This window comes from Leptidea sinapis, chromosome 1, assembly GCF_905404315.1.
Source record: "Leptidea sinapis chromosome 1, ilLepSina1.1, whole genome shotgun sequence".
Classification (NCBI taxonomy): Eukaryota; Metazoa; Arthropoda; class Insecta; order Lepidoptera; family Pieridae; genus Leptidea; species Leptidea sinapis.
The window spans coordinates 29,399,901-29,534,930 of NC_066265.1; the positions used below are offsets into that span (position 1 = coordinate 29,399,901).

Genomic DNA, 135,030 nt, shown 5'->3' on the forward strand with positions numbered 1-135,030 from the left:
AACCAAGGAGTTTTCAATTAAAAAGATTTTAATATGACAGTTTGTAATTGTTCATGCAAGATTATTTGTATTTGACTCATGCCAATGTCTAAAGTTGCCTGAATTTCGCGGTATGTCACATGTCGATCTTCCTCAATCAGCTTACGCACAGCATCAACGTTTTCTTTGGTGACTGCAGTTTTTGGACGACCTTGACGGGGATCATCACTGAGCGATAAATTGTGGTTTTGGATGGGGCTTCATCACCAAATGCAGAAATCATTCGGTCAACACACTGTTTTTGTGTTAAACCACTTCGAAAGTCATAATAAATCATCGCTCTAGAATTTTCTCGAGTCAATTCCGTTTTCTCAACGACTGAACAAGTTTGAAAAGACCTTGTGACAAGACCGAGAATATTTTTTTAAATAAATAAATGGTATTTGATTTTTAAAACCAAGGAGTTTTCAATTAAAAAGATTTTAATATGACAGGAACAGTGGAAATATTCCATTCCCGATACTTTAAGTGCAGCCTATGGAGTATATAGAAAAAGTTAAAAAGGAAGAGGGAAGCAAGGAATGACTAAGTATGGTATGTTAAATATATTATTATTTATTTTTAGTCACCGTGCGCACAATCCTAGCGTTGTAATCATCTAACGGAAATCGAAATACGGCAACCATAGACTAATAGTCTAACTGCTATTACTATCGATCTTGTTGATTGTGTTAGTATAAAAAATATAGTATCGGTCATTTGCATATTATGCTGCGTTATCTTTTACACTCACTTTGTTGACTCTACATTAGGATCTCAAAAATATTGTAAGAGTTAAAAAAATATTGTATGAAACAGTTATATTATCGTGCGATACCCCGTTATTATTTTATATCGCATAGGACATAAAACTATCGTTTATTTACGATAATTATCGCATGGTTGGCAATGCTGCTTTAAACATAAATTTCAATTTGTATTGACAAAGAATAGTGTCATTGGGACAGCTGTCAGTAAAATTCAAAGAATGTATCATGCCTACGAAGTCATGAATTTTATCAAACAGTAGCTGTCAATTTTATGCCATCAAAAACATAAACGTCAAAGTAAATTCAAGATCCAATATTTTTAAGCACACAAATCAAAAACAGTTCATAACACTAACCTATGAAATGAAAAATTCCTGTCTTCATCTGATTTCTTACTGATTCGGCTTTTACAGCCATAAACAACGTTAGCCATGTTATTTTTGATTTAAATGCGTTTTTGGGAATGAATAATATAACAAAAATACACTTTTTTATTGCTGTAACAGTAGTTTAAAACACACCCAATGGTCACCAGACTGGTGATGAAAATGAAATAAAATGGCTTCAAGTTATTGGTTTTTTTTAGTGCATTGCGTTTTGCGTAGCTTAGAAAAGTCAAGCCTGTGCTATACGCCTCAACTTTTGTTACTTATTTGTTCTAAGGTCCTACATGTCCTTGAAATAATTAAATATCATATTCTCTTTGTAAGTATTCCTTGCTCGAAATTAAAAAAAAATATATTTTTATCACAACACAACGAAATAGAAATAAAGTTTATTTTATTGGATATTTTTTATTAAGAGTACCTAAATATTATATTCTTTGAATAACTTTCCCGAGATAGTTTTATGTTTGTACCATATTTGTTTAAATAAAAAAATGCAGGATGAACACAGAAGAGCTATTCAAAGACATTTTCCTTCACTAGTGGAACAAACAGATCTCGATTACATGGTTTCAGCTTTATTCGAAAAGGGAGTATTTTCTGAGCAAATGATAGAGCCATATAGAGTGAGTACAATTTAGTTAAAAACAAATCAATAAAATATGGAGATTTATAGAAATTTCAAAACTACCGCTTGGGGTTTCAGGATGTTGCAAAAGATGTGAGAGACCGAAAACGTTTGATGTATAGTGATATCACTAGGCGTGGACCAAATGCATTTAAACATTTATTGGATGCTCTCTCTGATGCGGGGTATTGGGATCTGGTAAGGGACCTAGATCCGAACAGTTCACTTCATGCAAGAAGGAGTAAATTATCGGCTCCTAGTACAAGTAAGTTATTTACCTATACATGTCAGGTTTCACACAATTGTAATTCTCAATTTAATTGTGAAGACACACTCTAATGGTTCATTAAAACTTAACCATTACCAATATTTTCAGACAGTCCTAGTTAGACTGGAATTGTGTATTAATATTGAATATCTCTCTTTACTTGGCACATAGATATTATGAGTTCTATAAATATACTGAGTCGGTATGTTGCTATAGTATGTGTTATTGTGAGGCAAAACAAAAAACATGTAATACCTCCCCCTCTGTAGCATATTCATGAGAGCAATATTTAACGGAAAGATGGCCTGTTTTACCAAGTTCGGGAGGAAAGGGACAAAACTAAATTTTCATGTGGCTTAAAATTTTCTCTTATTTATGTAAATAATATTTATTTAAATTAAGTATAATGTTATTCTGAGACAGTGGCCATAAACTATTCTATCAGGTAATAGGGTGGCACAAGGATTTAATTCAATAGCCTTTTTAAATTAATAATTATTTTTTTTTACAAATTTACATTTAAAAGTAAAAATAATTAAGTTTTTGAATAAGACTTTACATGAAAATGTTGGACCAACTCCACAATATTGAGCCTTGATTTTATTATTATATTGATAGAAATTGATTTTGTGAGCTAAAAATGCTTGATGTGCCCTGTGCTGTTTACACAGATGATTAGACCATATCTGAGGACTGATGTGACATATCCATGGTACACCAATAAATAAGATAATTTATTTTTAGATAATAAATTCCCAGCTACTGTTCCACCCTGTTTGCCTGGTTTTGGCATCCAATGCCATACACAAGCTGTCACATTTTTTTTTAAATCTACTAGATCTAAGCTAGAGGGATTCACTGTCCCCGACTCTCCCCTACTTCTCTTATTAACTATGTCCGGAATATTAAACCATAAAATAATAATAATTGGATCAATTATTTATTATTGATCACAACAATTATTATTAATAGATACATTTTTTTTAAATATTGAGTAACATTATGAAATATGCTATAATTTCAGGTGTATCTAATGAGAACAATTATGTCAGTATCAGTACAGAAAAAAAGAAAACTAAAACAAGATCTGATATAAACAAAAGTGGGTATTTTTTTAATTTATTTTGTTATAATTTTGTCTATTTATCAGCAGTTTATACACTTAGCACTCCCCTATGGCTGAGATCTCTAGAGCATACCTACCCCCTTATTCATAATAGTCTGCTAACTTAAAGCATTGCTAATTCTCACTCTGTCTTCTTCTATTGACCTAAGTGAGAAAAACACTCCTTAGCGGCTGTTTAAAGTTAGTGGACCATTATGAATAAGGGGGTTATACTTTACTTTTACATTGAGATGTCTTAGCTTCAGCTCAGCATAATTTCAGCTGTTAATTGACTATAAAAACTTAATCAAAGATTATGCTAAGCTTACACTCAGCTAAGTTATACATGAGTAAAGTCTGAGCAAAGTCTAAAGCTCTAAAGATCTCAGCCTAATCTGTGTGACCTGACCCAAATTCCACCTTTGCGCCACATGTGAAACATGCATGTTGTTAATTATTATCTAGTAACATTGATTGTTGAAGTGAAAACTTCTTTAGCATCATTGTGATTTAAAAGTCGATGAAATGAAAAAGCGAGATAGTAGAAAAAAACACACATTAATTCATATGATTTAACGTGGGAGAAAATCAGGTAGGAAGTATTATACAGTGTTTTGATACCAGGCGATTATACTTGAAGAAGATTATCTTATGTATGACGCAAGTGTACCTTAATATATTCTGACGTCATGCACACGACATATTACTACATAGACACCAGGAGAACATAAATATGGTAACGGTGATAGTAATGTCTTTCATAGCAGTTGGAATCCTGTGTAATCCTAGTAACAGGACTTATATGCAGTTTAGAGGTTCATGCACAATGCAGGGTTCACATCTGACATGTGTACATTTCATTGTTGCGTTGCGTACAGCAAGCAATTTTTTTTCCCTTTAATAAGTTTCTAACCTGTTTTGTTATTGTTTGTGATTTAGATGAACCACCTCCAAACAAAGACTTACCAAGTACTGATAACAGACTGTATCTGACTAATGTTCCGACCTTCCATGTTGTGAAATCTAAAAAATTCTTCGAAGATGGAGATGGTAAGTTAATATCAATTTGATTAAAAATTTTAATTAAGACTGCACTTAATTATTTTAATAGCGCCATATAACTATTAATAAGTATGATTTCGTCATTTTTAATGAAAATTACAAACATGTTTTTTGTTGGGTAAAAATATTTATTTAAGTTATGTGAATAATCGGGGTGAGTACCCTATGTATTTATCCCATCAACCTTTAGAGCTTGGATTCTTTACTTGGGTAAGGATGGTTCGTGAATACGATGGTTGTGATTACTGTCATAATTAGTAATTGCATCCAATATATACAATGATTTAATAACTAATATCCGGACGACCGAGCCTTGCTCGGATTTTTAAGAATGTACAAAACTTGAACAAAAAAAAAACTAATAGGACTTCTGGATTCGAACCGGGATCTTTAAATAAGTAATATTTTAATATTTACTTAACAACGCCATCTGCTGTTGTGTCGTTAAAGCAATTGGTTGCTCACAAAAAATAGTATTATTATTCGCCAATAGATGTCAGGAAGAGTCATATTTTTCAGTTGAGACTACTCAAACGCCTCCTTTTTGTTATTTTTCTTCCAAGTTTATGTTTAAGTTGATTATCGATAAAATAAGAATAAAATGACATTTTCTAAAAATGCTTCCTAGCTAGATCGATTTAAAGCCCCCGAAACCCCCTATACAATAAATTTTATGAAAATCGTTGGAGCCGATTCCGAGATTCCAATTATATATATATATATATATATATATATATATATACAAGAATTGCTCATTTAAAGATATAAGATAACAGGTCCACCTGGCAACATAAGCATTGATATCGCGAGCTGTTTCTGCTGCGGTAGTTTCACGCCGGAACTCGTATTCAAAAATTATTCTAACTGTCGATGTATACATTGTATGTACAATGACTATAGTAGGATTAAAAATCAATTGAAAGTCAAGCGACCCATAAGAATGCGATCAATGAGGTTCTATTATAAAAACCAAAGTAGTCAGTACGCCAAAACGGCAATTCCATACATAAACCCCTATTCAAAAAGTAATGTTTCAGTTGATAATTATTACGCCATAGATACATACTACTGTGAAAATATTAATTAATTGATATTTTATAATGTTAATTGTATTTTTGAAATAGTACTTGATAATAATTTCAATCGTCTAAATTAATATATGTTTTGAATGGTTTTCAAAATTATTAACTAGGGGAATTTATTTATTAAATTGTATTACATTCCAATGTGGAGTACCTGAAATGAATGATAAAAGTTAGAATCTAATACTCGTTGTGAATAATTTTAAAGTGTCGTTAATTATATGACCTACAGACATTAAGTTGTACCGCACCCGAGGCCGGCAGCGCGGCATTCTAGTGGTGTTCAGTTACATAGAGTTCATCAACAATATCGAGACATACCGCAGGGGTGTGGACGTTGACTGTCAGAAACTCAAGTACTTGTTTGGAGAACTGGGCTTTCGAGTTCTGTCCTACCAGGATCTCACTAGGGAGGTTTGTAACGTGGAAATTATCATTACTAACATATATATTAAGCTATTGCATAGCTTCTATCGCGGGCCTTGAGCGTGGAGACCGAATCCAGAAATTCCGTAACGAAAATAACCTAATACTTACTTACTAGATGTATATAGATATTATTTTTTTTATTTTTTTATCACGTTTTTTATAATTTTTATTATTATGACAAGCATTTTTATTTAGTTTCACCTGTCCCGTTGTCTGTCTGTAATCAAATCTTGCAAGTTAAATTTTACTCACGGAAGTTAAATTAATAGTATGACATAATGGTATGGAAGTACGCAAAATGACCAAACGAGCTGTATTCACATCAGTCAACTACTAAGTTACTGATCAGTGGCGTAGGGTGCCTTGGCCTGTATAAAAATTTGCTTAGGCTCTTATGAAGGGTAAAGATCTTTTACAAAAGAAAATATGTTTGCATAAAATTTAAAAGAAATATTTATTTTTTATAATTATCAATCTTTCACTTTTTCCAAGTTTTTTACAAACTATTCAAATTAAATATGCACTCAAATTGCCTTTTTTTAGGCAAGCAGCTAAAGTTTTTATTAATTTTTGCTTACGCACGTCGGGGGCCCCGTATAATTGATACGGGAGTAGCTATGCCCCTGTTACTGATACATGGACCCACTGTAATTTAATCTATGGCAACGCCAAGAATATCAGTATGATTTGTGCAGGAGACGGTGGAGACCCTGAAGTCGCTGAAGGAGGTGGTGGTGGGCGCGGAATGCGTGTTCATTGTGGTGTCGTCGCACGGCTACGAGCGACAGTACAGCTCCGACACAGACATCCGCTGCAACGACGGCCGCCTCATCACCATCTACGAGATCATCGAGTACTTCAACAACAAGAACTTCCCGGACCTGCACGGGGTGCCCAAGGTCTTCATATTCCAGCTGTGCAGGTGAGCTCTGTCGACACCTTCAATCCTTACATTGCTAGTCCGTTATCTATATCTCGACCAAATCAAAAAGCTATCGCGCTACTAATTATGTATACTACAAAGACAGCTATAAGAAAAATATTACAGTCCCATATTAATGTAACACCTATTTCAAAGCCATTAGAGCGCTAAATATAATAGCTAGCGAGTGGCCCAACTCGAAACTTAGTGCTTATTGGAAATGGATTGCTAGAGTAAAAGTAGTAATACTCGACAAACTTAATTGTGTATATACCGCTGCCTTCGCCGCATTAGCGACATTCAATCACTAATAATTATAATGTTGAAACTCCCAATTACGTTCATATAATTAGATAAGCTAGTTATTCCCGCTTCAAAAAGGTGTGAACGTTCAAATATGTTGCGTAAGTTTGCAGGGGTAGAAATATGGAGTACATTGACGGCCCAATGCACTTGTTTCCGCCGGAGGAGTCCCAGAGCGAGGAGCTGGCGCGGTCCGAGCGGGACGGCACCGTGGCCGCGCCGCACCATCCGGAGGACACGCGGGGCCGCTGCCTGCTGGCGCAGCAGCAGCGCGACCGACTGTACTCCGACATCCTCATAGCGCACTCTACGCTGCCAGGTCAGTACTACCAGACTGTTTAAATCTAACGTAAAATTGCAAAGTATTCTTACCTGATACATACCTGTCAATGTCTAACCAAGCTAGCCTAGGGATACTCATACTCTTAAGCTCATACAGGAGTTTTGTTACACAAATTAAATTTATAAAACGATGTGGGACTCGAACCCGCGACCTCTCGCGTTCCGTGCGAGTGCTCTTCCACTGAGCCAACCGTTCGAGTGACAAGAGTTGAACAGGGCACTTTAAAAAATAAGAAATAGCCAGAGGTCGTGGGTTCGAGTCCCGCATCGTTCATAAAATTTTGTTTTCAAATTTTATTTGTGTATTAATCCTAGAAGTGAGGGTTATCACTTTAAAAACAACAAAATTTAGAAGAGCGACATATCAAGGCAATTTCCTAATATGCAAATATTGGGGTTGAGCAGGTTATCAACTGTAAAGTAGATCCTGTAGATAAAGCCACAACGTGAGAGTTGAACAATGCGTACAAGATTATATGACGATACGTCACTCGAACGGCTAGCTCAATTGGGAGAAAACTGGTAGGGAACGCCAGAGGTCATAGGTTCGAGTCCCGCATCGTTCATAAAATTTTGTTTTCAAATTTTATCTGTGAAATAAGAAATAGTTTTTGTTACATTTGGACATTTGGCTCTGGCAGTGTTCGGAGAACAAATAAGTTAACAACAAATAGTTACTCTTGTGTCAATAACAGCCTATATTGCAAGTTTGGCGCCACTGATCGGACGTGCGGGGAACACGCCACTTAGCCGCATGGAACGTTGTACGACGGACGAATCCTTAATATACAGTTTAACAGTATATACTCTTTTATTAGCCTAGCCCTTTACATTGTGACAAGTTGGTTATTAATTATTATATAAAGCATTGAAGAGCCCAGACAGGGAGCTTGGTTTATTCTGTCTAAAATAAAATAAAAAAAACTTTGGTACCCCTAAATAGAAATGAAATGAGTAAATTTATTAATCCATCGATTGTTTTTGGTTGCCATGGCTCTTATCGAATTTATTGTCCTTCTGTGGCACATCCACTGTGGAGCCACCACCTACAATTTGACTCTCGTGGAGTTGCTTATTTTTTTTTACAATAAGGGACGCCTTGCCCATTACAATGAAGTGCCGCTCAGGATTTTTGAAAAACCCAAAAATACTGAGCGGCACTACAATTGCGCTCGTCTCCTTGAGATATAAGATGTTAAGTGCCATTTGGCCAGTAATTTCACTAGTTGTAATCGATGGCCGGTGTACCAACAGGCAACGTGTCGTACCGCGACCCGGAGGAGGGCTCCTGGTACATCCAGACGTTGTGCGAGGTATTCGCGGCGCGTGCGCACGACTGCCACGTGGACAAGCTGTTCACGCTGGTGGACCAGCAGCTCCACAGCCGCTTCAGGATCCAGACGTCCTCCGTCGACCGCTGGGCCTTCAACCGCCGCCTGTACCTTCACCCCGGTCTGCCTCCCCCGCCCGACGCTGTACCTAACACTTAATACACCCTGCACTGGTGTGAACAATATTAGCTCCAATCAATTAATCATAGCTTTAAGTTAGTATACAATTCAGTATTGCCTTATACCTGCCTGTTATATTAATGTAATAGTGTAAATCAATCACAATGACTCATTGATATGAACAAGTAGTTATTTATCCAACTGTTGTGAAATAAGAGGTATTATACATGAATGTGGGTGATAATAGTATCACATGAGTGTTTTAATATCTAATTATCGACAGTTGCATACAAGGCTTTATCTACGCCCATAATATGTATTCTCTAAACGATTCTGAAACAGTTAACTTACTGCGAACATTAAAACAGCCAGTCCTAGTAGTAACCTAATATCATCCCTTACTGATTATATACAAATAAACTAAGTATTAATTAAATAATAATTATTTTTATTGCAACATTTAAAATATCTGGTGGTGTGCTGTCAAAACTTGAATCGCTCATTTTTTGTAAACAAAATAATAAAAATATCGAAGAAAATGGCGGGGATTCGAATAACCTACTTTTTTTTTACGGCGCGCGACGTTCTGGTAGTGTGGAACGCGCGTAAACGAAAATGTTCTTTTTTTGAAATTCATACAGATACCACGTATCGAGCAATAAGAATGTGACTGTCTGTTGAAACTCTTTGCGCATGAAGGGATCGAAAAAAACAACGGAGTGTTATTATGAAATTCAGTACAACATTACATCACCCGTTTAGCTGATGTAATGGTTATTAGGACATTGGGTGTTTTAATGTTGGCATGTTGTTTCAGAATCTTTAATAGAGGATTTAAAGCATGGGTGTATAGAGATAAATACTTTTATATAATCATTAGACATTAAAAGACAAAAGGAATATTTAACTAAATATATAAACATAAGTCCGATTGATCTGGTAATCCTGTTATTAATGTTAAAAATCTATTTTAAATAAATAATAGTATAGAGGACCACTTATAAAAATTATTATGTATACTGAGTTATATTTTTTTTATAGAAATGTGCAAATGATTATTAAAGCCTTTTATATTGTAATACCACTAATATTGTATTATGTATTTTAATCTTATATTTTCCAATAGAATTACTTTTTATACCATAGACTTTATATAAGTTAAGCTAAATATTTGCATGCTAGGAATAGTGCTAGCAAAATGTAGCTCATTATTATTTTAACATAAATAAATATATTATTATTATACTAGCGTATATACAACCTGACAGCCTGATAATGAGTGGCCAATTTTGATTTGCTAATATTTTATTATTATTTTGAGTATATGTTTGAGATGTTCTACTCTCTTGCACTTGTTCATCTCTACCACTGACCTATAACTATATACAATTGGACTGGCGGCTGTCAAAGTGCTTTTGTGCCTGTTTGATATTTGCCATTTTGGCGCTGTTAGCCATGTAGCGAGAGTCTGCAGTACTAAACTATTGATGGCAACATAGAGGACAACATAGATGGTGGGAAACTATTTGCAAAAAAAAATGTGTAATTTATTACTTGATATTTCATTCTTAAGGTATAAATAACACGGAAAACGAACGAAATTAATTAAAAATGCAAAAATAGTTGAAGAGTATTGTATGTTCGTTAGCAGGCATTTGTATTATACGTCAAAATTAGTTCTCTGCACGCTCACGAGTGGCGCTTCAAATAGGCACAAAAAATTTGCTGTCAAACATATGGAACAGACTGTCCAGTGGTACTTATGGTACAGTGATGTCTACGCTACTATATTGTTAGTCCTATGTTTTATACGTAGTCGGCTGTTGCTTCTTTTTAAATTTCATTATATAGGTAGGTAATTATATTATGATGTATATTGTACTAACGCTTGTACATCAGTGTATACAACGAAAATTTTATATATAATAATAGTTTATAGCATGTGTTATAGCATTTTTTTAAATTCTGGGTTATGATATTTGTGACCATACTTCAATGACTTAGGTTGTGTGGAATTCCTGGTTATGTCGCAACCCTGCTAAATTACACCTAGCTAGATAGTATAATATATCGCGTAAAGTGGAAATTGATGCTTAAAACGAGTACTGTTGTAAGAACTATACAATAAAGATCTTGTTAAGTAACTTCATAGATAACTAATGTCAATTGTATGTTATTGCTCTATGGGTTGTTTTTTATTACAGACTGTCTACTATACATGTATGATGCAGCATGTAGGGATTAGGCATAGGGGTCGATTAAGGAGCGTGTTGGTCAATATCATCCGCAAATATAATGCTAAAATGCCATATCTAAAAACAACTGGGATCTGGTAATTTCTGTGGGGTATTAAAATTCAATTAAGCCACACCTCTCAAAAGTCTGTTTCTTACATCTGAATATTATGCCATCAATTGATAATTTTTTGTGTGCTTGGTGTATCGGAAACCTAATATTAATGTGTTCTCTGAAAATCATTCAATTATAACTAACCAGCCTGTGTTTGACCCGATAACTTTTTATTTCTTGATTACATTATTTATAAAAACCACTAACCTTACAAATAAATTTGGTATTTGTAGTTAAATATTTACGGCCATATACATAAACTTGGTATAAATTTATACATGAGAATAAACCAAGAATATGCAAAATGTTTACAGATAGACTATTGCTTATGATTGGTTTATTTGTGACTTATAACGTTTCCCGCGTTTATTATCATTTTTTTTTTGACATTCTGAAAATTTCAGAATTATCATTGTATTGACAATGTTGTCAGTCATTTTGGTTTATTCTCATGTATAAATTTATACCAAGTTTATTTAAATATAGCCGTAAATATTTAATTCCCTCAATAAAAAATATTTGAATATTTTATAAAATATTATTATATCGTGTATTACATATTACAGATTTGATGGTGCATATCTTCATGTTCATATTTTAGCTAATATAGAGTTATAATTAATGTTGTATTACTAAACGTATGTGATGTAATAGCATGTAAGCAATTTTGCAAGTTCATTATTGATACTAATTGTAGCCCGTATGTGATAACTTTGATATAATAACTTATTGCTCAATATTTGTATATAATCTATGACAAATTCATTATTTTTATATTAAATAAATGTGTTTTATTTGTTTGAACACACCGGAATAATACATTACTTGAAAACTACAATGGAACATAATATGAATGTTACACAGTTCTCTCTTAAATCAATATTTCTCCACATCTTGTCCAAGTTTTCAAATCAGTGATTAAACATTTTTATTGGCCTATAGAGAAAGCCATATAGGTCCTGAATGAAAACTTTACAATACATCACTTCTGCTGAATTCCACCAACGAATCGCCGAATTTCAATGCGCCCTAAAGGGTTATTCAAGTTGCACCCCAAGATGGAGAATATCAAGGTCCATTTGATATGGATCAAACACACTTGTTACCCCTATAGAGTTGAAATCATACGCGGATGTAAGTACACAGTTACAAAATTTTAATGTGGGTCTTAACTGGGAAGTAGACTATTTTTGTAAGTAATCTAAACAAAACCAACACCAGAATTAATTACTTTATTCGAAATATATATATGTGTGTGTGTGTAGGTGCATCAGGTAAAAATATATACAAGTTTTAAAAATTCACAAGTAAATAGTAGTTCACATAATGTTTACTTATGGTTTGAATACTAATTTTAAATACAAATGAATTCCTAACTAAAGATACAAATAGGAATAATCTTGTTGCTCTTTTCAAAAATTAGTTCACGAAAGTTCCAACTGTTACTGACATACTGAGAAAATTCAAGGTACCTAACTTACCATTCTTTATAAGAATTTCCTAATTTTACATTAAATTTTTTAATAAGTACCTCAGGTCAGCCAGAATATTTGCATCAAAATTCATTAGGTTAAAAATCCTGTGGGTAAATTCTCATTATTGGAAAGTATCAACAAGATAACGACATAACATACTATTTGAAAGCAAAATTGGGACGCAATTATACCAACAACAATAACATTAAATATAATAACATGTTAAGTAATAAGCAGTTATTTGTATATTTTATGAAAATTTTGAGCTTTGTTTTCACAATTGTCTCTATGTCTACCGATCGGACACAGATGTTGTAAAAAAGCTAAGCTTACTTAAGTTTAACCGTTGTCTAATGCAATTCCGTCTGCCATCGACATGGCATTGTTCCATGTGAGACTTGTCTTCATCCATCAAGCTGTTCCGAACAAGATCCATGTACTCATTTATCTTCTCCAACCACCTCTGCATTGGATTAATCAAAGAACTCTGATACAACCAGTTTAGCACTGATGTCTTTGACCACCAAGTTTCAAACAACTTCCAGTCATTAACCACCACACCGTCATTCCAATTCTTCTTAGTCTCCATCTGATCTTGGTACTTCTGCCACTTCTGGCAACAGGTTATGGAATCAGTGACAGTTTGCTCGGCCAGAATGTCTGTTAGTAGATCTATAGTGGAATTGTTCACAAGTACACCCTGGTGTATGTTGGTGGTAAGCTCTGTGTCCAGGGTTGTCAAGTGTGTTCCTCTCGCAGCCATGTAGTGCAGCATGGGCAGCCAGGCGTGAGAGATGAGCAGCGTGGAGGTGACGACGGTCAAGAAGCTGGTGAGGTAGCTGAGGGCGAGGGCGACGCAGGCGCCGGACACGGATCCAAGGGTGTCGGCCAGCAGGCGGCCATGGCTGGAGGCCGCCAGGTCGCTGTAGGTGAAGAACCCGCGTTGCTGAGCCTGTCTCAGGGCTACCTGCCGCTCCAGCCAACACAATCCGTAATCAAATGACTTTTCACTAACAAAAACATTCCACTCCTGTAAAATTCAAAATTCCCTTGCTTATTAATCAAATCAAAGAAAATTATTTGAAAATTCAATTTCCAAAAATGTTAATGTCTGGGAAGCAAAAATGTTCAGGAATACAGTAAAACTTTGTATTTTTTTTTCTTTGTTTGTTATACAATAAAATATTGTTAAGTATGGTAAAATTGTAAAAAAAAAAAAACAAATTAAAGACAAATATGTTAAATTTTTCATCACATGAAGGATGTACCACATGTACCCACATATTTTAAAAATAATCTAATTTTGTTTTCAATGTGCATTGTAGATGCAGGTATACCATGTGATTAGTGATATACACTTCTGTTTCCCAAGATATTTGACTTGTTTCACACCACAAAATTTAAACATCATAACATACTACACCAAGCGTAGTTTCTTTGCTGTTACTGTTAGTGATCTAAAGCATTAGTTAATGATTCCAATGTTGCCCTTACAGAGTAAGTTCTTTATCAACAAACAGGTCCATTATTGCGATTCTTTAAGTTTCCTTGGTCCTGAAGCTTACTCAAGATGTTAAATCATTCGGAAGGATTTCGAGGTATGTTTTATAGGTCACACAATAGATTTAATTTTATGCGGAATTGTCCAACATGGTCATTTAATATGTTTAACATAAAAGGAGAGATGAAAACTTACAAAACATTAAAAAAAAATATGTTTCCTAACCTTATATTGACATGCAAACTTACAATGGCTTTAAGGAATTCAAGTTCCATCCTCTTCAGTTGTTGGAGCTCGAGGCCCCCGGACGCTGCCCACTCAGAGCATATCACCTCGTCATCCTCACCATCATCTTGTAGAAACTTATTGCTTACCATCTGAAACATCATCATGACCTTTTAGTAAACCACTACGAAATTATGAAGATGGCCAAAATTACCTGTCACTATTTGTCTTTAACCTAGAAAATTTGTCAGGATGTTAAAATATTGACTTTACAGTCTGACAAACGTCATAAAACAGGTGGGGACTAATGATAATGTCAGTAATTACAAAGACAACCCTCAATATCATACCTAAGTCAGTTTAGAAAGTTTTACCACAAGGCTCAGTACTAACCATTAAAAATAGTAAAAAAAATACACTAGGCTTGGTCTACTTTTTAACAGGCTCAAAAAAAGTAGGAGGCTCTCAAATCGTCAGTATTTTTTTTATGTTTGTTACCTCAAAACTTTCGACTGGGTGAACCGATTTTGATATTCTTTTTATTTGAAAGCTGGTGCTTCCCGTGTGGTTGTAATTTGGTCCAGATCTGACAATGGCCTCGATGAGAAAACCATAAAAGTCTCTAATTTGATATACATACGTATAGCAAAGTGGATGATAAATTTACGAATTACTCAATATCGCGCTAACCGATTTCGATGATTCTTTTTTTTAGTGGAAAGGATATACTTCAAAGATAGTTTGGTTAGGTTCTGATTACGTAATCTATGACAAAGTAACGGAAATCTTCAATTCTTAGGAGCAAATTAACGATAGGTATTCGGCCGAATCTTTTTTATGCTATTCGGATATTTAAGTCTACCATAACATAGTTATAGTCAGGTAATTGTGGAATATGATGATCAATGGGGGCTACTTAACGACATATAGACTACAGGCCCATGTCCAAAAAATGGATGGGTCCTATGAACCACCAGGTGACGTATATAGGACGATATAAGAGCATAAAATAATAAGATTCAGCACTATGCCGTCACTTGTAACCTGTCCAACTGAGTGCTGGTGAAAATTTAAAACTGCAGGTTGAGTGAGTACATTTTGGTCATATATTATGTACGGCATTTTTACCATCGATAGGTCCATAAAAATTACTAAGAAAGCGCGTAGTGCCGTAAAAAAATGGTGCGCCACAAAGTTCGTAATTTTTTTTTCATTTTCTGACAATTTCCAGGGTAAATTTGGTCATTTCATCATTTCATTCTGTACGGCATCAGTTTCATACTGTTTCAATACAGCTTCTAATCCATTATTCCGCAATGCCGTACAAAAATCATGCGACAAGGGGAAAAAATCGAGGATTGCAACCCCCTCTCTTTCCGTGGTCCGGGGGGTGTCATCAAGGTTTGTAACTACATACATAATTATACGAGGGGCGGTCAAAAAGTTCGCGGAATGGCGGGGTTGGCGGGGGTGAGGTCGCTCCTCCAGGTAGCCGCTACTTGAGTAACTCATAATTACTATATATGCCAATTTCTAGCCTAATTGGGTCATTAGCTTTCGAGTTACAAACGAGTGAACAAGTAAATCGGGAACAAACTAGCCACTATGGAGAAAATTGAACATCGCGCCGTCGTAAAGTTCCTCACCAAACAAGGAAAAACGCCTCAAACTATTTTGCAAGAGATGTTAGCTGTTTACGGAGACTCTGCTCCTGGTAAAACCATGATTTACAAATGGCACGGCCTTTTCAAGCAAGGAAGGGAGTCAATTGAAGATGATCCTCGACCTGGACGGCCCATTGAGGCCACTACGCCGGAAATCATTGAAAAAGTTGAAAAACTTGTATTGGAAGACGGAAGGTTGAAGAAGAAACAACTTGCAGCATCAGTTGGAGTATCAGAAACCACAATTTTAAATATTCTTCATCAACATCTTGGCATGAGTAAAGTGTGTTCAAGGTGGGTCCCGAGAATGCTCACGCCGCTGCAAAAACGTGAGCGCGTCAACTGTTCCCGCGAGTATTTGGACCGCTGTGGAGAAGTTAGGGAAGAAATTATGGCCCGAATTGTAACCGGTGATGAAACTTGGGTTCACCACTATGAGCCTGAGTCAAAGCAGGAGTCGATGCAGTGGCACAAAAAAGGCACACCACCCCCAAAAAAATTTAAAGTGTCGCAATCGGCCGGAAAGATCATGGCGACTATTTTTTGGGATACTGAAGGTATTCTTTTGATCGATTATAAAGAACGTGGTGTTTCTATAACGGGAGAGTACTACGCTTCCCTATTGGACCGATTAAAAGAAGCTATTAAAGAAAAAAGAAGAGGAAAACTGACAAAAGGTGTACTCCTTTTGCACGACAACGCGCCCGTTCACACGAGTCATGTTGCGACGGCTGCCATTCATCGATGCGGTTTTGAACAACTACGCCATCCACCCTACAGTCCAGACCTGGCCCCTAGCGATTTTTATTTATTCCCAAAGATGAAGAAAGAGCTGCGTGGAAAAAAATTTAGAGACGATGATGAAGTCAAGTCGGCGATTTCGGCGTATTTTGACGCCCAAGACAAAACCTATTTTTTCGACGGTATTAATAAGTTATATGCCAGATCCCAAAAATGTATTCGTGTTAAGGGGGAATATATTGAAAAGGAAAAATAACATAATGTATCATTTCATCTTTTTTCCCAGTCATTCCGCGAACTTTTTGACCTCCCCTCGTAGGTGAGATGTGCTTGAGTCGTGAGGAGGCGAGAGCAGGTCGCGGCGGAATGACACCTATTCCAAAAATAACAATAATCGTAACTATTAGATTGTATAAAAATACGCAATTATTTTTATACTTTTTAGTGCATATTATATATATTGTTCTGGAATAGTGTTTTTGAAGTCGTTTGTTTTTTTGTTAAAATTTTTATACGACATTGGCTAACTTGTGGTATAACTTCCACAGAACCTACAGTACTATTGAAATCTGTATAACAATGACCTCAATTAGTACTGTTAAAACTTATAACCAAATATTCCAATATTCAGATATTGTCCTGTATACTTCTGACAAGTCTAAACATGAATATCTATACTATGCACTGAATTTCTTGCTGAATATCTAATACAACATGGACTGTCACTATCAACTTCTAAAAGTAAAATAGTTTTATTCACAAATAAAAGAAATTTTCTTCCTCCTATTAAAATTTTAAAATTTATAATATTGAGTTACCTGTTTTCAATCGTGTTAAGTTGAATTACAAATTATCAGACATAAAGCATTTGATTATGTATCACAGAAATGTGAGAAAAAGATTAATATTCTGCGCTCTTCATCTGGTGTCTGGTGGGGAGCTCACCCCTTCACCCAAAAAATATTATACAATGCCATAATTCAAAGACAAATAGATTATGGAACTATTTACTAGATATCTCTCATGGCTTATGCCATCTTCAAACCCAGATGTATGAGAGTTTGTCCAACATATGGCAAGTGTCCGAAAATTATAAAGAAAAAAATTAATGCTACCTCCTGAACTTTCCCACCCAACTTCCTGTAAATGTTTGCTCTCCCTAGTATTCACTACTTTTGTAAATATTTTGTGTAAATGTAGTATTTTTCGATGTGAAGAGACAACCAAGACAATTTCATTTATTTATTTATTTGAATTAGCCTAAATATAAAAACACAAACATGTGGAAGATATGCTGTAATATACATTCATTATGAAAATATATTCGAGCTTATGTGTCGTTTGTAGTATTTACACCATTGAATAATAATAAATTTGTAAAGTAATAACCTAACATATTTGATAGATACCAACCAGTGAGACAAGGAAGAGGTCCGCGGGTGCGGTGTTGGCCAGATACTCGGGATTGCAGCGCTGCAACCGCTCCAGGTACAGCACGGCTAGAACCAGCGCGCACGGGGATACGCACGCCGAGTGCGCGATGCGGGCCGCCGCATCCGCATGCAGACGCCGCACAGAGCGCCCGCGCTGCGCCCCCGACCACACCTCGCATGATATCTCTAAAAACATACATAACGCCCACCACATAATTATGTCAATCTCTAAAAACATAGGCCTATTCTGCTCAGACCAGGAAACTAATTCTCCAGATAGAGCTGTGAACATATGCTCCTGAGTTGGTGGCGGTCTTTGACCATTTTTTCCGGCTTTCCTTCTCATAAGTGTAGCCCTAAAAGTTCATTTCAAGCCACCACCTGCAACCATATTATCAGCAAATTCGGCCTTACGTGGAGTCAGGCCTAAGTTCTCACTTCTCACCTATAAGCATGTGTTCCCCAGTACCAGCAACTCCATTTACCACATACAGCAAAGAGTGGATCAAGTTATCAACTATCAAGTGATCTCCAATCATCTTGATTCTTCTGTGTTGCATAGAGATGTGGGTTTTCTCTGCATCTTCCACCTCATAATGGGTTGGGCGGGAGTAACGGGAATGCTCAGAGGGGTTGTTCAGGTTCACATCAGCAGGCAAATTCCACCAGCGGACACCACATCAAAATGTGAAATACATCTAACATTACACAACCACATATTGCAAGTAGCTTTTTGCCTCACACAGCCTCTATGTGGAATTAATTACCCCCTGTGGTTTTCCCAAACCAATATGGCTCTACTCACCATACTCTCACTTTAAAGGCTGGCAAAATATCTTTAGCACCCCAGTTTTGGGAATGTCCATGGTCCAACATGTTGCCACACTGCACACACTGCCAACTATACATAAATTACACAAACATGTTGCAAATCAAATCATACAACTCATTCAGACAAATTGCCCCAGGCTTGAGGAGAATGGGTGCAAATAACTAATGAATTCAACAGGGATATTTATTGAGAAATTGGTTATACTATCAATTTGATAATTACTTCAAAAACTTTTCCTAATCTCTAGGTTCATAGTTAGAAATTGTACAAATAGCAATTGGAATTCTCAAAATTATTACAGTAAGTATAAAAAAACTATGTTATGGTAAGTATTAAAAATATTGATGAGAGTGGTACAACGACACCACAATTATTGTTGTTAACTTCATTAATAAATGGTGTTGATAGACAGCATAGGGAGCTATCTCATACTAAAAATACTATAAGCTCACCAGTTACAGGCAGGCTTAAGCAGGGTAGGGTGGGCAGCTGTCCATAGTATAAGGTCTTTGTTATTCTCTTCAGGAACTCCTTGTGATCTCCCATACTCTATGTATAAGAAATTTAATAATGTATTTATCAGTTACTTCTCAATATACCTAATAAAATTTATTAATTAAGTAATGTATAGTTATGTTTTCATGTATTTTTAGGATATGTTTCACTCTTCCTCAAAGCAAAATATGCATAAGATAGATTGATTTCTTGTTTTGAATTACTGTTCTATGACTAACCGAGACTCTAGAATAACATTCAATATAGAATAAAGGTTAAAAGATAAAAATCTGCCAACTTCAGGTAGCTAAGCTGTGTTTATAATATAATTTACATAAAACAATTTATTGAAACAATTACTGATTGTAATATAAAATAAAAATATTGTAATATGATTTATGTATTGGCTACGTTTATAAAAAATAAGTAGCCGCCACGACGTACTTGACCTCTATTTACTACGCACCTTGATTTTGGTTCTTGAACCTTCCTTCTTCCTTTTGGATATGTTCGACATTTTATATTCTGTTTTCGTTATCTCTCGGTATTTACATGAATATTTTTGTCATTTATTGTTTGCGTAAATTTTAAAACAAAGTTACTAGCACTTGGCTAGCACAGTTTGCCAGTTTTGACTTTAACCAAAGAGAATAATCACTAGGTAGGCATAAGTTAGTAGTCGTAGTCACTACATTCTAACCAAAGAGAATTTAAGCACTACGTTCAAATCTAACCACAGAACACTTTTACTCTACCGAGATTCTAACTTAACTGTGCCTAAATGACATTACTCATTAGTGCATAAAACATACCTAAACTCTTTGGTATTTAAAAAAAATAAAAAAACCACATACACGCCAAAAACAATCAGACAAAGAAATAAAAATATATTTAGATTTAAGTCTCATAATATTAAATTATATATAGATAAAATTTGAAAAACAAAATTTTATGAACGATGTGGGGCTCGAACCCACGATCTCTGGCGTTCCGTGCCAGTGCTCTAACCAACTGAGCTAACCGTTCGAGTGACGTATCGTCATAAAATATTGTATGCTTTGTTCAACTCTCAGGTTGTGGCTTCATCTACAGGATCTACTTTACAGTTGATAACCTGCTCAACCCCAATATTTGCATATTAGGAAATTGACTTGAGATGTCGCTCTTGTAAATCTTAACAACTTGTTATGTTTTTAAAGTGATGAGGTCGGCCAGAGGTCGTGGGTTCGAGTCCCGCATCGTTCATAAAATTTTGTTTTTCTATTAGTGTATAATCCTAGATGATGGATGAGGGCTATCACTTTAAAAACATAACAAACTGTTTAGATATACACTTATGATATACGTTTATTATAACTTTGATTTAAAAAAATATAGCAAAAATAAAAGAAATAAAAAAAATACATCAGATTTCCTGGCGAGAGGATCACCCAGCCATCACAAGCAGCACCCGTTCACGAGCATGACGCATGGACCAGCCATCGCCTCCCTTGAGCATATTTTAGGGAACGGAACGACCCGCCCCGTCGCCGACAAAAGCAGTTGCATTAAGCGAGCATGACGATACCTGCCCCAAGAACTCTACTAAAGTACAAAAGATGTACATCTACATAATATCATAGCGATACTCACTTAAATGCCTTTATTTACAATTTACCATTTTGTTTAAATTTTAAAAGCTCAAACCTTTTAGAATTATTTATCTATGAATACATTTATCATCTGAGACAGACATGAAAATCCCCAGCAGCTCAGTCTGAAGGGTTATTTATATCAAGATATTCTGATATTTTACAGTACCCTTTTGTATACAACTTTTTCTTCAGATCTGATTCACATTCGTTTAAGGATTCGTATAAAGTTCTGTATGTCAACAGGTACCTTATTGAAAAACGTATACAAAGACCTCTGAATGAATTTGAGACTTTATGAAGTCGACTTACATGACCAGCAACCTTATCCCTATTTCTAGTATTTACATTATGAGTGTCCCTATTCTTCTTAATCTATTTTTTTTCATATATGTAGTACGATGTTATAGTAAAAATATTTATTTCCTTAAATTTAATGACACTCTAGGTCCTAATTTATAGATGACACGAATCTGCAGTGTGTGAACGTAGTGTTAAAATCAGTAGCATGTCCCTAAAGTAGAATGCCATATGTCATCAGTCTATGGAAATAGCTGAAGTAGACTAGCCTCGCCGTATTTTCATCCGTAAGTTGCCAAATTTTTTTAACAGCGTATGCTGCAGAACTGGGCTGTTTCGCCAAATTAAAAATATGAGGATTCCATTGAAGTTTGGACAAAAGCGACATCTCAAGTCAATTTCCTAGTATGCAAATATTGGGGTTGAGCAGGTTATCAACTTTAAAGTAGATCCTGTAGATGAAGCCACATGAGAGTTGAACAAAGTATACAGGATTTTATAACGATAAGTCACTCGAACGGTTAGCTCAGTTGGTTAGAGCATTAGCACAGAGGTCATGGGATTGAGTCCCGCATCGTTCATAAAATTTTGTTTTTCAAATTTTATTTGTGTATTAATCCTAGAAGTGAGGGTACTTTTAAAAACATAACAAATTCTCATATTATTATGTGGTAACTTGTTAGCGATGACGTTAAACGACAGCAACATATCGCCACTTTATGACAACAAACTAATCCATCCATTCATTTCAGCCGGAAGACGTGCACAAAGCCTCCCCCAAAGACCGAATTTGGACCTGCCCAACTGGATTATTTGTTCAAGGTAGACGTACTCGTCAACAATTTCGAAAGTACAGTTTTCAACTGTTACGGGAGCAGGTGCGACATGGATATTAGACATGATCGTCGTCTTGTCCATGTTCATTTTGAGAATGAAAGAAGGCTTAAGTCTTTCATGAGTCTCTGTCAAGATTACGATATTTTCTGTGAATCGAAGGTGAGTGGTGTATTCGCCGTTGATATGGATGCCCAGCCCATTCCAGTCCAGAAGCTTAAAGACATCTTCCAATGCAGCGGTGATTCGGTGAACAGCTTTGGCGATATGACATCGCCTTGTCTCTCCAAACTCTCTAACTGCGGTCGTTTCCATACAAACACTTCAATGCTTTGATATATTATCGATAGTCAATGTGACATCTCTGAAGAGATATTTAGGACATTTAAGGAAAAATAGACCATACCTAGTGTATTTTGTCTGAAAATAATAGTTCTCTTGTAAATTGAATCTATTTATTTACTTACATTTAATCCTATCTATATCAAAATTCTCGTCTTGCAAATTGTTTAACGCGATTCATTCCGTGCCTTGGAAAAATACCTCGAAGTAGAACATGCAAGAAAACTTCCAATGTGAAAAATGAAAGAAAACGTGAAGCTGGCGGATGCATGGAATGTACGAGCCAAAATCTTCAAAAAGGAGTGGAAATAAAAAAAAACCTTCAATTTCATAAATCCATTTCATACTTCAAAACAAAAAGTTGAAGAATTATAACAGAATATGAACTATGAAGCTATATTATATCCTACCGAGAACAAATTGAAAGAGTAAATACGCATTGTATGATTTTAAGATTTAATGAAAGAAAGTTACGTTAAACACAAATAAAAGCGTATCAAAAAATAACGCCTAGGCGCAAATAATTTAATGCGAGATTCCTGTTCTATAAATCGTCGGTATTGATTAATGATTTGTGAAAAGGAAAATGAAGTGACTAAAATGAGCCTAGGCATAAATGTGGCTATCTAAGTTTGTGAATATAGTGACGAGAATGTGTTCATAATGAAAACGAAAAGCTTTCTGTTATTCTCGACTTCTGTTTTTGCCATCAGTATATTTCTGATAGTATTCCATCAACAGCCACCACAATCTATTCAAAACATTGTGACACAAACTCATCAACATATCAAGGATTTTCAGGTAAATGTGATGTTTTATGATGTAAATTTTCTATGTAACCATCATCTTTAATCATACATATATATGCAGATGGTTAAAGTTAGCCTAGTGTTATTGGAGAAATACCCAACAGTTAAAGTCATAAATGTAGGCTGCTATATTTTGTATATGAGTAATTACAAAGTTTTAGGACACCAAATGCTAAAGTACATACTAGCATACTTATAAATTTTGAAAATCTGACTAATTTTTAGTAGTCCAGTTATTTTCACATCATTCATTATAGATTTATAGTGGGATAGCTGCTGATATACTTTTTGTGCTGTAGAGGAAGGGAATTGTTAAAACAAATGGAACTGCCTATAAACTATAAATTTTGGGAACCAATGAAACATTGCAAAACCTCACATATTTGCAAATTAAAGTGTATTTGCAATATACAGAAAGTAATCTGTAATAATTGGCTACAAATTATATATGTGAATTTGCTTTTTTATTGTTGTTCTAAATCTAGTCTTGTGAATGTGGGCTATCATTTCAATATTGATAAAGATATTTTTCATGTAACAACCCAAGCACTAAAGCACAGATGTCATGTCAGAAATAGTGTGAACATCAGCATTTTTACACAAATGGGGTACTTCCACTTGTTCTTTCTATTTCATGAATTGAAGAGTTTTTTAAAGAATTTTGTAAGAAGTTAGCTGGATGCTATATAATCATCAGTATGGTTATTGATAGTCACTTAAAAAATTACACTCTCCAGTAAGACGAAAACTATGGATGGCTAAGTGAGGGTACATAATATGAACCTCCTGTCATACTCAGAATCCCTGGGGATTCAGTGTGCATGTTTTTAAACTTTAACCACTGCTTGTTACTTACAGAATTTCTTGAGAAATGATGATTATTTGGTTTGGAAGAGATGTTAATGGTTTAACTATTATCTTACTTACATTTAAAAGCATTCTCAGAGAATATATATTTGACAAAATAATCATTGTATTTCAGTATGACTAAATTAATCTTGATGTCTATGTGTTGCATTCAATAAATTAACTATTGATATTGTGAAAAAGTTCCATACTTTTTGTATAAATATGAAGGTAGTAGGTGTCTTTGCCACAGGCACAGCTCCGTGATGTTGAGGAAAAGCATTTGGTGCAGGAGGAGCGCTACTTGACCCTGGTTGGTTTGTCAGGTCACACTGAGCCTTGGCACAACACAACAGTCCCCGTGCTGGTGACACATGCAAGGCATGATGAACATGCCCTTATAGTTGCATTTGTACGAGCTGCACAAAAGCTGCCATACACTGTTTTTGTCTACAATATAGGACTCAAACCTTACTCTTTAAATGTGGTAAGTATTATCATGGCACTATTTTAAAATTAGGCATCTCGAAACAGGTTCATTTAATGCATTAATTTTGGAAAAACTTTGACTCTTAATACATAGGATGATAATGGAATAGGAGGACAAACGAGCGTATGGGTCACCTGGTGTTAATTGATCACCACCGCCCACATTTTCTTGCAACACCAGAGGAATCACAAGAGTGTTGCCGGCCTTTATATCTTGTTCATGTCTCATCTCTCTCTACCTCCTATTACTTATCTACTTCCACCTCCAGAGTATAATGTGATCGGCCCAAGTGATTAACAGACTGCCTAGACACAACTGTATGACTCCTCTATAAGGATAGTGAACATTGTGGTATAATAAATAAAATAATTAAATAAATAATAAACAAACCTTGATTACCCAAACTCTTCTTGCGTCTTGCAGACTGCTTGCATGTTGGCTTGAATTAGTATCTCACTCTATTGCTGACACTCAGTTTCTAGAAACTTTTTAGTTTGCCTTTGACCTCAGAATCTAGATGTCTATGTCCAGTATTCCGATATGTTATTAGTGACTGAACATACAAAGAGTGAGAGGTTTTTGTGGTTAAAGACCAGTTGTTGGTATTGCTTGGTGACTCTTGGGTAGCCCGTGAGAGAAAGTTTTTAAAATTCTGACTAACTGCCAGAGCTTGTGTCTTGCTTATGCAGCTGCCACGCATGTATGTTTAGTAAAGAGAAGGCAAGTTATAAATTTGAAATCAATTGATATTAATATATAAGTAACATTATTTGTTTAATTTTTCAGATATCCAACTACTGCAACTCCTCAAAGTGTGCCGTTATAGATTTTGATTTAAATCTGTTTCCATCTCATGTGAGTGACGAGAGCATCACTGCATTCAGACCACTCATTATACAGGTATTTAATCTTCTACAATACTTAATATCATTTAATAATCTATTCATGCATTAAAAATTGAATAATGACAATAGTTGAAGAGCCGGTTAAAGATAAAATGATCCCAATTGAGGAATAATTCTTCATGAAGCGCCTATTAATTTATAGGAAGGATCTAGCAGCAAATAGCATATTTATTTATTGTATATTCTACTCAATTCAGCTAATGTCACATTTTATTAAATGTGACCTGTTAAAGACCTTCAAGCTTAGAATATGTATTTGATAAATAGATACTGTTAGATTATAATGGACAAACAAAGATATGGTTTGACTTACGAAGGGTGTGAAAGGATAGCTTTACATTCCCAAATTTCGTTACTCAAAAATGCATAATAATTGTGTGGTGAATATGTATCTATAAAGAAAAGAATCATTAAGAGATAAATTAAAAGAAATAAACATTTTAACTGTTGCATCTCAATATATTTTTGATAATATTCTGAATGTATATAAGCATTTTAGCATATATTATTATTTACTAGAAACGGCGACAATGCTAATGTTAACATGAGAAACAAACATACGAAAACTTATTATGCCTAATACTCGGTTAAGTAGAGTTACTAAGTCTTTTATAGGGCGATGTATATGCTTTTGCAACATGATCCCAAAAAATGTACACAACAATAATTAATGTTTTACCAAATTCAAAAATATTTATAAAAAACGATTGTGTGTTAAATGTTAGTAAATAATAACAAAATGATTTTCTTAATGATACCACAGATAGAGTGAACACCCTCAGGCTTTTTAATTATAAATTATATTTTACTACATGATATTGGAACAAACTTAAGAAAAAAAGCTGAGTTTCGTGGGCCCGTTCTCCTCAGGTCTGAGCCATACTTAATTTCGAAATGAATAGAAGTAAGTAAGATTGGCACCAATAATAATTAAACTTTACTTCAAAATTGCTTTACAATTATTATTTAATGTATTTTTATATGTTTACTAGTCGTCCCCGGCCGCTTCGCTGGGCCAATTTTGGAATTCGGAAAATAAACAGCCATAAACCATCTAGGAAAAAATTTGCACCGAATGGTAGTAGTTTCATGTCGATACAATCAGTGGTTTAGGCGTGATTGAGCCTCAAACAAAGATCATTTTCATTATATATATTATAAGCAGACCCCCCCGTTATTGTACGGAGTAAGCTTATAAAAAGAACGCGTTCACTTTCGCGTTTACTTGCTTGGGCGCGCTTAATGAGGACAGTTCAGGTTACTCGGTACACGTGAGCCATTTTCGTTTTAATATCTTTAAATTGTACTTACGAATTACTTATTGATTGAATACTTCATAAATTAACTATTTGTAATACTAATTGCTCCGTTTGATAAATTATACTTTGATTCAGTAATATAAGGTTTGATTGTCACTGTTGTTTTTTTTTATGTTATTTATATTGTTTGCGCTAAAAATATATATAGAAGATTATTGGTATAGGTTTCGACTCGCGAATCGGGTTGGTTGTGCTATTGTATGAGTGTTTGGTGCTATTGTATGAGTGGTTGTGTGGTCGCAGCACGCGCTGAGCCGTGCGGGCGGCGTGGTGTACTGCGAGTCGTGGGCGCGGTGGCGCGGGCCGGCGGGCGCGCTGGGCGCCGTGTGGCGCCGCGCGCGCGGGCCGCACGCGCTGGGCGTGCAGGCGTGGGGGCGCCGCGCCGCCGTCACGTCGCTCACGCACCCGCACATGTTCACGTACCTGGGCGCGCGCCAGGACGACTTCCTCTTCGTGCAGATGCTGGACGCCTCGCGCCTGGTGCTGGCCGCGCACCCCGCGCTCGCCGCCCTCATGCGCGTCTGGGTGCAGTGCGCGCTCACCAGCGACTGCATCATGCCCGTCGGTGAGTCTACTACCAGTTCACCGTTCAAATACGATCGGCTGTCTGAAGAAGTACATCTATAGCATTGGGTCCACCAGCCACTGATGCTCAATTTTTTATGCAGAGCATATTGTGTTGTCCTTGTTGGAGAAAAATGTCATAAATTGTCGTGAGTAGACACCATAAAAGAAACTAAGCGAGTAGCTCAAGCGAAACGGGTGGGGCCAAAGCGGCTAAAATTATAGCTCACAACCGCGGAGGGCTACCCAACGGGAATCAAACCACAGACTTGCCCTGTACTTTCCCCGGGGCGTAAAAAGAATAGGGGAGTCCCAGGCCCATGGGTGTCGTAAGAGACGACTAAGGGCTTTTTAGAAGTGGGAGAGTCAGCACAATCGGGCCAGACTCGTCCGGGTTAATTACCACACTCGCACAGAATACCGGCGTGAAGTAGCGGTCTAGTGCCGTTATATTTCGCATAGGTTAGTGTCGAGGACCGGAGGCCATTCCCGGCAATTGACGACGTCCCCTCCGCTGAATTCGTAGTCCTGGGTGATTTCAACGGGCACAATGCCGAATAGCTTGGATCACGTACCACAGGCTACGCAGGGCGATCTGTGCATACTTTTTGCATTGTCGTATGGTCTGTCCCAATTGGTTGAGTCGCCAACGCGGATGTGGATAGCCACATGCCGTCCTTATTAGATCTTCTGCTGACTACACATCCCGAAGGTTACCAGGTCTCTGTCGACGCCCGTCTCGGAACGTCCGACCATTGACTGGTCAGAAGTGTAGTGTCTATCCGACGCCAACGTCGCAGACCACCAGCGACCCGCCGCGTTTTGCACTACAAGTCAGCAGATTGGGAAAGGATCGTCCATCCTTTTTTTTTTTTTATGGAATAGGAGGACAAACGAGCGTACGGGTCACCTGGTGTTAAGTGATCACCGCCGCCCACACTCTCCTGCAACACCAGAGGAATCACAAGAGCGTTGCCGGCCTTTAAGGAAGGTGTACGCGCTTTTCTTGAAGGTACCCATGTCGTATCGTCCCGGAAACACCGCACACGGAAGCTCATTCCACAGCTTCGTGGTACGAGGAAGAAAGCTCCTTGAAAACCGCACTGTGGAGGACCGCCACACATCCAGATGGTGGGGATGAAATCCTAACTTGTGGCGTGTCGTGCGAAGGTGGAATTCGGCGGCAGGAATCAGGTTGAACAGCTCTTCGGAACACTCCCCGTGATAGATGCGGTAGAAAACACACAATGAAGCGACGTCTCTACGCAACGCCAAATGATCCAGCCGTTCACAGAGTACTGGGTTCCCGACAATTCGAGCTGCTCTGCGTTGCACGCGGTCAAATGGATCGAGCTGATACTGGGGTGCGCCAGACCAGAGATGACAGCAATACTCCATGTGAGGCCGGACCTGCGCTTTGTAGAGCGCTAGAATGTGGGCCGGCTTGAAGTATTGCCGTGCTCTATTTATGACGCCCAGTTTCTTTGAAGCCAGTTTGGCTTTGCCCTCCAGATGGCCACGGAATTGGCAATTGCTCGAGATTTCGAGACCCAGTATTCCGATACTAGGCGAGGCTTTAAGGGAAGTGTTCTCGAAGAGCGGTGATACGGCAAATGGGGTTTTTTTAGTTGTAAACGCGCAAACTTGAGTCTTCTGGGGGTTAAATTGGACAAGGTTCAACTTACCCCATTCCGCGACCTTCTCGAGAGAGGACTCGATAGAAGACACAAGTTTCTCCCGGCACTGGTCGACGTTTTCCCGAGAGAGACCTGCATGGCCCGTGTATACGGCATCACCAGTGCTGTCGTCTGCATAGCAATGCATGTTGGCGGTGTCCAACATATCATTGATATGCAGAAGAAACAGCGTGGGAGATAGCACACAGCCTTGGGGAACTCCAGCGTTCACGGGCTTGGGATTCGAGCAATAACCGTCGATAACGACCTGTATGCTGCGCCCAGTGAGGAAGCTGGAGGTCCACTTGCATAAGCTCTCGGGAAGCCCAAATGATGGAAGTTTTGCGAGGAGCGCCTTGTGCCATACACGATCAAAGGCCTTCGCTATATCCAGACCAACTGCCAGGCCTTCCCCCTTGCTTTCAATAGCCGCCGCCCATCTATGTGTAGACCAGAAGATCGCCAGTCGACCGACCATTGCGAAAGCCGTACTGCCGGTCGTTGATCAACTGGTGACCCTCAAGGTATACCAAGAGCTGGCGGTTAATTATGCTCTCCATGATTTTGGAGAGTAGGGAGGTAATCGCAATAGGCCTGTAGTTTGCCGGATCCGAACTGTCTCCTTTTTTTGGGATCGGATGGACAAGGGCTGACTTCCATGAATCAGGGACTACGCCTTTTGAATAAGAGTGCCGGAATAAACGCGTTAGCACCGGCGTCAACTCAGGGGCACACGTTCTAAGCACGATTGGAGAAATGCCATCCGGCCCGCTCGACTTCCTGACGTCCAACGAAAACAGAGCTCGCCTAACAGTTTTCTGTCGGAACTGTACTTCAGGCATGGAGCTCTGACACCGCGGGATGGTCGGCGGTGTTTTTCCGTTGTCGTCAAGAGTCGAGTTGGAGGCAAAAAGAGTGCACACGAGATCGGCTTTCTCTTTTGCCGTATGGGCCAGGGTGTCATTCCTCATGTGCAACGGCGGCATGGACGGCTGGTTGAAGTTACCAAGAGCAGCTTTCGACAACGACCAGAACTTGCGTGTTCCGGTCGGGTAACTGGAAAGCTGCTCGCCAATTTTGACGACGTGCTTTGATTTCGCACGGGCGATTTGCCGCTTAAAAAATCTGGAGGCACGGTTATATTTCCTCTTCAGAACTTTGCAGTTCGGATCCTTTGAGCCCAGCGCCGCAACCCAAGTTCGATACGCCTGTTTTTTGCAGTCAGATGCTGCTTTAACTGACGCATCGAACCAGGGCTGTGATCTGCCACCGATCGGTACTACAGAGCTTGGTATAAAAATATCCATGCCCTGCAGTATCACATAGGCTACTGCAACGGCGCAGGCACTAGGATCATCCGAAGGGAAACAAACCCTGCCCCAAGGGTAGGATGCAAAAAAGGAACGCATCCTATCCCAATCTGCTGACTTGTAGTGCCAAACGCGGCGGGTCGCTGGTGGTCTGCGACGTTGGCGTCGGATAGGCACTACACTCCTGACCAGGCAATGGTCGGACGTTCCGAGAGGGGCGTCGACAGAGACCTGGTAACCATCGGGATGTGTAGTCAGCAGAAGGTCTAATAAGGACGGCATGTGGCTATCCACATCCGGGAGCCGCGTCGGCGACTCAACCAATTGGGACAGACCATACGCCAATGCAAAATTATGCACAGATCGCCCTGCGTAGTCTGTGGTACGTGATCCAAGCCATTCGGCATTGTGCCCGTTGAAATCACCCAAGACTACAATTTCAGCGGAGGGGATCTGAGCAAGCACGTCATCAAATGCCGCTTGAACGCAGCCCATGAGGTGATCCGTTTCTGCGTTACCACTATGGGACCTGTAGACACACGCATAGATGCGGACGCGGTCCTCTAAATCTACGCGGAGCCAGAGAGTAGACAGGCCCCTACCCTCAAAATTGCCGAGACGGCGACAGCAGATATCCTCCCTAACGTACACACATACCCCGGCATGAGGCATGAAATTATGCTCAATTTTGTACCCGGGGTACGTTCAATATGACGTATCGCTAGGTCGAGATATCTGCGTCTCCGTAAGGAAACACAAGGCCGGCTGCGACGTCTCAAGGTGGTGGTGGACGGCGTTTAAGTTGGAGTGAATTCCCCGGATGTTACAAAAGTCCACATTAAGCGTGGAGCGGGGTGCCGTGGTGTTGCTGCCCTGTTTGTCCTGTGACATACACGGTACTGTGCCCTCCCCAGAATACGAAGGGCAGCCCGAGCGCGAATGCTCGGGGAGGGATTCTCTGGCTCTACAAGAGCCGGTACCCTCCTGGGGTAATTTCTCTTTAAATACCGCTCTCATATTTTGTGGGGGGGGGGAATGGCCTCCGGTCCTCGACACTAACCTATGCGAAACATAGCGGCACTAGGCCGCTACTTCACTCCGGTATTCTGTGCGGAATCCTACCCTTGGGGCAAGGTTTGTTTCCCTTAGGATGATCCTAGTGCCTGCACCGTTGCAGTAGCCGATGTGATGCTGCAGGGGATGGATATTTTTATACCAAGCTCAGTAGTACCGATTGGTGGCAGATCACAGCCCTGGTTCTATGCGTATGTTAAAGCAGCGTCTGACTGCAAAAAACAGGCGTATCGAACTTGGGTTGCGGCGCTGGGCTCAAAGGATCTGAACTGCAAAGTTCTTAAGAGGAAATATAACCGTGCCTCCAGATTTTTTAAGCGGCAAATCGCCCGTCCGAAGTCTAAGCACGTCGTCAAAATCGGCGAGCAGCTTTCCAGTTACCCGACCGGAACACGCAAGTTCTGGTCGTTGTCGAAAGCTGCTCTTGGTAACTTCAAACAGCCGTCCCTGCAGCCGTTGCACATGAGGAATGACACTCTGGCCCATATGGCAAAAGAGAATGCCTGTGCGCTCTTTTTGCATCCAATTCGACTCTTGGCGACAACGGAAAAACACCGCCTACCATCCCGCGATATCAGAGCTCTAACCCTGAAGTACAGTTCAGACAGAAAACTGTTAGGCGAGCTCTGTTTTCGTTGGACGTCAGGAAGTCGAGGGGGCCGGATGGCATTTCTCCAATCGTGCTTAGAACGTGTATTACTTATTCCGGCACTCATATACAAAAGTCGTAGTCCTTGACTCATGGAAGTCAGCCCTTGTCCATCCGATCCAAAAAAAGGTGACAGTTCGGATCCGGTAACCTACAGGCCTATAGCTATTACCTCCCTGCTCTCCAAAATTATGGAGAGCATAATTAACCGCCAGCTAAGCTCAGTAAAGTATACCTAGAGGGTCACCAGTTGATCAACGACCGACAGTGCGGCTTTCGCCATGGTCGATCGGCATTTGATCTTCTGGTATACCTAACACAAAGTTGGGCGGCGGCTATCGAAAGCAAGGGGCAGTTAGCCTGGATATAGCGAAGGCCTTTGGTCGTGTATGGCACAAGGCGCTTCTCGCAAAACTTCCATCATTTAGGCTTCCCGAGAGCTTATGCAAGTGGACCTCCAGCTTCCTCACTGGGCGCAGCATTCAGGTCGTTATCGACGGTCATTGCTCGAATCCCATGCCCGTGAGCGCTGGAAGCGTGCCCCAAGGTTGTGTGCGATCTCCCACACTGTTTCTTCTGCATATCAATGATATGTTGGACACCTCCAACATACATTGCTATGTAGACGACAGCACGGGCGATGCCATATACACGGGCCATGCAGGTCTCTCTCGAGAAATCGTCGACCATTCCACCTTCGCACGACACGCTATAAGTTAGGATATCATCCCCAACATCTGGATGTGTGGCGGTCCTCCGCATTGCGGTTTTCAAGGAGCTTTTTTCCACGTACTACAAAGCTCTGGAATGAACTTCTTTGTGTGGTGTTTCTGACGACGATACGACATGGGTACCTTCAAAAAGCGCGTATACCTTCCTTCAAGGCCGGCAACGTTCCTGTGATTCCTCTGGTGTTGCAAGAGAGTGTGGGCGGCTTTGATCACTCAACACCAGGTGACCCGTACGCTCGTTTGCCCTCCTTTTCCATAAAAAAAGACCGGCTTTGTGCTGGAGTGAATAGAGATTAGCTTATTGCTCAACTGAAAGAATATGAGTGAAACTACGTGTATATAAAATGTGTGATAAAAATATGAATGTGTATGATGGACCCAGCTCTATCAACTACAATATTTTTTACCTCCTAATTCGTGCTACGGGATACTAAATCCAACCCTCGCATTCAATTATTTGATTACTTTTGTTTAATGTTACAATAGTTTATTTAAGTCATCGAACGAGACATTCATTCCAGTTAGTAGAACAATCTAAATCCAGGCGCAGTTGCCACTACGTAGAGATTTTTTTTTTATGGGAGGACAAACGAGCGTACGGGTCACCTGGTGTCAAGTGATCACCGCCGCCCACATTATCTTGCAACACCAGAGGAATCACAAGAGCGTTGCCGGCCTTTAAGGAAGGTGTACGCGCTTTTTTTGAAGGTACCCATGTCGTATCTTCTCGGAAAAAGTTTAATGGTTACTTGCTTATCCGTCGCAACCCGCGGTAGTACCGGCGGATACGCGAAAAGGCAGTAATCATTTATGTTGTGTCTATGCTGTAAAGATATATTGATAAAGGATGTACGATCGTGTGTGTTCCCGTTGTAACGTCAGTATTATTAGTAGTGACATAAGGTCGTGTGTCGCAGGCGCGCAGTCGGGCGGGTGCCGGTTCGACAAGAAGCCGCAGTACCGGTACTCGGGCTGCCACGGCCAGGACGCGTCTGCTCTCAGCATCATACTGGGCGTGCGCGCCGACTTCGAGGAGGCCAGGTACCGCGCGCGCGCCGCCGACGGGCTCTGGACGCGCACCAGCCCGCTCGCCGCGCGCGAGTACTTCGACTCGCTCGAGCGGAACGCAACCACCGCCGCGCCCGAGCGGGACGAGCGAGAAGAGCGCACCGAGCAGGTCCGCGCCGCGCCCACGTGAGCGGGACAGGCAATGTTAACGACGGGAAGATTTACAATTTCAAAATAGCCTTTATTTTATGCGAAATAAATATTTTTTTTTAATCACAACGTAATAGCGATAGATACGTACTCGACGTAACGGTATCGCGGCGGACGACTCGTTTGTGTACAGACCTCTTTATAGCTAATAGCAGACAATAGTACAATCAGTGCCATATTAATATTATTATCGATATAGTGTTGTTTCCGTATATTTGGCTATATTAAAGTTACAATTATAGCCCCTGTAGTTGGAGGCCATTAAAACTTCCTGTTTGTCATGAAAAAAAAAAGATATAATATTAGTTCTGAGTGGCGCTATCTGAGGATGCGTATGTTCAGGGTGTTTGTCGTCTCGTCATATAATGATCAGACGGTTTTCTGAAATATCTTAACGCAACAGGTACGTGGTCACGTCTCTAGTCAGTGCTCGAGGACTGCTGTCTCCATTATAGAACCTTTCGTCCGCCACCGTACTAGCTATCTCCAGAAGGTTGTTAATCGTTGTGGCGGATGTATTAGCGAGGGCTTTTGTATTGTAAACCAGCACAAGTTGATTGATCTCAAACACTTAGTTGATAGAACTCTGTCATAATAATTATTTTAATTTGTAAATTGTCAAATGTTAGTCAAGTGTGTTATTAAGGTTTGTATATAGCGGCGTACAAGTAGTTTACATATTTCAGTATTAGTTGTAGGAAGTCTTGTGGTCGGCGCGACAGTATGCGCTTTTGCAAGGAGATTGGATTTGTTTTGAGTTCTGTTTGCTCCCAATTTACGTGGACTAATGTCAGTTGGACAATCGTAGCGAACAATACTTTGTCCATGATAAAGGTGCGCAGGACTCCCGACCGCGACAACAGTAGGTACTTTCTGAATAACTGAATCGAAATTATCCTTATGGATATCCACTTATGTTTGACCCAACGTTTCGCATATTGTTTGTGTTCACCTAGGAGTCCGTATAAATGTGAAAACTTCGTATTAATCATATTACGAACAAATTTACTTAAATTTTGTCACACTCAGCTAAAACGGATCAGTCAGATTTTTGCGTCTGTGTGATTCACATTTTAATTGTATTTTTGACACTAGCACAGCTGCGCCGAATGAATACCTCAACTTATTCCCTTTTTTTGTACACATTGAATGTGAGGTTTTTGTATATAAATTTATTTTTATATTTTATTGTTTAGCGGCATGGAGATGGCCTATTTTATGTGATATTAGCGGGCACGTGGTGAAGTTATTCCTACTTAATGTGTTATTTATTGTTATACAATTGGATCATAGTTGTAGTTATTTATCGTTCCGCTGGTTGTGAAACTGCTTTTTGTCAAGTCAAGCGGTCTGAACGGAATCTGGGCGTGAATGTAACAAAGGTTATCCAAGCTACCACTACCCAAAAACAAGTGGGAGGCTCCTTTGCACGGGATGCCGACTATATTACGATATATTTCGTCGCCTTTTTCTGCCGTGAAGCAGTAATGTTTAAGCATTATTATGTTTTGGTCTGAAGGGCGCCATAGCTAATGAATGTACTGGGCAAATGAGACTTAACATCTTTATGTCTCAAGGTGACGAGCGCAATTGTAGTGCCGCTCAGAATTTTTGGGCTTTTCCAGAATCCTGAGCGGCACTGCATTGTTATGGGCAGGGCGTATCAACTGAACGTACTGCTCGTCTCGTCCCTTATTTTCATTTAAAAAAAAACATGTTTGTTGCAGATATTTTTCAGTTACATTCGGCCATCGGTTTCCGTTCGGCCTAATTTGACGGAATATTTTGTAAACCTTTATTTATTATTGCAATATTTTCTCTATGTGTTTACAATTGTTCAGTATTTTTTTTACTTCAACCACAAATGTTTGTGATATATGCAGAAAATATAATTAAGTTTTGAATCGTCGACATAACACTAAAACAAAAAGCAATTTAGCGTGTAATATTTTATATTCTAGTATTATAATGCATTCTTAATGAATATTATTTAATTAGCTTAACTGTATTAAATAGAATGGCCGTTTATATTTGTAAAAAAAAATCAAATGTGTTTTACAAATTACACTTGAAATATAGTTTTTAATTACCAAAAATCCGGGGTTTAGTATAGTGAAGAAATCGTACATAGTTAGCAGTTTTTGTACTCGAAATGAATAGAATTATTAAAATTGTGGCCATAATACTCATTAATAACTTGTAATGTAGGAATCCTGACGGTGATTTATCAATGAAATTGTGAATCGAATCGATTACCGAGTACTATCGTTAAAAATCGTTTGTGTAAGGTAGGTATAGAGCACCCTAAAGAATTATTTCAATTTAATTTTCATATAATTAACGAAAACATAATAGAATAACTCAGTTTGTGAATAAACTATGATTAGTTAGATGACAGTATAAATAGCTTTTCGTCTATTAATTTAATTACTCGATTTTGTTCAGGAGAGAGGCTTATAATTAACTTATTTAAAATTTAATATAAAGAATATTAAAATTAACATTTGTAACACCAATTTCTTTTTAAATATATACATTGATTATCAGTATCGCTTTTTTTATGTTAAACTTTATTGAAACGAGGATAATATTGTTTGTTTGTCAGGCCAAGATTTTCTTCAAAAATTTGAAAGAAAAGGAATTCAAATGTAGTTACACTGATTAGCCAGACTTTACCTCGTTATAATATTAGTGAAGTTAAAATACCAATTTTTCTGGTAATAAATGTCATCTTATAGGGCAGGGACCCTTTGGCACTCGATCTTGTAATGTAAATTGTACCCTTTGAAAGAATCAAAACGCTTTAGCTGTAAAAAAGGAACCAGAATTTGTACTTATTGCTTTTATAATGCCATTTTGTACCTGTACCGTATTTTATAATTAGCATGTCTGCATAATTTCATATCCACGCGTAGTATTGTAAATATATAGATATTAGTTACGATATCACTAGTGCTAGGCTACGTGCCTACTGTCGAGTCACGAGTGTTCCGTACGCGAATGGTGCGGTGGCAGTTTAATGAGAATGAGAACATCTGTTTTATAGTATTCGTGAAGGTGCTCAAACATTTTTGTATGTATAAAGCGAAATATTCAAACTCTTACGACCCAGCCAGGAATGCTGATTTGTTTGCAAACCGTTCTGAATATTGAATCCTTGAACTATTGAAACAGCGACGGTGTTATTACAAAAAATATTTAAACATGGCTTAGAAACGTGTCTGGTTGGACAGTGACCTAACAATAACGACATCTAAAATGGCGTTCACCTTTTTCTAGTGCAAAACAGTGTTTAACAAGCACAACATAAACTGAAGTATACAAGAACAATTATAGGAACGGAACGTAATTTTTGACAGTTGTCATCATATAAGCTAAATGTTCCTAAAAAATATGATCTATCATGTTCGAAGTAAATCCATCGAACAGCATTATATTACAAGTATTGCATAGTAGAGATGCAGTACGCGAGTAAATATTGATCGGGCCGGTCCTAGTTACCATTGACCATTACAGGACCGGCCCGAGTAACCATCCGGCTCGAAGGACCATGAAAAGGGATGCACTTAGGGGTAGATATATATATTGTATTTATGGTAAAAGTATTTATTTACTTATGGTACTAAACTTATCTATGACACTTGCTAAATCACTATAATTAATGGTTGTACTGGTGAGTACGCGGATCTCTACTATTAATTGGTTAAAATGGTTACTCGGACCAGTCCTGTAATGGTTATAGACAAATGGTTAATGGTATCTAGGACCGGACCGATCAATGGTTACTCGCGTACTGCATCTCTACTAGGCAATATTTGTAATATAATGCTGTTCGATGGATTTACTTCGAACATATCCGTTAGTCACACATTAGACAATCTTCGAATCGTGTTTAAATATAAGCAATATCTATAGATTGTTGAACGAAAAGCAACAGAAAGACACTGATTTGTAAATAGAATTTTAAAAAAAATGTTCAACACATGTTTAATTTTTTTTGTAATAACAACGCGAATATTTAATTTGTTGTTTACAAATTAAGGTTTTTATGTTATGTTACAATGCAAATACTGTTTTGTTTATTATAATGTATAGTATTCATAATACAATGTGAGAAGCTTCTTTCTGCTTTTAAGACCAAAGATGGAATGGTGTTGTGAGCATAAGCTCTCTAATAGCTGAACCAATCATTGTGCCCTTGATGAAGTTAAAGTTAAATATTGACAAGGATTGTATGTTGCGAACATCTCTGATACTCTTATTGTCAGTTACATTTTCACCAAACTATTTGCGTAAAAAACTTAGACTTAAAAATGTGGAAAGGTAATGGAGCATTTGTGTATGTGGGGTTGCTATGCATAAAATTCCGAACTACAGTAATTGATGACGTTAAAGTCCATCAATCAAAACTGTGTGTGGCGCCATCTGGTGAGCCGTGTGGTTCTTCGATGTCTATTAGAATAATGCACCAAAACAGATAAAATATTTATGTATCTTATTTAAATATCTACCGATTTTGGTTCTCTGTTAGACCTAGAACACATTGCTTTATTTAACTTTTTGCATTGTAATTTATAATAATGGCAACCAATACATAGAAATGAACCATCAGATCGTACATCAGTTCGCGGGCGACATACTTATGTGAGAGCACGCTGCGCCCTGCCCTGTCGTGTTCATAGTAAATATATACCATAGACTTAGATTATACGAGCGCAGACTATCTGACAGCCCGATGCCGACCAATTATATTTTTCAATGTGTGTGTTAGCTATTGGTTGAATATTCAAAATATTGAGGAGCTAATGCACTGACCTGTATAAATACCACTCGACAGGCTCTTCCATATGTTTGACAGCAATTTTTTGTGCCTCTTTGAAGTGCCACTCGCGAGCGCCTAGAGAACTAATTTTGACGTATAATACAAATGGCTGCGAATGAACATACAATACTCTGAAGTATTTTTGTTTCACTTTGACAACCGCCAGTACAGTGGTATTTAGTATATGTCAGTGAGCTAATATTAATTGTGGCTGACTGTTACTTGTCAATCAAAATCTGTAACAATATTTTTGTTTTGGATTTTATGGAACAATAACAATAGATTCGCTTTCCCTTTCTGTTCCTGCAGCCACTAGAGATGTTCGTCTCTCTCGTACGCTATTATATCTATGGTATAGACTATAATTTAATACACGATGGCACGGTGACACGTAACTCATACGCGACACATATCGAAACTAGATACTGTATAATATACATAATGTATAAATTGAATGCTTTGCACATAATGTCTCGTATTTAACTACTCAATCGTTAAATAAATGATTACAATATATTTTTGTTTTTATTAACCCTTCACTGGCTAAGCTGCCACAAAGCGGGTGGCGCACATGCTCGTCTTAAGCCGCCGCGCGTTACCGACGCCAATTTCAACGGGCTCGTGTTACAATAAAATTTATTGCTTTTGAAGTGTTTCGGCTTGTTTATAAAAACGAACGTCAATGATTTTGTTATTAAACCAACTAGCGCTTTGTTAGATTACATAAACAATAGATACTGCGCAATTTAAACAAATTTCGATTAAAGTAAGGCTAAACGGCTGACCGCAATTTGACGGCTTGTCGTATTTACACAGATAAATTAAATATTCTTACTTTTATAGTCGGTTAAATTACCTTTCTTGTGGTTTATCGTGTAGCTTGTCTTACTAAGTGCTTGTCTGTGTACATTTAACGAAAAAATATCTGCTACCGTTGTGTGCCAAGCAGACGTACGTCGTCTGGTTTGGCACGCAACGGTAGTTTTGATGCTGCTATCAAAATATATGACGTTTGCACGTCTGATTGGCACCTCGCAGGTTAATTAACTAATTTGACTTTGTTTTCAAATACATTTGTCAATAGAGGCCATGAAAACAATGGTGGACTAACTTATTTTTCTTTTTATTTAACAGTTCTTATCATATGGGTAGAACCATGATTGAGTAAATTAATAAATTATAATGATAATACTTTGATAAATAACATCACTTACATAGACTTATAGTCACTATAATAGTTCTCATGGCCTCGGTGGACAGCCTTTGGAGTTTATTGCACCAACTGGAACTGATATTACGTTGCAGATACCCTCCTATATTAATATATTTTTAATTATTACTTCAACCATTTAGTGTTAGTTATTGGCCAACAATTTTCACATTAAAAGTCGAGCAGATTATTGTTAACATGTTTATTAATTCAATTAAAATAATATCTTTACTATAGGAAAAACATACACACATAATAAATTGTTTGGTTAGTCTATTTATTTGTAGCATACTTACAGTTAATACAAACTACTTATATACACGAAACAAAAGCCTAACATAGTATTAAATATGAGTCATATTAAATAACAACATTTAAACAATGATTATATAAAACCATTCCCGTTTATTTCAAATTATTTTTTCATTATTAATGCCAAAATATTTCATATTACATTATCTATATTGCACTAGTCAGCGACCACAAAGTCCGATGGCATGAAACACCGAAAATATACTTATATTAAATATGAGAAATTTTATTAATCTTCCCTCAATTTTGGAATTGAATATACAACATTTAATTTGTACCAAAATTAATGAATTAAACCGCTAAACATCCATAAATCTTGTTATTTAGCTTAGATAATTTATACGTCTAGATAGTCTCTTGCTGTTAGACAACTGATGAATACAGGCCAGGAATATTAGATTAGTGTGCGTAACAAGCTTAAGCAAGCAAGTCTAACACTTACGAGATGTATGACACTGTGTTAGTGGGCGTTAATTGCTCAAAATATGGGTTAGTTCTAAAGCCTATTTCTTTCGACATTTTCACATCTGTCATAGTCTTATTTAGACATATACTTAAATGATCTAAGATTCAACTTTCAAGTTGTGGCGCCACCTACATTTATGCCGCATTTACAGCTGACAGTCTGTTAAACCCTTACAATTGCAAAATATTAGGAAATTGATATAATATTTGATGTCACTTTTTCAAATACACTTAATAAGTTTGTTATTTTTATTTATACCAAAATATGAGACATTCAATTAAATTATTTTAACTTTCGTGAGACATGATTAACTTATTTGGTAATACGGCTTTATTCACGATTTATCGGTGTGGGTACAAGGACCATTCGGAGGTCCTTCATCAGGGTGAGTGTTAGTAAGTTCGCGATAACGACCCGTCTCTTACTGCGGACTTGTGCAGGTATTGCGCGGCTGGACAGGGCGAGGGTGCGCCGGTGGTGATGACGAGCATAAATAACTTTTCATCTATTATCACTGACATTATGTCACTATTGGTGTCCACCACATAATTATTAACTTATCAATAGTTAATAATTATGAGTATAGTATATATAATCGTGAGTAAAGCCGTATTACTAAATGAGACATGCATGTTTCCGCTTTGAGAACTACGCCAATGTGACGAAATTTATTTACAGTATAGTTTCTCAACTTAAAGCATTTAAATACATTTGTTGTACATACATAGATAGCACAGGATGTTTGTGATAAGAAGACCCAATACTTACAATATTACTTATTGACTAGTTCACAACTTACATCTAACCACTAACTACAGGAAGCTTTTTACAATGTCATTGAACAATATCCATCAAATTTATTGAATGAAATTAATGTGGTCACAATTATGAATATCATTAAAAATATGAAGTATCTACTATTTATATTTGCACAGAACTAAATTGTAGAGAGTGTTTGATTCGGCAGATGAACAGAGTATAATAATTATTTTCACTAAATAATATATTATACATACATTAGTAAAAACTTTTCCTTATCTTAAAAACAAATAAAGTCAGCAACATATAAAAATATGTAGAACACAGCAATATAATATATTTACTAAAATTAATATTGATTATAATTTATTACAACTAGGTAATGTAGGAGAAATGTTAAACTATTAAATAGTAAAGCTTTAAACACTTAATAAAAGGCACCTGTGTATAAAATCATTGAGCACAATAATATTACAATATTAACTGTATATAGTATCAGGAAACAATCATACAATCAGGGTAAAAAAAAACTTATTTACCAAATTTCGGTCAGAGAAAAATTCGAAGCATTTAATAGATCACTATTCATCTTTTCTATTAGGTATCTACATCATGAAATAATGCTAAACTGTGAAAAATCCACATAGATAGTGTAAGGTGTGATTCAGTTTACAACTTCATTTGGAGAATAATTCAACTCTACAGATAAATTGTATTTGTACCCTATATTTACATTTGGTTTGAATCTTCATGTATTATTTACTGTCTTATTATCAAACATAGTGTGAAGTTACGTACCCCAAGCTTAAATTACCTCTCCCTGTCACGTAATTCAGTATTGACAAAGGTAAGGTAAAGACAAAAAGTTTTAAACTTGGAATAACTTTACTTCGCGTTTATTAATAACACAGTTAGAGTACTGGTTAAATGTTAACGATGAATATTGAGTGTATTAATTATTTATACATTTCATAGCAACAACATCAAGAATGACACAATATAAACCAATTATGGATATTTTAGCCATGTCATATCTCTGTTGTTGCAATATGAAGGACAACTAGGTACAGCCGTCTGTTACATTTTGTTCAAAAGTTAATACTGTTAGACCAAGTAAATATAATATACCTTACCTTCTTCAAGACCAATTAGTAACATTATATTAATTTTTTTGTGGTATTAGCTGCGCTTTCGTCTTTAGTCTCTGGTTTCGGTTCATTGTCCTTGAAGAGCAGTGGGATCATGCCCAGAAAGCATCCCAGAGTGATGCCGAGTACCCGACCCTGAAAGACAATTGTTAAGTTTCAAACTACTGTTGTAAAAATGTAAGATTTGCTTTTACAACCGAATGTAAAGTAATTCAAAGTCAACAAAAAAGCAGTTTTGAATAGTCATTATAAATATTTCATTTACACTACTGAATTTGTCATATTACGTTCGGAAAAAGTAGAGTTCGTGAGATAAACGCAAAAGAAACTCGACGGCCACTTTTAAATCAATGAGTATTTTTTTTATGAAAATAAGGACTCGTCCCGAGCAGGACGTTCAGCTGGTGGTAAATAATGCAGTGCCGCTCAGGATAATTGAAAAACCCAAAAATTCTGAGCGCATTTGCCGAGTAATTTCACTAGCTACGGCGCCCTTCAGAACACAGTAATGCTTATAAACATTACTGCTTCACGGCAGAAATAGGCAATTAACAATTGTTGTAATATATCTATAAAAATATCGTTTGTAAGGAGCTGATAATGTTTGTTAGTTACGTTAAAAATTATTCAATTTTTTAATGGAATCAGTGTTTATTACAAGGGTCACGTGATGATCGGGGATCACCTTACAACACAATTGACATAAAAAATAATACTCACGAGATTGGCGAATCTCCTACTGACGGGCATGTCGAGCTGCACGGGCGAGAGCGCAGGCGCGCCAAGCCCCACCAGGGCGGCGGCTCGCTCCACGTAGTAGGAGGAGCCGATGCCGATCACGTCGCTGAAGGTGTTGCCGAGAGCTGCCGCCGCCATCGTCGACAGCGTGATGTACGCGCTCATGCTGCTCTCTATGCTGTCTCCCTTACATCAGATTCAATTAGTTATATATTAGTCTGGCCATAAACACTGTTACAATTTAAAAAAAAATACATTTGAATTTGGAATTTGTCATTTTTATATGATTGTTCATTGAGTTTTCTCATTTTGGCGCCAATACATTGTGCAATATTAAAATGGAGTGGGGTGATAAAGAGAGCCAAATGCAATTTTTTAAACTCTTCATATGAGTAAAATTGTTGTACCGGGCCATTAATAGTTACATTGAGACCTTCTATGTTTGTGTCGGAAAATGATCTGGCCGTCCACATAATGTTCATACGAAAAAGGTGGTCACTATCCGACTTCAGTGATGGTTTGGTGGGGTATTAGCTATGAAGGAGTGACCGAGCCATACTTTTGTGAAAAAGGTCTCAAAACATCGGCACAGGCGTATAAAGATACCATTCTTGAGAAGGTGAGTAGAATCAATATTTTTCCATCAAAGTTGGTCGTAACATGGACCTCATTGATCAACATCACTTTAAAGCCCTTACTCCAAAAAATTTATATACTTATATCAAAAATTGTGCGCATCTAAATTTAGTACCTGCACATTATCTTATCTGTATGACCTGTTCAACTCTCAGGTAGTGGCTCCATCTACAGGATCTACTTTACAGTTGATAACCTGCTCAACCCCAATATTTGCATATTAGGAAATTGAATTGAGATGTCGCTCTTTCAACAGTTTAGAGTTCGAATTTAATTTGTAACAATGAATAAATGCTAATTTTTGGTGATTGATTGATTATTATTTAAAATATTGAGAGTAGAGAAGAAGACTGCTGTGTATAGAGTTTGCACAAGTGTGTTGAAAAACGCCGTACGAACTGTGTTTGAATGTCGCATTGACTATGACAGTCTCGGTTGCCTTACCGCGCTCACCAGTGGCAGGCGCTTATCCATAATTATAATATTAATACCACCTCGGCGATATGGTCGATAGACTATACACTGCCCTTAATGGACGAATTATGAAAAAACAATTATAATACCATCTCGAAAATGATGGCTAGTTAAAGTAAGTACAATAGTTTTATAATGTAAGTACATATTATTATAACTTATTGTACCTACTTATAATTTGATTATTTATTCTTTTATATCTATATTATTTCTATATGTATAATATAATGTGATATTTAGTCTCGTATACTTAAAAATAAATAAATATGTGCTAATTGTCTACAGTGTTTTATAACTTAACAATTTGAAAATATTGATATGTTGATGATTTACTACCAACACTAAATATGAACTATAAAGAAACACTTACAGCAATGATCATTATGAAGTTGTCGAGAAAACCAAAGCCAATGAATGGTATGGAGTTTGCTAATGACACTGAAATCAACAAAATAGCAAATAAGTTTAAAAAAAAAATAGATTTAAAATTAAACCTATTTTAATATGTACTTATGATTCTAATACAAAAACCAGTTATTATTGGTTTATGCAGATGTATCTAATATTTGTGCAAACATCAAATGTTAGTTATTGTTAATAATGCTAGAGTTATTTACTATGCACTCATGGCAGGTGGTAAAAAATATTCTATTCGGGTTTATTTGTACAACAAAGTGAAATAAAAAAATAAAAGTTCTCTATGTAAAAAATTCACTTAAATATTAGTCAGGATGTTTTTTAGTTTCCCAACCTCCGTTAGGCGGAGTCCGTTAGTTACATGACGTTTTTGACAAATATTGTCATAAAAATACTTACAATGCAATAATTCCTTAGTGGAAGGTTTTGGTACTGTAGCAGCTGAAAACAAATAATAATTTTACTTTAATATATTCTGAACTCACAATAATATCACAAGATATTATGAAAACTAGTTGTTTGTAATGAGACAGTGTAATGAGAAGTGATTTAAAAATCTATTATGAATAAAAATATTTGAATTTGAATGTAAAAAAGAAACCAAAACTTCCACATAAATTGACTTCCTCATCTGACTCACAGACACTATCAATATGTAATATCTAATCTAAGATTATCTAGAATCCTCATTTTATGTCATCCCAGTCAATTAGGATATCATCCCCACCATCGGGATGTGTGGCGGTCCTCCACAGTGCGGTTTTCAAGGAGCTTTCTTCCACATACTACAAAGCTGTGGAATGAGCTTCCTTGTGCAGTGTTTCCGGGATGATATGACATGGGTACCTTAAAAAAAAAGCACATACACCTTCCTTAAAGGCCGGCAACGCTCTTGTGATTCCTCTGGTGTTGCAAGAGAATGTGGGCGGCAGTGATCACTTAACACCAGGTGACCTGTACGCTCGTTTGTCCTCCTATTCCATAAAAAAAAAATTAATGATGAATGAATGAGAATGTCAATCTTCATTTTCAAATCCATTTATTAAAGAAATGCATCATCATCATCATCATCATCACATCACTTTCATACCACTACCAAGCTGAAAATAATGAATGTCATCCAATAGATGGTTTGAAACATTTTATTCTGTAGATCTGATATTTATTGTAGAGTTGATAATATCAATCTCTTTAGGATAGAAATTGGTCATTTGTAAGAAAGTGCCTTGAAAGTGTTTGCCTTATATACAAACGGTAGATACTGTTAGGTTTTTTTGTTGGCTTCTGAACCTTATACACACACTGTTTTAGATCATGAGGTCATCACTACATCGATAACCTCATGACTCGAAAAAAGACAAGAATTGAAACTAGTACTTACCATATTTCTTTTTTAACCAGTCTTCAGGAACCGGACAATAGCTGCCGGTTGGGTCTACATCACCTAAAGTCTGAGCTTTGCTAGGCCTTCCAAGTTTGCTCCTCCATCTTTGACCAGCCAGTTTATCTTAAATACACATATATATCCAAAAATTGCAATGAAATTTAAAAATCCACTATCTTAAGTTATGCTACTAACCGAGGCATACCTTCAAATTCTTCTTTTATCTTGTTTGACTCAAACTCATTCAGTGCATTAAAAAGCATTTTTCTCTCTTCGCCATTCAATCGAAGCACAAGTTCGGTAGCATGAGCTTTTGTCAATGGACCAGAGAACTGAGATGGTTCCTCGAAGTCTTTTGATGTCGGTCCCAACCCTAAATATCTTTTGTTTACATAGTCTAATCCAACTGGTGCATGTTTTTTTAACAACAAATCACTCCTATAAATAATATTAACATAACAATACCGCACTTGAGAACTTGTTACACTTGCTTTTATAATGTTAGAGGAGCTGCAATATCTTGAGATTTTTAAAAAAGCTTTCATTTTGAAAAAACTAAAAGGTAACCGGTAGATAGTACGTACTAGGTTCTCGGTTCTCACTGCAGACTGCTCAAAGACTAAAGAGTACAATAATATATATGGGACAGGGGACTGCTCCAAAATTACGAATTCCAATGGCAATTGGCATTGACAGTTGTCACTTCCAGTTGCTATTTTGACAATTTTAAAGCTTTGAAGTCCTAGCAGTGCGATAGAAAGAGCTTAAAGGCCGGAACACATTACCGCAACTCTGCGCAGCGCTACACTGAGCGGCACAAAGCTGAAAGCGTCAAAATATTATTTCAATCTTTTTGTATGGAGCATCTCGTACTGGAGCATTGCACTGCGCGTGGTGGCATAGATGCCTCCGAGAGAACATATTGACGGGCAGCGCCGCGACGCGCAGTTCATTGACGCTCAGTGCGACAGAGCAAGCGACGCGATAAGTTTATAGAATTTTGTCTTATAAATTAATAAAATTAACTTTATTAAAAAACAAAAAATAATAGAAATTTATTAGTTAAATTTAATTAATTTTTTATTTTATTCATATATTGGATGCAAATACAAAATATATTTTTAAAGTGAAACTTTTATAACATCGTCTCAAACTTTTTCGTCTGTGTGTTGCATGTCGCGTGACGGTCGGGTGGCACCTATAGTTCGCAGCAGCTGACCGTGTAATGTATAGACTATTACTCATTTGTGCCAGTGTTCCATGCTATTTTGTTTGTTTTCATTATTTCGCATTATCATTCCAATTTCCCAAGTATAAAATTTAGTATAGATAAAGCGATTTTTATACCCTAAATAGAATATTATTCCAAAAATTTTAAGTTAAATGTCTATGATGTGAAAAAAAGTTTCACTTTTACCGTGGGTTCATAAAACCACACAATCCTTTTATTTTGTATATTATAGCCATTGTAAAATACTCTATTGATTAAAAAGAGTGGCTCAATTTTTTCCGAATATTTTGGTAGATTCAGTAATTTAAAAGAAATATATTTTATAGTAATGCTTGAAAATCGCTTAGTAGCCTAACTGAATGAAGTATTTTTGACTTTGATTTTTGACGTCTTATTTTTTTTTCTCTTCCATAATTGGTTCTTCTTCTGCACACAATAAAGAAATAATGACTAAATCCTCGTCACTATCGCCCATCTTGTAATGTTGCTCGCACGTGAAATGGTACAGAAATGACGCGAGCTGCCGCTTACTGCAGTTGTAATGCGAAAGGTACCGTCAAGCGAGGTGAAGCGACGCGCCGCGTAAGCACTAAATGCTCAAATGCATACCTTTACAATCACAATAAAACATTAGATCACGATTATTGTTACAGAGATGATTGGAATGGTTTACAAGCCGCCAGCTAAAACTATTTGAAAAAAAAAAAATTTTTCGAATTCACACTGCAATTTTTGTAACTAACTTTAAAAAAAATGTAATTTATATTTGTAGTGAAAGTGCAATTTTGCGTTTTTTTTAATGGAAAAGGAGGACAAAGAAGCGTACCTGGTGCAAAGTGATCACCGCCACCCACATTCTCTTGCAACACCAGGGGAATTACAGGACCGTTGCCGATCTTTAAGGCGCTTTCTTTGAAGGTTCCCATGTCGTGCCGTCTCGGAAACACCGCACAAGGAAGCTCATACCACAGCCTTGTAGTACGCGGAAGAAAATTCCTTGTACCCAACTGTGGAGGACCACAACACATCCAGATGGTGGAGATGATATCCTAGTTTGTGGCATGTGGTGCGAAGCGTAAATTCGTGGACCTTTCTGCGCAATCCTAAGTGATCCAGCCACAGAGTACAGGGTCCCCGACGATTCGAGCTGCTTTACGTTGCACGTGGTCAATTGGATTGAGCTGATACTGGAATGCGCCAGACCATAGATAACAGCAATACTCCATATGTGGCCGGACTTGCGCTTTGTAGAGCGCTAGAATGTGGGGCGGCTTGAAGTATTGGCGGCGGCTTGGTATTTATGACGCCCAGATTCAAGTTTAATTATCTTGACTTTTGCTGCAAAGCTTTTAATGAGATATGAAGGAAAGAAGATGGACAATAATAAAATAAATATTTGTTATTGTGTATAAAAAAGATGTGGTGTCGTGAGACGCCAGGTAGGAACGAAGTTCCTTCGGCTAATGTAGAATCGACACAATTTGTAAAAAAAACTTAATTTTTTAAGTTATATTACATCTATTACTTGATTTAAGATGGATAGCAACTCTACAATTCTTCCATACATTTATATAACATTACATTTTGCATTAAACTGTATCGTAATTTAAAATCCCTTCTAGAGATGGCGGTAAATTGCATTAGATGACCACGTAACTTTACTACGGCATATAAGATGGCGCCACGTTCTCTGTTTGAAAATATTTTTACAATTTTATGAAATCTGATTTGTTTTAAGTTATATTACATCTATTACTTGATTGCCAATGACAAGATTGTCAACCCTGCTAAGATTTCTTGCACTCACATAATAAAGTCCATTAGAAAAAGAAAGGTATTATACACTACTCGCTTGCGTATACGACTGTCGCGCCTGCGCACGTCTCATTTAACGGTTTTATTGTACGGACTTTTTCTTACGGTTTTACTCTCACTTTTTTTTCAGTTCGGTCCCGCAGCAAAATCCCTATCTCCTCCAAGCCTGCCGTAAGGAACTTCGTTCCAAAAAGTTTATTATTATTATTAGTATTATAAGTAATTCTTATTAATCAGTCTCGTCATTAAATTATATTGCTGAAAAAAGAAGGAGAAAGAGAAAGGTATTATACACTACTCGCTTGTGTATACGACTGTCGCGCCTGCGCACGTCTCATTTAACGGTTTTATTCCACGGACTTTTTCTTACGGTCCAATATGTCTGATTTTTTTGGAACGAAGTTCCTTACTTGGAATTGATAGGCTTGGCTTGGAGGAGATAGGGATTTTGCTGCGGGACCGAACTGAAAAAAATGTTATAGTAAAACCGTAAGAAAAAATCCGTGGATAAAAGTGCGTGGAATGAAACCGTTAAATGAGACGTGCGCAGGCGCGACAGTCGCATACACTAGCGAGTAGTGTATATATTATCAATATTATTATATTAATATATGATAACGATTATAGCAATATTAGAACGAATATTTTACAATTTGTGTCGATTCTACATTAGCCGAAGGAACTTCGTTCCTACCTGGTGTCCCATTTTAATTATAATTATCTTCCAAATCTAAAACATCATCATCAACATAATCATGGACGCTGTTTTTGATCGGGGCTCCAGTAGTATATGAGACGGAGCATATACGACAGACACTGGAACATGCAATTCCTGCTTACCGGCAGCCACATCGCATCCCACCAATCGTGCAGCGGCAAAATATGGTGTTAAGAATGGAGTCACGTTGGTGGTCAACGATTTTAGGATGCCATCGTCTCCTCGGTAGGGAACCCCCTAGCCGGTATCTGTAAAAGAAGTAATATGATCAGCGAAAAATATGTTCCTCAAATATACATTTATAATAGAATACTTGACAACTTCTGTGATTAATGATACCTGCAGGAACACTCTCAATGAGTGCTGCCTGGAAGGTCCTCTGGTAGCAGGAATGGTGGCCAGATCTAATTCGGCTTCATCGATGCTCTCAAAAAACTGAGTATTTATTGAGATTTTTTTGCCACTAATTACCAGGAACAGTTTCAATAGTATGAGAGTACCGCGAACTCACTACACTCATGGAGGACCTCCGAATGAACTGAAACTCGTCGGTACCAACCGCATGTGCCCGGGTTATAGGATTGTTAAACTTTCGGAATACCCGCATGGCAGTTGAATGTTGATACTTCAAGTTCATAGGCGTTAATATTCTTATGAACTGGATAATAATATTTTGACATTGACGCTGATACCGTCTGACAATTGTCACTTGAAAATTTAAATTATTCATGAAAGTAATGGTTAAATGCTCTTTGATTATTCAATGAAAATTGAAAACATTGAATTGAATATATGAATATTACGAAATTTACAAAAATAATGTAAACATCAAATATATTTTAATGTTTTAATTAAATGTTTAAATAAGTTGCTTCTTTGTTTTATTAAGTTGATGAGTGGATAGTACAAGAAAATTAATTTATGAAGCGTAACTGTTGATTATCCAACGGAAATTGTCTTAATATATAGTGATTATAAAATCAACAATGCACAATGTTGGAAGGTTTGGTAGCTTGGGTGTTAAACAATTATCTCGGAAAGTATGTAGGAAACTTGAACACCGACCAACTCAGTGTGGCCCTCCTATCTGGTAAGCAACATGGTAAACATATTAGAACTTCCACAATTAAATAAATAAGTACATTCCGCTTCCTGCTTTTTATGTTTTGTTGAATGTCTAATACGATCATCGTTATTTGTAAAGATTTATCTTAATAAAATTTTTCATATATCAGTGTAATATTAAAGAAATGTATCTCCTGTTTTAGGTAAGGTTGAATTAGAAAACTTGCCTCTAAGAAAGGATGCGCTGCGACACTTGGGGTTGCCAGTGGAGATTAAAGCAGGGTTTATTGGTAAAGTCCAGCTCCAAGTACCAGTGCGACAGATCAGATCAGCTCCCTGGCTGATAGCCATTGAGAAACTATATTTAGTTGCAGCACCGTTTAATTTGGATGAGGTTTGTTGCATATCATTGTTTATTTGGGCATCTTCCAAAATACTTTGTGGCTGTGTTTGACAAAATATATAACATTGTGTGTATAATTACATACTATCAATATTGATGGATGTATAAGTAATGTATATGACACCTTAACCCACTTATTTAAAATTTAAGAATTAAAATGTTCAGTTAATTGGATATTAATATCTTATGTAAAACTAATAAGCCAAACTGGCTTCAAAGAAACTGGGCGTCATAAATAGAGCACGGCAATACTTCAAGCCGGCCCACATTCTAGCGCTCTACAAAGCGCAGGTCCGGCCTCACATGGAGTATTGCTGTCATCTCTGGTCTGGCGCACCCCAGTATCAGCTTGATCCATTTGACCGCGTGCAACGCAGAGCAGCTCGAATTGTCGGGGACCTAGTACTCTGAACTGCTGGATCACTTGGCGTTGCGTAGAGACGTCGCTTCATTGTGTGTCTTCTACCGCATTTATCACGGGGAGTGTTCCGAAGCGCTGTTTAACCTGATTCCTGCCGCCGAATTCCAGCATCGCACGACACGCCACAAGTTAGGATATCATCCCCACCACCTGGATGTGTGGCGGTCCTCCACAGTGCGGTTTTCAAGGAGCTTTCTTCCTCGTACCACGAAGCTGTGGAATGAGCTTCCTTGTGCGGTGTTTCCGGGATACGACATGGGTACCTTCAAGAAAAGCGCGTACACCTTCCTTAAAGGCCGGCAACGCTCTTGTGATTCCTCTGGTGTTGCAGGAGAGTGTGGGTGGCGGTGATCACTTAACACCAGTTGACCCGTACGCTCGTTTGTCCTCCTATTACATAAAAAAAAAAAACAATATTAGTTTCATGAGTATTTTGCCTTGTTTGTTGTGTTGACTGAGTGTTCATAAAATCAATTGGTATTGCATTTTTTTTTAAATATTTTATTATTGTGTAAAGAATTCACCAATAATCCCAAAGTGGTTGCTCTAAGCTACAATTATCTGATGTCATTAGTCATAAGTCAAAATAAAAAATGATGTAATCAAAACCTTGATAGTGAAATTGGTCACAATGATAAGATAGCATAAAAGTGTTTCAAGAATAAATTTGTTTGTATATTATTATATCTTTTACTATTGTTGTTCTGGCAAGCATTGTTTTTCCATATAAATAAAGGACCCTGCACCCGCTAATTGTATGAATGGTCTGTAATGAAATGTCATTGACTGAATTATTTGTATTGCAAATATATAGGCATTTCTTAACCAAAATATAAGTAGTCACCAACACCACAACACATATACTAAAATCTTCTCCAAAATGTGCTGCATCTTTTGGTATTGTATTTGCAAGTGGACCTCCAGCTTCCTCACTGGGTGCAGCATACAAGTCGTTGTCTATGGTTTTGCTCGAATCCCAAGCCTGTGAACACTGGAGTGCCCCAAGGCTGTGTGGTATCTCCCACGCTGTTTCTTCTGCATATCAATGATATGTTGGACACCTCTAACATACATTGCTATGCAGACAACAGTACTGGTGATGCCATATACACGGGCCATGCAGGTCTCTCTCGGGAAAACGTCGACCAGTGCCGGGAGAAACTTGTGTCTTCTATCGATTCCTCTCTCGAGAAGGTCGCGGAATGGGGTAAATTTAACCTTGTCTAATTTAACCCCCAGAAGACCCAAGTTTGCGCGTTTACCACAAAAAAAAACCCCATTTGTCATATCACCGTTCTTTGATAACACTTCCCTTAAAGCCTCGCCTAGTATCGGAATACTGGGTCTCGAAATCTCGAGCGTTTGCTTATTCCGTGGCCATCTGGAGGGCAAAGACAAATTGGCTTCGAAGAAGCTGGGCGTCATCAATAGAGCACGGCAATACTTCAAGCCGGCCCACATTCTAGCGCTCTACACCTACACCTCGAATTGTCGGGGACCCAGTGCTCTGTGAACGGCTGGATCACTTGCCGTTGCGTAGAGACGTCGCTTCATTGTGTGTCTTTTACCGCATTTATCACGGGGAGTGTTCCGAAGAGCTGTTCAACCGGATTCCTGCCGCCGAATTCCACCTTCGCACGACACGCCCCAAATTAGGATATCATCCCCACCATCTGGATGTGTGGCGGTCCTTCACAGTGCGGTTTTCAAGGAGCTTTCTTCCACGTACTACAAAGCTGTGAGCTTCCTTGTGCGGTGTTTCCGGGACGATACGACATGGGTACCTTCAAAAATAGCACGTATACCTTCCTTAAAGGCCGGCAACGAGCCTGTAATTCCTCTGGTATTGCAAGAGAATGTGGGCGGCGGTGTTCACTTAAAACCAGGTGACCTGTATCCTCTGTCATCCTCTTTCATCCTCTTCCATAAAAAACAAATTGTATAACAAAATGTCTACAGTAATAGATGTCAGCTATTTGTCCTTTATACGATCCATTTTTAGTTCCCAGTTACACTGTTTGATAGCATAAAGCGGTATTAATTATGATGATTTTGGTTGTAGTGGGACAGTGCAGTGGAAGCATCAATTGCCCATGAGAGGAAGGTGTCTGTGTTGGATACTTTGGAGGCGCAGTGGCGAGCCGAGCACGAGGCCAACGATGGTGGATACTACGCGGCCTCCTACTCCTCTTGGCTTAGCTATGGCACCGGATTTATGGCTAACATTGTTGAAAATCTCCAGGTAATTCTTGTTTTTGACATCTAAAAATAAAAAATAATAATAACTTACTCAGTATCACTCATTCATTGATTAAAATAATATGTTTTCAGCTAAAGATAAACGACGTGCATATCCGCTACGAGGATTCGCTGACATGCCCGGGGCGCACGTTCGCATGCGGGCTCACCGCGGATTCTTTGGCGGCGGAGTCGTGCGACGCAAACTGGCAGCGTGGGTTCACGCCCCTCGCCGACCCCTGTTCCTTCAAGCTGCTGGAGCTGGCGAACCTGGCGCTCTACTGGGACCCCATGCCGCCCAATCTCATGATGGCGAACTGTACGCTCGCCGAACTCGCGGTGAGATGTTATTGGGGCTTTCTTAATACGTTTATTATACAGCGAAATTGTGGAATGAACTTCTGCTGCTGTGATGGTTACCATCAGATGATCATTAAAACACAGTGATAAAATGTGCTCAATTTGTTAAATCGAGATCTTTAAGGTTTAATTTTTAATTTCAATAAAAATGAAATAATATCCATAATTTCTTTTCCAGGAGAGTATGAGTGGAAGTCGCTCTGCTCAGCACGAGTACGTAGTTCGTCCGGTCGGCGCGAGCGCGCGCCTCCGCAGAGAGCGCTGCGAACAGCCACTGAGGGATCGCTCGCGGCCAAGACTGGCCTGCCACCTCACCCTTGACGCCGTCGCGCTGAGGCTCACCTCGGTAACATCCGACAACGATGAGAATACGATCCCATCAAATACATACATGTGAAATTAGAGCCAAGTTCAATATTATAATATTATGGGCCTTAGAAATTAGATCTAAATGGGTGCTAAGTTCAATGGTCAGTCCTGAAATTGATTTATAATAGCATAAAATATTTTATAACAATTTGAAATATTCTTCTAACTTAGGATTATATATTGAAGCCTAAGGTCTGACTGCTAGTTCGCATGTTTATGTGAAAAAGTTTTTGAGGGAGTGAAAATTAGCTCCAAATGGTTCGTGTTTGCACACGGTGTCGCCAGTTCTGTTAGCTATATACAGGGTGTGCCAAAGTTATGGGACATGAAGGGAAAGTACCTTAAATATCGAAGATAGGCTATTTTACTGAAAGAAGACTTTATGTTATTTTTAAAAGTTAGTAATTCTGCATTCAAAGATTTTCTAAAATCGAACCGACTTAAATGTAAAAAAAAAAATACCCCTACTCTTATGATGCCAATCGAAAGAATGGCCAAAAACTAATAACTCTTTTTAAGTAACATATATACAGGATATGTATAATGTTTCATTACAATACAGTTTATAAATTGTTTCTTTTTTATTTGATAGAGTCAGTACGGGGAGATGTGCGGGTGCGTGCGTGGCTTGGAGCGCATCGGTCGACTGCGGGACGTGCGAGCGCTGCGGCCCGACGTGCCGCTCAACGGACACGCACGGCTGTGGTGGCAGTACGCTGTGGCCGCGCATTTGCCGCACCACGCTTGTGCTTGTACGTAGTGATTGAGACCCCGCAAACTGCAGACTTTCGATCGGCCGATAGTTTGTTTGAGTTCGGCTGTTAAGTGCGCACACTGGCCCGACTAAACAGTTAGGTCTGTGATGAGTGCGCACACTAGACAACTATCGGCCGACAGTTTTAGGGACGATTCGCTATTAGTTTTAAATCGGCTATTGATGAGTCTGGCCGACTAAACAATCGGTGGTGTGCGCGCCTAGAAGAGCGCTGTACTGATTCAACAGTCGGCCGATAGTTTGCTGAGGGTTCAGTTTGAAGGCAATCGTGTAGTCCATCAAACTTTTTTGTCGGCCAATACCAAATCGTTATAATATGTGCACTCTTATAAATCTTCATACTGATTAAGAAACCAACCAAACTATCGGCCGATCAAAAGTCTGCAGTTTGCGGGGTCTCTTATAGTGATTCCGACCCTTACCAAGTATGCATGGTCTACATAAATAACAAGTCATCATTGTTTCACAGGGATGAAACCCAAACCCACATGGGAGTCTTGCTTGGAGCAAGCGAAAAAGAGCCGTGAATACGTTGAGATATGTCTGAATATTCTGTGTAATCCAGCGGGAACGTTGCCGCCTGATTGCAAGCAAGCCAAAGATGACTTTGAGTGGAACAACCCACTTTCAGTTCTCAAACCGCTCAGAGAGGTTTGTATTGCAGATGTTTCGTAACTTAATGATTGTAAACTATTCACTTGGCTGAGATTCGCATCATACTAACAGGTTACTTATCGTGAGATAGTAAATAATTATGAAAGATAGAGCTTCCTCTCACACTGAAGTTGTTTTGTTGTGATGTCCTTCTGTAAGTCAGCCGTGCATTTCGAGTAGAATAAAGTTGCAATGTTTGCATGCAGATCGCAATGCGGCGTGTGCCGAAAACCACGCCGTCAGTGGCTGCCGAGGACAAAACAGGACGCTCGGTGCTCGTTCGCTGGTTCCCGGAATGGTGGGGTTGGTACACACCAGAAGCCTCCACCAACAATACTTCGGCAGCCGCATCTGCGCCCGAGGACACCCACCTCGAACACGAGATACTAGACGTGATTGCCGACTCTATGGATGACAACACCGTGCTGCGGCGTGACGCCCTGTTCCTGCTGTTCGAGTTTACACTGCATACCGGATCATTCGATCTCTGCTCTGATAACCAGTACGATAAGTAAGTTAAATTCTTAAACATTATCTAGAATTCTGTCAACTAATGAAATGTAGGAAATAAATAAACTGTAGACAAAGTCATAGAAGAAAGATGACGATTTTACTTATTAATTTACATTTTTTGATTTACTCGCGTAAAGCATTTAGTAATTGACGTTTGTGTATTTTGTTGCATCACTTTGCATATACTGTAATTGTAATTATTTGTAAAATTAAATGAACCTGTAATACAATTCTGTTTTTAAGAAGAAACCTTAAAGTTTTTTGCTCGTTCTTCTCTAAGGAAATCTGCCTTTCGAACGAGCTATATGAAAAAGTGACATATTTCAAGTGTAATGCAATTAATCTATGAAATAAAATATTTTTGTTTTTTTGTTTGTTTAAATGCTTCTCTCGTGACCCTACACAGTGTCAACGAAAGCGAGGGAGAGAATGTCGTGACAGGTGTGGAGCTACAGTTCAGTATGGTGTGCGCGCGGCTGGAGTCCCGCCCCCGCGCCGGCGCTCTCGCCGTGCACGCCTCACTGGGCGCCGTGTGTCTCCGAGACCGCATCCATCCGCGCACGTTGTTTCCCGTGCTCGTCGCGCCGCAGGTACAGTTCAGTATGGTGTGCGCGCGGCTGGAGTCCCGCCCCCGCGCCGGCGCTCTCGCCGTGCACGCCTCACTGGGCGCCGTGTGTCTCCGAGACCGCATCCATCCGCGCACGTTGTTTCCCGTGCTCGTCGCGCCGCAGGTACAGTTCAGTATGGTGTGCGCGCGGCTGGAGTCCCGCCCCCGCGCCGGCGCTCTCGCCGTGCACGCCTCACTGGGCGCCGTGTGTCTCCGAGACCGCATCCATCCGCGCACGTTGTTTCCCGTGCTCGTCGCGCCGCAGGTACAGTTCAGTATGGTGTGCGCGCGGCTGGAGTCCCGCCCCCGCGCCGGCGCTCTCGCCGTGCACGCCTCACTGGGCGCCGTGTGTCTCCGAGACCGCATCCATCCGCGCACGTTGTTTCCCGTGCTCGTCGCGCCGCAGGTACAGTTCAGTATGGTGTGCGCGCGGCTGGAGTCCCGCCCCCGCGCCGGCGCTCTCGCCGTGCACGCCTCACTGGGCGCCGTGTGTCTCCGAGACCGCATCCATCCGCGCACGTTGTTTCCCGTGCTCGTCGCGCCGCAGGTACAGTTCAGTATGGTGTGCGCGCGGCTGGAGTCCCGCCCCCGCGCCGGCGCTCTCGCCGTGCACGCCTCACTGGGCGCCGTGTGTCTCCGAGACCGCATCCATCCGCGCACGTTGTTTCCCGTGCTCGTCGCGCCGCAGGTACAGTTCAGTATGGTGTGCGCGCGGCTGGAGTCCCGCCCCCGCGCCGGCGCTCTCGCCGTGCACGCCTCACTGGGCGCCGTGTGTCTCCGAGACCGCATCCATCCGCGCACGTTGTTTCCCGTGCTCGTCGCGCCGCAGGTACAGTTCAGTATGGTGTGCGCGCGGCTGGAGTCCCGCCCCCGCGCCGGCGCTCTCGCCGTGCACGCCTCACTGGGCGCCGTGTGTCTCCGAGACCGCATCCATCCGCGCACGTTGTTTCCCGTGCTCGTCGCGCCGCAGGTACAGTTCAGTATGGTGTGCGCGCGGCTGGAGTCCCGCCCCCGCGCCGGCGCTCTCGCCGTGCACGCCTCACTGGGCGCCGTGTGTCTCCGAGACCGCATCCATCCGCGCACGTTGTTTCCCGTGCTCGTCGCGCCGCAGGTACAGTTCAGTATGGTGTGCGCGCGGCTGGAGTCCCGCCCCCGCGCCGGCGCTCTCGCCGTGCACGCCTCACTGGGCGCCGTGTGTCTCCGAGACCGCATCCATCCGCGCACGTTGTTTCCCGTGCTCGTCGCGCCGCAGGTACAGTTCAGTATGGTGTGCGCGCGGCTGGAGTCCCGCCCCCGCGCCGGCGCTCTCGCCGTGCACGCCTCACTGGGCGCCGTGTGTCTCCGAGACCGCATCCATCCGCGCACGTTGTTTCCCGTGCTCGTCGCGCCGCAGGTACAGTTCAGTATGGTGTGCGCGCGGCTGGAGTCCCGCCCCCGCGCCGGCGCTCTCGCCGTGCACGCCTCACTGGGCGCCGTGTGTCTCCGAGACCGCATCCATCCGCGCACGTTGTTTCCCGTGCTCGTCGCGCCGCAGGTACAGTTCAGTATGGTGTGCGCGCGGCTGGAGTCCCGCCCCCGCGCCGGCGCTCTCGCCGTGCACGCCTCACTGGGCGCCGTGTGTCTCCGAGACCGCATCCATCCGCGCACGTTGTTTCCCGTGCTCGTCGCGCCGCAGGTACAGTTCAGTATGGTGTGCGCGCGGCTGGAGTCCCGCCCCCGCGCCGGCGCTCTCGCCGTGCACGCCTCACTGGGCGCCGTGTGTCTCCGAGACCGCATCCATCCGCGTACGTTGTTTACCGTGCTCGTCGCGCCGCAGGTACAGTTCGGCATGTGCGCGCGCACGCACTTTAATATTATATTATGTATTCTAGCGGACGCGACAGACGTTGTCCTGTACACACGTGTTAAAGTTTATAAATCGGTCCAGACGATAGGAGGAGATTACTAACATGCGTAGGAGAATTATCTAAACCAATCAGAAATTCACTGGAACACTCTAAAAATCATCAAAATCGGTCCAGCCATTTAGTTTAATCGGAATCTAAATCATCCTCGAATCTACTTAAACACACAGAAAATTTCATTCAAATCGGTCCAGCCGCTCAGGAGGAGTTCACTGTCAACACATACAGATATATATTTTTCATATAAGCGTGGGCAAACGGGCAAGAGACCCACGTGATGGGAGAAGGTGAGGCAACCGCCCATCAATATCCATAACACCAAGGGTCAAAAGACACGTTGCCCGCCTTAAAGTTGGGAGTTTGCTCCAACCTTGAATTTCCCTAAGTCGTATCGGTTTGGGAAAACTGCAGCCGGTAATTTGTTGTACCAGACGTAAACATGATGCGGATGGAATTTCGGATTTTTACGTAACATTACGGAATTCGGTTACTAGTAAATAATATTTGAATTAACACTGTTACAGGGCATGATCCGTGAAGGTCTTAGCGCGATGAACCCAGCTGCGAGCGCGGCTTCCTGGTGGCGCGCTCACCACGCGACCCCGGCAGCCACCAGCAACGCTCAGAACGGAATCAAGAGTGATGAAAAGGAGCCACTCTTTCAGTTTACATACGAGAAGCGGCCATTTGGTCTTAACTGCGATCACAAGTAAGTACATACAACACAAAGCGTATATAAGCGTTAAAATTTTTTCAAAAGTTGATAAAATGCAAATCTAATTCAAAGATTTGCATTCACCAATCAATTCATACAGTGATCAGTGCCCTGTGTACACTGCTAGTATGCTTGCAGAGTACGCGTGAAGTGTCAGTCGGTGGAGGTGGTATGGTGCGCGGCGGCCGCGCGGTGGGCCGCACGGTGGGGCGGTGCGGCGGGCGCGGGCGACGCGGGCCGCGCCATGGCACACGTGCGGGACCACACGCGGGCCACGCTGCGGACACACTACGAGCGCTTGCTGCACGAGAATCGTCTGCCGGTAACAACACTCGCTGCCATATAATGTTTACATGGTCTACCACCAATCTCATTATTATTGTACCGAACCAGCTTATGAGATCTGGTACAAACTAACGCGGCCATTTTTTTATAATAGTTATTTATGCAACTGTTGTGTAATAAGGGGTATTAAAACACGAATGTGGATTTATCTGTATTTGTGATAATAGTATCACATGAGTGTTTTAATACCTAATTATCAACAGTTGCATACAAGACTTTATCTACACCCAGAATATTGATCCTCTAAAAGATTCTGGAACAGTTAGCTTACTGCTAACATTAAAACACCAGTCCTAGTAGTAGCCTAATATCATTCATTACTGATTATATACAACTAAACTAAGTATTAATGTATCAATTATTTATTTTAGTAGTAATTTGCATTTTGTATGTTTTGTGCATTAATTACTATTCACTTGAATATTCAGCGTTTAAAATAAATCGCTCATTTTTTGTAAACATATAATAAAAATATCGAAGAAAAATGGCGGGGATTCGAATAACCTACTTTTTATTACGGCGCGCGACGTTCTGGATTGTGGAACGCGCGTAAACGAAAATGTTCTTTTTTTGAAATTCATACAGATACCACGTATCGAGTAATAAGAATGTGGCTGTCTGTTGAAATTCTTTGCGCATGAAGGGATTTAAAAAAAAATATGAGTGTTGTTATGAAATTCAGTACAACATTACATCACTCGTTTGGATGATGTAATGGTTATTAGAACATTGGGTGTTTTAATGTTGGCAATAAGCTAACTGTTTCAGAATCTTTAATAGTGGATTTAAAGCATAGGTGTAGATAAAGCTGTAAATACCCTAAACTGTGCCCGCTTTTTTATTACTCGACAATCTATCGTGGAATGTTAGGGTATATAAAACGAAGCATGTTTTTTTTTAACGTTAGTATGACAATTTATTTGTTAATTGGGTATGTTGTAGATTACATTGGATAACGACCTGTGTTCTTGAACCCGTAACCAATGTGTAGTTCACAGTTTTGGAGACTAGTTAGTCTCCAAAACGCTTCTGTGTATTTCAAAATAGACTATAGAAATTAGCATGGAAATTATTTGACCTAGGCACGAAAAGCAGCTCATATTCAAAACTACACCTTCAATGGAAAGAGTTTGTTGTTGTGCTTTCTTATGGTTACTGCATAAGATAAGCTCACAATAACCGACATATAATTTTGGGTACCCTAAACTGTGTTCAAAGTAGAATCACTAATTGTATATATACACAAAATATTGAACTTTATGAATAAGTGTGGTCGTTGATTAAAAAAAAGACGTGTGGCACTCGGGGACTGCCGCGGTGAAGCTATTGTATAGCATTTTTTATCAACTTATGCAATTATAATTATTTTTTTATTTTATTTATGCAGTATAATAAAATTAATTTTAAAAAAGCAAACGGGAACTGTGTAAAATTTAACTTGCAAGATTTGATTACAGACAGACAACGGGACAGGTACAGGAAACTAAATAAAAATGCTGGTCATAATAATAAAAATTAAAAAAACGTGTTAAAAAGGATCGAACCAGGGACCTTCTGCACAACGAGCATATGTGATAACCGCTGTTCCACGGCAACTGTAAAAAGCGGACCGAAATATCTATATACATCTAGTAAGTAAGTGTTAGGTTACGGAATTTCTGGATTCGGTCCCCACGCTCAAGGCCCGCGATAGAAGCTATGCAATAGCTTAAAAATTCACTTTAAGAAACAACGGGCATAAGAAAGCCCAAAACCCAAATTTTTCTACTTTAGTTAGAAAAATTTGTTACTTGAATTCATTCTTATATATTTACCCTTAGATGTACCAATATACGGAATTATATTGTGGGGTAGGGCTGCAGATATTGAAAACATATTTGTGCTGCAGAAAAGAGCAATTCGAGCAGTCTATAAAATGCGTTCAAGGGATTCATTGAGAGAAAAGTTAAGTGACTGTAAATATTATGACATTACACTGCCAGTACATATACGAGAACCTCCTATACGCCCATAAAAATATTAGCCAATTTAAAAAGAATAGTGATGTACACAGTGTCAATACTCGAAACAAACATAAACTCGCAATTCCATCTACTAGGCTCCGTAAAATTGCTAAATCTTTTAAAGTGGATTGTGTTATATTTTATAATAAACTCCCAAATGAAATTAAAATGTTACCTATTAAAAATTTAAATGTATCGTAAAAAATAAATTAACATCTCAGGCCTATTATAATGTGAAAGATAATTTGAATGATAAAGATAGTTGGAATTATTAATATTCTATATTTTGTTAATAAATATTGTTATACTCATTTGAATGCTATTGTAACTTTTGTACTTCATCCTGACTTGCACTAAATAACTTATAAATTTTTACAGTGAATAAAGATTTTTTGACTTTGACTTTGACTATATTGATAATTTACATTTGCAATTTCGTGTTCTTTATGCACATTAATTTCTAATCATCTGATTTGAAAAAGTGTTTGAATTTATTTCTTTACGATAAGTAGCTATCAGCCCAGCTATTTATTAATAACACGCAAAACATGTATTTTTTGTTCGACTAACTAATACTAACCATTCACTTTCAGGCCCTTCAAATTTCTTGTAAATTTGAGCACTTAATACAATATATACAAACAGAAAAATATTTTGTTGCCCACAGAACGAGCGTCGTTCGTGGCAAGTGGAGTTGGACATATCTGCGCCACAGATCCTATTCGTGGAAGATCTATGTGAGCGTGACGCGGCCGTAGTGCTTGTAGACTTTGGGCGGCTGCGGCTGCACAACGCAAACCTCTCTGATGACGACCCAAGAACTGCGCCGTTGGATGACGACGAAGGTACACTTACCCCACGACAGGGTTTTTGGGCTTATCTTAGTCATACAAATTAAATTTGTATCCAAAACTTATGGACGAATGGGGACTCGAACTCGCGACCTCTCTATTTCTGTGTCTTGTTCAACTCTCAGGTTGTGGCTCCGTCTACAGAATCTACTTTACAGTCGATAACCTGCTCAATCCCAATAATAATAATAATAATAAACTTTATTGGCAACATATTTACACTGCTAAAATAGGTCATAGTTTATAATATAATAACTTTAACAAACAAGTAATTTTAACGTAAAATATTAATAATTGCATGTTATTTATTATATGCATGACATTAAAATGGTAAGTCCAATGATTTAAACATGGAAACATTAATTGTGTAGTATACATCTGGAATTTCTATGAACCTACCATACCTAACCTAGATTTAGATGTCTGTGGCGTCAAAAAAACTGTGCTTTTTGGCGACATTAAGTAGGTAACAACTTTTTAGGCCATAGAGTATAGACTTTTTCAAAAACTTAATAAAGTATGTACTTATATTAGTGATCGTGGCTGTATAAATGACAGTTAAGAGTAGAGGAGTAGAAAAAATTGATTATCACATTGATTGCAGAACGTTTTATGACACCGTGCTCCACACCGCCGGGCAGCCTGCTGTCCCCCGCCTCCCCCCCCGACCCGCCGCACACCCCGCCCCGCCCGCTGGACGCCGCGCGACTGCACACCAGCCTGTACGACAGGTGCGGCGTACAGTAGCGGCTACTTAAATTATTTATTATTATTATTATTAGCTTATATTATTATTTTGTTAAAAATGTTATATATTTAACGCTTAAAATTCAAATGTATCGCAATAAAACACACAGATCACTCGAAAGTAGTAGACACTGACAGTCGAATGATATTTCAACATGGCGACCGTAGTTCCTATTTTTGCCACTTCGCAGATAAGTTGGTATTACTCTACCGTCATTATTGCTTTATAGTCCAGCTGATGTTATCACCTGCTCTTATGATAATATATGGTCACGGATAGCCGTATATTATAATATAATTATAATTTAATGTAATTATAATTTAAGTGGTAACAAAAGTACAACTGCACCACTATTTTTTGGAAGACAAAAAAAGAGTGGTGTCAGTAATGGACTCGGGAGAATGTTACACCACATTTCTAGGCTAGGCTAGTTGAACGGCGCCCCTACCCATTGATATTACTGGGCTAATGAGACTCAACAATTTATGTTTTAAGGTTCACTTTTCAGAGCGCAATTGTGATGGCGCTCAGAATTTTAGGATTTTCAAGAAGCATCTACACTACACCACAAACATGGCCATTTATGATTTCATGAAACACGTGGTCACAAATAAACGAACGCCAGTTTGTGCACTATATATGGACATGACAAAGGCATTGGATTTTGTTGATCATACAATACTGTTAAAAAAAATGGAACAATATAGACTACGTGGGAACGTCCACAGCCTAATACAAACATACCTAGCCAACAGGAAACAGATAACGCACATTACTAAGCTAAGCCCACGTAGTAAAATGGAAAAAACTAGTAGTTCTCGAGAACGTGAAATTGCATACGGTGTGTCCCAAGGAAGCGTGCTAGGCCCCTTATTGTTTTTGTTATATTTAAACGACCCTCAAATATACAATATCCTACGATCCAACTCGAACTAAATATAAATGATGCTCCAGCAAGGACACTACACTGGCTTAACTGTAATAATTTGCAAGCAAACCTACAGAAAACTAAAGTTATGATCTTTCGTTTGTGAGAGCCAAAAATCACACCTCAAAAAATTAACGTCACATACAATGACTGTGTTGTAGAAAGTGTCGAAACAACAAAATTTTTAGGACTTAACATTGACAGTAAATTAAATTGGAAGGCACATGTAATAGAACTTAGTAAGGAGATAAGTAAATTCTCGTACGCACTTCATGAGCTTTCAAAAGTCGCTAATAGACAAACTGTTCTGACAGCATATCATGGATTTGTTGTATCCAACTTACGATACGGCATAATTTTCTGGAGAAACTCATGCGAAAAAGATATTTTTTTTAAAGCCCAAAAGAGCTGCATTAGGTCAATGTGTAGTCTTAAAATAAGGGATAGTTGTAAACCATTCTTTAATCAACTTAAACCTCTTACTTTGACCTCACTATATATCTATGAAATAGTTTTATTTGTAAAAACTAACCCTGATACATTTGTCAGAACATCTGAAATCCACAATATAAATTTAGGAAGCAAGAATAGATTACGTTTACATGGCAGCAACATTTCTTCTATGTACAATAGTGTTCTTGAAATGGCGCCTATTATATATATAGAATATTTAACAAGATACCTACAACTATCACAGAACTTAAGTTGACGTGTTTTAAAAAGAAACTATTTACCCCCTTATTCATAATAGTCTGCTAACTTAAAGCATTGCTAATTCTCACTCTGTCTTCTTCTATTGACCTAAGTCAGAATGAGAAAAAACACGTCTTAGCGGCTGTTTAAAGTTAGCGGAACATTACGAATAAGGGGGTTAAACTCCTACTGACAAAATCGTACAATTCCATAAAAGACTTCTTTTCGGATACAACATTCAATTCACATTTTTTTAAATATCATTTTACTTAATTTAATTACTTTTTACCAATTTCAATTATTATATGTTATTTCAAAATATTCAATAATTGATATGTATGTCATTGTGTATATATATATATATATGTCGGAGAAACACTTTTCTCAACGACATCATCTTTAGTGGTTTAGGACTTGGTGGGCGTCATGAGGGTAAAGTGGGAGCACAAAACACGATGATTATAGTTTTCACAATATTTAATTTAGTTTCAGCACGTTTAAATCACACAAAATCACAGTTACACATTCAAGCCGATAATTAATAATCAGAAAGAGAAATTATAACTGTTAAGACCGAGCAGTGAGTTCAAAGCGCCACTCTTTAACACCACTAACGAACCAACTCGATCCGTCTCCACTTCACGACTGAACTCGTAACAACTGTCAAACTGCCTTATATAAAGATTGCGCCTCGACCTCACTCAAGCCACGTGCTCTGCTCTGATTGGTCGTTACTTAAATTACGATAATAATGTTATTTAGTCTAGGAAAAACGTAACATATAAAGTAAGATCAAATTAAAAGTTATTAGAAGCTTTTACAATTTCAATAAACATTAAACATTGCACACTATGCGTTAAACAGTAATTCAGTTAACAATGGCTACTTAATATCTTCCTACTTTAAATATAATCACAAATCCGTTATTAGAAACATGTCTTAGGCTTTACAACAATGTTAAAATTCGTATTAAATTATATTAAGATTTCTAAAATGTGTTTACATGATAAAGAGACAATTTTATGCACTATCGTACAATCAACAAGCAACTCCTTCAATGGCTTCCTCCGACATATATTTGTTTGACTTGTTAGTAATTACTATTTGTATGCCACAGCATGCGGGCAAGGAATGGAGAACTTGTATTGTGATTTGTAACATCTATGTATACCCATGACTACAAAGAAATGATCTTATCTTATCTTATCATCATGAGTGCGCAAGTTCTAGAGGCACTTTTTTTTAAATTGAATAAAATAACAACAATAATTGTTGATATAGTCGAAATGGTACATTAGTTAAGTAGAACTAAAATTATTGTTATAATGCAGGTACAAGATAGAACTGAGCGAGCTGCAGATCCTGGTGGGTCGGGTGCGAGATAATTGGAAATACGCGCACACCAAAGCCACTTCCGCGCTACATCTACTCGACCGCTTCACAATATCTCTGCAGGTATCTATTGCAACTGTTAACCTCCGGTCTTTGAAATACATCTCCGCAAATTTTTTGAAAGTTTTCATATCGTATCGTTGCGAAAGGAAGTTCAATACTTAGTTTGATTGTGCGCGTCGGAAGGACCTTAAAAGCCGCACTGTAGGATTTTAGCCACGCTGCACTGTCAGATTGTGAGAATGAAATTTGATTTTTATTGTTGTTAACTATTATTATTTGGTTTTAAGTTTAGTTAAAATACTTTGATTATTTTTTAAAACGTGTTATTTGTCGTCCTAGCCGGTGTTCCAAGTACATAGATAAACAACAATGTGTGTGTGTGCAGGCGGAGCGCCGCGTGCTGCAGACACACGACCCGCAGTACCCGAGCGCGGCTCTGTGTGGCTCTCTGCCAGCGCTGGTGGCGCATCTCTCTGAACATAAGCTCTCTGCGCTGCGTCGCGTGCTCGCAGCGTACACAGCGCATAACGCCGCCTCCGCATCTCCTCCCACCGCACAAACCAGGTATCTAACAATCCGCTTCATCTGCCAAACGTCATCACGGCATCACGACACCAAAGTTTATACTAAATTTATGTAAAACCTATTTATCTACACCCACGCATTAAATCCATTAAAGATTCTAAAACAGTTAGCTTATTGCCAACATTAAAACCTTTGTCCTAATAACCATTACATCATCCAAACGAGTGTTGTAATGAAATTCATTACAACATTATATCATCCGTTTTCATAATAACACTCGTTTGGATGATATTATGGTTACTAGGACTGTAAGCTAACTGCTTCAGAATCTTTTATAGAGGATTGATATTATGGGTGTAGATAAAGTCTTATATGTAACTGTTGATAATTAGCTATTAAAACACTCATGTGATACTATTATCACCCACATTCGTGTTTTAATACTAGGAAGCGGGTAGGAAGCTAGGTAGAGGGTAACAATTATATCATGCTACTTTGGTGGATTCTGCGTGTTAAATGTTATCGACACAAATAAAATTTGAAAAACAAATTAATCCTAGAAGTGAGGGTTATCACTTTAAAAACATAATAAATTGTTTAAATGTTATCTACTCAATTATTTGTATGGGTTTCATTTGCCATCTATTTAATTGAGTGATCAAACATACTTTCTTTGCTATCGTTAAAACCTTGGCAGTTATATTGACTTGAGTAGTAGCCCCAGTTTCTTCACATTTCTTATGCTTTTTTTTCATAGATCCGCAGAGGATGAGGAGGAGCAAGTCCAGGACGAGGACAGCGTCGCCACGGAAAACGAGCAGTCTGAGTACTCAGTGCACAACAACGCGACATTACTCCTGCTTCAATTTGCTATTGACCAACTATCGCTAGAGGTAGGTCGCGTGAGAGCGCTACAAAAAATAGCTGTTTAAAATACTCACATCTCTTGCTGCAGGAAATTATTTGAAATTGTTAACTTCTATTATTATTGTGTACGACATGTGGATGGATGAAGTGGCATACTCTCACAGGGGAGCTATGTGACGCTAAAATGCCAGTTAAAACTAAAGGCAAGGTCTATAAAACGGCAGTACGACCTGCCTTACTGTACGTTATCGAAGTTTGCAGCCAAAAAGACCCATGAACAAAAGCTACATACCACCGAAATGCGTTTGCTGAGATAGGCGGGAGGAGTAACACTCAAGGACAAAGTACAAAATAAATATATAAGAGGATGCTTTAAAGTTGCACCCATAACCTACAAAATATCAGAACCTAGGCTCGGATGGTACGGACACGTAATGCGTAGACCCGACGATTATGTGGTGAAAAAGTGCCTTTCCATGGCTGCAAGAAAGAGGAGTAGGGGAAGACCCCAAACTACCTGGATGACGAATGTCCAAAGGGACATGAAACGCCTTGGCCTCAGTGACGAAGACGCGAAAACGCGATCTACATGGCGCCACATGATAACAAAAGCCGACCCCGCGTAACGGGATGAGGCGAGGACAAAGAAGAAGAACTTCTATCATGCTTTTGTTTATGTGTAACTTTTTTACGAAATTTAATAAATTGACCAATTATTGTAGGTACAATCTCGCGGGCGCAGCATAGCAGAGGTGCAGGTGTGCGGAGTGCGTGCAGCTGTGAGCACGCGGCCCGCAGACACGTCGCTGTCTCTGTCCGTGCACTCGCTGTTGTTGGTGGACGCGCTGCAGACATACGGCCCGGACTTCGAGCTGCTTGTCGCCAGCCACAAGCATGTCGGGTGAGTGAGAGATGTGCATATGTTACACTTGCGTACGTGCAATTTTTTGAAAATTTTAACTTTGCGATTCTTTTAGTAGGACTAATACGTTTATTTAAAACATTATAATGATAAAATTTTCGACAACTTTACTGTTTTGTTTATTTACTAACTACGTGTTTGCTGGCAGCATGGACACAGCGTCCGGCAGTATCCGCGGGTCGGAGCCGACGTCCCCCGTGTCCCCCACGTCCCCCGCGTCACCTGAGCCCCGCGCGGCCCCCACGCCGCTTGCACTGCATCACGCGTTGTACAACCTGCGATACTCCACTGAACGTAAATGCCTTACTCTCATACTATTTTCTAACACATTAATTGTAAAACTTAATATTAAAATAATTCTTTAATCTTTAAAAATGAATATATTATTATGAAAAATATATTTAAATCTTGCCCGAAATAGTATCCAATCCAAAGGTCGCTGGTTCATATCCGGCTCGAAGGACCACTATGTACTGTATTGTAAGGGTGATTAGATTGTTTATTGCTTGTCGGTTATAAGAACATGCTCTCGGTTCGAGGTCTTTAATGCTACTGTTTTAACTCAATGTAAATTTACTATGCACTAGTTTTATACGACCATATATATATATTATGCAATATTATTTTGAATAAAAATATTTGAATTGGAATATATGTAAATTTAGCAGAGCCGAGACCTTTAAGTCCTTCTCCAAGCTGGGCAACTGGGGTGCAAAGCAGCATGACGTCAAATAACCTGACCGCCGGTTTTAACTGGGGCACCAGAGGCACCGCAAATGTTTGGAGTGATGGATGGGGCTCAGAAGGCCCTGCTTGGGCCGCTCCGGGCCTCGTGGATTCGGAGGCGCTCATCGCCGTTGACCTGTGCATCGTGAAAGGAGAAGCTGATTCTGAAGATTTGAGGATTGCTAATATTTTGTTCAATAACTTGGACGTCATAGGTAAGCTTTAAACGTTAAGTGTAATTGTTAATTAAAGGATATAATAAGACCCACATGCATTAATATGCAGATGACGGTACTGGAGATGCCGTATATACGAGGGCTGCACTAAAAGTATCAGGAATCAAGAAAGTGACACAACATTACTATTTAAAAATATATTTATTGCTTTTCGAAGTATTCTCCGCGAAATTTGACACATTTTTCCATACGATGAACCAATCATTGAAGCAACCATTCCATTCGGAAGTTGGGGTCTCCAAAATGGCCGTTTTGTAGGCGTCCACAGCTTCTTCAGGTGATGAAAATCTCTGACCACGTAATTTATTTTTTATTTTAGGGAAAGTATAGAAATCTTTAGGGCTTAGGTCGGGGCTATACGGCGGATGGTCTAATAATTCTATGTTTTCTTGCTCTAAAAACTCTTTTGTTCTGTGCGCGGTGTGAGAACTCGCATTGTCGTGATGGAGGAAGATGTGGCAAACAAATGCTAGCATACCATTCTGCATTAACCATTCTTTGTCCCTCAAGAGGAATAGTCGCAACATGGCCGGTTTTGGACACAAACGTGGCCACCATCTTTTTTGCAACACTCTGAGAACGAACAATTTTTGTTGGCTTTAACTCATTTTCGAACACCCAAACTCGTGACTGGTTTTTTCTTTCGGGTTCGTACTCGTATATCCAGGATTCGTCAACTGATACGATGTTTTATACAGCATTCGAGGATCCTGCGTGGATTCTTTCGAGAGTTTTGAGGCACCAAGTAACGCGAGCCGCTTTTTGCTCTTCACAGAGCAAATGCGGTATCCATCGGAAAAACAACTGTTTTACACCTAATTGTTCATGCAAGATTATTTGTTTTTGACTCATGCCAATTTTATGGTTGCCTGAATTTTGCGGTATGTCACACGTCGATCTTCCTCAATCAGCTTACGCACAGCATCAACGTTTTCTTTGGTGACTGCAGTTTTTGGACGACCTTGACGGGGATCATCACTGAGCTTGACACGTCCACGTTGAAATTCAGCAAACCAGCGATAAATTGTGGTTTTGGATGGGGCTTCATCACCAAATGCAGAAATCATCCGGTCAACACACTGTTTTGTGTTAAACCTTTCGAAAGTCATAATAAATCTTTTTTTTTTTTATGGAAGAGGAGGACAAACGAGCGTACGGGTCACCTGTTGTTAAGTGATCACCGGCGCCCACAATCTCTTGCAACACCAGAGGCATCACAGGAGCGTTGCCGGCCTTTAAGGAAGGTGTACGCGCTTTTTTTGAAGGTACCCATGTCGTATCGTCCCGGACAAGGAACCTCATTCCACAGCGTTGTAGTACGTGGAAGAAAGCTCCTTGAAAACCGCACTGTGGAGGACCGCCACACATCCGGATGGTGAGGATGATATCCTAACTTGTGGCGTGTCGTGCGAAGGTGGAATTCAGCGGCAGGAATCAGGTTAAACAGCTCTTCGGAACACTCCCCGTGATAAATGCGGTAGAAGACACACAATGAAGCGACGTCTCTACGCAACGCCAAGTGATCCAGCCGTTCACAGAGCACTGTGTCCCCGACAATTCGAGCTGCTCTGCGTTGCACGCGGTCAAATGGATCGAGCAGATACTGGGGTGCGCCAGACCAGAGATGACAGCAATACTCCATGTGTGGCCGGACCTGCGCTTTGTAGAGCGCTAGTATGTGGGCCGGCTTGAAGTATTGCCGTGCTCTATTAATGACGCCCAGTTTCTTTGAAGCCAATTTGGCTTTGCCTTCCAGATGACCACGAAACTGCGTTGGCGACTCGACCAATTGGGACAGACCATACGCCAATGCAAAAGTATGCACAGATCGCCCTGCATAGTCTGTGGTACGTGATCCAAGCCATTCGGCATTGAGCCCGTTGAAATCATCCAAGACTACGATTTCAGCGTGTGTCTACAGGTACCACTATGGGACCTGTAGACACACGCATAGATGCGGACGCGGTCCTTGAAATCTACGCGGAGCCAGAGAGTGGACAGGTCCCTACCCTCAAAATTGCCGAGACGGTGACAGCAGATATCCTCCCTAACGTACACACATACCCCGGCATGAGGCAAAAAATTGTGCTCAATTTTGTACCCGGGGTACGTTAAATATGACGTATCGCTAGGTCGAGATATCTGCCTCTTCGTAAGGAAACACAAGGCCGGCTGCGCCGTCTCAAGGTGGTGGTGGACGGCGTTTAAATTGGAGTGAATTCCCCTGATATTGCAAAAGTCCACGTTGAGTGTGGAGCGGGGTGCCGTGGTGTTACTACCTCGTTTGTCCTTGGTCAGGCGCGGTTCTATGCCCTCCCCAGAATACGAAGGGCAGCCCGAGCTAGAGTGCTCGGGGAGGCATTCTCCGACTCTGGTAGAGCCGGTATCTAATCATCTAATCAGGGCAATCATCGCTCTAGAATTTTCTCGAGTCAATTCCATTTTCTCAACGACTAAACAAGTTTGAAAAGACCTTGTAACAAGACCGATAATCTGTTTTTAAATAAATAAATGGTATTCGATTTTTGAAACCAAGGAGTTTCAATTAAAAAGATTTTAATATGACAGGAACAGTGGAAATATTCCATTGCCGATACTTTTAGTGCAGCCCTCGTATCGGCGGTGGAATAGATAAGTTGAACCTTATACAACTAACTTAACCAAAAAAACATGTGCAATATCACCACTCTTCAACAGCACTTGCCAGATTTGCGGTGTGTAAATAGAGACTGCCTAAGTAAAATTAGAAATTTAGCTTAGTATGAAACGTGCTGTGAGATTTGTTTTAAGTTTAAAAAAGTAATTACAATATGGCGAACAAGTTTAATAATAATAATAATCTGGCTACGTTTGAAAGCGAACAGTTGCTTAAAACGTAGTTGATTTCGGCTGCCTCAGTTTTTTACAAGATTATAGAAGTCATCTGTCAATCTATCAATGACTGCACGTTACATACAATCGAGTGAATCGCTTTTTTCTTAGAGAGTTTCGCTAGGCTGACTGTTATGTGGAAGAAAAAACCAAATTGGCCTTAAAGAAACTGGGGGTCATAAATAGAGAACCGGAATACTTTAAGCCTAATCCTAGTGCCCTACAAAGCGCATGTCCGGTTACATACAACTGTCTTCCATTGCATTTATCACGAGGAGTACTCCGAAAGTTCTGTTTTCAAAGAACTTTCTGCCACGTACAGCTAAACTATGGAATCAGCTTCCTTGTTGCGTTTCCGGGATGGTATTTGTGATTGTGTTGCAAATTTAATAATGACTATTTATCCGTAGCTAATCAAGAGACGATAGTGGAACTGATTGGGTTCGTACAACGCGTGACTGGGGGAGGCACGGGGGGTGGCGCGGGAAGCGGGGCTGGTCGAAGCGCGCCTCAGGAGAACCAGCCCACCTCTAGCTCAGCAGATGATATTATTGTGAGAATCGTTAATTTGCTCTTAAGAATTGAAGTCTTCCGTTACTTTGTTATGGATCCCATAAGCAGAACCTAACCAAATTACCTTTGAAGTATATCCTTTCCAATAAAAGAGAATTATCGAATCGGCTAGCGCGATATTGAGTTATTCGTAAATTTGTTGCGTACATACTTATAGCCTCCTCCAACTTTTACCAAGGCCTTCACCCGAGGAGGGGTTCATGTCCAAAAATAACACATACAAATAAGTAACACGTACTAACATCTAGATATTAAGAAAAATATAAATGAACACTAAATTACAACAACTCACCATATATTTTTGAGTCGTTAATGTATTATTTAATTACTTTTAATAGAACACTTAGGCTTGTTGATTGATACACGACTAAGGAGAAAAGTGTGCTTACATTGTCTTTATGCACACTTTTGCCGTTCCGTTATCAGACTGCGAATGATATGTCCATATGTATAGAACGTCATTGTCAAAATTATATAAATATTTTGAGACATATGGTGCCAGTCGTTCCGAAAATTTGGTATTAACTCTTGGGCGAGTTATAATAAATGTGCTTTTCAATTTATTGGTAGCAAAACACGGAGTATTGTGATCATTTTTATGCTCCTTCATCTTCCTACACTTGCCAACATGAATAATTGTCGAACTTACTGTACTTAGCACGCCGCATTTTTTAATACAAATTTTCCATAGGGTGTCGTCGGGGCTGGTTCTCAGGCGTCTGGTTATCAGTCTCAAAAAGTGTGGTCTTTTATGCAGATGTCAGGCGCGTCTCGCACGGAGCTCACGTTCGACTTCCACCGGCTGGGCGTGCTGCTGGTGCGAGCGGGCGTGCGGGACGGCGAGCTAGTCGCACACAAGATCGCCACGGCCACCGTCTGCGACGCCCGGATACAGGCCACTGCACGTACGTCGTCACTTGTTCACGGCCGCTTTGATGTAAATTTTTTTAAGCGATGCGAATTCATTTGAAGGAACATTGAAACGTCTTACTACTATACTTCAATCTTACAAACAAGAAAATTCTAAATGTGTTTCTATAAACGGGAACGCAGGGCGCTGTCGGTTCGAGTGAATATGATAGCACACAGATTCGCGCGTTGCTCCACTGAAGTGAAAACACATCGCTCTATTCGAGTAGCCTGTGGGCGTGCTACACTAATAAATCGTACAGCGCCCTGCGAGTCCAGTATAACAACGCCTTCAGAGCACTAGTTGCAGCTGCCACGTTTTTGTAGCACGTCAGCTATGTTTGCACACGCAGAGGTCGATAGCTTTGGCGCCGTCCTACGTAAAAAAGCGGCTTCTCTTCTCCGCCGAATTCGTGGCAGCAGTAATAGTTATCTGAAAGCGAAAGCCGACAGCGGGGACTGTCCGTATGTTGGCCATTTAATAAAAAAAAATATGTCTCTTCGTATTTATAAATACTAACACAATTAGATTCTAAGTTAACTAACAATGGATTGTAGTTCTGAGAATATACGTTTTATTATTATTAGTTATAACATAGTTTTTGTCATGCATTAATTAATAGAATTTTTGAACTTTTATCTGGCTTTTACCACCACGCGAAACCAGTGGAACTACAAGACACATTTGCGTTTTATGTTCTTCTAATATATAAAATTCTCGTGTCACGGTGTGCGGGACCGAACGCCTCCGAAACGGCTTGATCGATCCTCATGAAATTTTGAGTGCATATCGGGTAGGTTTGAGAATCGGACAACATCTATTTTCATTCCCCTAAATGTTAAGGGTGGTCCACACGTTTTTTTTTAATGATTTTGACATTGTTTTTTAATTTGTTTGATTATGAGTCAGCATTAAAAAATACATACAACTTAAAATTTTCACCCATTTACGATCAACAGTTACTTTTGTATCGCGATTTTAATATCGGCAATACAACGTTTGCTGGGTCAGCTATTACGTGATACGTTGTTTGTCCGCGATGGACTCCTAAACTAATGAAGGGATTTAAATGGGGATTACTTCATGGTATGCAGTCAGCAACTTGAGAGATAGGATACTTTTTATTTCGATTTGGGACCTATAATTATTTTTATTTCCAATGTTTGTTTGGTATGGACATATTTTCTGTGAGAGAATTTATTGACGCACGGTTTGTAAAACAATTGCATTATAACAACTGGGAGCATATTTTACTAAATAATTCTTGATGTTATTTTATTTATTATATATAGAACAATGTCTGTCGGGTCAGCTAGTATCTGTATAAATTTATAGAATAGATTAGAGGTTCGATATAGTTATGGTATGTGTGGTGGTTGCAGACGGGTCGCTGGTGGAGGTGAGCGGGTCGCTGGGCGGCGTGCAGGTGGTGTCTCTGTCGGAGGAGGCGGGGCTCCACTCGCGCGTGTTGTCGGCGGGCCGCCCGCCCGCACCGCTCGCGGCGCACTCGCAGCCCACCGACGAGAAGGCGCTGTACTTCACTATATCGAGGGACGTGCTACCGGCTGATGAAGATGGTATCTATTTCAATTGAATCTATGTCTTATCTATTCAAATTATTAATACCGAAGCATTCAATAAGTTTCGTTGTCGCTATTTAATAATCTTTAGATAATTTAAAGACTAGAAGATAGGTGAATGAAGTCATAATTGTTATTCTTCGTTAGATTTTTTTAATTTTTGGATCTATGATTCCTGAGGGGTACTTATAAAACTTACTTCAAAGGTATTACATGGAAGTGGGGGAAGGTTGTTTTTTTTTAATGGGTCGAAAGTGACCCCTAGGGCAAATGTGTTACCCAAGGGACGTTTTCGACCCATCATACTTATACATAGGGTCAAGTCAATAACTCTTTAATAAAATTGTCCTTACAGTGTTGAAATTGTTTATTTATCTACACCCATGCTTTAAATCCTCTATTAAAAATTCTGAAACAGTTAGCTTATTACCAACATTAAAACACCGTAACCGTCGTAATAACCATTACATCATCCAAACGAGTGTTGTAATGTTGTACTGAATTTCATAACAACACTCCTTGGTTTTTTTTCGATCCCTTCATGCACAAAGAGTTTCAACAAACAGCCAAATTCTTATTGCTCGATACGTGGTATCTGTATGAATTTCAAAAAAAGAACATTTTCGTTTATCCGCGTTCCACACTACCAGAACATGGCGCGCCGTAAAAAAAAGTAGGTTATTCGAAATCCCGCCATTTTTCTTGAAAAAATGAGCGATTCAAGTTTTGACAGCACACCGCCGGATATTTTAAAGTCTTGTATGCAACTGTTGATAATTAGGTATTAAAACACTCATGTGATACTATTATCACACTCGGTTTCGCCTCGTGTGATAAACCCACATTCGTGTTTTCATACCCCTTATTACACAACAGTTGCATAAATAACTATTATGAATTCAATTCAACATTTCAAGAATGAAAGCCAGAGAAGCATTTTACATACAAAATTAACACCAAATTTTTTGATTGCCGTCACTGTTTTATTTTTGCACAATCCACGTTTTGAAGCCAAATCTTATAGGCTTCCCTCTGATATGCTGCTTATAACCATTTCCTCCGTAATATGTTACCATGGATTCATCAATGCTTACCTTTTTTTTCGATACGAGCATACCGAATAAATTTTGTTTCGCCATCTTATCATTATCTGGTAGTTAATAGCGTGCAATAATGAGCCGCTCATTTTTTATGGTTCAATGTACTGGTTCAATGATCTGGTAGCTAATAACTGGCCACATGGAAATAACGCATTATTTCTTTGAATTGATTTCGTCGCATATTTTTCTCATTATTACTGCCAACAGGGTCACAGACTAGGCGATGCTGCGCGTACTCTTCCACGCCCTCTTCTGCGTCCTCTTTCACGCCCCTTCCGTGGCTTCTTCTACCCCCTGTTCAGTTTCAGTTGGGTCAATTGTACGTCATCGCCTTCCTCATCCTCGATTGACGTAGTTTCTTCATCAGACGGACGCCTCAAAGCTAAACTTGCAGGAGCTAGTAGCTGTTGACGGGATAAATGATGGAAATACACACCCTCTTCATCACCGGAATCACCATCAGATACCTTACCATACCCAGGAGGGTCAATATAAATACCAGCACCTTGTATCTCATCGTTAAAATTGAAATTTTCCAACACCTCTATTATTTTATTCGTTGTAAGCGCTCGCATGGACCTAAAAATAAAAATAGCAATTGAATACACTTCTTCCCACGGGGTCGTTGACGACCCACAGATATTTCGACGACTACCTCTTTGTCACAAAAGGTTATTTTTAAGCAATTTTTCTGTCATACGATAAGTAAACTGTGTAATTTTATTACAACAACAATTTCACAGATATATTTACAAAGAAAAAAATATTACTTACATTTCTCTCAGCAAAAATGCACTTTTTTGTCATAACAAATCAAGTCTTAACTTGCACTGACACCAGCACTCTCAAAATTACCGATCAAACTAAGTTGGCAAAACAAATATGTTTGAAGAGATTGAAGAGATAATACAATTTACATCTGATAAATAGCGCTAGACGTCACAAATGACCTATTTCGTTCACTAATTTACACATACATTACAAACCTTTTTGTACTCACTTGTTTGATTGTGTAAAATAGTATAAATAATTTGAATAAAAATACTAATGAATTAGCCGTAAGTTATGTATATGTATCTTTGTATCACTTGTATCATTATTTATGGTATTTTTAATTAATGCAATGTGGAGATACTGATAACTTCTAATAATCTATTACTAGTCTTGCTTGGCAGATTATAATATTCTGTTACAAATAAAAATGCTTTTTTTGTGACGCTATGTTATCATAATAAAACATTTGTATTGATTTATTGACTATATTTAATCAGATCTAGACAAGACGAGTACTCTTATGTCCAGAACGTTGACTTCCAGCCATGATTGGGTAGTCCGTGCCTTGTGATCAGCTGCAGTGCCTTGCTTAAAAGTCTATTTAGAAACTAATTCTAATTCTTCTTCTTCTCTCTCAGAGCGTCATTTGTTTCTGAAGCGGTATTAGTATCTAGTATATTAGAAATGACATCAAAAAAAATTTCTAAAGGAATCAATTTTTGAGAAAATAAATGGCTTTTATGCCTTTTCATTGTTTTTGTGACTATACACAAGCGTAAACACAGCCTCGTGACTCACCCTCAGTGATCTTTTTACGTTCCTGTCTGATTCAGTGTTTGCGGGTGTTACAGCGGGTGAGGCGGGCGCGGAGGTCACGGGCACAGGGCGCGTGTCTGTGAGCGTGTCAGTGCGTGTGGCCAGCGTGTGGTACACGCACTCGGGCACATTGCTCCGCGAGCTGCAGAGCTGCCTCACCGAGTTCAAGCGGTATCTCGCCAACCTGGCGCGCTCCATCCGCGACGCCGCGCACGACATGGCGCTCGGTCTCGTTCATCCCAGGTGATCCCCTACATTCTATATTAAGGGCCTACACAACTAAGATGTGAGCAGTACTGCAGCCGCACAACAGTAGTGTGATACGAATCGCCTGATTTGCAGTCCGATATGTGTGCGATGCTCCAGTAGCATCGCACACATAGCCGTCGTTGGGATTTTTATACTTTACTGAAAAGAAAATACCATAATGGCCCCCCTGACACTGTGGAACTTTGTTAGATGTTAATATTAGTCGTAGACAATTGCAAATCTCTTAACGTGTGTCTATGGATGGTGTCATCTATTGATGGCTACTATAGATAAGTTCTACTGGGAGGAATCACAGAATGCACTTGGTATCTTCTGTGATTTATCTAAGGCTTTTGATTGTGTTCAACATTCAACGCTGGTCAGGAAGCTATGTCACTATACCATAGTGACATAGCTTCCTTACCAGCTATACCTAAGAGGATCTGCACTCGATCTGCTGATCTCATATTTAATTAATAGGATTCAGAGGGTCGAGGTGAATGGCAGGAGATCTTCTCGGACTCCTCTCGGTATGGGGGTACCACAAGGCTCTATTCTTGGACCCTTCCTCTTCCTAATTTATATAAATGATCTACCTAACCTTGTAGAAAAAAAACACAAGGTGGTATTGTTTGCGGATGACACTTCACTTATATTCAAAGTGAAACGAAGCCAAGTTTTATATGACGAAGTAAACAATGCTCTATCTGACATCGTGTACTGGTTTAGCGCCAATAACTTATTGTTAAATAGTCATAAAACCAAATATTAAATTTACAGACGAAATGTCAAAAATGACCAAATGTCGATGCGAATATTTTATTGAATGGAGAGGTGGTAAAACTAGTAGAATCTGCTGTATTTCTTGGCATTACTCTTGATTCCAAATTGCAATATTGGAGGATTGGCGAATAAGACTACTTCTGCAGCATATGCGGTTAAGAAATTTAGACGGTTAACTGATATAGATACGGCGCGACTAGTATACTTTAGTTATTTTCATACTATTATGTCCTATGGTATTATATTGTTATGGGGCAGTGCGGCCGATATTAATACCATCGTTGTGCTGCAGAAGAGGGCTTTTCGCGCGATTTATAACCTAGGTCCTAAAGAATCATTAAGAGAAAAATTTAAAGAAATAAACATTTTGACTGTTGCTTGTCAATACATTTTTGATAATGTTCTGTATGTTCATAAGCACATTGAGGAATTTTCTAGAAACTGTGACATTCATAATGTTAACACGAGGAACAAACATAAACTTGTTATGCCTACTACTCGGTTGGGTCGAGTTAGTAAGTCTTTTGTTGGGCGATGTATATGCTTCTACAATATGAACCCAGAAAATGTTCAAAACAAATGTGTTACGAAATTTAAAAGAATTGTTAAAAAACGTTTGTGTGGGAAGGGTTACTATAGCAAAAACAATTTTTATAATGACACAACGGACTGGGAATAAAGCGAACACCCTCAGGCTCTTTAATTATAAATGTTTATTGTACGATATCACTTTGTAATCCATATTTTCTATTTAAAAAAAAAGCCCGCTGAGTTTCTTGCGCCAATTCTTCTCAGGTCTGAGGCAGTCTCTTTTGAATGGGTGGTAGTTTTTGACGTTCAATAAGTGATTTTAAATCCTATCTCGAATAAAAAATTTTGAATTTGAATTTGATAGATTTTGTATATATTATGAATGCATAATACATTTTTATTAAAGTACATTGAACCATAAAAAATGAGCGGCTCATTATTGCACGCAGGGCGGATTCCCTGTATTCAAATCCGAAGGTATCCCTGTCGATGGAGGGCGTGTCGCCGCGACGCCGCACTACTAGCCTCGCCTACTCGCTGGACGAACCCGACCGAGACCAACGCATCGTGCTCAGGTTGTATTCAATATAATCAATGATTTTTTTTATGTAGTTAACCATAAGCCATTTGCCGTTTTTTGTTGATAAATTTTTAGTGAAAAAAGTAATGGCAAGCTCCCAGCATCTATGACATGTTCACGACCTTACGGTTGGCAACTCGTTCAGGCTGTTTATCGTTACGATAAGAAATAATAAACTTAGCGCAAAGAAAAATTACCATGTTTAAACATGAAATGTTAATTAATAACATTCTTGTATTTTTACGTGCAAGTCATTTACTTATGCCAGACGAATGTCTACTTAGCTAAAACTCACGCCACACGGCTCTATTATACTTTTTTTTTTAAATGAAAATAAGGGACGACATGAGCAGGACGGCCAGCTGATGGTAATTGATACGCCCTACCTATTACAATGCAGTGCCGCTCAGGATTTTTGAAATACCCAAAAACTCTGAGCGGCGCTATAATTGCGCTCGTCACCTTGAGGCATAAGATGTCAAGTCTCATTTGCACAGTAATTTCACTAGCTACGGCGCCCTTCAGATCGAAACACAGTAATGTTTACACATTACTGCTTCACGGTAGAAATAGGCGCCGTTGTGGTACCCATAATCTAGCCAGCTTCCTGTGCAACGGTCTCCCCACTGGTAAAACTTTATGGGATTAGATCATCCATGTTTGAGCTCAATGTAATGTGTCGTGTGGTTGTGGCGCAGCGTGAGTGTGGAGCTGGAGTCGCCGGTGGTGGTGCTGCCCCGCGCGGCGCGCAGTCCGCAGGTGTTTGTGGCGCACCTGGGCCGCATGAGTCTGACTAACACGCCCGGCGCGCCCAACGACACTCGCTACACCGTGCGCGTGCGCGACATCTCGCTCGTATCTGTGAGTCACACTACCATCTTAATATATATAAATTACGTTTACGTTGTTTGTCCGCGATGGACTCCTAAACTAATGAACGGATTTTAATGGGGATTACTTCATTGTGTGCAGTTTAGTCCAACTTGAGAGATAGGATAGTTTTTATTTAAATTTATTAGACATTATTTCTGTGATAAAATTTATTGACGCACGGTTTGACAGATCCGCTTTGAAACAATTTCTTTACAACAGCAGAAGCATATTTAACGAGACAATTCTTGACGTATAGTGACGTTCTATTAAATGTTGTTCTATTAATTGAAATATTATTGACAAATTAATAAGAATCGTATTTTATTTATTATGTACAGAACAACGTCTGTCGGGTCAGCTAGTATAATATACTATATACTACTGATGAGTACAACACAGATTTAAAAATATATTCAGTTGTGGCAATCGAAACGAACAACATGAGGTCGCGGTTTTTTTTAAGTGTTCGTGGCGGCATTATTACGACACGTACATCTTGGTGAGTAATGGATATGTAATGGTCGAAGTGGAAGAGTTTCATATGAGATTTTACCGCTGTGATTGCTTTGGATCTTCATAGCCAACAACGTATAAGATGGCAAAAAGTCAACGAACAAAATGGAAAATATATACTAGTTATTAAATGTAAATAAACAATATTATTATTATATTAAATATTAAAAATAAAAATACTTATATGATATTTCATATAAAATGTGTAGAAAATATTTCCCCAACCTATTACTACCTTGTATAATTACAAAATCTACAAGAAAACATACAAATCACTGGAAATCATTGATTAAAAGTTTAAAAATACAATAAATTCAGAGATTTGACAGTATTATTATAGAATATACTATGCTTATAGCTTGAAGTGAGTGAAGAGTTGCTGCGACAAGGGCGGGCATCGAGTACCAACATGCAGCAGTTGTACGAGACCTCGCGCGGCAAGCCAGTACTGCACGACACAGCCCTGCATCTCGCCATCACGCTGGCTGACGGCGACGTCAAGGTATGCCGGTCCCACATTCCTCGTACTCCACTCAATGACAGTTATCATTTACATTACGAGGGCGGCTCTGAAAATCTCGGGAATCAAGGAAGTGACACATTACTATTTAAAAATGTATTTATTGCTTTTCGAAGTATTCTTCGCGAAATTTGACACATTTTTCCATACGATGGAACCAGTCATTCCATTCGGAAGTTGGGGTCTCCAAAAAAGCTGTTTTGTAGGCGTCAACAGCTTCTTCAGGTAATGAAAATCTCTGACCACGCAATGTATTCTTTGTTTTAGGGAAAGTATAGAAATCATTAGGGCTTAGGTCGGGGCTGTACGGCGGATGGTCTAATAATTCTATGTGCGCAGTGTGAGAACTCGCATTGTCGTGATGGAGGATGATGCGGCGGTTGCAGTTCTCTTTACGGAGTTCAGACACGACCTGCGGCAAACAAATGCTAGCATACCATTCTGCATTAACCGTTCTTTGTCCCTCAAGAGGAATAGTCGCAACATGGCCTGTTTTGGAGACAAACCTGGCCACCATTTTTTTTGCAACACTCCGTGAACGAACAATTTTTGTTGGCTTTAACTCATTTTCGAACACCCAAACTCGTGACTGGTTTTTTGTTTCGGGTTCGTACGCGTATATATCCAGGATTCGTCACCTGATACGATGTTGTATACAGCATTTGAGGATCCTGTGTGGAATCTTTCGAGAGTTCTGACGCACCAAGTAACGCGAGCCGCTTTTTGCTTTTCACAGCGCAAATGCGGTATCCATCGGGAAAACAACTTTTTTACACCTAATAGTTCATGCAAGATTATTTGTATTTGACTCATGCCAATGTCTAAAGTTGCCTGAATTTCGCGGTATGTCACATATCGATCTTCCTCAATCAGCTCACGCACATCATCAACGTTTTCTTTGGTGACTGCAGTTTTTGGACGACCCTGACGGGGATCATCACTGAGCTTGACACGTCCACGTTGAACTTCAGAAAACCAGCGATAAATTGTGGTTTTGGTTGGGGCTTCATCACCAAATGCAGAAATCATCCGGTCAACACACTGTTTTTGTGTTAAACCACTTCGTTAGTCATAATAAATCATCGCTCTAGAATTTTCTCGAGTCAATTCCATTTTCTCAACGACTAAACAAGTTTGGCAAGACCTTGTAACAAGACCGAAAATCTTTTTTTTAATAAATAAATGGCATTCGATTTTTAAAACCAAGGAGTTATCAATTAAGAAGATTTTAATATGACAGGAACAGTGGAAATATTCCATTCCCGATACTTTTAGTGCAGCCTATGTAATCATTATCTTAGCTGTTTTTTATTTCATGTTTCAATGTCAAATTCAACGTTAAAAACTTGGGCTTCACAATAACTCACTATAACACTATTAAGTCAAATTATCATTTTTGATAAAAATTAAAATGGTTCCTTGATCATCACATTATTTGTATTTAAAATTTCCTAACAAGGTACACTAAAAAGATGAAATCTCTAATAATTGGCACAGTCACATTTAGGTGGTATTGCGATGTGAATTGCTAATAGAGCCTAAGTGTATGTAAGTGCGTGTGTGTGTGGCCAGTGCTCGGTAGAAGGTGCGGTAGTGGGCGGGCTCCACGTGACCGCGAGCCGCGCGCAGTACCAGCAGCTGCTCGACACGCTGAGGTGGATCACGGACGCGCGCGCCGCGGAACAACACGCGCCCGACACGCGGCTGCAACACGAGGTAGTCTGACATTCATATTGATCATTTAAAATTCTATAGATAAAACTCAATATTGAGAAAAAATCTTGAATTTACTATTGGAGAGTTAATAGTTATTTATCTACACCCATGCTTTAAATCCTCTATTAAAAATTCTGAAACAGTTAGCTTATTGGCAAACACCCAATGTTCTTATAACCATTACATCATGCAAACGAGTGTTGTAATGTTGTACTGGATTTCATATCAACACTCCTATCTTTTTTTTTCGATCCCTTCATGCGCAAGGAGTTTCAACAGAGAGCCAAATTCTTATTGCTCGATGCGTGGTATCTGTCTGAATTTCAAAAAAAGAACATTTGCGTTTACGCGCGTTCCACACTACCAGAACGTCGCGCGCCGTAAAAAAGTAGGTTATCCGAATGCCCGCCATTTTTCTTCGATATTTTTATTGTTTTGTTTACAAAAAGTGAGCGATTCAATTTCAACGCTGCAAAAGAACATAATATTCAAGTGAATTTAAATTAGTGCACTTTACAAAATGTAAATGACTACTAAAATAAATAATTATTTCATTAATACTTAGTTTATTTGTAAATAATCAGTAATGGGTGGTTACTACTAGGTCTGGCTGTTTCAATGTTAGCAGTAAGCTAACAGTTTCAGAATCATTTAGAGGATTCATATTCTGGGTGTAGATAAAGTCTTGTATGCAACTGTTGATAATTAGGTATTAAAACACTTATGTGATACTATTATCACACTCGGCTTCGCCTCGTTTGATAAACCCACATTATACCCACATAAATAACTTATGCAACTGTTGTGTAATAAGGGGTATAAAAATACGAATGTGGGTTTATATAATACAATAGTAGTAGTGTACATGTGTATCAAAACATTGATACTTAATTATCAACTGTTTCATACGAGACTTTATCTACACCCATAATATCAATCCTCTATAAAAGATTTGAAACAGTTTACTGCTAACATTAAAAAAGCCATTCCTAGTAACCATAATATCATCCAAAGGAGTATTGTAATGAAAACGGATGATAATATAATGCTGTACTGAATTTCATTACAACACTCGTTTGGATGATGGAATGGTTATTAGGACGTTGGGTGTTTTAATGTTGGCAATAAGCTAACTGTTTTAGAATCTTTAATAGATGATTTAAAGCATGGGTGTAGATAAAAACCATAACAAGCCGCTAGATTATCAACATGATGGTTCTGTATGAAATGCCGACCTATTCAAAGAGAAATCCAGTTTCCAGAGAGTTTCCCCATAGAACTAAAATAATTGTTGGGTGCTTGATGTATGTATGTACTTGATTAGTGATTATAATATTTCTTTTTAGAGGAACAGCACGCTGTCAGAACCTGCGGTGCCTACGCTGCGGCTGGACCCTGCGGTACGTGCCGCCGTGTTAGCTGCTCCCCTCGCGCCTCCACCCGCTCCCGCCGGTCACCACACACCCTACATAGGTGACTATACAATTAGATAGCAACGACATTCTCTATCAGAAAATATCTTTGTCTATATGATAGTTTTTAGGATCGGCCAATTAATAAAACGATAATATGTTGCTCTGAAATAATAAAAGATTTATTTTGTTACTTTATAGTTTTAACACACAAAGTTTATAACATCACAATATTAATTATTAACACACCTGAAATAATAAAAGAAACGACATTATAGTTTAACAACATTAATACATACAAAGCATACAAGATTTTATAACGATACGACACTCGAACGGTTAGCTCAGTTGGTTAGAGCACCGGCACGGAACGCCGGAGGTCGTGGGTTCGAGTCCCGCATCGTTCATAAAATTTTGTTGTTTTTCAAATTTTATTTGTGGAATAATCTAACTGTTTCAGAATCTATAATAGAGGATTTAAAGCATGGGTGTAGATAAAACTTTTAAAAACACAGATTAGACACAGATTATATATAATAAAGAAAATAGGAATGTATTTTCTTTACATATCATTAGCATTATTTTATGACATCGAATAATGGAATTCTTTAGTTGCGTTCGAGCTGGCTGACTTCACCGTGGAGCTGCTGGCAGACCTGGGAGAGGGAGAGCGTAGTCTGGTTGCCCTCACGTTCAGAGAGTTTCACCTGCGTCATGAGCACCTGCACCCGTACGAGACCGCGTTACAGGTAGATTTCAATTTTGTAACATGCAGACGTCAAAAAATATTTGTTAATTGAGCGTGATATGAAAGGAACCCGGTGAATCTAGGTGTCGCTGTTCTCAATTACGATGGAAGATCTGAGCAAGGAGCCGGACTCACGGCACCGCCTGCTGATGGTATCGCACACGGCGCCCGGCCCGCCCAAGGCTGTCTTTGTCTCCAAGTCGTGCCCAGACTTCACGCGCCAGCCCGATGTCTATTCCCCGATTCCCGACGTGCCCGCACCCACTCGTGTGCCGTCGCTGCCCGCTCTCAACGTCCCCAACACACGAGAGGTATGGGTACATTATTTCTTATTATATTTAACTATGCGTATGTTTGTCATTTGTAATACATGGAAAAGATACTGGTCTTTGAGTGAAATTATGAAAAACCCCGTAATACCTATAGGAATAAAAAGAAAAACACGTGTATACTCCCATGTCTAACATATGGATGTCAAACTTGGGCTCTAACAGACCATCTCTCGGAAAAAGTAAAAGTGTGCCAAAACTATATAGAAAGAAGCGTAATTGGAGTTCGGAGACGAGACAAAGTTACGTTAGAAAACATAAAGAGTCAGACAAAATTCAAAAACGCACACAAGCTCTGTCAAAAGCAAAAGTGGAAATGGACTGGACACATTCTGAGGGAAGAGAAAGAGAAATGGACAAAAACCGTTACAGAATGGTATCCAAGAGAAGGGAAACGAAGTAAAGGTAGACAGATTAGATGGTGGGAGGACGATTTTAAAAGAATAGCAGGACCAGACTGGATGAGAGTAGCCAGAGACCGAATAAGGTGGAAGTCTTTAGAGGAGGCCTTTGTCGAGAGACAAATTACTAGTTAAGATAATTTAAGTTTTATTTATAAGAAAAAAAAAATTAAGTCACTAGTAATAATAAAGGCTATTTTATTTTTTTATTTATTTTATATGTTTGTCATTTACCGAGAATCATAAACTATATACAGCGTGTCCGTGAGAGACAGGAGAGTCGTTGCGGGCCGACGCCGCCGTGCTCACCTGTGTTGAGTGCCGAGGCTGAGTTTGGGCCGCCCGGGGATTGCGGGGAAGACAACCTTGTGTGGGTCTCAGTCATTACAAGACTCCCGCAGCATCCGCACGAGAAATCCAATCAGGTAAATTTGGCAACGTCAAATTATTTGATAACACGACAAGGTTAATTTTTAACGATGAAACAATTTGCTATCATGGGAAGGTTTAAAATTATAATTAGTAGTATATTTTGCTTGTCTGACTTAACATGGTTGACACTGAATAAATGAACTACTTGTTATTAACCTTGATTTTGCATTCACTGTGTTATTAATAAACGCGAAGCACTGTTACTGCAAATTTTAAACTTTTCTCTACCTTTGTCACTACAGAATTAGATGACAGGGAGAAATAATTTTAAACTTGGAGTGACTTTACACCACACAGATTTAAACATAGATGTTGGGTTTAGGTCGCAAAGGAAACCAAGGTTGAGTTCAACAGCTTGAAACTGGTGCTTAGCATTGACAGTTGGGTGGCTGTTCTCGACTTCTTCGGTGTTGTTGGGGATGAATCCGAAAGTGAAGAAAAAACGGAAGCCACGCACGAGAGGGAGAATAAAACTCAGAATTCAGGCGATACAAATACAAAAGACAAGGACGTTACAGGTATTCACAGGACTTGTATTTGGGTATTTTAGTTAAAGTAATTAGTTTCAAAGTTGGGGATAAAAATTAGTCATGTTAGTTTTTTATGCCATTCTGCTCAGGTTATAGAAAGTTAATGAATTGAAATATAAGCGAATTTGTTACATTGGTGGCGTATTCGCGATGTACTCTTTTGTTTGGATGTGTAATCCAGGATAATAGATGTGAGAATTACAAGTTGTTGATACTATACGTGGCATTCATGGCTATTTCACTTTATAATACCCGCGCATTGAGTCAAGGACATGCCCCCAACTTAGTGACAAGGGACAGATCCCGACAAACACTTAAAAATCATCAATCAAAAGTATCGTTTGCATAATGAGATTGCCTGCTGACGTCACGCAGACGTTAGTATGACAAGGTTTTAACCCTGTTTTTGAAGCGCGGGTTATATATATGATTATTACACAAATAAAATTTGAAAACAAAATTTTGTGAACGATGCGGGACTCGAACCCACGACCTCTGGCGTTCCGCGCCAGTGCTCTCCCAACTGAGCTAACCGTTCTAGTGACGTATTGTCATAAAATCTTGTATGCTTTGTTTATCTCTCAAGTTGTGGTTTCATCTACAGGATCTACTTTACAGATGATAACCTGCTCAACCTCAATATTTGCATATTAGGAAATTGACTTGCTATAGATGTCGCTCTTGTAAATCTATACAATTTGGGTTGTTTTTAAAGTGATAACCCTCACGTCTACGATTAATACACCACAGACTAGTAAATAAGAAGGACTCCGCGCCGTGATATTAGCAAGTGAAGCACCTTTATGCTAGTGTGTGTGCGGTTACGGGGTATACCAGTTACATAATTTTTTTCTCCCTTTAATAATCATATATCAAAAAATATTTAAATGTTATTGTGTTTATACTTTTCACAACGCACGACGGCATTTTGAAAATATTTTTTTGAGACGCAAACTGATCTCTCACAGACGATGACAATTCTCATAATGGCCGCCTATCGGCCTGTAGTAGTGTAAGTGTGTGCGTGGGGCTTATGTATTTACACGTTAATCGGCTTGTTTTGGTGCTACACTGTAAAGTGACACGGAGTCTTTATTTTTTTACACAAATAAAACTTGAAAACATTACATAAATAGAAAAATATTGTGGATGTGTGTGCAGACAGCGCGGAGGGGGCGGACGGGGCGGGCGGCGGCGAGGTGTCGTCGCTGTCGGTGGTGGTGCGGTCGCTGTCCGTGGTGGTGGTGGGCACGCGGGGCGAGGTGTGCCGCGCGCGCGTGGCCCGGGCCGCCGTGCGGGCGCGGCGCGGGCCGGCGGGGCGCCACGTGCGGGCGGCGCTCGGGGCGCTGGCGCTCACCGACCTGGCGCCCCGCGCGCCGCTGTGGCGGGACCGGCTGCGGACCACCACGACCAACGCGCTCACCTTACATTACCACCGGTCAGTGACAATGTTATAGTTGGACGTAGTTCTGCGGGCCGGCGGGGCGCCACGTGCGGGCGGCGGCGAGGTGTCGTCGCTGTCGGTGGTGGTGCGGTCGCTGTCCGTGGTGGTGGTGGGCACGCGGGGCGAGGTGTGCCGCGCGCGCGTGGCCCGGGCCGCCGTGCGGGCGCGGCGCGGGCCGGCGGGGCGCCACGTGCGGGCGGCGCTCGGGGCGCTGGCGCTCACCGACCTGGCGCCCCGCGCGCCGCTGTGGCGGGACCGGCTGCGGACCACCACGACCAACGCGCTCACCTTACATTACCACCGGTCAGTGACAATGTTATAGTTGGACGTAGTTCTGCGGGCCGGCGGGGCGCCACGTGCGGGCGGCGGCGAGGTGTCGTCGCTGTCGGTGGTGGTGCGGTCGCTGTCCGTGGTGGTGGTGGGCACGCGGGGCGAGGTGTGCCGCGCGCGCGTGGCCCGGGCCGCCGTGCGGGCGCGGCGCGGGCCGGCGGGGCGCCACGTGCGGGCGGCGCTCGGGGCGCTGGCGCTCACCGACCTGGCGCCCCGCGCGCCGCGGTGGCGGGACCGGCTGCGGACCACCACGACCAACGCGCTCACCTTACATTACCACCGGTCAGTGACAATGTTATAATTATAGTAGCGGACCCAACGGACGTTGTCCTGTACACACGTCTTAAATTTATTTTACCAGTGGGAGGATATTTGTTTAGCTGCGGTTGTCATTACTAGCATTAGTTCCGCAGACTCTCGCTTTATGGCCAACAGCGCCAAAATGGCGAATATCAAACAGGCACAAGAGCACTTTGACAGCCGCCAGTCCAGCGGTATATAGTAGAGGTCAGTGGTTGTTGGTGTAACTATCTGAATGTAATGAACCGTAATATGTCGGCAGACTGAGCCCTGCGGAGGCGGCGGCGGCGGGCCACGACACGAGCGTGGAGCTGGAGATGGCGCCGCTCACGTACGTGCACACGCGCCGCTTCGTGCTCGAGCTGCAGGCCTTCGTGAGGGACTTTGCTTTGCTGCGCCACGTCATCGTACAGGCGCGGCAGAAGGTTGGTTACACACTAAATTACCTACATGCTTTGCTGTTAATATTTAAGTTAGAGCACTAAAAATCTGGGCTATATTGTAAATAGCGAACATGGCTTATCTAATATATAAAATTCTCGTGTCACGGTGTGCGGAACCGAACTCCTCCGAAACGGCTTAACCGATTCTCATGGAATTTTGAGTGCATATTAGGTAGGTCTGAAAATCGGACAACATCTATTTTTCATCCCCCTAAATGTTAAGGGTGGTCCACACGAATTTTTTTTTTCATTTTTTTGACATTTTTTTTAAATTTGTTTGATTATTTGTCTGCATTAATTTCAAATTTTCACCCATCTACGATCAACAGTTACTTTTATATCGCGATTTTAATATCGGCAATACAACGTTTGCTGGGTCAGCTAGTATTATTATATTATCAATTGCGTCTGTTATATTATAGTCTAACAATTCGTTCATTTTAAATCAGATTACTGTAATTTGTGCATACGAGCACATATTAATAATATTATAAGGTTGACCTACATATTAACTTATTAATGATGAAATGAAACTAAACGGAGATTTGAGATAAAACGTCCAAAACAAGTGGAGTCATTAATGGTTTTCTATCGTAACAGTTGATCAGATCCGAAGCTCTTTGCTTTCCATCAATAAGATTCCTAATCCTAGATAGCTAATAGAGCCCTGAATCTGTTAAATCATATTTAAGCGAAAGAGTTCAGATAGTCGATGTAAATGGCAAACGGTCTTCGGGTAAACCTGTGGGAATAGGTGTTCCACAGGGTTCTATTCTCGGTCCTTCCTTGTTTCTTATATATATTAGCGATCTACCGTTTGTGATAAATGATAGCCATGAGATTGTATTGTTTGCTGATGATACTTCACTTATTTTTAAAGAGAAGCGACGTGCAGATATTGATGACGAGGTAAACAATGCACTCTCAAAGATAGTGCGTTGGTTTGAGACGAATAATCTGCACTTAAACAGTAAAAAAACAAATTGTTTACGGTTCATTACACCAAACACAGCGGAGGTACAAACCAACGTACTTATAAATGACCAGAGATTGGAGCTTGTGGACACTACGGTCTTCTTGGGTATCACGTTAGATAAAAAGCTTCAGTGGGGTCCACATATTGCCCATCTAGCAGATACACTCAGCTCTGCGGCATATGCAGTTAGAAAGATTAGAGAGTACATGAATTTTGCGACCGCTAGATTAGTGTACTTCAGTTATTTTCACAGCATCATGACGTACGGTATTTTACTATGGGGTCATGCTGCTGACATTGATATAGTGTTTGCTCTGCAAAAAAGAGCTGTTCGTGCTATATATGAGCTTGGTTATAGACAGTCTCTCAAAGAAAAATTTAAAGAAATAAATATTATGACTGTTCATTGTCAGTACATTTATGAAAATTTAATATACGTTCACAAAAATCGTCACCATTTTGCTCTTATTTTCATTATTAGTGATTTTCATTATTATAACACTAGAAATAAGGGATTGCTTGTAACTAATTCTAGTAGGCTTCATAAGATACATAATAGGTTTAAGGGTAAATGTATACACTTCTATGATAAAGTCCCAGCCACTGTTCAGGCATTATCTATAAATAAATTTAAATGTTTTATAAAAAATGGCTCTGTCGTAAATCCTATTACTCCACTGCTGAATATCTTAATGATTGGACAGCCTGTGACTAGATTGTGATTATTTTATAGCGATAGAAATGACTGTACAATATTGTATATTTTTATTGAAAAGAGCGCAAAAAAAGAATGCTGGGACAGTTTCTTGCGCCTCTTTTTCTCTCTCAGAGCGCCATTTGTTTCCGAAGCGGTAGTAGTATCTAGTAGTTATTAGAAATGACATCAAAAATAATTCTAAAGTAATTAATTTTGAGAAAATATTTGCCTTTTATGCCTTTCAATCACCAAACTGGGCACCTTAGTAAAATTCGGCAGCCTCTTGCATTGCTAGTATGAATAACTTAAGAAACTTATAGTAATAACTTGAGAAACAGTGGCTTCTTATAATATAAGTGTCGAATATGTCAGGTATCGAGTGTGGTCCGGGAGTCGAGCGCGGCGGAGCGCATGATGCTGAAGGTGCGGTGCGAGTCGCCCGTGATCGTGCTGCCGGTGTCGGCCCGCTGCCGCCGCGCGCTCGTGGCTGACCTGCAGCTGCTGCGGCTCACCAACCGCTTCCAGCGCGCGCTGTCCGGTACTGCTGCACTCACACATTATAGCTAAACGTTTTTTTAATGAAAATAAGGAACAACACGAGCAGGACGTTCAGCTGATGGTATTTGATACGCCCTACCCATTACAATCCAGTGCCGCTCGGGATTACTGAAAAACCCAAAAACTCTGAGCGGCATTGCAACTGCGCTCCTCACCTTGAGACATAAGTTGTCAAGTCTCATTTGCCTAGTAATTACACTAGCTACGGCGCCCTTCGGACCGAAACACAGTAATGATTACACATTACTACTTCACGGCAGAAATAGGCGCCGTTGTGGTATATAGCTATCCATAATGTAGTCGGCATCCGGTGCAAAGGAGCCTCCCACTGGTGTCCTAAAATAATTCCAAAGCTTACTAATTCGCTCTAAAAGTCTATTTTGAGAAATTAACTATATTTGTTACAAAAATTTTATTATTATCATTTTTGATAGCCGATTTTCGGATCTACAATTAATTCCATTCTGTTTTATTCGCCGTTTAGTGCAACTAAACATTTTGAATGATTCCTCGAAATAACTAATAATTGCTTCTATATTGTATGCTAATGATAGATGATGGCGAGTTATTGGACGTCCGCACGGTGGAACTGCAGGGAGTGTCAGTATGGTGCGCGGTAGGTGGTGGGAGTGGGAGTGGCGGAGTGTGTCGTGTGGGCTGCCCGCTGTTGCCCACGCCCACACACCTCACACTGCAGCTGGAGATCAACTGCGACACCACACATAACGGTAAACTAGACATTGCACCCACTGGGTACACATATACAGGATTGGCTATGACAATATATTTTTTATTTTCTTTTATTTATATGTTTAAGGACACTCAACGGGTTACAATTAAAAATTATTAAACAAAACAAAATAAGGTACTTGCATATTATTGTTAAGTAGTAGACCCACTTAGAGATGCCATTGTCAGATCTGGACCAAATTACAATGGAACCACCCAGCCAGCCGAAAGTTTTGAGGTAACAAAAATAAAAAAACATACCGACGAATTGAGAACCTCCTCCTTTTTTGAAGTCGGTTAAAGAAGAAGAGGGACAAGATATTATAAGATCCAACAAGCTGTAACAGTCAACTAGCTGGTTCTAGTACAATGAACAAATAACACACAATTAGAGCTAACAAAAATAAAATCAAAAAAACCTAAAATTACCTACACTCGTGTTATTTTCATAATATAGCTAATATTAGAAAAATGTGGCTGAATTGGATATTACATTTACGCCAACAGTACCCGACATGGCCGTGAACGGCACACTCACCACACTGCAAGTGGCACTCGATGCGTGTCAGTACCAGCTCGTACGCGGCGTGTTGGCACACAACCTCGGCGAAGCGTGTGCCGACCTCACACCAGAACCAGCGCCCGTGACGTCCTTCACGCCCGCTCAGCCCGTGTGGCGGACGTTCTCATTACATTTACATTTGCAGGTATTTATTTTTTAAAGAGCTTCTGTAAGACAAAAAGCTAGGTGTTTTGGTATAGTCGGTATATACTGCCATCTACCTGACTGTTCTGTTCAGTCAGATATACTTGGTTAAGATAATGCTGAATACGAGTAAATGGCCTTTTGAGGTTATCCGTGTTGAGGTGGGTGGATGGATCTTTTTTTTATGAAATAGGAGGACAAACAAGCGCACGGTCACCTGTTGTTAAGTGATCACCACCGCCCACAATCTCTTGCAACACCATAGGAATCACAGGAGCGTTGCCGGCCTAAGGTACCCATGTCGTATCGTCCCGAAAACACCGCACAAGGAAGTCATTTCCACAGCTTATTAATGAATCGTAAAGCTGGGTTTGTATTATCTTCTCAAAAACTTTGGCTATTAAGCATAGTTTAGATATGTTCCTGTAGTTTTAACATTTCTTTTAAATTTCGTAACACATTTGTTTTGTATATTTTTCTGGGATCATATTGTAGAAGCATATACATCGTTCAATAAAAGACTTACTAACTCGATTTAACCGAGAAGTAGGCATTACAAGTTAAAGTTTGTTCCTCGTGTTAACATTATGATTGTCACAATTTCTAGCAAGTTCCTTGATGTTCTTATGAACATTTAGAACATTATCAAGAATTAAGCAACTAAATACAATCCATTATATTTTAATACATGTAACTTTATAGAATCTGATTATATATATTATTTATTAATGCTTAGTATCGAATAATCAAGTACAGCAACATTGTTTTGTGTTTGTTTTTCAAGGACGTGCGTGTAGAGCTACGTCGGACGGACGCGCCCGCTCTTGCCTGCGTGCATTTCATCAAGTCACGATTAATTCTCGACTCGTACTCCGACACCAGTCAAGATATTGATCTAGTCTCGCAGGTAACATATTCGATCGATAAATTTTTATAAAGTTTTAGATGTAGAACGGTAATATTATTTTCTTTGCATTAAATTTCACACAAATGTGACATTAAGTTTTTATTAAGTGAAAATTGCAAAAATATTTAGAAATAATATTTTTTTGAAACTTAACTAAAATTTTTGAATGTCAGCTTTAGAGTAAGTTGGTGCGTTTAACTTGCAGGAGATCCTGGTGTGCGACTGCCGCTACACGTCGCAGCCGGCCAACCGGCGCGGCAACGTGTTCAGCCGCATCGTACAGCCGCTGCCCGACCACCCGCACACCGTGCAAGCCGAGCTGCACGCCAGGTGATCACCCTCACACCTTGGCACCCAACACAGTGATTATACTGACACCTCATCCTTAATAAAACTTATAACTTGGAATATTAATAGCACATCACTTGGATTATAGATTAGAAAAGATCCTCTTCAATTTTATTTCGCGAAACCAAGCTACAACAGCTATGTGTATATAACCGAAATTGTGGTGGTAAAGGCAGAAAAGACTATTTTCACCACACCTGCGCGGATTTTTTGACATCAAATTCAGAGGGCCGAAAAGAGCCCCAGAAAACATAGAAACAAAGGAACTTTCCGTTACAGGTGTGGTGAGAAATCGTGGCATTTTGCACGCGGATTGAAATGGCCTACTTCCCTCAATAGTGGCGTAATATACTATTGTGTTATAATTTTAATGTAACAACTTACAACACTTCTTTACACCGCGCTATTTCAGACATCTTGGATAAAGTACTTCAACATGACATGTAAGAGGCTTGCCACCTAACAATAATATTAATATAATATTGCAACTTAACAGTATAAATATATAATTTCAGTACAAAAATTTATTTTATATTACACTTATAAGAATTCAATCATAGTATTGAGTTTGTATGGAAAGGACGAACGAGCATACCAGCTAATGGTAAGTGATCACCGCGGCCCATACTCCCTTGTAACTCCAGAGAAATCACAAAAGCGTTACCGACCGCAAAGCGTTACAAAGCTTCGAGTAAACGTACAAGTGGGAAACCGAAATTTGGTATGTGGCGGGCGAGGATCGAACCGGGAGCTGCATGGTGAGAGTCACCGGTTCAACATTTGCGCCACCGACCTATTTTACGTTACAGTTGCATAAGAAGTAGTGTGGGTTGCGATCCCAATGTATGATCTAGTTATACAACGTCGCATACTATAATTTTTCTACGACTAGGTAATTTTAAATGAAACAAACATAAACCACAACATTTTTGATTTGCCGCTTCAATGGACTTGAAATATATTGTAAACATGCTTATCTCTGTTGAGTAGTTTAATTTACTTCAAGAAATGGCAAAGGTACAGCCAACGCGGGTCATGTGAAAATTACAGAATATTACTTAAGTGTTTACTGTAATTATTGTAACATGTAAATATTATGTTTGTAATATAGTATATACTACTTATTACCTAATATTTCTATGAATGTACGATACCTAGCCTAGAATTAGGAGTATTTGTCCAAAAAAAAACTGCGCTTTTCTGGCGATATTAAAGTAGAATATAGAGTTTTACAAACAATTAATAAAGTACGTACTTATATTAGTGATCGTGGCTGTGTATACATAAAAAATAAAAATAGAGGAATAGAAAAATATTTTATTAATATGGATTGGACGTAGAAAGGCAGCATTATGAATTGAAATTCATAATGGAGTTATAAGTATCATTTATGTTGCGTAGTGATGATGTTTTTTCAATCTTATGTCAATTGTTAAAGCTTTTTTTAACTATTATATCATAAAATATCGATACAGAAATTAAAAGAATCGTAAGTGAGCCTTGCTTGTTAACAGGAAACGTCCCGACTCGTCCGCATATACGATCATGGTGAACAACATGCGGCTCATGGCCATCCTCGATTGGTGGGAGCCGGCATCCCACTTCATCTTGCAGCCGCCGCCCGCTGCCGACGATGAACTGCCACCGAGGTATGCTCTTGTACAAAATAATTCGCTCGATAAAGCAGCAGTTTATCGTTATTGGATGTAAAATATTTATGCGAGGTTAGTAGCCTCAAACAACCAACAACAGAGAAAACTATCTTCATGAATTATCGTGTTCTGTTACGAAGTAAGAAAATACGCAATATTCCTCTTCAATGTTAGTACTTCGAGTGATAACTATGATGAAACTCATAAATGTTACTTCAGGCCTTGGTAATTGATTATTAAGGTAAATAATTTGATCAGTTCGGAGAACTTTGCTGAGGGTGCGGCCCCGGCAAGCGGGAACGGCGATGCGGAGCTGATGGAGCTGAAGCTGAACATCACGGACTCGCAGCTGGTGCTCGTGGAGGACGCGTCAATGTGGGACACCAACGCCGTCATACTGAAGGTAAACTGGATGCTAAAAATGTAATTTCATTTACAGAAATTGGAAAGCTGGTAATGTTTTTTCTACTGCATATTAAAAATTGGAAACTGTATATCAGAAGTGTCTTAGATTGTATGATGTATCCGTGAATGAGCAACATATTACGAGGGGAGGCTGATAAGTAATCTACCTAATTATGAAAGAAAAGACTTTGATGGCTAGTTTTTTTTTTATTTTTCTATATAGTCTCCTGCAAGTGAAATACACTTATGACATTTGCAAATAAGTGACATCATGCCGTTATAATAGTAATTTTTATTTTGCTCGTCAAAATGGTCAGTCACAGCCTCCTTCATTTCTTGGTCCATCGAAAATCTGCGACCCCTCAATTTTTTCTTTAAATCTTTGAATAAGAAATAGTCACAGGGAGCCAGATCTGGACTATAAGGTGGATGGTTAATTTCTGTGAAGCCGTTTTTGCTCAGGGCTGACCTCGCCGTTAAGGCTGTGTGTACAGGAGCATTGTCTAGTAAAATCAGAACACCTTTGCTGAGTTTGCCTCTCCGCTTTTCTTTGATTTGTTCACGAAGCTGGTCAAGCAAGTTTGCATAATATTCAGCATTCATTGTTGTATTTTTAGGCAAATAATCTATCATCAAAATCCCTTCGACATCCCAAAATACGGTGGCCATTAGTTTTCCAGCTGACGGCCGAACCTTGAACTTCCTTGGCGGCTTTTCTCCTTTAAATTTCCATTGCATAGACTCTTGTTTGCTTTCCGGATCCCACTGGCGAATCCAAGTTTCATCACAGGTCACAATTCGAGAGATAGTCTCTTCTTCTTTACCTTTGACCAGGTCTAGAAATGCCTGACAACATTCTACTCGCCTTTGTTTGTCAAAGGGGGTCAACATTCTAGGGACCCAACGCACGCTCACCTTGGACATGCCCAAATGTTCGTGAATAATTTCATGAACTCGTTCCTTGCTAATGCCCACATCTCTGGCTATCTCCCACTGCTTGATTCGCCGATCTGCAAGAATCAGGTTCTTCACCTTTTCAACATTATCTGCGGTAACAGCAGAAATTGGCCTTCCACTACGTGGGTCGTCTTCCAGGCTCTCACGGCCATGTTTAAATTGCTTCGACCAAAACTTTATGACGAATTCAGAAGGACTTGAACTACCAAACACCTTTAACATGCGCTCTCTGATCTGCGTAGGCGTATTTCCTTCTTTACTTAGGAATTTAATCACTGCTCGATGCTCAAATTTCATCATTTTACAATTTTCTTTCGACATGGTGAAATCAAAGCCGCGCCAAAAAAACAAAAGCAATCGAAAAAAAAAATAAGCGTCATAATTTTGAAAAAGGAATAAATATAGAATATGATTTTGCAGTGGCCAGTTCGATTTTCAAAACTTTCTTTAACAAAGTAGATTTTATATCAGCCACCCCTCGTATATGAAACGTTATCTCAAACTTGAACTCGTCATAAATATCAAATAATACAAATCTCGCAGTATGGCGAGTCAACATCTCCTGAGCCATCTTAGCGGAAATTATAATCAAGTAAACTCACAACATTTGAATAATTATGGATTTCCGCAAAATAACGCTTAATTCAATAAAAATACAAAATAAAATATACAGTACAATAGTCCCCTAGCCAACCAGTCTTCGTGGGGAATTCAACCATTACCAGAGGGAAATGGATAGATTTTTTTGCACCATGGAAATTCAAAAGATGTTATAGATTCTCTATAAGCTTAACTGTTCTCTAAGATTTTTGGACGTAGAACAACAAGACTATATATTTTTATGCTTTAAGACAGGAAAAAAAGGTCTTAATAGTTTGATAAAGAAAAAAATTAGAACGAATACGTAAAACTTTTCATGGAGCTGGAAAGGAGTATGTTAGGGATATAGAAGATTTATTTGATATAAGGAGTAACAAAATATCACAAAGTACTGCTGGACACTTCTCGGTTGACTGATAGAAGTTGGTCAAAACAACAGCATGGATCATGGGACAAACTGGCAAACTTAACAGTCGGTTGACTGACCCTACTCAGATTGCGACCAAGAACTGGCTACATTTGAGACTTTACCCAAGGATTCCATACCAAAAATTCAACTATTGACCTGCAAAACTCCGTTAAATTCTTACTTCCGTACTGTAGAGTGTGTGATTAGTTAGTTCAGTTTAGCTGGGCTGCTTACACACTTAGCCTCTTGATTGGGCCATTGTGCGTTTTTCTATGTCTTCTTACTCCAACTAGCCCAAATCATTCCAGAAGTCTAGCAGTCTTTTTAAGTTTCTGCAGGCATCCGGAAGCGATGCTGGTGATTGGAGTATTTGTGCCTCTTGTTCGGCCACACTACTGCACTCCATAAGCACGTGTTCTGGCCTTTCCTCTGCCTCCATGCATCCTCTGCACAAAGGGCTGTCTGTTACACGGTGACTACGCCTACAATTGTACGTATATTGTCCCTGTTTAGTCTCTCCAGGTTGCGGGCGAACCTCTTTGGGGGCACCGCAACCGCATTCATTGTTTGTCTGCAACCTTTGCTGTTACTCCATTCTGTTAGGTGGGATTATTCCGTTTTTTCTCGTTGCCATTTTTTTATTTGGGCCTGAGTTATGGGTAGCAGTGGCTCCGGTCCATATGCTACAGCTGATGAGTGTGTGATTACTATTGATTGTTTATTTATTATTAAAAGACTTATCGGAACGAAGTTCCTTATCGCGCGTTCCGAAAGGGGGCTAGACGGAAAAAATTAAGAACTAAAGTTGTAACGACACTTTTTATAAATAAATAATTGACAAGTAACAATTATTGACATATGACACATTTCTGACAAATAACATTTGACACATTTGACACATTTCTGACAGATTACATTGATTTGTTTATTTTATACATTATTATTTTTCTTGGTTTCTTCGTCCATTATTAAGACAGGCAAAGGGTTCAAGCCAATACAGCCGTATTCGTTAATATTCAATAATTTATTTCACGATTTTTACAATATCGTTCTTTCTACAAACGTAGAATAGCGCGACGAATAAATAATTTTAAGAATGGTTTTGTTACGCCAAAGAAGTATAACTTCTTGCGTGTATACATAAGTATACACACACTTTTTTTTATTTTAGACAGTGGAATTCAGTGGAATCATATTTTTTTAGTAAATCATTAAAATTAATATTTTTATAATAAGGAACTGCGTTCCTATCCGGTGTCTCACGACCACCACACGGTTTTTTATTATTATAACATGTGGGCAGAGTACTACGGTGATCACGTACAAGCCGGCGGAGCGCAGGCGGCCCGTGGTGTGCGAGATCAACTCGCTGGAAGTGTTCTCGTGCGTGCTGGGGCTGGAGGACGAGACCGCGCTGCCCATCCTGGACCCCGCCGCTGTCACGCTCGCGCTGCACGCCGACGCAGCGATGCACGTGAGTACTGGCCCATGTCGTCCTAGCTTCTGTTCTGTTATTTAATAAACATGCCTCTATTGGGCAAATTGTAAAATAATCGACATACAAGCCTCTATTGGGGAATGTATTAGTACTTACTAATGTACAAAAATATAACAATGAATATTTTTCTTCCATTAATTTAAATTAAGTTATTTGACAAGGGAGGACAACTCTTGCAATATCATACAAAATAGGCAACATTCACCAAATATAAATGTTACTGCTACGGATAATCATAATATAAAGCTCATAAATATTGTTCACCAGAATATACAAGGTTTCTCAAGTAATTAGAAATTGAACTGTTTTTGAGCTGCTGTAATATAGATATATTATGTATTACAGAACATTGGCGTAAGAGTCATCAGCTCCAGTTTAGTTTTAGAGAACATAAAGTAGTGAGTTCGTTTTGTAGAAGTAGGGAAATACATGGAGGTTCCCTAATTATTATCAATAATAGATTAAAATGTAAAAATAGAAGAGATATTGTTAATCTCCCTATAGAACAACTAATTGAGATAGCTTGTATAGAACTAGAGCAATTTATTATTGTAAGTGTATACCGCCCCCCTACTGCATCATATGAACAATTCCAACATAGAATGGAGGAGGTACTATCAAAATTCAGCAAAACCAGCAAGTCAAATATAGTTTGTGGAGATTTTAATATAAACTTGCTTGAACCTTCGGCCAATTGTACTAGCCTTCAAAACTTATTTCAAAGTTTTAATTTGTTCAATGTGTTTTGGGAACCTACTAGAATCACTTCTACAACAGCAACCTGTTTAGATAATATTTTTACAAATTTTACTGTTACTAGTAAACTCATAATTAATAATCTTCAGTCCGACAATAGTGGGCAACTTATAAAAGTAAATACAAGATTGGACAATGTCAGACCAAAAAAGGTGACGATTACACCAGTTACGGGTACCCTTCTTGAGAGGTTTAGAAATAATTTGGTAAATACGATACCATTTTTACACTGTGGTGAAACTGCTAATTTTCACTATAACTTAGTCTTCAATTCCTTCTGTGAGGAATTTGACAGGATTTTTACTCCAGTAACGGTGACAGTAAACAACAAACATTGTTTTAATGATTGGGCAACGATTGGAATCCACAAAAGTCGTAAACGCTTATATGACCTTTATTATGAGAAACATTACAATAATAGCGAAGAATTTAAAATATATGTAAAAAAAATCTCCAAGCTCTTTAAAGTAGTTTGTCATGAAGCGAAAACACGTTTCACTGCAGATAAAATTAAAAACAGTAATAATAAAGTAAAAGCGACTTGGAGTGTAATTAACAATAAAACTGGTAGATCGAATTGCCGTAACACCTCTATCTGTTTAAATATTAATAATCGCGTTATAAATTGGGAAATAGAAATTGCAAATGAATTTGATAAATACTTCTCCGAAATCCCGATTGCCACGACCAAAGACCTTAACTCTTCACCAAAAGCAGCACATGATATGCTTAAATTACACGTACCAGTATCTTCCACTGATTTGAAATTTAAGTATGTTACAGGTAGCGATATAATAAAAATCTTCAAATTAATTAACTTAAAAAATACAAAAGACCTATGGGGCCATTCGACTAATATTGTAAAATACATATTTGACATTATAGCACCTGAATTAGCAATAATATTTAATAAATGCATAGATGAGGGTGTGTTCCCTGACCTCATGTAATTTCAGCAAAGTTATACCTTTGTTTAAATCGGGCAGTTCTTTTGACCCTGCTAAATTTAACACCTATTTAAGTGCTGCCTGTTTTTAGTAAAATTTTTGAAAAACTTTTGCTTCAACAGCTACAAATGCATTTTTGTAAATTAATGAACAAAAATCAATTTGGTTTCACTAGGGGCTTATCAACAATTAATGCGGGTACTAGACTCATTGAGCATATTTTTGACGCCTGGGAAGAGTCACAGGATGCATTGGGCATTTTTTGTGATTTGTCCAAAGCATTTGACTGCGTCCACCATGAAACTTTACTCCTAAAACTAAAGCATTATGGAGTGAAAAATGGAGCCCTAAATCTGTTAAAATCATATTTAAGTGAAAGAGTTCAGATAGTCGATGTAAATAGAAAACGGTCTTCGGGGAAACCTGTGGGAATAGGTGTTCCACAGGGTTCTATTCTCGGTCCTTTTGTTTCTTATATATATTAACGCTCTACCGTTTGTGGTAGATGATAGCCATGAGATTGTTTTGTTTGCTAATGATACTTCACTTATTTTTAAAGTGAAGCGACGTATAGATATTGATGACGAGGTAAACAATGCACTCTCAAAGATAGTGCGTTGGTTTGAGACGAATAATCTGCACGTAAACAGTAAAAAAACAAAGTGTTTACGGTTCATTACACCAAACACAGCGGAGGTACAAACCAACGTACTTATAAATGACCAGAGATTGGAGCTTGTGGACACTACGGTCTTCTTGGGTATCACGTTAGATAAAAAGCTTCAGTGGGGTCCACATATTGCCCATCTAGCAGATAGACTCAGCTCTGCTGCATATGCAGTTAGAAAGATTAGAGAGTACACGAATGTTGCGACCGCGAGATTAGTGTACTTCAGTTATTTTCACAGCATCATAACGTACGGTATTTGACTATGGGGTCATGCTGCTGACATTGATATAGTGTTTGCTCTGCAAAAGAGAGCTGTTCGTGCTATATATCAGCTTGGTTATAGACAGTCTCTCAAATAAAAATTTAACGAAATAAATATTATGACTGTTCATTCTCAGTACATTTATGAAAATTTAATATACGTTCACAAAAATCGTCACCTTTTTGCTCTTAATAGTGATTTTCATTATTATAACACTAGAAATAAGGGATTGCTTGTAACTAATTCTAGTAGGCTTCATAAGATAATAATAATATAAATATAAATAAGAATAGGTTTAAGGGTAAATGTATACACTTCTATAATAAAGTCCCAGCCACTGTTCAGGCATTATCTATAAATAAATTTAAATATTTTATAAAAAAATGGCTCTGCCGTAAATCCTATTACTCCACTGCTGAATATCTGAATGATCGGACAGCCTGGGACTTGATTGTGATTATTTTATAGCGATAGAAATGACTGTACAATATTGTATATTTTTATTGAAAAGAGCGCAAAAAAAGAATGTTGGGACAGTTTCTTGCTCCTCTTCTTCTCTCTCAGAGCGCCATTTGTTTCCGAAGCGGTAGTAGTATCTAGTAGTTATTAGAAATGACATCAAAAAGAATTCTAAAGGAATCAATTTTGAGAAAATAATTGCCTTTTATGCCTTCTAATACACTGCATATAAAAGAACATTGTATACTACAGTAAAGTCGGAGACTCCTTTGCACAGGATACCGGCTAGATTATGAGTACCACAACGGCGCCCATTTCTTCCGTGAAGCAGTAATGTGTAAGCATTACTGTGTTTCGGTCTGAAGGGCGCCGTAGCTAGTGAAATTACTGGGATACAAATGAGACTTAACATCTTATGTCTCAAGGTGACGAGCGAAGTTGTACTGCCGTTCAGAATTTTTGGGGTTTGTCAAGAATCCTGAGCGGCACTGCATTGTAATGGGCAGGGCGTATCAATTACCATCAGCTGAACGTCCTGCTCGTCTCGTCCCTTATTTTCAAAAAAAAAATGGTAAGTGTTGCTATCTTCTCGGTATTTAATGCAAAATATTTGCAGGTGACTATGGGCACTCTAAACTTGCGTCTCTCATATCACGACATGCGAATGTTTGCGGCAATGCTGCAGTCCATACCGGCACAGGCACGCCTCGCTCTATCTGGTAAGAAGTATTTTCCTCTTAATGCATCTTTATTGTTGAAAAATTTGTATTATAAATCAAATCAAAATCACTTTATTCATGCAGGTAAAAGAAATGACACTTATGAATATCAAAAAAAAATATTTTTTCTTATTGAATCTAGCGCCATCTTAAAGGGTTGAGCTAACGAGAAGAAGTAGCAAGAAACACATTGCCACTCTTTTAAATTAAGTATAATTGCAAAAACGTATATGAAATTGAGTGTGAAGCAGTGGCGCGCATAGGGTTATATTATGATATACTAGGCAAGCCAAGCTAACACTGGAGGTTGTTTACCAATACAAAAATGCAGCATTAATCTTTGTGTAAATGCTATTGTTTAACCTTTCGATAAATTATTGAAAAATTCTAGATAGAAGATTGTAAGTATTATATTATATACTTTATCTACACCCATGCTTTAAATCCTCTATTAAAGATTCTGAAACAGTTAGCTTATTACCAACATTAAAACATACATGATACTATTATCACACTCGGCTTCGCCTCGTGTGTTAAACCCAGATTCGTGTTTTAATACCCCTTATTACATAACAGTCGCATAAATAACTATAAGAGTATCATGTAGATATAAAGTTACTTAATTGTTAAGTGACCTCTCGTCCACTCAATCGTTATAAGTATTCCGAATACTCTTGACAGAGCAGTCGTGGTCACGTCGAACGACGAACGATTCTACGCCAGTTATTCCTGGCTGTTGCTTCTCTGGTACATGTGTTGAGGGGAGTATTGGTTAGAGCTTTGATCTGGTCTGTCCAGCGCATAGGGGAGCGTCCTCTTGACCTACTGCCGTTGTCCCTTCCCTGAACAACAAGTCTCTCTATGGCATGCTCTCCACGTCGCGTGATATGTCTGAAGTATCTGAGGATACGGGCTCTGACTATAGATGAAAGCCTTTCTTTCACCTTGAGCTCTTCAAGTATCGAGACGTATGTGCGGCGTTGTGTCCAAGACACTCGTAGCATTCGTCTCCAACATCACATTTCTAGTGCGTCAATCCTTTGTCTCTCTCGTTCTTTGACTGTCCATGTTTCGGCACCATGTAGTAGTATGGGAAACACTAGAGATCTTACTAACTGAACTTTAGTAGCTTTAGTGATATTCCTGTCCCGCCATATCCTCGTCAACTTCTGCATAGCAGATCTGGTAATAGCAATTCGCCTTCTAATTTCGTCTTCCGAGCCACCAGTATAAGCGACCAGTGATTCTAAGTATATGTATGACTTTACAACCTCGCAATTAGCAATCTCGACTATATTTGGTGCATTGTTTTGACTTCGATCGACAATCATCATTTTTGTTTTCTTCCGGTTTATTTTAAGGCCATACTGGAGGCTGGTATGCTCGATACGATGTAATAATTCAGCAATGTTTTCCTCACTTGTTGCTATTAACGTGGTGTCGTCGGCATATCGAAGATTGGATATGTTTTTGTTCGCCAATTGGTATGCCATCTGTCCAATCTTCTAGAGCTATCCTCATAATGTACTCCGTATAAATATTGAACAGAAGAGGCGACAAAATGCAGCCCTGACTGACTCCTGCAGAGGGATGAAGTGGGTCGGACGTGACAATATCCACCTTGACTGAAGCGGAACCATGTTCATAAAGGTCTCTGAGGATTTGCATCAAGTGCTTGGGCACTCCCATCTCTATGAGGCTCTTCCATAGTTGTGGCCATTTAACAGAATCAAATCCCTTTTGGAAATCAACAAAGCATATGAAAGTCGGTCTGTTGAATTCCTTTGCTTTCTCTATTATTTGTCTCACAATTAGGATCTGTTCTCGTGTACGATTACTTTGCCCTTTACGAAACCGGCCTGCTCTGGTGTGATATCCTTCAGGATATAAGCCTTCAGTCTTTCGTTTACTGTATGGAGTAAAATATTGCTGGCATGTGGTATGAGCGCTATAAGACGATAGTTATTGCATTTCGTTGTAGACCCCTTTTTGTGTAATGGTATGAAAACAGAGTGCGTCCATTCCTTCGGCCACATCCAGCTCACCCAAATTTTGTTGCATATAGTGTGAAACATATCTACTCCGAAATCTCCGCAACATCTGATTGTCTCTATTGGAATACAGTCATTTCCAACTGCCTTCCCTCTTTTTAGATGGTTGATTGCAGCTTTAACTTCTTCTCTAAGAATAAAAGGTTCCAAGTCCTGATCTTCCGGTTCAGTGGAGATATAGCTGCGCGAATCAGGGTCAAAGAAGAGCGACTGGCAGTAATTCTTCCAGACTTCCAGAGTATTTTCCAGTTCAGTCACAAGCTTTCCTTTCGAGTTTTCGATGGTCCATGTTTTAGAACTAAACTTTTTTGTAATTTCATGAATGTTCTTGTGAAGAAGAAGAAGTTCGTCTTTGGTTTCATGCTTTTCGCCGTGGATTTGTATTTCGGTACATATATTTTGAAGAAACCTATTTTTATCACGACGACAAGCCGCTTGAATTCGGCAACTTAGGCGGTTCTGCTGCGTAATGTCAGCCCCAGTAACTTTTAAAACACGTCTTTTTTCGACAAGCGCGAGAGTCCGTCCGTCATCCAACGTTGGCGTTTTGTCGTCACGTCCTTCGGTCGGTCAGCATTTTGCGGAATCTGTTATAATCGATTTGGCTTGAAACCAGACCTAATCTACTGTATACTGATCAGGGTTCTGGTTTACCCAGTTGTGTTTCTGTTCCTCTACACTTTTGGAGAATTTTTCGCGGTCCACGACACTTATGCGAGCGCGTTTCTCAGTGAATCTCGCGGCCTTTAGTTTAACCTTAACTTCTGCCTCCAGCAACTGGTGATCTGTACCACAATCTGCGCCCGGCCTAGTTACGGTGTTTTTAACGGATGATTTCCATCTTGACCTGATCAGTATATAGTCGATTTGATTTCGGTAATGCCCGTCTGGTGAAATCCACGTGTAAAGTCTTCTGTGATGGTGTTTAAACATACTGTTCGTAATGGTAAGACCATTATCTGGCGCGGATTGTATAAACCTTGCGCCACGCTCATTTCGTTGACCAAGGCCATATCATCCTATCACCTCTCGCAATTCATCATCCGTTGTCGTTGCTCCTATTTTTCCTACCATCAGTAATTCCCTATTAGAAGTCTCATTGATCGCGATTTCTAAGATGCGGTAGAAATTTTCGACCTCGTCATCCTCTGCGGCACAAGTAGGTGCATATACTTGTATGATGTTTAGATTCATCGGATTAGATCTTATTTTAATCGATATGATTCTGTCGCTATAAGACTATATATCCCATTACGCAGTTGCTGATGTTTTTTTGTAGTACAATTGCTACTCCATTTATACTTTTTGTGTCATGACCAGAATAGTATACGATGTTTTGTGTAGTTTCAAAATCCCCATTTCCCTTCAGATGTGTTTCACTTAGGCCACAGATATCGATGCTATACCGCGTGGGTTCCAGTTCTCCAATGTCCAGCTTAAAACAAACAAACAATTGGGTCGGATAAGGTGTTAGTTCCGTTCTCCCCTTACTCCCCTGCTATGCTTTAGTATTTTCATTTTTGGTATTTATTTTCAGTATTTTGTTTTACAAAAAGTCCAATAAAGTATGCTCATCTCATCTTTCATCTATAAAATTTTCCTTTTCTGTATGTTTTCACTATTTTTTAAAAGTTATTCACAACACGTTTCACTTTCCTCTGAGGAAGTAGGAACTTAATCGAATCGCGCACTTTGACACATAAGCTATCCAGTTTAGGTTGAAATATTACCTCATGGTAGGAATGAATGGACGAACTAAATTAGTTTGCGATTAAATTTACATAATTTTTGACATTCAATTGACATAATTGCGTTGTTGATTTGACGGCAACCTAAATTAGATAGCTCTAATCATGTCGTGGTACAAAATAGTTCATTTTAATAGCATGAAATAGCAAAGCAGTTCATTTTACGTTGTCAATTGAATCGCAATAAGAGTTCATGGTAGGCCTACAGGACAACGTCTAGCGGGTGGACCGATAGTAGCTTTATAGATCCTTTGAAAATAGTTGATTATTTTTCTTAACTCTTTCTACTGGTTATTTAAAAGATAAAAGCGACCGTGAGCTGGCCTCTGAGCCCGCCAACAGCGTGCACATGCGTGCGGGCCCAGCTGGTGTCGGCACATCGCCCGGGACCAGCATACTGGCACCAAGGTGGCTTCGTAGCCGCTCTGGACCTACGGAGCAACTCAAACAACAGCCACAACCAAATAATAAGAACACTTTAAAGTCATTACAGGTAACATTTTTAATTCTAAATACACTAATTACTTACTCTTAAATTTATGTTTGCGTAGTCTTAGTATTTCTATAGCAGATAAATATTTCTATTCGTTTCAACTTTCAAACTCTAATTAATGTTACGTGTTCATTGACTGACATTGACACGATGTTCGCAGTTGAGTGCGGAGTGCGTGACGCTGTACGTGATCGATGACTGCTTGGATTCAGACGTGCCACTGTTGGAGCTGTGTCTGGCTGATGTGCATCTTGAACAGGTCTGATGAACTCATATTTTATTAAAACTATTGCATTGGCAATCAAAAATATCTCTTAGTAACCAATTTTATGTGTAATTGTTTACATAATCTACGAAGTGACGCCAAAAATTATTTTTATAAAATACCTTGATTAAAAATATCACCCTTGCCGCTCAAATTTTAAAATTCTTTTAAACAAAATGTTAGTATAACTTGTCAAGGTTGCTTGAAGTACTTTTTGTGCCCTTACAGTTCAAAAATATATCCGTGAGTAATAAAGTATATGATGTTTGGTGTAAGGATCTACGTAAAGCGGAGGAATCGTTCGAGGACCCGCTGCTGGTGTCGACGCCGTCGGCGGCGTCCAGCACGTGCACGCTAGACGCGGGCGGGGCGGGGCCGCGGCGGGCGGGCGCGGGGGCGGGGCGGCTGCGGGGCTCGCTCACTGTAGACTACTACAACCGAATGTTGTCGGGGTGGGAGCCCATTATTGAACCGTGGAGGTTTGTTGTTCATTTACTGTTTAAATTAAAAAAAATGTAGCGCGTATTTTCGAATCGATCAAGTCGTTAAAACTTAATATATTGCATTTGAAACGCAAGGATATTAAATTGAATCCACAACCAGACGTTATTTTATTGATTTATTATTTTAAGATTCGAGAGTAGATGGGAATACACACTGTCCAGCGCGCTTCTGTTGCGGCGACTGCAGGTGGAGGTGACATCTCCGGAGATTCTAAACGTTAACATCACCTCCGCGCTGGTCGATCTTGCCCGCCTCGTGCGCACCAATTGGACGGCAGATTACTATTCGCCCCAGGTATACTATGTCGCCTGCGTTATTGTTTAAAATATATTTCGAGATCTGGGGTCTATCGGTATCCTATTAAAGATTTTTTTGGTTTTATACATGTCGTAAGTCCATCCACAAATTACGCCACAAAGCAGTTCACACCTCCGGTCCCTTGTCACACAATGTCACATTTAGTTAGCCCCCCAAGTGTGACGTAATTTATGGATGGCCCCAAACACACACCACATATACAATAACAATAATTATTCACAGAGTGGGGTCCAGACAGACGCATCTCCCAAGAACAGCCCGGTGGGTCATCGTCGTCGCTCGCCATTCGTGCCTTACGCACTGCGCAACCTCACGGGCCATCGGCTCTGGTTTACTACGCTTACTACCGCCTCTGACGAGTCAGTATTTAATACAATCTTTCTTTCCGGCTCTTAAAATGTAATTTTTTGCCTCAACAGAAGAGTTTTAAAATCCTTAGAGCTCTGTTCAATAAAATATTATTTTACAATAAGATATAATATACATGTTTATATAAATAAACATTATATTAAAATTTATATTTGAATAATTATGGAACTACATAGAAAATTTTATTGCTATTATCCGTAGTTGCTCTTTTGTTTGTTATTTGAAATTTATAAATTTATTTGCAGTTTTTCTAGGGATGAAATTGGTATTATGCTTTTATATATTGTTCAAGGGATGTTGAAGGCAAAAGATTGTTTCACATTTATAGCATCCGATGCAATCTTAAATATTTTTCAACTTAGTTGCTCATTCAATCTCGTGATGGATCTCTTTGGTGATTGGAATTTTTAGTGACAGTGGTAAAAGGATTTTCAAATTCAAATCTCTTTAGGTGGCTGAAGATTAAAAAGAGCTTTGTTATTCCCTGCTTATGAAAAATAGTCTACTTCGCTTCGCGTAGGTGTGATGAAAATAGTCACGATTGAAGAGCTTCAATTGCTGCCATAGTAACAAAGTGTACGCTCATAACTAAAGAAGATTGGAAAGTGATTGGAAAGGAATAACGTGATTGCCATTCTGCGTCGGTCATGTGTTGTAATTTGAAGACTGCTTTAAAAGAAAGAGGTTTAACACTCAGTATTTTTAAGAAATATGCTGTGGACTTTCCAATAAGACTACACTTTGACATACGACGCCAACAAGCCTGACTCACGACTAACGGTACTAACCTTCCGTGGATTTAAATCTTTTGGACAGCCGTAAAACAGTGCAATAAGCAAGGAATAGTAAAACAATAAGTTTGTGACCGAGAAAGTATAGACAAAAACAAATAAATTTACTGTCATTTCATATAACAGAACGGATAACCGGACTAGGTATATTCACATGATAATATTATTTCGCAATTGCTGAAATAGCGTTTATTTTAATACAGGTTACGTGAAGAAGGAGCATCAAAAACGTGGTCGAGTCCGGATGACTCGTGGGTGTGCGTGCGTGCCGCTGACACGGAGCCGTTTTCGTTCGGCGCGCGGCGCGGGCGAGCGGGCGGGGCGCGGGGGGCGGGGCCCGGCGGTGACGTCACGGCGCCGCTGCACCGGCTGGTGCTGCGAGTGGAGGGCTGGTCGCCGCTCGACCCCGTCTGTGTTGACCGCGTGGGGGTCTTCTTTAGACACGTTACTCACGATGTAAGATCACTATAATGAAAGATATTTTATTGGTAATAATAATCAAATGAATATATTAATAGCCCAAACGCCTTTTTGCATCTATACGTATGGAATATCTATATTCTTTAATGATCAAATGGAATACAATGATAAAAAAAGAAGAAGCCCGCTCAGTTTCTCACACCCGTTCTTCCCAAGTCTGTGGCATATATTTTCGAGGGGCTGGTAGTTTTTGACGTTCAATAAGTAAATATTTGAATTTGGACTTAACTCTTTTTTTCCAGTAGTTTTTCTATATCTTAGTAATAAATAAATGTATTACATAATGCAATATGTAAATGTTGTGCAGAAATCTGGCGCAGAATGTCGTGTGGTGCTGGAGGTGTCGCTGGAAGGTTCGGCGCGCAAGCTGGTGACGGTGCGGTCTGCGCTGTGCCTGCAGAATGACTTGCCCCACCCCGTCGAGATACGGCTGCATCACGCGCACGCGTACGGTCAGTTACACTTAATTGACGTAGTTAACATGAACAGATGACATAAAAAGGGCACTAGCGATGTACATGCATAATTATAACTGCGTCTCTGTATTTAAACAAATTTGAAAAAGTTGACTAGAAGACTAGGCTCAATGTTTTCATCGCGTTCGGCATTGTTTAAAGCCTGCCTCGTATAACGTATAAAACGTTCTTATAAATGTATTTTTTGTATTTATCAACTAGGTGGATTTAGGTCCATGAGCAAATAAAATAAAAGTCGGAGTTAAATTTAAAAAAAAAAAATAAGTAAGAATAAAATAATATAAGAATACTAAAAGATAATAAAGTATTTCGTCACTGTATTGTGATAGGGCTTCGTTTGTTGTATTTAGATCTTTGGGCTTATTAATATTTATTTCTATCTGCAATAAACCGTACTGAAACATAAATTATTTGTCTGCTTTTGCCTCGTTGATAATTGTATTAGTATCGATGTGAAGCCGTGGGTGCACTGCTGCAGCGGCAATGCGGGTTTGCTGCGCCCAGGACGAGCGGGTTGAGCGGTGTGCGTGTACTGAGCGGCGGGGGCGGAGTCCGCGCGCTGCGGGCCGCGTGTGCGGGCCTGCAGCGCCGCGCCGCACTGTGCCCCGCCCTCCTCCCACGTCCGACCCCCACCCTCCCCATATTCCTCGACTGTGGTAATCCTTACCTTTCTTTATCCTTATCCTTTATATTCGTTCTTATTATATATTTTACATGAAGCTCCACCAATATTGTTTCTGCAATATAATCGCTGGATTTTTGTTTTGTATATATTATGATATTCTGGATGGTATGTTTAATATTAGGTCCTTACATATGAAATTGGCGTTTTGTATGGGAGGAACAAAAAGTCGTATATTTTTAAATATAATACATATATTTAATTAATCAATATATGAACCATTGTTTTTTATGCACTTTTGCCATCTCATAGGTAGTTCATTGATCGCTTTACTAAAAACACCAGTCGGACGGGAATCAATAAAATCTGTGAAGGCGATTTGGACTGCCCCATCAGAGTTAAATTTTTTCCCTTGCAAGAAGTTGTCCAAATTTCGAAAAAAATGGTAATCTGTTGGAGCAAGGTCCGGGGAGTACGGAGGATGTCTTAGACATTCCAATTGAAGCTCTTCTAATTTGGTAGCCGTCTGTTGTGCAGTGTGTGGTCTAGCGTTGTCGTGAAGTAGCAGTGGCGTAGAGCGATTGACCAGCCTAGGTTGTTTAGCCGCTAGGTTTTCCATCATGGTTTGCAATTGCTGACAATAGACATCAGCCGAAATATTCCGGCCAGATTTGAGAACACTGCAATGAACAATACCGGCACTAGTTTACCAAACGCTTACAAGTAACTTTTTGGGGTTAATTTTCGCTTGGGGCAGGATTTGGCTGGCTGGCCAGGATGCAACCATTGCGCTGAGCGCTTCCGATTATTGTAAAGAATCCATTTTTCATCACAGGTAATGATTCGGTTTAAAATACCTTTATTATTGTGCCGGTTCAGTAATGTAACGCAGCAATCGACGCGCGTTTGCCGGTTTGGTTCAGTCAATTCGTGAGGTACCCACCTTTCAAGCTTTTTAATCTTTCCAATTTGCTTCAAGTGAATTAAAACAGTTTTATCACTAACACCGCAGCCTGCAGCTAACTCGGACGTGGTTTGCGATGGATCCGCTTCTACAATAGCCTTGAATACTTCATTATCAACTTGGGTCTCAGGCCGTCCACGGGGCTCGTTCTGCAGGTCGAAATTTCCAAAACGGAAACGTTGGAACCAAAAACGAACTGTGTTTTCTTTTGCAACATGACCGCCATACATATCATTCAATCTTCAAGTCGTTTCCGCAGCACTAGTGCCACGGCGGAACTCGCACTCGTAAATAATGCGATACTTTTAGTTTTCCATTTTGTAAAATGAGTGACGCAAACAGAAAAAAACACAAGAAAAAAACAAATGAATGACGGTCATCGAAACAGAAATACATGAGTAAATAGCTGTACAAATTTGAATTTGGAATTCCTTACCAAAGAGGAGAACATCGTGATTAAAGTGGCCAGTACGAAATACGCCAATTTCATATGTAAGGACTTAATATTTGATTGATTGAATCTAGTTGAGTTATTTTAGCTCGTTCGTTCGAAATTTCACGTACATTAGCAAGTTGTAAAACTTGCATGTTTATAGTTGAGTAGTAAATATTTTTTATGACATTATCATAAATGAAATTTATTTGTTTTCTGTATTTTTCCATCGTCGCTCCTATCATACCTATCAAAGTATATTTACATATGATAGTGCTCAACCAGATAGACTAGTTACAGATACTAGTATCAAGTATTATGATGGGGTAGAGTGCAATATCCTTACTATACCCACGAGTTATTTCGAGAATTTTTTTACCGATATAAGTTAAGGTACGCCAAGCATAGAGAACACTCCCAACTTGAAGGCTAGTAACGCATCTCTTGCCCCCTGATGTTGCGGATATCCATGAACGATTGCCGCACCACGCTCCATCACGTGAGCCTCACGCCCGTTTGTTCACTACTCGAGAGTAAAGGAATCGCTAACATTGTTCCCCCAATGCGCTAATAATATATTGTCACAGGCGAGTGGGTCGGCGGCGCGGCGACCGTCCGCAGCGTGCAGGTGGAGCCGGGCGCGCGCTGGCCCGCCCCGCTGAGCGCGCGCGCCGCCCCGCTGTGGACGCGGCCGCTGGTGCGCGCGGCGCCCGCCCTGGCCGCCGCCGCCCTCGACTGGCGCGCCGCCACGGCCTCCCCGGCAGTGCTGCACTACGAGTGTCGGGCGCCCCACGACTACGTCTACAGGTGGGGCCACTGACCTGTATAAATACCACTGGATAGACTGTTCCATATGTTTGACAGCAAACTTTTTGAAGCGCCACTCGCGAGTGTCCAGTGAACTAATTTTGACGTGTAATAGAAATGGCTGCGAAAGAACGTACAATACTCTGAAGTATTTTTGCATTTTGTATTAATTTCAATCGTTTTCATCAAGAATCAACGTAATAACGTAGGTTGTCATCACTAGTTTTAGTACCGCAGACTCTTGCTACAAAGCCAAGAGCGCCAAAATGGCGAATATCAAACAGGCGCAAAATCAGTTTGAAAGCCGCCAGTCCAGTGGTATATAGTAGAGATCAGTGGAGCGAAGCCAATTGTGACGCCCCTTTAAAATGTAAAATGCATAACATTATGCATGTCTGTTTAGTATTCGAAACATTGACAATTTTTTTAACAGTATCGGAAAAAAATCTTTTAAATTTATCTTCCATTGACGATATAAATTCACAAACTTGCTACGAAATAAATTTATTGCAAGAAAAGCACTTGTATTAATAATTGACTAATAAAACTAAATAAATAAATAAAAAGATTCCAAGCTTCTAATTTACTGAGTAATTCTAACCAATGAGCTCTATTGATTGCCACTTTACTCTGCCAAAGAGTACTTAGATTGTTAGCAAGTATGTAGCGATACTAAACTATTGGCTCTAATGAGTGACGAACCTTACTATACGCCTCTGTTAAGATTTTTAACGTGAGGGCCCGCAAGCCGGAACGCGTCACACATTTCACGCGTGCGAGACGTTCACGCTCCTCTCAAGCACCGGGCCTCGACCCGATTTGTGATCACGACGTGTACCGATATTAATACGTTGATACCGATTCTATTGCGTGTCATCATTTTTATTATTACCCGAAGTACTCTCGTTGCTGTACTTTCATAACATACAATCGCCGATTTATGTTTCATTCAACGCGCACCGTATGCCTTTGAAATATATAGTATACAGTGCGCGAACGGATATCTCACGATATGTTCAGATGTCATAGTCGCGACGCCCTTAGGTTTACCTATTAGAATTACGGTGTTTCTATAGAAACACCCTCAACACCCTAAAAAAAACTATATTTGCGAAAGTGCGGAATGGCCATCAGCCGTTAGTAAATTCAACTTACATAAAAAAAAAAATAATCTCTCATGAAAGATTTAATAATTTAAACGTCAACAATTACAAAATCTTTCATTAGTTATCTAGTCAGCTAGCTACAGATAACATTATTTGGATGGATTGTAAATAACTAATGAGATTAAAGCAAAAGGTTGAGAGAAAGCAGCCAGAATTGATCAATACAAAAGGTGTGGTCTTTTATCACAACGTTAAACCACATACATGTATAGCTACCTTGAACCTTCAGTTTTCCACCTGTTTCAGTCTCTTCAGAATTTTTTAAGCAATGTCGGTAAACATCACGAGAGGACTGTCAAAACTACTTGAAACGTCTTTTTAATGACAAAACTGTTTTCTACAACAACAGAATCATGCCACTACCTACACGATGGCAGAAAGTCATCGAACAAGGTGGCAGATATACTGTAGAAAAATGTAAATAAACTTAAAAAAAATGTCTAGAGTTCATATAAAATGCGAAAAGTCTTTTTCCTCAGCTAATTAATACTTTGAGAAGACTTAGCAGCTATGACCTTAAACTCATAACCCATCTAAATTGAATCCCATAATATTTAAATACCAATTAAAATGTGAACATGTCTAGAGGAGCAATGCAATACGAGGCCTTGATCGTCCTAGTTTTAATCATTTTCCTTCTACTACATCATATAGTTTATAAGTGAATATCTATGATTAGCATTACGACGTTTAATGTATTTTTTATTACTTGTTAATAATAGCTTTTGATAGTATTGGAAATAAATAAATAAATAAAATAGTGTCATTTGTCGGGAGTTAGGTTCTGCTGCGTGATAGTGCGCGAGCGGTTCCCAGCGGAGCGGGGTGAACCGCTAGCGGGCCACACGCTGCGCCTGGTGCCGGTGCTGCGGCTCGAGAACCTGCTGCCCCTGGAGTTGCAGTTCAGAGCGAGCGAACAGGCCGGCAACGTACCCGCCGGTCACACGGAGCCCTTCAACCAGGTTTGACCATTTGAACTACCCACTCCAGCACAACTGGGAGGCTCCTTTGCACAGGATGCCGGCTATATTATGGGTACCACAACGACGCCTATTTTTGCCGTGAAGCAGTAATGTGTAAACATTACTGTGTTTTGGTCTATAGCGCGCCGTAGCTAGTGAAATTACTGTCTCAAGGTGATGATTGCAATTGTAGTGCCGCTCAGAGTTTTTGGAGTTTTCAAGAATACTGAGCGGCATTGCATTGTAATGGGGAGGGCGTATCAATTACCATTATCTGAACGTCCTGCTCGTCTCGTCCCGTACTTTCAAAAATAAAAATGCCATTCAATTATTATTCATTTCATAATTGAATGCGTATTTAAAATGATCATTTTGCACCAGGTGGACATAGAGGAAGGTGTAGAGTTGAGCGTGAAGCTGGAAGGGTTCGGGTGGTCGACCCCGCTGTCGGTGGGGGGAGGCGGCTCCGGCGGCTCGTTCTCGGCCAGGCTGAAGCTGCGAGACGTCCAGGGTCGCCGACTGTACCTGAACGCGAGGGTGTCGGCGAACAAAACAGATGGAATCAAGGTAAAATGTTGCGACATGCTTTGAATTGTAATTTTCTTAACAACTAGTTTTGTTTTGAAGGCTATGTTATAATAGTATGTTAAGGCTCAGATAATACCGTGATGATATGGATTAGGTTTCGATATCGGCGGCGTACTGGCTCGTGAACCGCACGGGGCTGCCGCTGGTGTTCCGCGCGGAGGGAGGCTCGGGAGGCGAGGCGGCGGGGCAGTTCGCGGAGCACGAGGTGGCGCGGATGGTGGCCCCGCTGCCCTTCGCCTTCGCTGACGGGGACGGGCCCACGATCAGTGCAAGGCTCGGCATCGGGATTGCCAAACAACCGGAGGTACAGTATGGAGCATTTGGATGAAGAAGTAAGGATTTGGGAATTTTTAAATTTACTTATATTGATAGCGCACTAATCTTTGAATATGCATAGATAATATAATTCAGTTCTGCCTTGGTCTGCTTAGCAACGACAATGCGGTTGGTTATCCTTCTAACCTTGCGATATGGCGAATTAAAAATTCACCCATGGTTTCTTGACGATTATATAGTGTTTCTTTTTGACTACTTAAAAAATTGTGGTATTTATTCCAGTGGTGTTCGCCGTTCGGCCTGGGTCCCGGTGTGACCGTCAAGCGGCTGGAGTACCGCGGCGAGGGCGGCGCCGAGGGCGGCACGTACACCGTGGGCGTGTGCGTGCGCGCCGGCAGGGGGCGCCACCGACAGACCAACGTGGTGACGTTGACCCCGCGCTACCAGATACACAACAACACGGAGCGCACGCTGCAGTTCGCGCAGAAGTGCACGGCCACCACGCTTGTGAGTATTGCCATTGATACATTCGACTGATAGTAATATGACATCAGTAATTTGACACACACATAAAATTGCCATTGAAATTAAAAAACACCCAAATTTCAATAGAGAAGACGGTATAAAATTATCAAACACCTGGGATCCAATTATATCTAAATGAAAACCCACAACTACACATACCAAAATAGAAGCCGACGTCAGTAAATTTTGCCAAAAACCATCTGTCTACAGCAAATACCACATCCAAGGTAATAAATGGCGCCAAACTTCATAACGACAACTATGACAAATACAATCTTTGACTCATTTCATCTGCAGTCCCCCTGAAAACGAGATCTGGAAAGGTCTTGAAACGTCGAGTTAACTAAAATAAAATTAAAAATTAATCTTTTACGCAAAAATCTAATGTAAAAACATAGTTAAAATTACACGCGTTTTAATCCTTTAAAAGTGTTTTATTTAAATAACAGAAAAACATAAATAACGGCCAGGATTCTAAAACAATTTAATCTTCTATTAGCTGTCAATGGCTAAATAGTATCCCCTCATTTACAACAGAATATAAATATTTTATTAAACAATTTTATTATTTTTATATGACAATTTATTCACCTAGTATAGTTTAGACACCTAGTATACCTTGGTGTAGAGATAAATATACTAAAATATAATATGACATGATGGTTTGTGACGGTGATGCACCGCCATTTTATATGTCCTGTTGCAACCATGTTTTAAATAACCAATCAAAATTCATCATCCCTTTTCCCCGTTCAAGTACTTGTTATCCTATTGAAACCGTCCTTAATGTATAGCAAATATCGATGTAATAAAACGTCCAAGTTTATAAATGAACTAAAAAATTCACATCACAATAATTTCAAGCGTACTATGTTTTTATTTTATTTTGTAGATGTTGTGGTTTTATTAGAACTTTTTTTTTTATGGAGAAACGAGCGTACGGGTCATCTGGTGTTTTGAGGGTTTTCCCTACGATATGGAAAATTGGTCTTATCGTACCTGTTTTTAAAGATGGATGGATTTTAATAGAAGGGATGTCACAAAAACAGTTTTGTCAATTCAGAAATTTTGCTTTACGCCGATGACCTGAAAGCGTTTGTTACTTGTTGCAGGATGATCTAAATTGTTTAGTCGCTGGTGTATTGCTAATAAAATGGCAATGAATCATAATAAATGCTATTGTATTTCGTTTCATAGAAAAGTTCATTCGATTCAATTCGTATATAGTATAAATGGCCATGATGTTCAAAATGTAAATTATATTGGAGACTTAGGTATCGTTATATTTTCAAATTCAAATTCAAATATTTTTATTCAAAATGGATGTGAAATCACTTATGAAAGTCAAAAAAAAAACTACCACCCATTCCAAAGTGAATGCCTCAGGCCTGAGAAGAATGGGCGCAACAAACTCAGCGGGCTTTTTTTTTTCATCAAAAATATGTTTTACAATTAAAGTAACATTTACAAAGTAACATTGTACAATTAAACTTATTATTTAATAGCCTGAGGGCGGTCGCTCCATTCCCAATCTGTGGTATCATTAAGAAAGTCATTTATGCTATAGTAACCTTTACCATACAAACGTTTTTTAACAATTCTTTTGAATAACGTAACACCTTTGTTTTGAACATTTTCTGGGATCTTGTTGTAAAAGCATATATATCGCCCCACTAAAGACTTACTTACTCGACTAAGCCGAGTAGTAGGCATTATCAGTTTATGTCTGTTCCTGGTGTTAACATTATGGTTATGACAGTTTCTGACAAATTCACTTATGTGCCTATGAACATACATTACATTATCAAGAATATATTGAGAAGCAACAGTCAAGATGTTAATTTCTTTGAATTTTGCTCTCAATGATTCTCTAGGACCTAGGTTATAAATAGCGCGAATAGCCCTCTTCTGCAGCACAAATATTGTATTAATATCAGCAGCGTTGCCCCATAGCAATATATATAGATCATAAACTAAGCTTTATTGCTCATATTGATAACATATGTAAGAAAGCATCAAAGATCACTGGGTTGATTAAGCGTAGCTCCAAAGGCTTTCGAAATTCGAACACTAAATTATTGTTGTTTAACGCTCTTACCAGGAGTATCCTTGAGTACGCTTTAGTTGCCTGGAATCCTCACAATAATACACATTTTATGAGAATTGAACGAATCCAAAAGCGCTTTCTGCACTATGTAACTTTTGGCGATAAGTTATGTAATATAAACTCTAGCTACTATTCCAGACTCCGACACTATAACTTATTGACTCTGTCAGACCGTAGAAAACTATTAGACCTATGTTTTTACATAGACTTTTCAATGAAGGCTTAGATGCGTCTGACTTACTTTATAATATATCTGTAAGAATTCCACGACCGTATAGTCGTGTAAAAAACTATATGCCTTTCAAAGCTGGCGTCTCAAAAACAAACCTAGGGCTCTCAGCACCTATCAATAGGATGTTAACTTTATATAATAGCATAAATAAAGTTCTCTACATTGATATAGTAGGTGATAGTTTTCCTAAATGAAAAAACAAGATAACGTTCCACTTTCATTCACAATATAGTGACGAAATGGTTTAGTATCTTTTGAGTATTTCGTATTATTTCATTTTATTCGTATTTAGGTTTCTGAAAATTTTATTATTAGGGTTTTTTTGATTTTATTTTTATGTTAGCTCTAATTGTGTGTTATTTATTCATTGTACTAGATCCAGCTAGTTGACTGTTACAGCTTGTTGGATCTTACAATATCTTGTTCCCTTTCTTTTTCGTTTCTTCTGCTTCTAACTAGTATCTCTATTGCAAGCTGTGGCAATCTCTAAGTGGGTCTACAATTTAACAATAATATGTAAGTACCTCTTTTTGTTTAGTTTAAAAATGATTAATTGTAACCCGTTGATTGTCCTTAATAAATAAATAAATAAAAATAAATAAATAAGTGATCACCGCCGCCCACAACCAACACCAGAGGTATTACAGGAGCGTTGCCGGCCTTTAAGGAAGGTGTACGCGCTTTATTTTGAAGGTACCCATGTCGTATCGTCCCGGAAACACCACACAAGGAAGCTCCTTCCACAGATTTTTGTAGTACATGGAAGAAAGTTCCTCGAAAACCGCACTGTGGAGGACCGCCACACATCCAGATAGTGGTGATGATATCCTAACTTGTGGCCGTCTTTGTTTTTGTATTGTGTTTACACTTTTAAAAGATTACAGTGAGAATTATAATTCAAATGTTGTGAGTTTTCTTGAGTGTTAATTCCGCTAAGATTTGTCTTTAACCAATTCGACTCGTTTTTACACGAGGCATCCTCAGGAGATGCTGAGTTGCCGAATTCTGGCACGAGACTTTGCTAATTTTGAGCTATCGCTAATTACGCCTAATTCAATAAATTTTCTGTGGGAATCATTATTAAAGTAATGATCAATTTAATAATGTCGTGTCAATACATTACTGAGTGGGTCCCTGTTGTCTCAGAGCGACCCCGGCGCGCAGGCCACGCACATGTCGGCGGTGGGCGGGTGCTACCTGCCCTGGCACTGGCCGCGTGCGGAGCGCGAGCCGCTGCTGTGCGTGCGCGTGCTGTCGGCCGCCCCCGCGCCCGCGCCCCTCACCGCCTGGTCCGGGGGCTTCAAGATAGACTCGGCACGCAGCCTGCACGTCGCTTGCCGGTAACATGATCACTTATAGCATTTGCAGTTTCTTACCACCTTATACATATTTTATTTATTTATTAGGTTCACCAACAGATTATACACTATTTAAATATATTATAGGTTATAAAAATAACAAAATAAGTATTAATCGTGGTGTAAACCCAATTACAGGCAAAACGGCATGCATTTTTGAGTTCCACAAGTGCAGGGTTGCAAGTTTACAATGAAAAATAATGTATTGTACTAATATAATGTAGAACTAAACAAGTGAAAACAACTAAAAATTAAATTTTGGATATACATCAAAACAAAGCATTAGTTATGTGGTTTCTGCACTGATAAATTGATGCAAAATTTTTTCGTAATCTTGAGGGGATATACCGGAATCCTTGGCGTATGTATTAATTCTGCTCGTGACTTCTTCTCCTTGGACTTTAGAATTGTGTCCGGAGAGAAATGTTACTAATACAAAAAAAAGTGTATGTGTCAGCTCCGACGCACGACTGGAGTTTATTCCTCAAAAACTATTGTCTTTGAACCGCTACTAAACAAAATCAAGTCCAATGGAATCAGTTACAAACAGACATACAGCAGAATCTAATAAAAACGTATTAATTTAAAAATATATATAGATATTAAAAAAATAAAGTAACTTCATAGTTAATAGTGAGTTTTCTTATGGTCAGGTACTTATTATTAAAATGTGTGATCAGCGCAATCTATCGAAAACCGTTATGTTGTCGTATTACTCGATAGATTCAGTGTTCGATTTGGAAATACGCAATAGTTTATGAAAGTGACACTAGATGACGTTTAATCTGGTATTATTTGTTTTTAATTTGAACTTAGTTTGGGTGTCTGTGGTTCAACGCCATCTAATAAAGTTGAGGAAACTAACGTACATTAGCCACAACACTTCGTATTGCAAAATAAAATAATTTTCAAAAGTAACGCTAGGTGGCCGACATGAAAATATAACGCTAGCTAATGTTGCCTTATTTGTAAGCAGACAAAGTCTGTTTTTATTTAAATGAAATGAAATTAAATATAAAAACGTTACTATCGCCCATTTGATGAGTAGGTTTTACTCTCCATATTTTTCTAATACCGAGCGCCTTATATGAAAATCGATTGTTAAGGAGTAAACTCCAATAATATTACATTGTCTCGTTCAGAGAGAGCGGCGGCGGAGAATGGACGATACTCCGCGTGGAGGTGGCGGCGCAGGGCGCCACGCTGCTGGTGGTGGTGAGCGCGGCGGAGTGCGCGCCGCCGCCGCTGCGGATCGACAACCGCGCGCCCGTGGCGCTCATGTTCCAGCAGGCGGGCGGCGGCGGCGGCGGCGGCGACGAGTGCGTGGTGCGCGCGGGCGGCCGCGTGCAGTGGGCGCTGCCCGAGCCCGAGGGCGCGCGCGGCGTGGCGCTGCGGGCGCCGGGCGGCCCGCGCCTGCTGCTGCCGCTGGACGCGCTGCACACGTCGCACGTGCTGCTCTACCAGAACTTCATCTACGTGACGTTCGCGAGCACGGCCGCCGGCGCCGACGACGACCGCGCGCTCGTGCTCGAGGTGCCCATCGGCTCCACGCGCGTGCAGCTCGCCGCGAAGCGATACGGCGACAGGTGGGACCCCACATACGACATACTAACTATAACTTACACATACCATATTAATCGCGGAAACGTTGATTTTTCTTTATGCTATCATTCGTACAGTTTTGCATGCATGCAACTAGTAATGACTTGATGATGAGCTACACCTTACCCTACGCTACCCTACTTCTGTTTATAGCAGCACTATCACCACCGTACATATTGATGATTCTGTAGTTATGAAACACCTAAAGTCAGTTGATCTTACAAAAGAATCGGGACCAAATCATATCGACCCATTATTTATATCCTCTTTTTCCAATAGCCTTGTTAAACCATTGAAAATACTCTTTATTAGGTCAATAAATGAAGGTATAGTACCTTAAATTTGGAAATCCGCTTTCGTTACTCCTGTATACAAAAATAGAAATATAAATGACATTAAAATTAAAGGCCTATCTCCAAGCTATGCATATTTGCCAAAATCTTTGAACGTATTATTTACATTCAGGTTTTCAGCTCTCTTAAATCTACGTTCATACCTGAACAACATGGTTTCATGCAGAATCGGTCGACTACCACTAATCTGTTATCATTTATTGATTACACGACTGCAGGTATGGACGGAGGTGGACAAGTAGATGCTTGTTTCACCGATTTTAGTAAAGCATTTGACCGAATTGATCACTGCATACTGTTACAGAAACTTCTATTTGTTGGAATACATCGAAATCTATTCAGATGGTTCACCTCTTACATTGAAAATAGGTCTCAACAAGTTGTTGTAAAAAGCTATGCCTATGCTTCTTGGATTGCTGTTTGTTCTGGGGTGCCACAAGGCTCATTACTAGGCCCTCTATTACTTAATATATTTATTAATGATGTAGGCTTCAGATTGTCAGCTTCTTCAAGCGAATCTAGAAAGATTTGAGGCATACTGTCTTCTTAATAAATTAAACGTGTAAAATGTCATTCCATTACTACTTACATATGAAAAACATATCGATAATATAGTTAAAAAGGCCAATAAATCTTCCATTACAAATAAGACGTCAAATAGCTGATACTGTTTTTTAAGTTACTTCACTCTAAGATAGATTCTTCTAAATTAACATCACAAATTGGTATTAAGCGCCCAAAAACTACACCAGGACAAAATGTACAATGTATGTTCCTCATTGCAGTACTAATTACAGCAATATTCATATTTTATAAGGTGTCCACAAGCCTGCTCCTGCAAGTGACTTGCCTGATTTCGATATATTCAATACGAGGCGTTGGATGAGTGCGTGTTCTCTTGAGTGCTGAATACCTGAATACTATAATTTCCATTCATTTTGTCTTCTTGTATTATATCTATATACTTTTATTGTATTATTTCTTGATTTTTTTTTGTGTTTCTGTTCATTATTTGTAATACGCTTATTGTCTCTTATATGCGAAAACTGTAAATGGTAAATAGATGTATACTTTTTTTAAACCTATTTATTTCATATAATACTGTTTGTTTTCCTAATAAAATAAAATAAATAAATAAAATAAATAAAACTCCTATTATTTCAAAAATTTTTGAAAAGATACTGTATAAGCGATTAACATCTTTTTTATCCAAACATAATATCATTTTTAAGGAACAAAAAACTGTTTTCAAAAAGGAAAATGAACAACTTTAGCGTGCATGGACAAAAATTCCTGTAACATCAGTATTTTTTGAAATGAGCAAAGCTTTTGACAATGTTTGTCATGAAAAACTATTAGATTAACGCGCTCAATATGGTATTCGAGGTCTAGCAAATGATTGGCTTAAAAGTTATCTTTCAAACCGCAGTCAATACGTTGAAATTGCTAAATTAAACAATAAACAAGAAGTAATACCTTATAGATCGGAACTTAGACTTAAAACAAAAGGTGTACCACAAGGAAGTATACTGGGTCCACTTCTATTCATAATCTACATAAACGACTTACCTAGCATTACTACTTATAGCTGTATACTTTTTGCTGACGACATCTCTAATGTAGTTAAATGTAACAATGAATTGGCATATGATATAGATATTAATAAAACAATAAAGCACACAATTGAATGGCTTACCGAAAATAACCTGACTGTAAATATAAAAAAAAAACAATGTATATGCAGTATTATAAGAAGAATGGGAAAGGAAAAGATATTTTTGTTAATTATCATAATAAGAATATTAAAAAAGCACAACTTGTAAATTTTCTAGGTATTACTATTTTATTAGACAGCAACTTGTCCTTCAAGTCACATGTTGACAAAATTAGCAAAAAAATTAACCAACATGTATTTGTCCTCAGACGCGTATCAAAAACAATAGGTGAAAAAACAGTGCTAATGGCATATCATGCATTCTTGGTTTCAGCTGTAAGATATGGATTGGTCATATGGGGCAACATCAGGGCGGTTTGTGGAGCCGGCCCCCTAGATTGTCGTCGACCGCTATTGAATTGAAAATTCTATCAATGCCATGCCTATACATTTATGAGATAAGCCTATTTGTTGAAAAACATAACATATGGGTGATTTCTAAACAAAAAAAAGCCAGAAGGTTTTAAACACAAGGTATCCAAATAGAATCATAATTCCCTTTTGTAGAACTGCATCTTTTAGTAGAAATTGTTACAGAATGTCTATGAAAATATATAATAAATTGCCTAATGATTTGAAAGATTTACCTTTCAAAGTTTTTAAAAGAGGACTGCATCAGTGGTTAATAAATAAGTGCATCTATAGTTTAAATGAATTTTTTAATACAAAATGAATTATTATTATGAATAAGTTTATTTGATAATAATATATGTAAATACTCTTTTATGACATTGAATTTGTTAACATTATACATAGGTACTAAATGAATTATTAAATTGCTAGATAGCAATGTGAAATCCGACATGTTTCAGTATAACAGTAGTGTTTAGACAATTTTATAACATACTAGCTGACCCGACAGACGTTGTATTGTATATAATAAATAAAATAATGTTTTTATATGAATTTGTGAGTAATATATCATAACATCAAGAATTATTTCGTAAAATATGCTCCCTGTTGTTGTAATGAAATTGTTTTACAGCAGAACTGTCAAACCGTGCGTCAATAAATTCTCTCATAGAAAATATGTCCATACAAAACATCAAAGGAAAAACAAAATTGTTGTTTTTATTTAATTCCGAACACTTTCATATTTATTCACCTTTTAAACCTTCTCTGGACTTCCATAAATAATTCAAGACCAATAGTAGCCAAATCGGTCCAGCCGTTCTCGAGTTTTAGCCTAACGAACAGCAATTCATTTTTATATATATAGATAGATTTTGCATGTCAATTGACGAAACATATTGGATTATCAATAATATTATGTTAACATCTTAAGTACAATGTTTCTTGCAAATAAAATTTCATTTCATTTGGATCTGGACTGCATTTATCCTAGCTAGTGCGTGTGTATATGTGTGCTGGCCATCGCTATTATGTTATTAACGCCTTAGCCCTAACCATAGGGTTCGAACAAAATATTTAAATATATAGATAAGCCGAGATTCGATAGTTATACGAGTGACCTACATTTACAGTTCAACGTACTGCTTGTTAAGCGACTTAGTTCGTTGACATTTATTTATTAGAACATTTTAATAAGTATTTCGTTTCAACTAAAACACTATTAACTATTATAATAACTATAAGTTTATGTATATATCCTATCGATACTATATATAATATAATAAGTAATAATAATAAAGTTCTAATTGTTCTATAAGTTGAACGTCCAGCGTTACGGATATTACCATATATATACTGTAACTGTGCGGCAGATGCCAACTGTGGCGGCGTGCGCCCAGCGGCCAGCTGATCCACGAGGGCAGCTCTCCGCCTCAGCCCACCGACGCCATGCTGGCCGACGACGCGCCCGTCTCCCCTCACGCCATGGTACGTTATCAATTTAATAATACCATCTTCCACACAGTGCCACGAACATAGTATAGACTTAGTTCGGCGTTAAGATGACGGGATAATGAATACAGGAATAATAATTCAAATGCTGATGGTTATTTTCCTTCCATATACAGTGCGTAACGGAATATTCGGCTAAATCGATACCTGCATTCATTGGCAATTCAAGAAAAATGTTGTTCTGCGAAATTCCCCGTGTTGTTTATTTTTTTTATTTTTTATTTTTATGGAATAGGAGGACAAACGAGCGTACGGGTCACCTGTTGTTAAGTGATCACCGCCGCCCACAATCTCTTGCAACACCAGAGGAATCACAGGAGCGTTGCCGGCCTTTAAGGAAGGTGTACGCGCTTTTTTTGAAGGTATCCATGTCGTATCGTCCCGGAAGCACCGCACAAGGAAGTAAGTTCATTCCACAGCTTTGTAGTACGTGGAAGAAAGCTCCGTGTAAACCGCACTGTGAAGGACCGCCACACATCCAGATGGTGAGGATGATATCCTAACTTGTGGCGTGTCGTGCGAAGGTGGAATTCGGCGGCAGGAATTAGGTGAAACAGCAGTAGAAGACACACAATGAAGCGACGTCTCTACGCAACGCCAAGTGATCCAGCCGTTCACAGACCACTGGGTCCCCGACAATTCGAGGTGCTCTGCGTTGCACGCGGTCAAATGGATCGAGCTGATACTGGGGTGCGCCAGACCAGAGATGACAGCAATACTCCATGTGTGGCCGGACCTGCGCTTTGTAGAGCGCTAGAATGTGGGCCGGCTTGTAGTATTGCCGTGCTCTATTAATGACGCCCAGTTTCTTTGAAGCCAATATGGCTTTGCCCTCGAGATGGCCACGGAATTGGCAATCGCTCGAGATTTCGAGACCCAGTATTCCGACACTAGGCGAGGGTTTTAGGGAAGTGTTGTCGAAGAGCAGTGATACGACAAATGGGGTTTTTTTAGTGGTAAACGCGCAAACTTGAGTCTTCTGGGGGTTAAATTGGACAAGGTTCAATTTACCCCATTCCGCGACCTTCTCGAGAGAGGACTCTATAGACGACACAAGTTTCTCCCAGCACTGGTCGACGATTTCCCGAGAGAGACCTGCATGGACCGTGTAGGATACGGCATCACCAGTGCTGTCGTGTGCATAGCAATGAATGTTGGAGGTGTCCAACATATCATTGATATGCAGAAGAAACAGCGTAAGAGATAGCACACAGCCTTGGGGCACTCCAGCATTCACGGGCTTCGGGTTCGAGCAATGTCCGTCGACAACGACCTGTATGCTGCGCCCAGTGAGGAAGCTGGAGGTCCACTTGCACAAGCTCTCGGGAAGCCCAAATGATGGAAGTTTTGAGAGGAGCGCCTTGTGTTATACACGATCAAAGGCCTTCACTATATCCAGGCTAACTGCCAGGCCTTACACCTTGCTTTCAATAGCCGCAGCCCATCTATGTGTTAGGAATACCAGAAGATCACCTGCCGACCGACCATGGCGAAAGCCGTATTGTCGGTCGTTGATCAACTGGTGACCCTCTAGGTATAACAAGAGCTGACGGCTAATTATGCTCTCCATGATTTTGGAGAGCAGAGAGGTAATAGCAATAGGCCTGTAGTTTGCCGGATCCGAACTCTCTCCTTTTTTTTGGATCGGATGGACAAGGGCTGACTTCCATGAGTCAGCGACTACGCCTTTGGAATAAGAGTGCCGGAATAAACGCGTTAGCGGCGGCGTCAACTCAGGGGCACACGTTCTAAGCACGATTGGAGAAATGCCATCCGGCCCGCTCGACTTCCTGACGTCCAACGAAAACAGAGCTCGCCTAACAGTTTTCTGTCTGAACTGTACTTCAGGCATAGAGCTCTGACACCGCGGGATGGTCGGCGGTATTTTTCCGTTGTCGTCAATAGTCAAGTTGGAGGCGAAAAGAGCGCACAGGAGATCGGCTTTCTCTTTTGCTGTATGGGCCAGGGCGTCATTCCTCATGTCCAACGGCGGCATTGACGGCTGGCTGAAGTTACCAAGAGCAAGTTTTCGACAACGACCAGAACATGCGTGTTCCGGTCGGGTAACTGGAAAGCTGCTTGCCGATTTTGACGACGTGTTTTGACTTTGCACGGGCGATTTGCCGCTTAAAAAATCTGGAAGCACGGTTGTATTTCCTCTTAAGAACTATGCAGTTCGGATCCTTTGTGCCCAGCGCCGCAACCCAAGTTCGATACGCCTGTTTTTTGCAGTCAGATGCTGCTTTAACTGACGCATCGAACCAGGGCTGTGATCTGCCACCGATCGGTACTACAGAGCTTGGTATAAAAATATCCATGCCCTGTAGTATCACATCTGCTACTGCAACGGCGCAGGCACTAGGATCATCCGAAGGGAAACAAACCCTGCTCCAAGGGTAGGATGCAAAAAAGGAACGCATCCTATCCCAATCTGCTGACTTGTAGTGCCAAACGCGGCGGGTCGCTGGTGGTCTGCGACGTGGGCGTCGGATAGGCACTACACTCCTGACCAGGCAATGGTCGGAGGTTCCGAGAGGGGCGTCGACAAAGACCTTGTAACCATCGGGATGTGTAGTCAGCAGAAGATCTAATAAGGACGGCATGTGGCTATCCACATCCGGGAGCCGCGCTGGCGACTCAACCAATTGGGACAGACCATACGCCAATGCAAAATTATGCACAAATCGCCCTGCGTAGTCTGTGGTACGTGATCCAAGCCATTCGGCATTGTGCCCGTTGAAATCACCCAAGTGTAGCACGTCGTCAATTGCCGCTTGAACGCAGCCCATCAGATGATCGGTTTCTGCGTTACCACTATGGGACCTGTAAACACACGCATAGATGCGGACGCGGTCCTCTAAATCTACGCGGAGCCAGAGGGTGGACAGGTCCGTACCCTCAAAATTGCCGAGACGGCGACAGCAGATATCCTCCCTAACGTACACACATACCCCGGCATGAGGCAAAAAATTGTGCTCAATTTTGTACCAGGGGTACGTTAAATATGACGTATCGCTAGGTCGAGGTATCTGCGTCTCCGTAAGGAAACATAAGGCCGGCTTCGCCGTCTCAAGGTGGTGGTAGACGGTGTTTAAGTTGGAGTGAATTTCCCTGATATTGTAAAAGTCCACGTTGAGTGTGGAGCGGGGTGCCGTGGTGCCGTGATGTTACTGCCTCGTTTGTCTTTGGTCATGCGCGGTACTGTGCCCTCCCCAGAATTTGAAGGGCAGCCCGAGCTAGAGTGCTCGGGGAGGGATTCTCCGACTCCGGTAGAGCCAGGAGGGTTCCTGGGGTACTATCTCTTTAGGGACCGCTTTCATAATCTTTGTTGGGGAAGGGGGGAGGGGGGATGGCCTGCGGTCCTCAACACTAACCTATACGAAACATAGCGGCACTAGGCCGCTACTTCACGCTAGTATTCTGTGCGAGTGTGGTAATTAACCCGGACAAGTCTGCCCCGATTGTGCTGACGTCAAAAGACGGCAGCGTGACTCTCCCACTTCTAAAAAGCCCTTAGTCGCCTCTTACGACACCCATGGGACTGGGACTCCCCTATTCTTTTTATGCCCCGGGGAAAGTACAGGGCATTTTTATTTGGAAGCAGCTAATATTTATGTATTAGACCCAACATATTGTATTATATGTTCCGCTCATATCCTCATGCTGTGTCATGGTGAATAGATTTCCTGTACAATATCCGTCCGGTCCTGGTAAATAATTAATAAAACCCCCTAGGAAATTGATTTGTTTTTATTTATTGAAGATACGATACTCTGGATTTTCGAAATAGTAAGTTTATTTCTTTCGCAAGAATTCTGTAATCTTGAGTTAATCCTGTCTGAAAATTTATCATTCTTGGTCATCAAGGTAAGCTTAGAATAAGTTTAATGTTCATTTTGTGATTTTTATCATGGATTTTAATTCTCCAGACCATTCTTTTTTGTTGCAAAGAGAGATTTTTTACTTTGATCTCAATTGTTATAAAATTGTAGATATTAACGTTGTTTTTGGAAGCTGTGTAAACGTATTGAATTGGTCGGGCGACAGGTGCTGGACATCGAAGGCGCGGCGCCGCGGCCCGGCGTGTCTGCGGCACTGATCCTGCGGCGCGCGGACCCGCGGCGGGCGTCCACGCAGGCGTGGCGCCTGTTGGCGGACGGCCGCATGGCGTGCGCACACAGCAACCTGTGCGTGCAGCCCGACGGCGGCCTACTGGCGCTCCAGGCTGGTCGGTACTACATTAGCTTGCTTCTAACATTTCACCAACACGAGTGACATGTGACCCGCGGCCGCGTCCACGCAGGCGTGGCGCCTGTTGGCGGACGGCCGCATGGCGTGCGCACACAGCAACCTGTGCGTGCAGCCCGACGGCGGCCTACTGGCGCTCCAGGCTGGTCGGTACTACATTAGCTTGCTTCTAACATTTCACCAACACGAGTGACATGTGACCCGCGGCCGCGTCCACGCAGGCGTGGCGCCTGTTGGCGGACGGCCGCATGGCGTGCGCACACAGCAACCTGTGCGTGCAGCCCGACGGCGGCCTACTGGCGCTCCAGGCTGGTCGGTACTACATTAGCTTGCTTCTAACATTTCACCAACACGAGTGACATGTGACCCGCGGCCGCGTCCACGCAGGCGTGGCGCCTGTTGGCGGACGGCCGCATGGCGTGCGCACACAGCAACCTGTGCGTGCAGCCCGACGGCGGCCTACTGGCGCTCCAGGCTGGTCGGTACTACATTAGCTTGCTTCTAACATTTCACCAACACGAGTGACATGTGACCCGCGGCCGCGTCCACGCAGGCGTGGCGCCTGTTGGCGGACGGCCGCATGGCGTGCGCACACAGCAACCTGTGCGTGCAGCCCGACGGCGGCCTACTGGCGCTCCAGGCTGGTCGGTACTACATTAGCTTGCTTCTAACATTTCACCAACACGAGTGACATGTGACCCGCGGCCGCGTCCACGCAGGCGTGGCGCCTGCTGGCGGACGGCCGCATGGCGTGCGCACACAGCAACCTGTGCGTGCAGCCCGACGGCGGCCTACTGGCGCTCCAGGCTGGTCGGTACTACATTAGCTTGCTTCTAACATTTCACCAACACGAGTGACATGTGACCCGCGGCCGCGTCCACGCAGGCGTGGCGCCTGTTGGCGGACGGCCGCATGGCGTGCGCACACAGCAACCTGTGCGTGCAGCCCGACGGCGGCCTACTGGCGCTCCAGGCTGGTCGGTACTACATTAGCTTGCTTCTAACATTTCACCAACACGAGTGACATGTGACCCGCGGCCGCGTCCACGCAGGCGTGGCGCCTGTTGGCGGACGGCCGCATGGCGTGCGCACACAGCAACCTGTGCGTGCAGCCCGACGGCGGCCTACTGGCGCTCCAGGCTGGTCGGTACTACATTAGCTTGCTTCTAACATTTCACCAACACGAGTGACATGTTACCCGCGGCCGCGTCCACGCAGGCGTGGCGCCTGTTGGCGGACGGCCGCATGGCGTGCGCACACAGCAACCTGTGCGTGCAGCCCGACGGCGGCCTACTGGCGCTCCAGGCTAGTCGGTACTACATTAGCTTGCTTCTAACATTTTACCAACACGAGTGACATGTGACCCGCGGCCGCGTCCACGCAGGCGTGGCGCCTGTTGGCGGACGGCCGCATGGCGTGCGCACACAGCAACCTGTGCGTGCAGCCCGACGGCGGCCTACTGGCGCTCCAGGCTGGTCGGTACTACATTAGCTTGCTTCTAACATTTCACCAACACGAGTGACATGTGACCCGCGGCCGCGTCCACGCAGGCGTGGCGCCTGTTGGCGGACGGCCGCATGGCATGCGCACACAGCACCCTGTGCGTGCAGCCCGACGGCGGCCTATTGGCGCTCTAGGCTGGTCGGTACTACATTAGCTTGCTTCTAACATTTCACCAACACGAGTGACATGTGACCCGCGGCCGCGTCCACGCAGGCGTGGCGCCTGTTGGCGGACGGCCGCATGGCGTGCGCACACAGCAACCTGTGCGTGCAGCCCGACGGCGGCCTACTGGCGCTCCAGGCTGGTCGGTACTACATTAGCTTGCTTCTAACATTTCACCAACACGAGTGACATGTGACCCGCGGCCGCGTCCACGCAGGCGTGGCGCCTGTTGGCGGACGGCCGCATGGCATGCGCACACAGCAACCTGTGCGTGCAGCCCGACGGCGGCCTACTGGCGCTCCAGGCTGGTCGGTACTACATTAGCTTGCTTCTAACATTTCACCAACACGAGTGACATGTGACCCGCGGCCGCGTCCACGCAGGCGTGGCACCTGTTGGCGGACGGCCGCATGGCGTGCGCACACAGCAACCTGTGCGTGCAGCCCGACGGCGGCCTACTGGCGCT

At 40.0% G+C, this 135,030-nt stretch overlaps 6 protein-coding genes across 11 annotated transcripts; 4 read left to right on the forward strand and 2 right to left on the reverse strand.

Moving 5' to 3' along the window:
- The first annotated feature begins 1,143 nt into the window (after positions 1–1,143).
- LOC126965661 (caspase Dronc) lies at positions 1,144–11,921 on the forward strand. 3 transcript variants are annotated; one of them, XM_050809371.1, is made up of 8 exons: positions 1,144–1,800; positions 1,881–2,067; positions 3,095–3,172; positions 4,115–4,225; positions 5,552–5,733; positions 6,444–6,670; positions 7,087–7,292; positions 8,570–11,921. In XM_050809371.1, the coding sequence occupies exons 1-8, from the start codon at positions 1,669–1,671 to the stop codon at positions 8,803–8,805; spliced, it is 1,359 nt and encodes a 452-aa protein (XP_050665328.1). In that variant the 5' UTR covers positions 1,144–1,668; the 3' UTR covers positions 8,806–11,921. The 3 variants fall into 3 exon arrangements, with proteins under 3 accessions (XP_050665328.1, XP_050665338.1, XP_050665344.1); XM_050809381.1 differs by lacking the exon at positions 8,570–11,921 and having other exon boundaries at positions 1,146–1,800; positions 7,080–7,219; XM_050809387.1 differs by lacking the exons at positions 7,087–7,292; positions 8,570–11,921 and having other exon boundaries at positions 1,146–1,800; positions 6,444–6,674.
- Positions 11,922–12,330: 409 nt separating this feature from the next.
- On the reverse strand, positions 12,331–20,139 carry LOC126965682 (protein CNPPD1). Its single transcript, XM_050809412.1, has 5 exons — positions 19,948–20,139; positions 19,439–19,535; positions 18,135–18,340; positions 14,340–14,468; positions 12,331–13,620 (listed from the first exon to the last, which is right to left on the reverse strand). The coding sequence occupies exons 1-5, from the start codon at positions 19,996–19,998 to the stop codon at positions 12,883–12,885; spliced, it is 1,221 nt and encodes a 406-aa protein (XP_050665369.1). The 5' UTR covers positions 19,999–20,139; the 3' UTR covers positions 12,331–12,882.
- A 2,786-nt stretch (positions 20,140–22,925) lies between these two features.
- LOC126965716 (uncharacterized) lies at positions 22,926–39,517 on the forward strand. Of its 2 annotated transcripts, none has more exons than XM_050809470.1 (5): positions 22,926–23,389; positions 24,482–24,730; positions 25,520–25,633; positions 27,201–27,522; positions 33,879–39,517. In XM_050809470.1, the coding sequence occupies exons 1-5, from the start codon at positions 23,252–23,254 to the stop codon at positions 34,157–34,159; spliced, it is 1,104 nt and encodes a 367-aa protein (XP_050665427.1). In that variant the 5' UTR covers positions 22,926–23,251; the 3' UTR covers positions 34,160–39,517. The 2 variants fall into 2 exon arrangements, with proteins under 2 accessions (XP_050665427.1, XP_050665435.1); XM_050809478.1 differs by having other exon boundaries at positions 24,497–24,730.
- Positions 39,518–40,595: 1,078 nt separating this feature from the next.
- Positions 40,596–51,719, reverse strand: LOC126965775 (uncharacterized). Of its 3 annotated transcripts, none has more exons than XM_050809547.1 (8): positions 51,602–51,719; positions 50,432–50,557; positions 46,751–46,983; positions 46,543–46,668; positions 45,561–45,602; positions 45,115–45,182; positions 43,617–43,820; positions 40,596–43,031 (listed from the first exon to the last, which is right to left on the reverse strand). In XM_050809547.1, exons 2-8 carry the CDS (start codon positions 50,446–50,448, stop codon positions 42,906–42,908), a joined length of 816 nt encoding a protein of 271 aa, XP_050665504.1. In that variant the 5' UTR covers positions 50,449–50,557; positions 51,602–51,719; the 3' UTR covers positions 40,596–42,905. The 3 variants fall into 3 exon arrangements, with proteins under 3 accessions (XP_050665504.1, XP_050665513.1, XP_050665496.1); XM_050809556.1 differs by lacking the exon at positions 51,602–51,719 and adding an exon at positions 50,649–50,666; XM_050809539.1 differs by lacking the exons at positions 50,432–50,557; positions 51,602–51,719 and having other exon boundaries at positions 46,751–47,269.
- LOC126965739 (intermembrane lipid transfer protein Vps13D-like) lies at positions 51,081–56,473 on the forward strand. The gene is made up of 7 exons (XM_050809501.1): positions 51,081–51,399; positions 51,578–51,768; positions 54,261–54,440; positions 54,530–54,775; positions 54,975–55,142; positions 55,758–55,917; positions 56,393–56,473. Exons 1-7 carry the CDS (start codon positions 51,303–51,305, stop codon positions 56,413–56,415), a joined length of 1,065 nt encoding a protein of 354 aa, XP_050665458.1. The 5' UTR covers positions 51,081–51,302; the 3' UTR covers positions 56,416–56,473.
- A 3,043-nt stretch (positions 56,474–59,516) lies between these two features.
- Positions 59,517–112,595, forward strand: LOC126965054 (intermembrane lipid transfer protein Vps13D-like). The gene is made up of 26 exons (XM_050808502.1): positions 59,517–59,530; positions 60,143–60,327; positions 60,472–60,655; positions 63,349–63,526; positions 64,137–64,263; positions 67,233–67,356; positions 67,682–67,860; positions 68,579–68,714; positions 69,411–69,589; positions 69,759–69,904; positions 70,276–70,551; positions 73,854–73,996; positions 74,774–74,921; positions 76,309–76,503; positions 79,232–79,439; positions 81,209–81,334; positions 82,038–82,200; positions 83,084–83,227; positions 84,818–84,961; positions 86,308–86,434; positions 86,986–87,122; positions 87,205–87,432; positions 88,109–88,276; positions 88,606–88,801; positions 89,975–90,251; positions 112,328–112,595. The coding sequence occupies exons 2-26, from the start codon at positions 60,146–60,148 to the stop codon at positions 112,593–112,595; spliced, it is 4,383 nt and encodes a 1,460-aa protein (XP_050664459.1). The 5' UTR covers positions 59,517–59,530; positions 60,143–60,145.
- Positions 112,596–135,030: the final 22,435 nt, after the last annotated feature.

What these genes read in the sequence shown, in the direction of transcription:
- LOC126965661 (XM_050809371.1), top strand. Translation starts at nt 1,669, where the DNA reads ATGCAGGATGAACACAGAAGAGCTATTCAAAGACATTTTCCTTCACTA. An exon ending in AAATGATAGAGCCATATAGA is followed by an intron (nt 1,801 to 1,880) that starts GTGAGTACAATT and finishes TTGGGGTTTCAG; the next exon opens with GATGTTGCAAAAGATGTGAG. An exon ending in ATTCTTCGAAGATGGAGATG is followed by an intron (nt 4,226 to 5,551) that starts GTAAGTTAATAT and finishes TATGACCTACAG; the next exon opens with ACATTAAGTTGTACCGCACC.
- LOC126965682 (XM_050809412.1), bottom strand. Translation starts at nt 19,998, where the DNA reads ATGTCGAACATATCCAAAAGGAAGAAGGAAGGTTCAAGAACCAAAATC. An exon ending in ACCTCTTCCTTGTCTCACTG is followed by an intron (nt 14,469 to 18,134) that starts GTTGGTATCTAT and finishes ATGATGTTTCAG; the next exon opens with ATGGTAAGCAATAAGTTTCT. An exon ending in TTGAATTCCTTAAAGCCATT is followed by an intron (nt 13,621 to 14,339) that starts GTAAGTTTGCAT and finishes TGAATTTTACAG; the next exon opens with GAGTGGAATGTTTTTGTTAG.
- LOC126965716 (XM_050809470.1), top strand. Translation starts at nt 23,252, where the DNA reads ATGAAAACGAAAAGCTTTCTGTTATTCTCGACTTCTGTTTTTGCCATC. An exon ending in AACCTTACTCTTTAAATGTG is followed by an intron (nt 24,731 to 25,519) that starts GTAAGTATTATC and finishes TTAATTTTTCAG; the next exon opens with ATATCCAACTACTGCAACTC. An exon ending in TCAGACCACTCATTATACAG is followed by an intron (nt 25,634 to 27,200) that starts GTATTTAATCTT and finishes GTGTGGTCGCAG; the next exon opens with CACGCGCTGAGCCGTGCGGG.
- LOC126965775 (XM_050809539.1), bottom strand. Translation starts at nt 47,090, where the DNA reads ATGAAAGCTTTTTTAAAAATCTCAAGATATTGCAGCTCCTCTAACATT. An exon ending in GATAAAAGAAGAATTTGAAG is followed by an intron (nt 46,669 to 46,750) that starts GTATGCCTCGGT and finishes TGTGTATTTAAG; the next exon opens with ATAAACTGGCTGGTCAAAGA. An exon ending in ACTTCATAATGATCATTGCT is followed by an intron (nt 43,821 to 45,114) that starts GTAAGTGTTTCT and finishes ATCTGATGTAAG; the next exon opens with GGAGACAGCATAGAGAGCAG.
- LOC126965739 (XM_050809501.1), top strand. Translation starts at nt 51,303, where the DNA reads ATGTTGGAAGGTTTGGTAGCTTGGGTGTTAAACAATTATCTCGGAAAG. An exon ending in GTACGCTCGCCGAACTCGCG is followed by an intron (nt 54,776 to 54,974) that starts GTGAGATGTTAT and finishes TTTCTTTTCCAG; the next exon opens with GAGAGTATGAGTGGAAGTCG. An exon ending in GCCGCACCACGCTTGTGCTT is followed by an intron (nt 55,918 to 56,392) that starts GTACGTAGTGAT and finishes ATAAATAACAAG; the next exon opens with TCATCATTGTTTCACAGGGA.
- LOC126965054 (XM_050808502.1), top strand. Translation starts at nt 60,146, where the DNA reads ATGATCCGTGAAGGTCTTAGCGCGATGAACCCAGCTGCGAGCGCGGCT. An exon ending in ACACGCGGCTGCAACACGAG is followed by an intron (nt 84,962 to 86,307) that starts GTAGTCTGACAT and finishes ATTTCTTTTTAG; the next exon opens with AGGAACAGCACGCTGTCAGA. An exon ending in TCACCACACACCCTACATAG is followed by an intron (nt 86,435 to 86,985) that starts GTGACTATACAA and finishes GGAATTCTTTAG; the next exon opens with TTGCGTTCGAGCTGGCTGAC.